The 144,179-nt window shown below is 38.0% G+C and overlaps 6 protein-coding genes and 2 long non-coding RNA genes across 14 annotated transcripts in view; 4 read left to right on the top strand and 4 right to left on the bottom strand.

Moving 5' to 3' along the window:
- Nucleotides 1-16,624, top strand: part of dntt (deoxynucleotidyltransferase, terminal) — a 62,061-nt gene extending 45,437 nt beyond the window's left edge. Inside the window, exon 11 of the mRNA XM_088421616.1 lies at nucleotides 15,062-16,624. Coding sequence (XP_088277742.1) covers nucleotides 15,062-15,148 — 87 coding nt within the window. The 3' untranslated portion in view covers nucleotides 15,149-16,624. The remainder of the gene's footprint in view (nucleotides 1-15,061) is intronic.
- Nucleotides 16,625-46,636: 30,012 nt separating this feature from the next.
- Nucleotides 46,637-72,026, top strand: hs3st1l1 (heparan sulfate (glucosamine) 3-O-sulfotransferase 1-like1). The gene is made up of 2 exons (XM_088421607.1): nucleotides 46,637-46,859; nucleotides 70,647-72,026. Exon 2 carries the CDS (start codon nucleotides 70,832-70,834, stop codon nucleotides 71,726-71,728), a length of 897 nt encoding a protein of 298 aa, XP_088277733.1. The 5' UTR covers nucleotides 46,637-46,859; nucleotides 70,647-70,831; the 3' UTR covers nucleotides 71,729-72,026.
- Nucleotides 72,027-73,980: 1,954 nt separating this feature from the next.
- On the top strand, nucleotides 73,981-79,285 carry LOC148420151 (uncharacterized). Its single transcript, XR_015866429.1, has 3 exons — nucleotides 73,981-74,155; nucleotides 74,921-75,057; nucleotides 77,427-79,285. It is a non-coding gene; the product is annotated as an uncharacterized LOC148420151 (long non-coding RNA).
- An 11,621-nt stretch (nucleotides 79,286-90,906) lies between these two features.
- LOC148420150 (uncharacterized) lies at nucleotides 90,907-91,425 on the top strand. Its single transcript, XR_015866436.1, has 2 exons — nucleotides 90,907-90,937; nucleotides 91,044-91,425. It is a non-coding gene; the product is annotated as an uncharacterized LOC148420150 (long non-coding RNA).
- A 4,431-nt stretch (nucleotides 91,426-95,856) lies between these two features.
- On the bottom strand, nucleotides 95,857-97,440 carry ventx (VENT homeobox; the record flags this gene model as incomplete). Its single annotated transcript, XM_088421992.1, has 4 exons — nucleotides 95,857-96,087; nucleotides 96,174-96,361; nucleotides 96,431-96,556; nucleotides 97,425-97,440. Coding segments are annotated over 4 exons (561 nt in total), but the record flags the coding sequence as incomplete, so codon positions are not given.
- A 1,179-nt stretch (nucleotides 97,441-98,619) lies between these two features.
- On the bottom strand, nucleotides 98,620-101,517 carry vox (ventral homeobox). The gene is made up of 4 exons (XM_088421756.1): nucleotides 101,050-101,517; nucleotides 99,326-99,585; nucleotides 99,023-99,246; nucleotides 98,620-98,910 (listed from the first exon to the last, which is right to left on the bottom strand). Exons 1-4 carry the CDS (start codon nucleotides 101,091-101,093, stop codon nucleotides 98,674-98,676), a joined length of 765 nt encoding a protein of 254 aa, XP_088277882.1. The 5' UTR covers nucleotides 101,094-101,517; the 3' UTR covers nucleotides 98,620-98,673.
- Nucleotides 101,518-102,361: 844 nt separating this feature from the next.
- kndc1 (kinase non-catalytic C-lobe domain containing 1) lies at nucleotides 102,362-130,008 on the bottom strand. 6 transcript variants are annotated; one of them, XM_088422284.1, is made up of 17 exons: nucleotides 118,100-118,531; nucleotides 117,969-118,023; nucleotides 117,386-117,493; nucleotides 113,072-113,424; nucleotides 111,738-111,828; nucleotides 111,546-111,643; nucleotides 111,275-111,459; nucleotides 110,883-110,993; nucleotides 110,643-110,790; nucleotides 108,883-109,026; nucleotides 108,443-108,637; nucleotides 108,027-108,109; nucleotides 107,664-107,823; nucleotides 107,345-107,467; nucleotides 107,117-107,176; nucleotides 105,913-106,070; nucleotides 102,362-104,564 (listed from the first exon to the last, which is right to left on the bottom strand). In XM_088422284.1, the coding sequence occupies exons 3-17, from the start codon at nucleotides 117,420-117,422 to the stop codon at nucleotides 104,336-104,338; spliced, it is 2,175 nt and encodes a 724-aa protein (XP_088278410.1). In that variant the 5' UTR covers nucleotides 117,423-117,493; nucleotides 117,969-118,023; nucleotides 118,100-118,531; the 3' UTR covers nucleotides 102,362-104,335. The 6 variants fall into 6 exon arrangements, with proteins under 6 accessions (XP_088278410.1, XP_088278409.1, XP_088278412.1 ...); XM_088422283.1 differs by having other exon boundaries at nucleotides 117,386-117,487; XM_088422286.1 differs by having other exon boundaries at nucleotides 102,362-104,401; nucleotides 117,386-117,487.
- Nucleotides 130,009-142,465: 12,457 nt separating this feature from the next.
- The window catches only part of adgra1b (adhesion G protein-coupled receptor A1b), a 129,256-nt gene continuing 127,542 nt past the window's right edge, over nucleotides 142,466-144,179 (bottom strand). For both annotated transcript variants that reach the window (XM_088421881.1, XM_088421882.1), the window contains one exon: nucleotides 142,466-144,179. This exon is cut by the window's right edge and continues 251 nt beyond it. In XM_088421881.1, the coding sequence (XP_088278007.1) occupies nucleotides 143,011-144,179 (1,169 nt within the window). In that variant the 3' untranslated portion in view covers nucleotides 142,466-143,010.

The raw sequence follows: 144,179 nt of genomic DNA, 5'->3' as shown, positions 1-144,179 counted from the left end.
CCTTGTATGGCATTTCCACAATTAGTTTTGCTTGAGTACACTTTTTAGAATGTAACAGTTGTTTGCCAGTTCATCACTCAGTTTGATGACACATTTTTATTTATACGTCCAAATGTATTAGAAACGCCTCCTCTTCTCTTGAGGGGAACATGTTTGTTCACCTGAGCAAGCCAACTAGTGACACAGTAGAGCAAAAATACGGACATTTATTTCAGGAGACAGAAACTGCATTGACTGTTGCGCATAGAATGTCACAGAAACAATTAAGGCACTTTAATGGGGACTGCTGGAGAATGTGAAAGAAGGCAGCTCCATAACTTGATTGATGAAAAGTCATTTGGAAGACTGCTGAAAGCCCAGATCTTAACAGTCTGATAATCTGTCAAATTTATTTGATTTTCTTTTTGCAAATCCATGCCCAATGTTTTTTTCATATATTTTTTTTCAACACACATAGTTATATAGTTATATTGTTAACAGACTTTTGGCTTTTATGGAGCAGTTGATTCAGAAACCTTCCTTAAAAAGAGAAAATTAAAAGACTGATGATGAATTAATATTTTTTTCCAAAACATGTACATTAAATTTTGCAAACAATCAATTCATTGATATCCAGTGCCTTGCAAAAAGTATTCAGCCCCCTTGAACTTTTTATAACCCTTTGCCACATTTCAGGCTTCAAACATAAACATATGAAATTTCATTTTTTTTGTCAAGAATCAACATGTGGGAAACAATTGTGCAGTGGAACGAAATGTATTAGATATTCAAAATGTTTTTAACAAATAAATAGTTGAGGCGTTCAATATTATTTAGCCCCTTTACTTTCAGTGCAGCAAATTCACTCAAGAAGTTCAGTAAAGATCTGGGAATGATCCAATATTGTCCTAAATGACTGAAGATGATAAATGGAATCTGCCTGTGTGTAACCAAGTCTCCATACAAATGCATCTGCTTTGTGGTATTGTCAGGGTTCTGTTTAAAATGCAGAAGGCATCATAAAGACCAAGGAATGCACCAGGCAGGTCCGATATCCTGTTGTGGAGAAGTTTAAAGCTAGATTTGGATACAAAAATATTTCAAAAGCTTTAAACATCTCAAGGAGGATTGTGCAAGCAATCATATTGAAATGGAATTACTTTCGCAAGGCACTGTTAATGTGAAACAGCCTGTGCACTCCGAAGCACGGGAAAGGTCGAAATTATTTATTCTTCTTGTTGTCTTTTTTGCTAGCCAAATCGACGTCCGGTAAATGTTGGAACATATTCTGCACCGCAAACACATTTGAGGCACATATGGCTGAACACATTAGGATTGTAATGTGTAAAATGACCTAAACGGTGCAAATTCATAAAATATTGATCCCCTCACACTCAGCTTTTGATGTTGATGGAGTGATGACCCCTGCTGTAGCCTGTTGAGAAACCTTTTCCAAATCACAGCTGTTGATCAAAACAAATGTGATGAATGAAATATACATGAATGGGAAGGACAATTGGATTTCTTAAGAAATTGTGAAAAATATATTTAGCACCATCTCTACATGTTGTGTCCTGATTGTCTTGCTGTGATTGTTGCTACGTGACAAGATTCAAGGTTAGCTGGACTCTCATGTTTTTAATACTCTAGTGTTTGTACCTGACCTTCATAGGCCAACCACATAGGGAGACAGGTCCGTAAATTTTGACACCCTATGTGTTTAACATCTAAAATGTACATTTGGGACTGGCAACTACGTACCATAAAATGCAAAACTATTGCTAATTACACAACGATCCAATTTAAGTGGCATTGGTGTTGATGTCATGGGTCAAGAAAAAAAAAATCCCGCAGACTTCAGTTGTTTACAGAGTTTCTAACGGGGGCTTAAGATCACTCTTCACTGGCGGATAACTACAGCTTTTCGTGTGTCGATATTTTTAACATACTGTATTTGTTTTTCAGAGCTTTTGTCTGACCTAAGCTAGGTAATTATGTGTGTGGTATTGTGAGAAAAAGGGGAAGCTGCACATTCAGGAGAATAACTCTGTGTGACCATTATCTTTTTTATTCCTTTGACATTACCTGTCCAACCAATGACCGTACTCGACCAAACTGTAACCCACCCACAAAAGAAAGGATAGTTTATAGTTTCTATTGAGGCAGGAGAAATAGAATTAAATAGCCCAGGCTATTATATCAGCAAGCTGCGGTCTTCTCGCCTGAACATACGAGGTGCAATGAAAGGTGCATATATAATGAGACAGGTGAAGCAATGTTGCTGCATGAGTCTGAATCAAGTTTATCTCTCATAATAGAGGCAAAATGTGATCTATTATTGATGAAGAGAAAGGCAGAAGGTTTCAAGACTGTCTGATGCTGGACCATGTTTGCCTTGTCATATAGCATTAATTGACACTGAGCCGGCGGTGGCACGGAGACGTTTGCACTCTGGGCTCCTGTTTCAGGTTGGTCCCATGCATGATTTATTTAGAGGAACACTCGAATGAACAATCACCGGGCTGGTTCAGGATGATCTTGCGGTCACTGTGCAGCTTTTATGTGATTTGACTCTACATTACCAGGAAAGTGAGCAGACAGTGTGACAGAGCGCTGACCTCAGACATGCTGTGACCTCAGACTTTATATTTGGACCTTGGAGCTCATGTTGTGAATGAATGTAATTAAGAACATAAAAAACAAAACAAAACAAAAAATAACCACCCAGGATAAATATAAGTATTTATTACTTACCAAGTACTCATACTGCAGCACACTTTATCACTCAAAATTATAAAAGGAAATTAAGTGGTGCTGTCATAAACATGATTGTTAGGTGCTTAAAAGCAAAGTGTTGTGTAAATTTACATACAGCGGGTGCATGTTTGTATTGTGGGATGGTTACCATGGTTGATTAGTTATGAGTAATGAAAACTGGACCATATGCATGCTACATTAAGTATTTCTGGTGGAAAGGAATGATTGGTTACCTGTTTGGCTGTACAAACATACAAACATTCGATCAGGTGCCTATCTTGCATAAAATGCCAAATATAGAATAGAATAGAATAGAATAGAATAGAATAGAATAGAATAGAATGTTTTTATTGTCATGACATTGTCATTGTGTAGTTGGTATACAAAGAAATTGGGAGCGCTGATTCAAGTGGGGAATTTTGAATTACTATGAATAATAAATCAAATAAATATGAATGAACAAAAATTATAAACATCAAAATCACAGAGGGCAATTGTTATTTTCAGCGTGTTCTCGTTTTGTTGTTACTCAGAATGTTATTAGCTCATGATCATTCTTAGATCACAATCAAGCTGATCAGATTGGACTTTATAGCAAATATCATCTGATCATGATTTATACTGTATATTCAATTTTTTTTTCTTTCTAAAGCAGTATTGGACAGGTGAGGTACTCAAGGAAGGATAGTACAAAAGTTATTTTATGCATACGAAGAAATGAAAATAGTTACTGCTCCTTTGTGATGAGATGGAGAAGAGGCTTAAAAATCTCTCCCACAGAAGCTTCCTGCGGGACTCCTAAATAAATGATAGTCTAAATTAAATTGCTGTGAGTGTGACTTTAACATTTTGTTGAAATGATCCCAAACTGAAATAACTACATTCTCCCGTTAAAAAAGATAGACATTCTTAACAGTAAAAAAAATACTTAGCTGACCTTGCTCACACTTATTCAGCTGGCATCATCACAGCAACATCCATATATCACTAAGAGTGAAATGATCATTACTAAAATGCTCACATCGGTTTGCTTGAGATTTTTCTCGCTTGCAACTGAGCCAGAATTCTTAACCTCCATATAGAGAATTGTACCCATAATGGTCTTGAAAGCGCCAGCTCCCTGCTCAACAAACCAGTTAATTATTCATGAGTCTTGGTGCAAGAGAGAAAGTTAATTTTCTGCTATCATTAGAGGGGTGTTCTGTGTGGGTCCAAATGAAGGAGGGAGACAATATACAACTGCAAGCTCAGTTGTCAACCTTGAAGCACTTGTCGCCTGCAGAAAAACAGCTTACCTGTCATAGATGATTAATTAACAGGGGTGGGCATTTTACATTTCTCGCTGGTCCGTCTTTTATAGTCCCGCCCAAATGTGGAACCCATTTCCGTCGTCGAGCCGTTGTTTTCGTAAATTTGAAACAATGGTAAGTGTTGGTCAGTCAGCCATTTTGTAGTAGCACTCCCGGCATCACTGGCGTAACCAAGTCCCCCCCTCCCTCAAATTACCAACCCCCCCCCCCCCCCCCCCCCCCCAAAAAAAAAAAAACCTTACCCAAGGAAACAACAATCAAACCTGCATCATTTTCAACAGGAAGTTAAAGCTAACCCCTACAGTCCTCTTTTCAATCACTCAGTTATCCTAATAAGGAAAACAAGGGTATCGAAAAAAACACTTTAGCACCATAGCAATCTATATATATATATATATATATATATATATATATATATATATATATATATATATATATATATATATATATATATATATATATATATATATATATATTCTTATACATGCAGTAACACACATAACAACATTTTGTTCCAGTGTAACTAAACCATTTGCAAATGTTTGCCTCTTCACAGGCGCAGTGAGCAATATCTTTTGCATAGTTTGAGTTGAGACCCCAATGTTTTTGATGAGGAATTCATTATTTGCTGGACCTCTTCCTACTTCACAGACTGATTAGCAAGCAATGGAAGGAAGCTTGGATAAAGACAACAACGCTCTAAGCCAATACAGCTCTTTAATAAGCAGCCGTGTTTTATGACTCTTCCTAATTGCTAGTGTGATTAGTGAAATGCATGTGCCCTTCTGGTTTCTGTCTAGTGTTTGACCTGAGAAATGACCTCCACTTGAAACGCTAGGCAAGCCTCCACTCTGCCTGTTTTGAAAACTCGCCTGACAACACATTTTAATTATTCGGCTTTCATACTCAGACTCAATATTGTTTTAGCGTTTTATTGTGTACACTGTTTTCTGTCATTAATTTGTTGTTTTAACTGTCTCTGTTTTGACACTTTGGTCACTTTTGGTTTATTTACGTACAGCTCTTTGTAAGCAGGTTTGGTTGTTTTTAAAGTTGAGTTGAATTGAATTGAGGTCCTGCTGAGCAAAAGAAGAGTAGAGGATATGTGTGGCTAGTCGTGGTTTGACATGCAGAAATAATTTTCAGAAATAATTAAGAATAAGAACAACTGTAACTAATATCAGTTGTGAAATGAACAAGGAAATATTAGTCATGATTAACTGAAGTTATCTAAAATTGACCTCACCAAACGTTTATGAATCAGCTCCTTCTTAAAATCATTGAAATTTCTGCTTTTTATTTGAAGGTCACAACTCATGGATTTGCATAATATTTTATACAATGTCAATGGTATAATTTTCAACCTCATGTTCTCATGTAACCAGCAACGTTGTTAACAGGTTACAAGGCTCAAAATATTTTTGATGATGCGAATCGCTGACATAATCAGAAAGGGAACTTCCTGATTTTGTGGAGCAATTTTTTGGGAGGCTAATCCCAGGGACCTAAAGGTGAAAAATATATGACATTATTAACAATTGTTACTCTTTTATAATCTCAACTGTTTTTATGTCTTAAATTCCAGCCACAAAACTGTCTACACGCATAGCTAAATTGATGAATAAATATTAATAATAATAATAGATATCTACCGCAGTGATTCCTATCTAGAGGTATATGGAAATTATGAAAAATGGACTCACATTAGAGCTACAGTATCACATATGCCCCCAACGTTACAACGATGCTTAATGTACCTAGTTTCCCTTCACTGTAATTTCACTACACTGCATGGAACCACTGTGATTCCTAACTCAAAGCAGAGAGATTAATCTAAACCAAAAAAGCCTAACAGAGTTTAAAAGCAGCTCGATGGAGCTGCAAAGGCAAACAATTAACACATTTTCTTCTGCAGACAATGGCAAATCCTTGACGGATTTATGTTTCTAAGGCTCAGTTTGGCCTGAAAATGTCTTTAGGAAGACCTGCATTAGTGTTAAAATAGCTGCACCTTTTTACAGCATGACATTTTAAAAAGCATTATAAAAATCAGGTCACTTTTTTATTTCATCCTTCACTATATGCCCTGCTGGTTAACCCAAATTGTAGAAGCTAATTGTTCTGCCTAACCATAGCCCTCGTTAGTGCCCTTTTTAATTTCTATATCAACACTTGATCCAAATTTTCTGTCAGATAACCAAATACCAAAAATACTAGATAGCTGTAGCCCTCATCGCTACCCAGTCTCTATTTGTGAGAGGACCAATATCTGGATACCAAAGAATCGAAATGCCCGTCACTACTTCAAATATTTTCTGGAATTTGTAATCATCAGCTTTCCACTTTTCCCGTCTGTCTCCTTTTCTGTCGGGCTTTGATGTGTTGTTGGAGTCTGTCCGGGATCGGGCGGGCAGCCATGTCCATCTGCCCCATCCATCAAGCTAGGGGCAGGGTGGCACACAGAGGATGACGGCTAACAGAGAAGAGGCAGATGTTTTGCAGAGACTCATATGTGTTCACACTCACGAGGGACGTCATTATGGAGAGGACAGAGAAACATGTAGCTGATTAGCAGCTTATTAAGTCAAGGACACACGGTAACACACAGTGCTTTCATTTGAGTCTGGAATGTTGCTGATGGTTTTTGCAAAAGCAGCAGCGTAGACCTCATATATACGCCTCTGCAAAAGTATTGGAACTGTGATGCCAATCCCTTTATTTTTACTGGAGACTGAATAATTTGGGACAGCTCAGTGATACGGTGGTTAGCACGTCCACCTCACAGTTATGGGGCCCGAATTGAATTTTAGCTGGCTACGGCCTTCCTGTGTGGAGTTTGCATGTTACCCCCAAGCTTGTGTGGGTTCTATCCTGGCACTCCAACTTCCTCCCACACTCCAAAGCCATGCATGGCAGGTGCATTGGACACACTAAATTGTCCGTAGGTGTGTTTTGGTGCGTGAATGGTTATTTGTCCCTAACCCTAACCCAGTTCAGGATGTTCCCAGCCTACTACCTGAAGTCAGCTGGGATAGGCACCAGCAAGCCCGACCCTTGTGAGCAGAAGCAGCTATAGAAAATGGAGGGATGGATGAAATATTCAGATTTGACATTAAAAGAGTTTTAATAGAGGGGGATATTACAGGACTTTTAAAAGTCATTTTTGCTTGTTTGCTGTTCTGCAGTACCTACTGTGAAACCAGGGCAAATCATTTTTAGATGAAAGAAAAACACTTGGAGTACAGTGCTTTTTTTTTTTTAACAGTAGCAAAATGTTGGTCATCTAATTTTTTTTTTTTTTAAGCACCATTTAACAATTATATCTGGCAACACAAAAGGCAAGACACACATACAACCTTTGAGCTATTATTGCCAATTATAAAAATAAATCTTTTTTTTTTTTGCATCCACACATTTTTCATGTGAGAAAAGGTGTTGGACCACTTAACAGCGAGATGCATTTTGTTTACTAGGTGTTTCTTATTATCGGGTATTCAAACAATAAAATACACTGCATGTATACGCTTGGTTCCGAATTGTCTGAACACACTACAGAACATTTATAGCAGAGACATAATTGATATGAAAATGGAGAGAAATAGATGCCTTACAGTTTCGTCAATAATTTGCTTTCTCTTAAGAAGCATCACTTGAAAATATCATACAAGGTTATGGATATGTCCTCTTTTGTAGAAATGACATTTTCGTTAACTCTCTTTTAAGCAAAGTGCTTCCAAAGGCTCTGAATTTATGCTGAATCCTAAAGTTGGGGTCAATAAATCTATCTGCATTGCATTGTACTCCATTTGCAGCTAGTTATTGTACATTTGTAAAAAATGTATGACAATTTCCCAAACGGAATAAACAATGTCTAAATTTACATGCAATTTATTTATAGTTACATACAATTTAAACAAAAACATGCTGTAAACCATTTGCACAAACACAGTCAGTCGTGCAAATTCATATTCTCAGATGTTTTATTAATTAAACCTAACAATATAATACTTGACATGCCACATGTGTTTACATTGCAGGGATAAGTTAAAAAAAATGCAATTTATTCATATTTGTGTATTTACATTGTTTTCTATGGCAATGGTAAAGGTGCTACTACTTGCTAACAGCTACTGCTAAGGAGTCTATGATGCTTTTTTTTTTTTTTTTGCATTGATTAAAATTAGAACTGACCTTGTGGGACAACTCTGCTCCACTGAGTACCATTTAGCACCTATATTACCTTTCTGCTTGATGTTGACGCAGCATGAATAAACATGAATTCTGCATTATCATGGGCAGGCTTCCTGTATATGCCCAACAAGTTGGAACTTGGAACTCGGAGTTACATAACATATGTACTCACGGTGTTGTGAGTAAATAAATAAGCACCTTCCAAAGGCAGGCTATGTGAGGATTATGAGACTCGAGAAAAGTTAGCAGTGCACCAAAAACAGATGGCTGACCTGGTAATGTTGACATTCACATCTATGTTTTCACCTATAGCTGGATGCCCTGAATTGTCCTGCCCCCCTCTCTGAACAACAGGCCCTGTCATGTGTTGTAGTAGAAGTGGATTTACTGCAAATTTCATCACCCATGTCAAGCCCCTTGTCCCCCTGTTTTCTTCCATCCTCCATAGAGCATCAGCCCATTATCACCAGTGACTTCAGTATTGTATTGCGTGCCGCATCATAAATTACAATGATGTCTGCCAGTCATTTGATTTGAGTTGTTAAAGCAGTAAATGGCCCTGAGTTTAGGAGCAAGGAAAAAAAAAAGGCTCCTTGCACCTCTTAATGTGCCTCAAGATGATTTCACTGTAATATAAATGTTGCACTCCATGTTTTTTTTATTCTGAAAACAAGCAACTAAACATTATTCCTCTAAATATATTCTGCACATAAGGAATTGCGATAAGCATAACAGCAAATATTTATCAAGACAGAGTAAACCGGTTTGAAGAGGGAGCCCTGGTAGGATCATAAATTTATATTACAGCGGTCTTATTTTTCTCGTTATGGCCACCACTTTTACTGCTTCCAAACAAATAAAACAAACAAACAAAAAAAAAAGAATCATCTAAGTCTGCCAGGACTGGAAACTTGGAAAGTCAGATCACTATAGAAGTATCGCCCTCTGAATTCAGTTGATACATTTTTCATCAATGATATCACACCTTCAGACATCACACACAATCTTTCAAAGCACTGAAAGAACCTGTCCGAATGACTGATCTTGATTAAGGACGAAATATTACAAGAAATATAACCAGAAAACATGTATAATGACATCTTATAATAACCTCTTATACTTTGGATCTTATCACGTCTTTAAACTTTTTCAGTTACTGATATTGTTATTATTGTATAGCGGGGCAGTCAGTATGTGATAGGAAGGTGAAGAATTACTGCTTTAATTAGGGATTGCCTTGATTAGGCATTAAATTTATGAATAAATGCTAGAGGAAAGCAAGTCATATCCTTCTTACACTTCTTATTGTATTATACCTTATTGCTTTTGCAGTATTTTGACCATTTTTGTGCCATTTTATTTCAAATCACTTGCACTATTTTAGCCAAGGCATGGCACAAAGGATGGTAGTGTGATAGCTAAGTGGCCATGCCATGTTGAATTGTGACATGTCACCATCAGGGAGAAATTTCAGCTGACTATTGTCTTCTTTCAATGCTTTATCTTTGACGTGAATTGACTTTGATGTAAAGGTCAAAGGACTGGACAACATACTGCACAAGAATTCAACTCTTTGCAAAATATTTAATGTAATATCGAATAGGGTCCAAATAGCTGTACATCCAATAAAATACAAGAAAGCTTTATTCATATAGCATATTTATACGCAAGATAACACAATGTGCTTCATATAATTAAAAGTATAACAAGACAAAGTCAAAAAGTAAAGACAGTACATTCAAAGTACATTAGAAAGTACAAAGAAAGTACATTCATAAAAGATTACTAAAGCTTACTAAATTTACTAAATTTACTAAAAGACATGCAAAAGCAAGATTTTTTAAAAAATATTTTAACAATGATTTCAAATTCCTCAATCCAAAGTATGGGGGAAAATAGACATTTCTCACCCTGAACTTGATAGCGTTCTCACGAGGGGCTGAGTGCACTTCTGTTGTCAGTTTATTCTTTTTGTGTCGAGCAAAACGTCGAAATGCTGCTTCACCATGTTTTCTTTGGCCTAAACCAAATAATTTTTAATTGTAATTGGCAAATAAGACCCTTTGGCTTTACTTCTTTAAATTTTCAATTGAATGTTACCGTAATTTATGTCCAATACTTGCAGACAGGATTGTGGCAATTTTCAAAGAAAAGTATGAGTAAAATAAATTTAATGTAATTAATTTGTTAACTCTTCACTCTGCAGAATCTATAGAGGTAAACCCAGCCACTCTGCTGAGGAAACTCATTTGGAGCTCATACATCCACAATCTTGTTCTTCAGGTCACTACCTTCGCTTCTTGTGACCTTAGCTGAAGCCGCGTCATTATCGACCTGCAAATTATGAGCTTTGTCTTTTAGGTCAGCACTTTCTCCTCTCGCAAAAGATATGTCTGTCGATTTTGAGTTCCATTTTCTGCCATTTGGGAATAAGTCAAGAGAGAAGCTTCAATTTGAGGTAGGATACCAAACCAGATGATAAAAGCTACCATTTACTTGGATTTTTGGAGATGCTGATTCTCATCCTCAAATCTTCACCCTCATCCCACTAAACTATCAGAGAACACATACTTGGCAAATTGCAGAAATCCACCTACATTTGGTCCATGAAGATAGCAGACAGAACCAGCAATGAAAGCTTCAACCTTGGCGGTATCCGACATCCTTAAGGAAGGAATTCACTTTAAATGATGAAAAGGACACAGTGCTATTTTAAAAAGTTCTGTAACCCTTTTGCCCTCCTCAAATGTATTCACCTCAATGACTTTCTAGCACAAAATGCACACATACAAAAAACATTTTCTTCAACATAGATAGCAGTTTGTTTTTTTTCATCAACTACAGAAACAATTCCTGACATTCTCACAACTAAATAGAAAGCATTCAATCTTTAGAGGGCTCTGTTCCATGTGTTGAAAGAGAGAAACACAAGTAAAATAATGGCCTTTACAGTGTTATATGTTAGAGACAACTGCATATAGCAACAGTCAATGTGTGACCTCCACAACAGCATAAAGAAATGATGAACAGAACATTTCAATTTGCCATGTGTATTGTCTACGTCAGTGAAGGACGTTCAAATTGATCATCTTGTACTTTTACAAAGGAAAAAAAAACATACGCCATCAGATGAAAAATCGAATTTGATTGCAGTGCTCTTATAAGGCGATGTAGAGTATCTAGTATATGGGAGCCCATTGAGCTTTCCAAAGCCTGATCTTCACTTTGCTAGCCTAATATTGAACTGTAAAGTACAGCCTCACTTGAATGGCTGCCTGCTGCTATTTTAGGTCTTAAAATTTAAACGAGTGTTACATTTTGGTTTAAAGTTGCTTATTTACCTAGGAACCCATTTCATGTTGTAGCCAAAAGTAAAATCCAAGTTGATAGTTGCACCTGTTTATGTTGGACCTGATACATCTTCCAGTATTGAGGGGTTCACAACATCCTAATGCTAAGCAAGCTAACTAGCACCCTGGGGCAAATGGCTAATATCAGAGTTGTGATGGGCATCATTGGTGGTATTTAGTTTTTCCCTCTTTGGCTCACAATATAACATCCTTGATTTCCAAAAGCAATTGAAATGTGGGCTCATCAGACCGCAGTACGTTTCCACATTTTGTTAGTCCATCTCAGATGAGCTTGAGGCCCAGACAGACCATGAGTATTTCACGATTTGCTGGTATATTGGCTATCGCTTTGCATGGGAGAGTATGCATTTGCAGCTACAGTCTGTAAACTGTAAATCTTTTTCTGAAGTGTTCCTGAGCTTATGTGCCAGTATCCTTTAATGATGACACCTTTTTAATGCAGTGCTGCTAGCATTTAATGTTGGTTTATACCTCATCACTTACATACAGCGATCCCTCCAGAGTCTCTGACTTTTTGATGACATTATGGAGCATAGATTATGAAATCCCCCAAAATATTAATTAAAGATTGAACTAATTCAATGATTGTTTCAAGGGTTGGGTGTGATAGTATAAAAATGTAAACAAATTAATCAACATTTAACAGTTAGGCATTTGATGTAATTACATTTGGCAACATATATTTTGGCACTGTTGGTCCTCCATAGTGTTATATTGAATTTTGAAAAAAAAACTGGAAAAAAATGAAGCCACGTGAATATTTTATGAATGCACTGTACGTGTGAACCTCTTTGTTTCAGTGTAGCATTTTTCAGATGCAGCCTGGCTATTCCCTTTTTTTTTTGCCACAAATAAGTATGGTTTTGAGGGCTTTGGTTCTTTAGAGGGGAAGACGATGCATGTTATACAAATTAGTTAAAAGCTCATTTTTTTCCTCAATGTTTCTGTTTATGCTCGCCTTGTTTTGCATCGCATACTGTGGCTCACACCCTTCTAGATGACAGGCTCTTGCTTGAGGATTAAATGTTTTATTTTTAATTTTTGTTTATCTGGGTTTTGCCTGTTTTCAAGCTGGGGATAGGGCGGAGGAAACAGAAAGCTCCATGCCTCCGTGCAATTTGAGAACTTCACTAGTGAATGTACTCACACCTCTTTGCCTCATGGCCAACCTGTCCTTCGCATTATCTGTAACAAGCCAGTATGGTGGACTTGCATTTATCTCTTGGTTGACAACTTGTTGTTCCCAGTTACTGTATGTCTGCCTTCAGATGACAGCTTGGCTTACCGTTCTTTTGGCTTTTCCTCTCATCCTTTTTGCACATGTCAGGTCCAGTTTAGCACTTGAAGGCAGGATGTGTCAAAATCACAGCTCATTCTCTCTCCAGGCGATCCTGCTCCCAAGGTGAGTCAGAGCTCGTCAGCACTCTTATGGAGACATAACCCCTCGTCGCATGGCATTGGTAGACAGCCAGCTGTTAATAACCTAGTCGTGTTTTGTCAAGGAAAGTGCTCATCTCATCTGCAGTAGCACAAGTGCTTCCAACAAAGTGTTGAGAGAGGGAAGAAGGATGGAAGGTGTGAAGGAGCTAAATAATCTAAGTGGGAAACGTACATGTGACATGCTAGGACTATGTCACTACACAAGACAGAACATTCAGACAGATGCAGGCTGGCTATTCCAGTTGAACCGTGCACATGTCATCTGTTCGCACTGGCAAAGAAATACATCCACTATGTGAATCTGAATAAATTCATTTCAGATTCGGCCTTTTTTTTAATTGAGTTTGTACATAGCATTTTGGTTTTGGTTTCATTCTAATCAGAATACCAGGCTTCAATCTTCACTGCTTGTATTTTATTATTGAAAAAATGACTTTATTTCTAATGCTTCTTATGCAAAATATGTCGGTGACTCTGCATTTTACTTGTGATAATTTTATTGACGACACTACAGGGCGCATCTCTAATGTGATGTCTCTTAAGGACACATGAAGATAAAGTGAGAAAAGTTGAGCAGTGTGTGTGTTGTACATCCAACATTTTAGGGTCTAACTGAAAATGTCTGTATTATGGTATAGAGTATTCATAATGGTCTATGTCGTGCTAGATATGTTTTACATATTGCCCAGCTACTCCCAGGAGTGACTAAGACATTTTATGTGCTAGAGCTGTGTGATATAATATTGTAGTGCTACTGTACTGTACTGTATATAAAAACGTCTTGTGAAAGGGAGAATCCTTTATCATTTGTATCATTTGTTTGAAGTGCTGGGCATTGGGTTAGCTCTGTTGCTGCACCAATGTAGCATCCAAGACTATGATTGTCATATGTTGTGCTCCCAACAACAGGTAACACAACAGTTGTCTTTCTCTCGAATCACACTTGTAGCTCACATTCTATTCAATCCAATTGTTACTCCAATATGACAGTTGGATTAAGCGGCATGCCTGGTAAGACTCAGCGCTGAGGTGCTAAAAAGCCAACTGGAATGTTACAATTCTCACTTGTGATCTGATGCAAATTTACAAAGTATGTGGAGTGTGCATGCTCTCCAAGAGTGTATGGCCAAACCTGACTTTTTTTTTTTTTGACCTCCTCAGTTCTCAACACCTACTCCCCTGGTTTGTGATGTGTTCACAACTCCCTTCAGAGAACCCATTAATGAGATAAGGAGAATAACAGGGACAGAAGAAAGAATGGGAGACAAAATTGGGAGAAAAGAGACGCTTGCTCCTCTATGTCATCATTTGACAGAGATGACAATTAGAGATGGCATCACATGTCACATACAACTCGTCTCTGTGGTTGAATTATTACTGAATTATTATCAGAACACATGCTCACTTTATACTTTGTTTCGAGTAGAAATATAACTCAAATAGAATTATCATTCTGCACTTTTTATGTCTCGTCTTTGCCAAAACAATAACCCTGGTTAATTTTAACATTCTGTGCCGTGTTAGGTATGAATGTGATCTCAACTTGTTGTTTGGGGCATCACTTGCTATCAAGTGATTTTTGTTCTTTTCTTGCTACTTGACACTAAAATGCCTCCGTAGAGGTAATTAAAACAAAATAAAATGGCCAAGACAGCTGATAAGTCTGCTGTGTAACGTCTCCACCCCATTATGGCAAGTATGGCCACGCCCGTGCTGTCTCACAAATATGATTCAGTAGATTGTTTTATACTTGCTTCATTACAAATAGAAAAAGCCCAAACCACTTTCGGATGCAGTTTTTCTTGATAAACTATATTTAGTTGTTTATAAATCATACCTTCCAACAACTGGATGTACAGTTCACTAAATACTTTTATCCATGCAACCATCCATCCATCCATCCATCCATCCATCCATCATTCAACTCGTCTTCTACAGACCTTCAAAAATTGCTTCAACATGATATCAACTGTGCATTTCTCCTGAATTTCTCATTGTTTGTCTCCTTGGTAGGGAGAGTTCCTGACAGCTAGGACTGAAGAGGACATATTTGCTCATCTGGGTCTTGAGTACATTGAGCCTTGGCAGAGAAATGCGTAGGCATCCATTCCTCCTTGGATCTGTGACACACATCATCGTTTGTCCCATCTGCTTTCAAGTTTCCCTGTCGATTTTTTTTCACAGTTGTGTATCAATGATCCTTTTTGGTTTTTTTCTCATTAAATGTTTGTGCATGATTCATAATCTTGCTCATGCTCTGTTATCAGGAAGTGAATAAACACTCCCCTTCATTCCAAGTTTGTTTCTCTCTACGCAGTGTAATGACACATACACAATACAAAGGCGATTGCATGTCTTTGAGGGAGACTGAAAGGAACACAGAGGGAGGGAGGCGGCAGAAAGAGAAAGTGGGGTTGGGGGAGACAAGAAACAATGAAAAAGCGGGGTGAGGGCTTGTCGAGAAAAATGTTGCAATCACTCTCTCGGCAGGAAAGTGCTCAGCGTGAAGCAGAAGAAGGTCTCGTGGGAATTGAGTGGCGGGTAATGAGCTTCAGATAAAGAGCCGTCTGTGTCGCCATTTAGCCTCCATTTCAGTCTGTGTCCACTGCAGATCGTTTAGGTTCCATTCGATTATCCGAAGGCTTGCCCCTATCCACAGCCAGTGAAACATCTCAGTCACACATTTGACAACAAAGTACTGTAGTGGCAAATCAGCTACAACGCTAATCTAGAAAAAAATTCAATGCGAGGTAGTCGAAATAACGACTCGCCTCGATGGACCTTTATAAAACAGCAACGCGTTCTCTCTGATAGTTACCTTTCTTCTGGATTAATGTGTGTGTGCCTCATGCGTCACCAGACAAATTGGCAGGTATGTTTATTTTTTTTCAACACTTGCCAAAATCGATTGTAACCCATTGGTTGGCGGGTGTCAATTTAGAATTCTGGTCTAAATCCGTCAACATTTTGTATTTTTATATTTCATCTTTTAACCCATGTGGAATCTTTTACTGAATGATTGGGATCTAGTGGACCTAGCACTGTCTTGTGTGGTAGCAGCTTCGATAGGTGTGGAATATACGTGTGAATTGGTGAATGTGAGCCTTTGTAACATGCTCTACACACCTTAACACTTCACTTACCTACCGATAAGACACCAAAAATGGTCCACGTTATAAAAGTGTTGAAATAATGAATACATTATGTTTTGCTGTTAGCACATCAGCTCTTTTTAATCTCGTACAATCTAAGTACAGTTTTAAAATAGTTTTTCCTTAAAAGACTAAATCAAAATATGTATGCTGATTGGGTCTTTTGTGTGTGACAACCTGTGCTTGTCAGCCTGTTATTTTTGTCTTCCAATCAACTCCCTCAGCCAGTTATGCCTGATCCTGGTGTTCCTCATTTCATGTTTTGGACTTTATTTAGTTTCCTGGTTTCCTTCCGTTTTTGTCAGATCATAGCTGCTGTCATTATGTCTTCTTGTGTTATGCGGTTACTTTGTATTTGAATCTTCTCAGAGCTTTGTAGAATGTTTTTAATGTTTTCCCCATTACCCTTGCTACTGTTTTAATAAATGGTTTTGTTCAATACTGCTTGCTCTGTCTCGTTTCTCTTGCCTCCCTGCTTCCCACTCCAGACCCAAGCTCCTTGGTGACAAATATGTCATCACAGCCAAGAAAAGGGAACTTTGAAATGAAAAGTATATACATTATAGTAAATGTTTATAATATCAGCAGTACTGTTGGTTTGCCCAATAAAGTGTCACATTTTGATGTTCCTGACCTATGAGAGTCATTAAAAAATATGAGTTGCGAGGTCTGTATTTGTATTGTATTTTGTTTGACTAGACCATAAATTTAAAACTCCAAATTGTATATCGAGATTGTTCATGGTGGTTTGCTCTTCATTTTTATAACTATTTTGACGTAATTTGTGGTAAAAATACGTTTATAAGAAATTCTTTTACAAATAATTTTTCAAATGTCAATTCTTCCATGCCTTTTTTTCAATTTGTAAAACCACATACCATTTGTTTATTCATGACTGTCAGCCAGCCATGTGTCCATTTTCCATGCAAATTATTGCCTTTGGCTTCTCAGTCAGGCACACAACTTTTTTATTTATTTATTTATTTTTTTTTCCATTTTGAGGTCTGAGGTCTAAGATGACTGATGTATGACAACATGATAAATTGCATGCCATCATTTGCTTGTACCGGTAAGGCATTTGCATACAACACAATAAGGTATTTTGCAATTCAGTCAGTTTTACATTCCATATGTGCAATATTCTTCAGTGTTCAATTTTCAGTGCTCAGTCACATTGATGCATATATTATGGTACATAAAGTCTGTATTTGAAAGTCTGATGGTACCGGCCTCCCGCAGACTTCATCCTGCGATATTTCACCCTCCTGCCTGACCTTTTGAAAAGCATGCACACTTTGTTACGTGGCAGTGTAAAATGACATATGGTCGTCCTGCAGCTCTGTCTATTTGTCATGGCAGATATTACATGATTGACCGAGAGAGAGGATGATATGTTGACAGTTTGCATTGATGGAAAGTGCTCAAAGATTAATGGGCTGCTCTTTGAGAAGGACACGAGCACTCAGGGGAACATACATCAAACAGCAGTGCTCTGCAGAATAAACCTGAAGATTCCATAAAAAGTGTTGATGTCCATTACAAAGTTTTGTAACAAAAGGTCAAATGAAATATGGGCTCACATCAAACAGAAAGACGGCAAAAATGATCAACGCTGAGGCTGTCTCGTTGTTTTGTTGCAGGACTGGCTACTCAAATGGTACTCAGTAAATCAGATTCATTTCCAAATTTAGCATTTGCTTCTTACAATGTCATGAATTACTATGCATCAAACTCCAAATAAATAATTCGGTTTACATCCAAAGCCCTCATGTAAAGCATCAAAATGGAACATACAGTTATTATTAAAATCACATTTTAAAATTGATATCCATTCCTTTGGTTTTTGTTTAGCTGATATTTGGAGCTAAAAAGGCCTCTGTCCATGCATAGCAAAAATGTTGTTTTTTTATGTAAAAAAACGATATAATAAAAAAAAATCATTACTACTAACACTGGTAGAGTGCTGTGAATAAATGTACAGGTGTTGTAAAGGTTTCTGTACAAAATTTAAATAATGGTTTATAGTATGTTAGCATGCGTAAATGTCGGGATGTGGTGAGTGGGGCAGGAGAAATATATTGCCATGGATAGTGATGTATCATACAGTATCACTTTCTGTTATGATATACAGTAGCATTGATATGCGGGCATCAAATATTGATGTTGTATGCAAATATGTAATCTCTCCTATGTGGTCAAAACCGCATTGATAATGATTGTAGTAGTTATTGTTTTCCTTGTTGTTGGAAGAAATATATAAATGGGTTGCATATTTGGGTTTCTTTGAATACTGCATCATCGTTATTTCTAAGTGATACTTCTATATATTCTCTAGTATGTTTATTGTCAATGGCTTGATTCCGTTGGCTTAGATCACATTAACAATGTATTATAAAGCAAATGTAAGGCAGTTACCATATTCTGTATTCTTGGTAGTAGGTTGCATATTATTTCTTTTTTAACCATCATATTTGGTAACACTTTTTTCTTTCGTTCTTTGAGTTTATTCACAGAAAGACATCAACATCATCAGTAACAAAACCCTGACAAATTCTGAATGGAACTCCTCAAACAAAGTTTCTTGTTTGTTTTCGACAAGAAGACAGTGATTTATTGGCTGCTTCTGTTGGGGCTTCAGTGCATATGTTGGGGGCATTCAAGGCCAACAGGGAAGGTGACAGAATAAGGACACTGTGCATCCTTGATTCTCAAGTCCCGTACAAAGTCAGTATAGCAAGAGTGAGGCAAAGCGATGTGCTGTGACCAGCTCCAAGACAGCACAACAAAGTGATTGTTAGATGGCCCACAAGCTACTACTTTTGTAGGGGAAATAAACGGTACTATATTTACTTTTTCTAAGGGAAACGTACGCATTACTGGGCATTGCATCACCCTAATAGTGTACTACACAGGCTATTTTCAGGTGCATTTAAGCGTTAAAAAACCCACATCAGCAATTAAAACTTATGATATGTGATATCCATTAATTGAATATGAGTGAAAAAAATGTACAAAAAATAAATAAAATGCTTGCACTCACCAAAGCGGCTGTCCTCCAAACACTTAATTCAACACAAAATCCAGTCTTGTTTCTTTCCTCATGTTGACGTGTTTTCCTCTTCATCAGTCATTGCGGGTTAAAAGAGTGAGTAGATATATTAGATTTATCATTATTTTTTTTTTTTTGCGAAAGGTCCCCAGCTCTGGTGTTTTCTACACAATGCAGATCAACCAAGCCACACTGTGTAGCTTGGTTGCTATGCATTGCACTACTTTCCAGCCAAACCATCCAATTACAGGGCATGTACATGTCAGGTTCAACGTGAGGCCTTCTAGTTGGCCTCACTATCTCTTGATGTAACCCTTACCCTAACATAAGATAACATAAGGCATTTGTGAGGAAACGCGGCTCTAGGCACATTAACATTTGGAATTGTTATATAAGTGAATATATTTTCAATATGTGACATTCCCTAATTTGTATATTTTATTATTAAGTTAGGAGTAAATGAAACAATTGAGACTGCTGGTATTGATTGAGTTAATGTCACACATTGATTGTGATCAATGTATTGGCCACCTATGGTTCAGAGTAAAAACCAAAACTATATAGTGCAGTATTTTCTCCAGATTACTCATCCTATTGGCATGATATTGAGCTTTTGTCAACGAGATTTTTCGAAATGTGAAAACATTCTAGCGTGTTTGACTGGCCATCAGTTAAGAATGTTGTTTACACTCCATCAGCTTGGATCAACTCTATCTCCCACAGCGTGCCTGAACTGGAAAATAAGATCTAATGTTTAAACACCGAGTTAATAGAACATAATTTACCAATACCTTCACATAAAGTCTTCCATTTTTACTTATACGAATAACATATCAGATACTGAATGAAGTCATGGTGTTTGGAAATTGGATTCTGAACAGAATCTCATCACTGTGCAATGACTCCGCTGGAAGGAAACCATCTGGTTTGAAGCACAGCGAGGCTGTGTGAATGAATCTGTCAGGAAAACTGCATGGGCAGAAAATGGCAGCTAGCAGGACAGGGTTTGCCGATTGCAACGAGACTGAATAAGAAAAGGCTGCAAGCAGCTGTGTGGACGTTCAAGCAGGCATGAGAAGACCCTGGAGCATAAGGAGACAGCAATTACAATCATGAGCTAGTAATATGGGCAATAACTTTCAATGTTTCACTACCACACTGACTGAGGAAGTAAGGGGGTATGGACAGTTATAAACAATATCTTAAATATGCTAGTGTTTTTTTGGCGGGGGGCGGGGACTGGAATACCCTTGAAAAAAAAACAAAAACAAGAACAAACAGCATCCGTAAGGATCACAGTGCGCTAGCAAATCTGGCAGATGACTATTTATTTATTTATTTATAATATCATTATAATTCAAGCAGTAAGATTGATTTATTTTTAAAATAGTGCCAGCCATGACCTTGACATTCAAACAGACCAGCGAGTGTGGCTGATTTAAAGTTTGGAGCAGTTTTGCTCTATGTGCTGGCTAACTAAAAATGTATAAAGGTTAAGAGTGTACAGCAGTTTACTTATGATGAAATGTGCTAACCAGTTTATTGCACGTAGACCTTCTTGCACATCAGAAAGTTCATATGTGACCTTTATTCTGTTGCGCTTTGCACTGCCAAGCATTTAATAATCCCACTTACAAACCTTTCCCAACACTAATGTAATTTTCAAACATCATCACGTTTCATGTTGAATTAACAGCTATGTCTGCATATAATTAGCAGAGGAAAGTTTAAAATACCATGATATGGGCCCTTTAAACAAAATTATGCAAACAAACATTGACAGGAGAAAAAACTATGAAATATATTCAAGTCTAATGGAAACTATGAAACAGTTGTGAATGTTCCCACTAATTTTCTATGCTTCTGAGCATTCATACGAACTCTCTGAGCAAGTTTTGAACCACTGTGAGCAACATCAGACATGCCACGGTCCTCACAAAGTGACCTAAATCATATAAGTCATTTTGTCAAAATGAGTATTTTTGCTTTGGGTAACACCTAGCAAGAGGCTAGCTAGCCAGTCAAAGCGTGCTCATTGGCGGTTCGTGCATTGATGAGAAGGCAATCATATGACCAGCACAGCATGATGATGGCCATCAACACTGATGTGGACCAATAATGTGTTCCAACTCAGCATTAGGGCATTCATCCCATCATTTATGAAGGGATTGGTGGGGTGACAATCATCGTCCAGCATGGATGTGGGACAATGGCACATTTCCATTTGACATGATGCCAAACACCCAACGATTTTTGTTCATTTTCTACTTGTTCGAGCTATTATTAGTGATTATTTTACATCCAAAGCAAGTGTTACACAGACAATATATGTGCTGTACATTTGCTCTGCCCTGAGAGATTAACAGCAGTAAGGAACTGCGCATGTGCACAGTATAGCGGGATTGTCGGTTACGATGAGTCCTATCACCTGTGTTTTTTGTTGGGGGTTTTTTTTCCATCCACAGTCATTGTCAATCTGGATGATTGCTTCTGTTTAATAGATGAGGAAGTGTTTTCACTGGGGAAATTTCAATGCATCTTTAATTGTCCGTCCAGTACAAAATGAGTTCCTGTCCTAATTTATTTGGCTTAATTTATCAACAGACTCACTTGAGAGCTTAAACCTGCATCGTTTTCTGTCTACGCAGTGATTACTGCAGTAGATGCCTTAAAGTTGGACAAGATGGCGATTTCTTGTAATGGTCTATGTTTCATAACAAACAGTATTTGTCAATTTAAAAAAGACATGCTGCCCCAAAACAAAGAGAGAGAAATTCATAGCTCGGTCTTCTGCTACGCTCTTGATCCTGGACACTCCCCCCCAACTAATGAGTTTGCTTCGCACTTGCTACTTTGACACAACTGCAGTACCGTAATCACTGGAGGATCTCAAAATATGGATATTTTTCCACATTGTTCATTACCTAGCCATCCCTAAGTGTTGCAAAATAACAAAACAACAGAGAGAAGTTGCTGTTAACTAACACACTATTGAAAATAACTCAATGTAGATTTTATTGCTCAGCAGGCCTAAATGCCACACAACTCTCAAATGACCAGAAGCCAGAAAGAATATTTATCATTGTAAATTGTTAAGAAAAAAATTATAACACACTTACTAAACAAAGGGGAAGGCCTCATCTCGAAAGTGCAAATGCACACCTCTGAAGGGACCCAAAGTCTTTCTCACACCAACATACGATCAAATGTCTCAATTGACTGAAAATACAATCAATGAGCAAGTGTCAAGTGTCTATGGGGGAGCTATAATTGAGTAATCACTTGTGTTTTCTTTGTAGAAAATGTCCTCAGCAGTCATGTAAAAAAAATGACTAAATGACTGTGATTAAGATTAAATGTTCTCAAAATGCGTTCAGCTATTTTAAGACAAATGGAAAATCAAAATAATATCATGACATTTTCTTTATCTATAGGAGTTTTTGCTTTTCATTAATATTTTTTATAGAGAACTCACTTTTTTTTATACACAAAAGAATTTGGCTGTGCAAATATTAACAGTAACATGATCAGTCTCATTTTCATTTCACATATTTTTGAAACTTAAGTCAACTATGAAGTATTGCAGATGTGTTGTCTCATATGATGTCCTCCACTCCTTCATCCTGTCACTAAAAACTTCTGGGAATTTTGACAAAAATTTTAAGATAGATTCGGTGTATTACTGTGGCAGATAACATGCTTGGTATACATTCAGAAACAGTTGGCCTGAGATGTTCATTTTAACAGACTTTAATATACTCATAAGCGTTAGGCTTCTGCTGTGTTTGAGACTTGTACCAAGTGTTGGCTTCAACCTTTAGATTCATCAGGCATCAGGTTTGTTTTGTCAATTGCCAAATATTTACAAAATTACATTAAAAAGAAACATTGTTCATTGTTCCATCGTAGACTGGCTCAAAGTGTTTTCAAGTCTGGTTTAGCAAAGAGCTTTGCTATAGCTCGCTACATTAGCGTCTGTGTAGCAATCGTTAGCTGCGGCAGCAGTTGCAGCTGGGTGCTTTGCATTCATGTGGTAGGTTTAAACTCGAGCTGCTTCTGTGGTAAGCAAACTCGTTCTTGCAAAGAATGCATCCTGATTGTTCCAATTGGACCAACAACTCTCACATTCTGGAGCCTATAAGGTTATGCCAAACATATCATCTAATCAGTGTCCACCTCAGGGGTTGAGTGACCAGTGTTTTCCAATCGCCAACAACCTTTGTTTTCCAACTGCCAACAAAGCCTGATGCATATAGAAGAAGAATATAATTTTATTGTTTTACCATTAATTGAATATAAGCAAAATGAAATAACACAAACATATTAAAAATGGAACAATAAATAAAGAAAAGGCTTGTACTCACCAAAACAAAAAGCGTTCACAATTGATAAGCCTTTTCAATATCTCTCGATTTTTCTTCACCTCTTCATGGTCTCTATCTCTTGACACTGAGATGTACTGTGTATGCTCTGGGTGTTCTCATTTTTTTTTTTTTTTCAAAGCACCGTAGAGCATTGAGGAGCTCTCTTTACCTTCAAACTGAGACGTACAATACTCTGTATCCACTTGGGTGTCCCAAGAAATTTTTAAAAGCACCATAGCGCATGTGACCTGCTGTGCTGTGGTGTCTCATTGCTGCCTTGGTTAATCAATTGAAGTTTGCAAATCCAGTTTAGCTTCAAACACCAAATTGATCCTTTGCAAACAAAAGGAATTCCCATCTGAACTATTTAATGATTAGCGCCCCTGGTAGCCGAGCATTGTTGAGCATTACACCGCCTTCCTGCAGTGAGCATCCACTCACTCATGTTCAACGTGAGACCTCTCGATGGCAATCTTATGACTCGATTGGCTATTGCAGCAGTCTATTAAAAATATGGGACCCTTTACATGTGTCTTTGCACACAGCACAGAACAACTGTTAAAGCAAATGCTCCCAGAGGCTCTAGGGCCTAGAGCCTCTGGGAGCAGGTAGATTACATACAGCCTGATGACACAAGTTAGCTGAATTGTAATTGGTTAAAAACTCCAACGTAAAACTACAACGCAAGAAGAAGCGTAACCAAATGGATATGACACAAAAGAACAGAATATGGAGAATAATTTCACCAACAAAAAATATTTATAATATATACATATTTAGTAAAAGTGAATTTAAAATGCAACTGACCTTCATTATAGGTATTATAATTGTGATAGTTTATTATAGTTATGATAATGATGTCATTATGCTAGGCCAGCAGAGAAGGCCCATCACTGATATATATGTGTATGGAAGTATCACTCATACTCATATGTAATATTTTTCAGTGCAGCTGTTTTATAGTGTTTACTAACATAACAAGATTTCTTCTCCAAAGGCCCGAAGAGCTCTCTTAAGATTTGGTGGATTGCATTGAACTTTATGGCCCTTGTCTTCAGGTCTCCAGGCTATGTTGAGACAGCTGGAGGTAATTCACATCGCTCCGTTTTCCTGGCTATCAACAGCTTTTGGAGTGAGAATAGCTGCGCAAAACCTTTAATCATATTCCATTTTCTTCAAGAACATTCAGGCGTTATTGTGTAGTATGATTATGGTGTATGAGTGCATACTGTATGGAAGACAGACTAAAAAAGGCTTGAATAGCTGTGTGTGCGTTATGTGTGGAGGGGGGGGACTCATGGACAGGAGGTATGTATCATCGATTTGCTCCTTGAGGCTCACTGTACACAAGATGACATTAAAATGATACATGGTTCTTTAACCTGGCTATGGTGATACTCAGATGTTGTATTAGTTTGCCACTTTCGATCTCCGGCTCATTGGGCAAATGTCTTTACCGGCCGGACATGTGCAGGATGAGGGTTCTCCCATGAAAACTGAGGTAATACTCTAATGGGGACATTTGTTTTCTTCTCCTGCTCCGTTTTCACCTTCTCAGCTCCAAAACCTGTCAGTGTGGTGGTGGTGGTGGTGGGGGGGGGGGGGGTTGTTATGCCTCTGCAGCACATAAATAAAAGCTGTGTGACAGGCAAGCAAGTGTAACCCACATCATTTGCCCTCCTGGTGACTCAGTCATTGCAATAGACTATGGCATTTCGGAAGTATTCAACATTTCAACCTCACATCAAATAAAACATAACCTTGTGAATTTAAAACACTTTATAAACACAAGAAATATCTTTTTATTTTGGATCTTTATCATAGAGAAGACTACCATCCTTGAACATGAAAGCAAAGGAGCAAAGTGTGGGAGACATTTTTTTGCAAGATGCGTCTAGTTTGTAGATACTTTTTATTCATAGTAATCAATAGCTAGGTTTACATGGATCCATGCATTTCAATTGGAATGCATCCAAATGACCAATTAGAATTGAAATGAAATATATAAACACCTCAATCAGAATAAAAAGATATAATTTGGATGAAATTTGGTTCATAATCTCAGGGATGGTAAATTCTTTTTGCCTGTCTGAACAAGTGTCATTTATATAGTGAAAACTGCACCCAGTCTGCACATGCTCCATCGTCACATAAATGCATCATTAAGTCATTTTATACGCACTTTAAAATACTGGTGTTTTATCAAGGCTCTTCTGTGACGAGAGAACACTTTTGACTTAAGTGATTCCTTGGATGGGGTAACGTCATCTCCCTTGGATCAAAATCTAAATTTAGATGTGTAGGCCTTGGTAAGCGCAGCAGGTATTTCAGCATTAAGCCATGTTTCATCTGTAAAATGATGCCCATTTCATTATGAACCCAGACCATTTTTCAGTTTGCAGTTTCTCTGTGTGTCCATTTATGCATGTTCAGATAGTCCATTTGTGTCTAGTTTAGCCACATCACCTAGTCTGTAGCTGGCTTTTGAGTGAAGGTTAAGTTTGCAATTCTTTTTTTGAGACATTTTCTAGCTGCTCTGATATCCCACAATTTGCAGAGCTTTTAGGACATTCAACTGTTATGCTGATTCACCACTAATTTTGCAACCCTGGTGGGAATGCTATTGGTAAACTCAATTGGACTTATCTGCAGCACTTTGAGTGTTGTAAATATAATTACTGCTAGCACATTTATGTTTCTATTACCCCAAGGGAGAAAATAGTTGTCTTTTCGGGATAGACATAAACGATTGAGGCACAGCGCCTGTGGTAATGAAGACTATTTACAGCAACATCACAATTTCTACCTTGTGATTATATTCTGATAAATTTTAGAGAGATCGACCAAATTGTATTTCACCACTTCTGTGAACCCTTATCGATTCTATGAGGAAAGAATGTTCCATTACTGAGAATTACTATATTATTGATGCCAAAAGGGGATATTAATCAGAGTAACCTTTGTAACGAACAACCTTGTTATTTTTTAAAGCCCAAGCACAGTGAGAATCTGGCTTCATTTGGGGTGTAGAGCAGACGTAATACATTGTTATTGATCATGTGTGAAGACAGGTCCAAACAGTCAATAGTAAACGAAAATGAATCTTTTTTATGAGAACACCCTGCTGAGAAAAGCTGCATAACCTTGTAATATGTGCTCTCTGCCAGTGGAACAGACAAAGTTATTTTTCTTAAGAGTGCAAAGTTCTGAAAGCATTTAATCAACGGCGGGAAACTTCTGTTTGCTTTGCTCTTTAGTGGCTTTCACTGTTTTTTGGTTTTGTTTTTTCAGGCTAGAAGTTAAAATAAATTTCCCTATAATATTGGATTGTGTGATTTTTGAATTAGTCTTGTCAAATTCAAATCAAATTTTATTTATATAGCCCTAAATCACCGAAGTTTCAAAGGGCTTCACAGATGAAAAGAGGTCATGTGGAGACCTCTTTCAAGAAAAGAAGTCGTACAGAGACGTCTTTTCAGTATAAGGTACACAACAGCATCCCCTGTCAAAGCTCCCAGAAGGGGAAGGAAAAACACAAAAACCCCAGTTTGGGGAAAACCAGAAACCTCCAGAAGGGACCACAGGTGGGAGGAGCCCCCTTCCAGGCCCACAGGTTGAAGTGGATGCTGCATGTACCAAACACAGAAACAATATAAATTACAGAAAACATGTTGTGCTATATAGTGCAGTGATGTCTTGACAGCTGGCAAAGCCATTGGGCAGAAACCATTCCACATTCCAGCCAGGTGGACCGCAGACGGCCAAACTCCTAACCCGTGATGAACGACCAGTGCAGGACCCAATGGAGGCGGTCAAGTCAACCCTCACCATCTAGCTAGCCCCCTCTCTCGGCCGGAAGAGGGGGGCAGGAAAAAAGAAAGAAGAAGAAAGCTGCAAACAGGCTCAATTAACTAAATGCTTTTGAATATAAATGTGTTTTTAGTCGGGTTTTAAAGATTTCTACTGAGGTGGCTGCGCGAACTTCCATAGGTAGGGCATTCCGTAGTACTGGCGCGCGAATGGAAAATGCCCTTGATCCCGCAGACTTTTTTTTAGCCCGTGGGGTCGATAGCAAACCGGCATTTTGCGATCGAAGTTGTCGGGACGGAACATATGGTGATACTAAGTCGACGAGATAGGAAGGAGCTAAACCGTGTAAAATTTTATAAGTAATTAACAGCACCTTAAAATCACATCTCACGTGTATTGGAAGCCAATGCAGGTCAGCTGGATTCGGAGTAATATGATTGAATATTCTCATCCTTGTCAATAGTCTCGCTGCTGCATTCTGTACACACTGCAGGCTTTTAATGTAGGACATGGGAAGTCCAGAAAACAAAATGTTACAATAGTCTAGGCGCGACGTAACAAATGCATGAATTAATTTTTCTGCATCGCTAAGAGAAAGAATAGGGCGAATTTTAGCTATATTGCGGTGGTGAAAAAATGCCGTTCTTGTCATGTTATTAATATGTGTTCGAAAGGAGAGAGTTGAGTCAAATATCACGCCGAGATTTTTTGCAGGACTACTTTGGGAAATAATACAGTTTTCTAGGTTCAGCGTGGTATTCTTGAGCAAGTGCTGATGATGAGCAGGGCCAATAAATAACATCTCAGTTTTATTAGGGTTGAGAAGCAGAGAATTGGAAGACATCCATTGTTTAATCTCGGCAAGGCAAGCCTCCAGTTTACTGCACTTGCACAGATCCGTTATTTCTAAAGGCATATAGAGTTGGGTATCATCAGCATAGCAATGAAAACTAATAGCATGTTTACGTATAATATCGCCGAGAGGAATCACGTAGATGTTGAACAGTAAGGGACCAAGTACTGACCCCTGCGGGACACCACATGAGACGGAGAAAGATTCAGAGATCGCATTGCCATAAGAGACACTATGCGTCCTTCCCAGGATGTAAGATCTGAACCAAGAAAGTGCTGATCCCGAGATACCAACACATGATCTAAGACGTTCTATAAGAATATGATGATCAATAGTGTCAAATGCGGCACTAAGATCAAGCAGTAATAATATTGATGAGATGTTGGAATCCAAGGCTAAGAGAAGATCATTTGTCACTTTTACTAGGGCTATCTCAGTTGAGTGGTTGGCCCTAAAACCTGACTGAAGGAGTTCAAATCTATTGTTGTCTATCATAAAATCGCTAAGCTGTTGTGCTACAACTTTCTCAAGAATTTTGGTGATAAACGGAAGGTGTGACACTGGCCTATAGTTGAAGAGATTTTCAGGATCTAGGTGCGGTTTCTTAAGTAATGGTTGAATGATGGCCGTCTTAAAAGCTTCAGGTACAATGCCAGAGGAGAGTGACAGGTTAATAATATTCAAGACAGATGACCCTAAGACCGGGAATAAATCTTTAACGAGTTTGCCTGGAAGCGGGTCGAGCTTTGCTGCATTAACCAGGTGTGTAAGACACTCCAGGGATACTAAATCAAACTGGGACAGGGTAACCAGACTTTCTTGAACCTGATTATCCGAACTAGCATCAACAATCACAGCCGAGGGGGTAAGTGGCACTGCCTTTTTTATTTCGTCCCTTGTTAGCTGAATCCGCTGAGTAAAGAATTGCATGAAATCGTGTGCTGAATGGAGAGAGCTATGATTAACCTGCTGCTGTTGTGTTAGCTGTGCTACCGTCTCAAATAAATATTTTGGGTTGTTTTTATTAAGACTAATCATTGTGGAAAAGTAATTAGTTTTTGCTAACCTAAGAGCCTCTTTATATTTCAGCAAGCTATTGCACCAGGCCTGACGGAAAACCTCGAGTTTAGTTGTTCGCCATTTACGCTCAAGTTGTCTACTTAACAATTTACACGTACGCGTTTCATCCGTAAACCACGGAGTGTGCCGCTTCGGACGAGTTTTAAGTCTCAGCTGGGCAATAGAGTTTAGGGAATTTAAAAGAACCGTATTAAAATCATTCGCGAGCTTATCGACTGAACCAGTGAAAGACGGAAAGGCAGCTGTTGCGGAAGGCAGTAATTCAGAAAGTGCAGCAGTGGTTGAAGAGTTAATATCACGGCTCTTAAAGCCTTGGTTGTGGACAATAAGACCACACTGAGCTAGGACTTCAAATTTTATAAGATAATGATCAGACATAACGTTAGTATGCGTCAGAATTGTGACATTTGAGGCAGTTAGGCCATGGGTTAACACTAAGTCTAAGATATTACCATTCCGGTGTGTTGCTGCTTTTATTATTTGTGTAAAACCAAATGCATCGATTATCGCTTAAAAAGCTACAGTAAGTGGCTCCAATGGGGAGTTCATATGAATATTGAAGTCACCCATAATTAATATATTATCTGTGTGAGTTATTAAGTCAGCCATAAGTTCAGGGAATTCATCTAAGAATACAGAGTATGGACCGGGAGGATGGTAAATAACTACCACATAGAATGTTGGTGAGGAGCTCGATCGCATAACGAGAGCCTCAAATGTCTTGAAGGTGTGACTAGTGCTCGTGCTAAGCCTAAAATCAGTTTCTGAAATCAGGGCGACACCCCCCTTTTTTTTACAAGGACGGGCAACATGTGAGCCCACAAAATTTGCGGGTGAGGCCTCATTTAATGATAAGAATTCATTTGGTTTTAGCCAGGTTTCGCAGAGACCAAGCACGTTAAGATTTTGATCTGTAATAAGATCATTTACAAGAAGGGCTTTTGAGGGGAGTGACCTAATATTTATGAAGCCGAATTTAAACTGGGAAATTTTTCCTAGACTACTCTGAGTCCTCATGTTGGTAGTACTAATACCAACAAGATTTTTATGGCTGGGGCTTGCTCTGTATTTTGAGTAATTAAAACCTTGTCGCAATGTTAGTAAAGTAGGAATTTGATTGTTGACGGCTACAGCGCGCATATTAGTATTAATATTCCGCCTGGGTACTTTGTCACTAGTCTTACTGATTAAAGAGGCAGGGCTATTTTCCTTAATCAACACCACCTCAGCAGAAATCTTATCATTAGGGCATTCAGCATTAGGTATTGAAACAGTGTGTGGATTCCAGTGACCTGGACTAATATGCTATGTGTGTTGTAGCAGTCCAGCCTAGTGCCGGTTAACTCTAGCCTTAACGACTCCACACCCGTTCTAGCAGGCTCGATACTCGCCTGCGACCCGACATGCTCTAATGTGAGAAGTCATGGAAGGCTCAAACAGTAATCTATGTTTCTAGAAAGAGTGATGGCGCCTTCCCAGTTAGGGTGAAGGCCATCCATCCTCAGCAGGTCGGGCCGGCCCCAGAAAGAGGGCCAATTATCTACAAACTGGAAACCCTGCTCTCGATGCCGACTCATCTTTCTAGCGAGATTACAAGTCCTAGCTATGTTCTTCTTTGTAATCTCAGACTGCCTCATTCTAGCATCATTGGAGCCGACATGTATCACTGTGTCCGAGTAACTAGTGTTGTTTGCACTAAACTGGTGTCTAGGCCTCTTGAGGTTAGCTTCAATGTCGGGTGCTCTGGCCCCAGGGATACACATTACGGTGGCTGGCGTTTTAAGCTTGATGTTACGGGTGATGGAGTCCCCTATAACTAATGTGCAGGAGCCAGTAGACTGTAGTAGTCTTGTTTTATTACTTTTCTTCAACACAGTTTTCATACATGATCATCAATGCTAGCAGTTGACTCAACTCATGAAACGGCATCGTAAGCCAGACAGAGATGTGTGAATATGTGTTATTCAGCGGGCAGCAACTATAGTCTGAATGTCTCTGAGGAGAGGGAAAAATGCACATATGAAAGATGAATTGAGAGGAATTATTCCTGTATGAAAGGAAAATAAAAGTGTTATGTTCAGAACTATTAAAAAAAAAAATTGTGAATATAAAAAAGTCGGGGTCCATTAAATTTGTCATGACTGCCACTGAGTCAGAACATAAAGACATCGATAAAGAATATGCCAAGATGTTGTTTTAAACAATAAGCCTTTGAGGGAAGAGATAGAGCAAGCATTTCCACTGGAAATGAAGCAGTGTCAGTGCACAGTTATCCCTTAATACTGACTGTCTTTCACACAACCTTTTACTATACCTTTAGAAATGTGATTGAAATAAAAGATATGGCAACATTTCCGCAGAGCTCCTGTGGTATCGGTTCATGACTGTATGTGATTTTCCTGAGACCTTCAGACGGGATAGTTGTTGTATTCTGCCTTGTTTACAAACAGTGATTCTACATCTGGCTGAATTACGTTTGTTTTTCCTCTTTTATCAGATTTTTTTTTTCTTTTTAATCAAACTTTCTTACAGAGTACTTTTGTTGCAGGATTTCCGGTCCGTTATCGCAGGCTGATTTGCTTCAGCCAAGGAAGTAATTGAAATGGTTGCATGCATATGTAGGTTTCGCGATAAGAAAAGTCATAATTGTATACAACTACCCCAAATGATAATTTTTCCCCAAATATAATTTTTTCTGTAATGAATATTTGATTTAAACCTGAGAAGGTTATCAGTAGCACCAGCTATCATGTAATGGCGTCACTATCAAACACTACCACACAGTGTAGCTAAGTATGCGCCTCTGCGTCTCAACAGTTTGATCATTTAATCAAGTTTAATTCATCCATTTCATGGTGGACTAACTGTTAAAAATGTGACACCAGATTGAGCCCCTAAATTTCAATTAATTAAATTAATCCCATCATTTCTACAGTTGTGTCTAGAATAACCCTGGCTGAAATAAAATGAAAAAAAAAAAACGTCTTCTCCTTCATCCTGCACTTGGTATTGAGCCACTATTTAGAAGATCTTGAACTAAATTATACAGTAATTATACTCCTTATTTATTTATTTTTTAACACTGATACTGAGGAGGCATTCAACAGTTTTAGATATGGTTTTTGTGTTCCAGTGTCAAAACCAAATGTGCCAATTGCATGTGCACTCGGATGCAATCAACCACTCTGAGCCATTGTTTTGTGGGGATTCTATCCATCCATTTTCTAGAGCATCTTATCCTCCTTAGGGTCACTGGCTTGATGGTGCCTATTCCAGTTGTCTATGGGCAGTAGGTGGCTGACACCCTGAACTGGTTTCCACCCAATCGAAGGGCACAGAGGGAAGACCAACCATTCACATACCCAATCACACCTAAGGACAATATAGTGTCCAATACACCTGCCATGCATGTATTTGGAATGTGGGAGGAAGTCAGAATTCCCAGAGGGACCCCAAGCAAGCTTGGTTAGAACATGCAAACTCCTTACAGGAAGGCCGGAGCCAGCTTGATTTGAACTCAAGACTCTGAACTATGACATGAATGTGCTAATCACTCTTCCACCAGCCTGCCCCTTTGTGGGTCTGGTTGGGTATTTTACATTTACCCTTTCTTTTGAATGCCACCTTCAATCATGATATATTCACCTGTAAGCATATTAAAGTGGTAGTGGTTTAGTTTTGACTGATTGGTTATGAAGACATTAAATTGACAAGCAATCACAATGCACGACAAAATTCTAGTTATTTTTTTTCCAAAATCATTTTTTTTAAACCTAGTTTAAAAAGATTGACTACCACATGGTAACTACTAAGTGAAACAGACAGGTTGTATTAGATAATAAAATATGCTGTAAGAAGGGAAACATTCAAACAAAAAAATATTATAGTGAATCCGTTGTGTTTAATTTTTCCTTAAGGTAGATGGACAATTTTTCAAGGCCAATTGTATAAAATAGCTCATTATTGCAGCACGAGGTGGGTTTGTTATCATTTACCTAATCTTCTCATTTTAGCTAATGTGGCATGCAAAAGGCTCATCCAAAAACTGCATGGCTCCAATTATGGACAATGGTTTCATCCTTTGCAATTCTACATTATGTCTACCTGAACACTCAACAACTTAACAGGCATTTCAGGTATTTTCTGCTTACTTACCTTGAATGAGAAACTACTTATCTGAAAAACTTTGAAATAATTTACTTAGTCTGTTTAAATTGCTGTTGTACCTATGACCATTAGTTTACATTTTTACATATTTTTACATACAGTAACACATCCATCCATCCATACATACGTGCATTCATCCACCCATACATATATACATACATACATAGATACATACATACATGCATATATATATATATATATATATATATATATATATATATATATATATATATATATATATATATATATATATATATATATATATATATATATAAAATCCTCTGAGGTTCTCATGTGTCACATCACAATGGTGAAGTTCGCCTCCATTTATATCCACATATCTATTTATATCAAAATGCAGCCAAATTGCATTTGCATTTAATTGTTTCTTTGATGGGCATGCTAAAAAATTTCCTTCGTGTCCTTATGCTTCATGAGCACTTGGTTTAAGCAAAGCATGTATCTATTAATTGTTTGATATTATCATAGATTGATCCACAAGTCTCCACAACCATAAAGTGTGTTAACCCATATAAGGCAAAGTGTTTTATTACTCACAGGCAGAATTTTCCTCTGGCAGCAAGAAATCACAGATTTTCATCAACTTTATACACAATTAATTTGACATATAGAGAAACTGAAAAAAGTGTAACGTATCATAGCCGCTCACATTCCAGATCATCTTTTTTGGGGCTTCTTGATGATTTGTGGAGTGTTGTGGGACCAGGTGAGATCTTTGCTGATGTAGGTGCCAAGGAATTTGAGGGTTTTCACCCTCTCCACCTCAGTCCCACTGATGAATAGTGGTGTTTTGTGCGGCTCCACCTGCCGCCTTGGCTCGATGATCAGTTGGTTTTGTCGGTGTTGAGGTGCCGGTTCTTGCTGCGACACCAGGCCACAAGGTCTGCCATCTCTTTCCTGTATGCTGTCTCAGCCCCAGTAATCAGCCCGATGTCTATAGTGTCCTTTGCATGGGCAGGCATTTTTGAAGTGTGTATATGAAAGTACAAAAAATACACACATATCTCATTAGTAATAATGCTCGGGATGTCCTTATCATTTCATTGCCTGAAGTCATAAATTTTTCCTTTATGACTATTATATAGCTGAATTAAACATGAGTAAGAACTCTTCTTACTTCTGCCAAATGAATTAATTATCAATGAAATGTTTTTTGCAATTAAACCTGCTTAATTTTACATTTCAAGGACAAGTTGATTACATATTCAATGGTCCAAATGAATTAACAAAGTATTTCACCCTTGAAAGGTGAAATGAAAAATTGAGTCTACAATGAAAGAGATCATTCAAGCCAGAATCCGCACATTCTCCTCACAAAGAAACAATCCTCATGAAATGAAAATCATAATAAATTGGAATTGCTAGACATTGAATCCGACGATTGTTGACTTTCTCAATTATAGCATTGTGGAACCATGATGTTCTTTTTTGTTACGGTTAGTTAAATGGGGCGTGACTCCAACATTTTCCCATTTGAGATTTGGCATACTTAAATATCTATTTGTGGGATTGCTTCAGCGTGCAGATGGTTCTGGCTGATAAACCTTCCAAACAGGTGGGTGAGCATGTCGACTAATTAATATCCTCATTGTACTTACTTGGTCAAGCATGCGTCAGTAATCTGAGCGGAGAAAATCACCCTCACTCTGTAGTCTAATTTACTAAAGCACCACTAGCATTTTGAATTACTCTGATGTTCTCTCTATGCTCTATGGAGATAAAATTGCCTGTGGTTATGGTCTGTTGTGGAGTTACAGCTAATTGGGTATCTTATGAAAACAGTTTATTTCATGCATCAATAATACCCTCCCTTCCCCTCTTTGTTTGTATAATGATGTAGTAACTTCATTGTGATCTTTTCCATTCAAAAGTAATACAAATGATGATCAAAGTCACGACACTGAGTACATGCGAATTAGAATTCTTGTAGCAGAGGTCAAGTATTAGGAAAAAAAAAATTCGCTGGGATTTCGCTTGGTTGAACCAGACCATAGCAGTAGAAGCATGCAATTTAGTTGACTTTACACTGCAGCTGTTTCTGAAATTACAACCCAGATTTTTTTTCTGCTAGGTCCTGGAGTCTGGGTTCCATTTGCCTCACTGTTGCTAAGATATGAATGAAGGTTAAGGCCGCCTAGATTTTGGTCCCTGCTGGACATGGTCGGGTGAATATGAAATGAACTGGTTAAAAATTTACATTTAACTTTCAGAAAGTACTGTATCTTGTTTAATGTGTCAGGCCAGTGTCTTTGCTCTTATGATATTTCTGCCGTGGCACATTACAATGAGGAATGTTGAGCGAGCACAAATATTTCAAGAAAAGATTTACAAGCTCAATTTAATAAGGGATTAAAAAGGGAACAAATTATGATTCTATGCATGGCTCGTCAACATTTCTAAAAGAGGATTCAGATGGGATCATCGGTATTTCATATGTTAAATTGCCATTTTGATCGTGTATGCATTCACAAGTATTACAAGTCATTTTTTATTTTACAATATTTTACACAGAAGCTTTTAAAATCTCTTTAATGATCTGCCCTAAATCAGGTTAAATTTGAATTGCTGCCGAGTTAGACATGAAAGCATAGGTTAAGAAGCTTATTTAGCCAGAGTTTATTTGGGTATAGAAGCCATGTTACATAGCACACGTGTTGGTGTCACAAGTCAGATTCTCCAAACAGGTGCACTACTAAACCTTTCAAAACAGGCACCTGTTCATTTGTTTGTGGCCCTGTCAGTGTTTTGCATACGAGTATCCAGTCACTACATCTTGGAATAGTGTTTATCTTTTTTTTTTAAGTCATGTAGGTTATTTTATAAGCAGTGGCATGTACGTTTTCCCCATTTCAAATTTCCATAGCAAAAGAGAAAAATTAGCTTGAACTTTAACTCCGAGCACAAAATTGTGTATTGCAGGTGTGCTTTAGTTTGGTGAGCGCATGTTATGAGCCAGAAAGTTTCATGTTTAAATTGATGTGCCTACTGAGATGCTTGAATAAGTCTTTTTAGTCCTGCCAGACAGGCAACCACATTGATAACTTTACAAACTCGCAAAGGAAAGAGAAGAGTGAATCATCTTCTTCTACAAAAAAAAAACAACCTTTGCATTTCACAAATGAAGACCTTGCAGTAAGTGATTATAACATATTTTCAAAGCCACAAAAGCAACAGATGCTCATTGAGCATCCAGACGAGGCAGAAAAAAATGGTTTTGAAACCAGGGCTTCTTGTCATGCTGCTGGAAAGACTTCCAGCTGAAATTAGTATTAAGGAACATACAATTCTAGAATAATTACCAAATGTGGGTTCATGCATCATGTCCATAGAAAACATTGCCAATCTTTACTGTCCATTGACTCTTTGATGTTGGATTAGGAGAATAAATTGGAGTATAGATGAATCCTTGTTGTGGACTTCAGTGAAAGGTTGGATGTCTTAATCGGCCATGTTAATTGAAATTTGCAAGCTTGCATCCGCGCCTCAAGTGCTACAACCACGAGCTCTGTCCTGTCAGTGTTTAATGTCATTCAGAAAAGACATACTGCTCGTGTCATTATGTAGAAAATAATCAGATAATTTTCAATACAGAAAAAAAAAAAAAGATATCTCTTTCCCAGGGGAGTCTTGCAATCGAACAACTAAACCCTTTAACTTTCAATTGGGTTTCTCTTAGAGATGTTCACTCAGTGTAGATTTTCAGTACAGGACGGATGCATTAAAGTGGCATTTTTGGACATTATTGTGAATGCATTTTTGTTTCAGTGCTTTTTCGAAATGTTTGAAATGTTTGTAACTGTTTGCAAATTCTGATGTTTAGCAGCATTTCACACAAAAAGGTCTCTGAATCTTTTGGATAATTGCACATCAGCATGGGTCAAATTGACCCATGATGTTAGTACTTTTGGAGATAAATAAACATAACACGGGTATCAATGAAGTATTGCCTTTCATACTTTGTTAGTAGGTTTCCACACACAAAAAAGTCGTTTTTGTACACTTTCACACTATCAAACACACTTGTGGCTAAAATTGACCCACAGAAATGATTGCTGTTCTTGAGAAACTTGTTAAAACGAAATATTTCTTTTGGATTACACACATTTTAGATGTGTGAGTGACTAAATACATCATCCATATCGTCAAAATGGATCTCCCTGATGATGCCCTCAAGAAGGAATATTTTCAGATGTATGCAATATGTAATTTGGGTTTGAAATATGCTGTGTTTTTTGTACCTTTAGTGCCAGAACTTTTTTTGACACACTTTGGTTCTTGTTTAACTGCAATGAGCTCTTTCTAATTTCCTGTGTGGATTACATAGGAAAGTTGTAATCAACGACTCTTGCGAGCCATAGATTATGCTGAGGCTCATTATTTTCTCTACCCTCATTACTGCTGAGCTTTGTTAAATTTGCTATCAATTAATGACTTGATTAAGATGTGGAAGGTTACGCTGAATATATTGTTTTTCCAACTTAAATGTCTTTATTGTTTTTATAATTTAGTAGCTACAAACCCAATTCTTCTATACTGCTTATGTTTGGTCAAAGTCATCTGAGAATTTTAAATTAATTGCGCGATTTAATAACAAAACATAACATGAGGTGAAGGAGCATGACTGAGCGAACATGTACCTGTTTTATCTATTAAGCAGGTTAGAAACTACATACACTTAATACTTTTGTAGATTTGCATAGTTTAAGATATTGTTAACTTTGGTCTCCTCTAAAAAGAGCCTAACGTTTTTTTTTTTTTTTTTTTTATTACAATCAACCTTTTTTCAATCTTCTATGTGCATATTTTAGTAACCATCTACCCCGAATCAGTACATTCTGTACAATAGTGACAGCCCAGTAACCCTGACAGGTCCATTACAGATGTCATATTACTGTGAATGAATAACACATGAGAAGCTAAATGGCTCCATAGGAGTTCAAGTATAAATATTTAATACACACAAGCAGTAGTTTTTCAGTGGGTTTTATCAACTTTTGTACATCGTGTACAGATCTGATGCTTCAGACCTGGACGATGACTTATTTCAACACAAAATTCATTCTTTTTTCTTACCTCAAGAATACTTCAATGACTTGATTTTACAGTTTGTCTGTGCCCTTCAGTTACAATAATAAATCATATATATATATATATATATATATATATATATATATATATATATATATATATATATATATATATATATATATATATATATATATATATATACTGTATATATATATATATACTGTATATATATATATATATATATAAAACTGTTATTATTATTATTATTATTATTATTATTATTATTATTATTATTATTATTATTATTATCATTATACAGGTGAATTACACCTGAATTGAATTGAGTTGTATGTATGACAGACTAAAAAAAGTGTTATCATAGTGAATGTTCGATTGCCAGGACAAAATCACTTTTGTCTGGCTGTCCTGGCCTTTCAGCAGCCGGAATAATAGGACTTTGCAGCCATGTAATAACATAAATCTGTCAAAGACCTCAGCTCTGTATGTAGTATATGCTTTTGCATTATGAGATTTGTGCAGCTGTGCTAAATTACAGGCTCTAGGGTGCATAAATGGGTGATGAATGTTCTAGTCCATTTGCAAAAGTCTGCTTTTCCATAATCACAGCTTGAATTGAATTCACTGTTAAGCCATTAACGCTGGTATTTTTCAAGTCTTAAAAGCTAATAAATATGCAAACACATGCACACATTCATTGCATTAAAAAAAAAAAACCTTCACAAGCCATCAAATATTTGGATGCATGATGGTGGAATTTTTAAACAAACATACAGGTACATGAATCACCACCAGTAAATATTTGTTTCACAAATTTATGAGATGAGGTTTCCTTCCATTGAATTCAGACCAGTGATGGAGCAAGGGATGGACAGGCAGAAAGATCCGTTGGCAGAAACAGTTTTATAAGGTACATCACTAAGGTACATCACTAAAGTGTTGCGTTATTATAAAACCACACTCTCCCTGTCTATCACGTTGTGTCTTGTGTGGAGAGGTTTAATTGACAGGTGAGTAATAGCTAGTTGAACTAAGGTCATGTGACCGTGCAGCCATTAGCCATTTTTACACTTCTGGATAGGGTTGAAAACCTACCTGTTGGTTTGCTCTCTCGGTCAGGAGCAGGCCAAGAGCAGGATAATGAACTCCTGCAGCCAAGGCACTTTTCACATAGAAAAAAGGAAAGGTACTCCTACACAGAAGAAAAACTTCATTTTCACATGCCAGATAGAGTGCCTGCTAAGGACATGCTGCACCTTATGTGCGCATGCTTCACACTGAAAAAGGTGCTACATTGTCACCTGTCAGTTTGAACAAAAGAAAAATTATAGCTTTACCAGTAAACCCGCTTCAAAATAGTTAACCAGACATATGCAGAGAAAGAAGTCTGGAGAGAGAACAAAGGTATTTGCTTGCCACTTTCTCTCTCATTATGATTGGTTATGAAATGCTATGACACATTTGGGTTGAATGGGAAAATTTTAATTTGCCTTTTGTTTCCAGTTGCTACTCAGTCTGAGTCACTGCTGATTTGTTCCATGGAAATTGATACAGTGGTGTCTATACTAGGGGCCTGGGGCCATTTGTGGCCCCCAATCCATTTTTAACCAGCATATCCATCAAATTAAATTGGCTACGAATGTTTTCTTAATAAACTGTGGAGCTTTTCTAAATTTGCACAGTTGCAAATGAACTTTTCACAAATAAACTGGTAAAAACATTTCTCTTCATAATGCAATAATGACTAAAAAAAATCTTTTAAATATCATAAACTACTTGCCTTATAGGAAAATATTTATCTGGCAGTTGTCAAAAAGACATTGCAAAAAAACAAGATCATTTACAGCATTACTAATATGAAAATGATTGATTTTAGTGTGCTTGATAAATTAAAGTTAAATATATATCTAATTGGCCTTTGCATCGTTTGAATTTTCTTAATGTGGTCCTCATAATTCTGATTGGTTTAAGGTGACATTTTGCTATACCGGTTGGTACAAATGCACATGTGCACAATATAGATCATTCTTGGTGTTGGTATAATGCCATTTACTGTATTTTCACACCCCCCAATTCCCATGTGACAACATCCAGGTGAAAGAAGGTCAAATGTAGACTCCATGATTGGGCTTTGTTCATTGGCTAGTCGGGGCGATCTGCAATTTAAGTCATCCATAGAGGGTCAACGAGAGGTAGAGTGGGAGGTCTCAGCACTTCATCTGTGTGCGATCAGCTGCCTTCAACAAAACCCCCATTTACTATTTGTGTTGCTGCTCTTCATTTTCACCATGCTGAGAAAATAGCAGAACACTATAAGTACTTTTTATGTTTGTTTTATTGCCTTCCGATCACTGTTATGAAGTAAAATCAGTGTTGAAAATATTCATAATGTTAAAATAGAGACATCAGTTCACAAATTTTTCAATTAGTTTGTTGGTACGGTCCAGCATTCCATGCACTAAATTTTAACATTAATATTGCCCATTTGCTTACACAATGATTGCATTTTAGGGTCAAAAACACATTTTTTGAAAAGGGTCCCAAAAGAATACAAAGCAGTTGTTTTGGCGTAAACACTGAACATGTCTGTTAAGTGTTGAGTGTAAACAGCAACAAAACATTACATATACAGTACTTTACTTACATACACCACTTTCTAAACCCATACATATACAGATGACTATGGAGAACAAAACTTTAACACTTAGGAACAACACTTACTGGCCAATTTAAACGTTTGTTAACTGAACAATGACGGCAAATACAACATTGTCACACTATTTTTAGTCTACTTCAATCATTTATTCACTTACTCATTTTCTACCTCTCCTTTTCACAGAAAGCTGAAGCCTGAGATGAAACATGCATCAGTATGAATGCTTTCACGTCTTACAAAATAAGAAATTAAACAACCTTTCTTTCACTTCAAGTTTTTCAAAATTCTTGTTTGATGTCATCTTGAAGCAATTTTTGAAGGTCTGTCGAAGATGAGGTGGTTTGATGGATGGATGGCTGGATGGCTGGATGGCTGGATGGATGGATGGATGGATGGATGGATGGATGGCTGGATAGATAGATAGATAGATAGATAGATAGATAGATAGATAGATAGATAGATAGATAGATAGATAGATAGATAGATAGATAGATAGATAGATGATTGATTGATTGATTGATTGATAGCCTTCATTATCATTACACCTGCACAAGTACAAGGTATGAAATTTTGACTTAAACATCTGGAACAGTCCAAGTAACATACAATATAATTGACTGAGAGGGGGAGACGGCTAACACTGAGACCTAGGAGTTCTTAGCAGACATAAGGTTACATCGGGGGGAGTGGGGGGGGGGGGGGGGGTGATGGAGGAGAATAAAATTGTTGAAAGGTCAAATAGGTGCGGCTAGAACTCTATAATAGAAGACATCCAAAGTCCACCTTTGACCGCAACTCACACACTCACTCCACACACAACAATACCCAAAGTCTTAAGTAAGTTAATAAATTATTCTAGAATTGAAACTTGTGGTAGTATTGAAGGAAAATAAGATAACTTTCGCTCCTATAATGTCGAAGAAGGAAAGGGCCAAATATCAAATCCCAGGCAAACCAACATATTCATAAGCTCTATTTCCTGTAGCTCAGCATCAGTTTGTTCCTGCAGCTTACATTAAAATACTAATGAAAATCAAAATCTCATTAATTTCATAATATACTGAAGTAATTTTGGCAAATAGGGTAATTGCTAATCCTAGTGAAACTGTAGATATCTGACTTATGAAAAAATGAGAATATACTATAAGAAGACCACCGCGCGTGGTAACACTGTGACAGAGTACTTCTTTGGTGTTCGTTGAAAATGGCATTGCTAGTCAATGGCCAACTTTGAGGAAATCCATGCGTTTGAAGGAACCCTTGAGAGAGCCATTTGGTTAAATTGAAAGCCCAATGTTAGACATGCTCCTTGAAGGAGATAGTGTGATTGACTTGGCAGTCATTTTTAAAGCGTGTGTGATCTGGCTCCTGTGCAAAAAGAATCGGCTCTAGGCTTCACGTTAAAATCCAACTGAGGCTTACTGCTACTCGTTGTTCTATGGCAAGCAATATCTCCCATGAGGTGCTGAAAGGACCCCTGGGACAGGTGATGGTTATCTCCGGACCATGAGATGGGTGAAACCCTTGCATGACTACAAGGGGAAATAATGTGATCAAACTACCGTGTGATAGTCAGTGTAGAAAATCCCAAAGACTTGGTTCAAGTTTGGGTTGCAGATAATACAGTTCAGGCTTGACAAGAAGCAATTTCAACATCTGCAGAATCTTAGAACAAATCCCCCAGCTTGAGTTAGCGTTAGACAGAGCTGCTGAATTCCCATGTGTGGTCTCTTGTCTCCCAGCCTTTTGTCGCACTCACAGAGGGGCATCATTGTCTTGACAGATAAAGGACGCTGACACGCTGTGATGAAGAGCCACTACTGATTTTTGAAGCAGCATGTGACTTATGGTACATGCATACCTTAGGGAGAATCCACTACAAACATATTAAGTTCCCTAAGTTAACAAGACATCAGTCCTCTGTGTGCTTTCTCATTGAACTATCTGTACAAGATGATGCAAGTTGCCCGGGGATTCGGAAACTATGCTCAGTTTTATCTGCTTAATGAAAATTTCATCATCGGGAGTGTTTTTTTTTTTTTTTTTCTCAATTTCCAGGCTGGGATGGGGCAAAGCAGACAGTATCTATTATACCAACTTGGTTTCACCTTGTAGGCAATTTGAGTTGTGCCGACCATTGGTGCTTTGGATGCACTTGAATTGTGGTATATTATGCTAAAGTATACTGTATTCAGTATCGAAATAACCGCTCCGGTTGAACTTTTTTACTGGGACTATAATGGCCCCTAACCTGTAATTTTAGGGACAGATGCAGAAAATTTAGTGGTGCATATAAATCAACTTGAGAAGAAAATGTCCACATTATACAGTATATTAAAGTATACACTTAATTGAACATGGACAGTGCACAAGATCACAAATGTGAATTCACACCTGCAGTTCCTGGCAAATTGTTGTTAATAAAAGGAACAGTATGTTTATTAATAACTAGGTGAATTAATATTACATTGCAAAATATGTGTCGTATCAGACTAATTGAGTATATAATAATTTTCCTACTTATCTGTCAAATATATGTTCCATAATGTATAAACTAAAATGTAAACCGCCAAGAATGGAGCCCTGTTGCACTCCCATTGTGCAATTTTTAAGAAAATATATTGTGTTTTTGACTCCCACAGATTGCTTTTTTTTCCACTCAGGTACAATGTAAACCAAATAAATGTTTTCATGGACAATCCAAAATGTGTAGTTTTGTAGAGAAGAATCGTGTGATTTAGTCAAATAACGTGTGTAAATCAAGGAATACTTCTCCAATCACTCCCTGGTCCAGACTTGCTTAATTACTTCAGAGAAGCAGCAGAAAGCCATTTCTGTGGAACAATATGTTCATTATAATACTTATGAATAGGTGCAAGTGTAAAATTTTTAGTCTGGACCTCCATTCAACATACAGTATTTTAAAATGCGAGCATATTAAATATATCCTTTCTTGATCCATCTTTGTTTAACAAAAATGGGTCATCATGACAAGAGCAATCAAGAAACTGCAAGTCAAGCAAGTGCCTGATAAATTATTGAGTCCATGTGGACGTAAACTTATTGTTTATAGTTACTAAAAAACTCTTATCATCTAACATCAGGTCATCAAAATGAAATTGTAGTTGTCAAAGCTCAGCACACCCTGTAAATACCGCACATTTGAAGCCATAAACGTGAGCTTTGAATTCTTCACTGTGCCGGACTGGCCTGCTGAAATATAAATGCACCCTTCATTTGCCCTCTGTTTGGCTTCTCTATTTATTTATTTTTTTATTATCTAGCTGCTGCAACATTTTCAGGCAGGAAGTCATCACTATTGTTGATCTTGTTAGACACAGTCACCCTTCATAAGATGCTCTGAGGTATATCCCAGCATTTCTTTTTGGGAAAATCCTCCAGATACTGTGCACTCTCCCACTCCACAAATTCTATTCCCAGTGTCCGCATGAGTAGTTTTCTTTATTGTTTTTCATGTACCAATTGCATTACAACTTGGTGTGTATTGGTCTTACTCTGTTAGCAAGATGGCCTTGAAATTGTTTCTTATTGTTTGCAGTCATTTATGTACTACATTGCTGCATTACAAGTTTTTTTTTTTTCATGGGATTGCCATACCACACAATTTACTGTGCAATATGGTGTATATACTGGACGTTATGAACAAAACTATTGGCAAATGTCTGGCTTGCCTTCTCCTGAATCTGAGATTTGATCTGACTTTGATCCTCCTTTTCTCAACCACTGAAGACACCTTACAGGTGAAGTGTACACAGAACGTGATCTGATGAAATTTGAAACCTGACCCTATTGACTGCTCACCACATGTCCCACTGTTTGGTCTTACTGGTTTCATTCCATGTATTTTTAAATTACATAAGTCTTTCCTTGACTTGGCAAAATAAAATTGAGAACCACTGCCCTAAACAGACAGCATTCATCATTATAAAAAAAAAATCTTTTTCTGTGATGTACCAAAATGCAAAAGTACTTCTACCAAAAATGACATATTAAATAATTGATATTATTGTCAAAAAGTTTTACTCCTGAACAAAAATGTAACTTTTTTTTTGGGTGGGATGGGGAACTGAAAAAGGTGAAATGATTTATGGTCAGAAGGTACAATATTACATCATAAAAATGTTTTTATTAAATTTTGATTGAAAGTAAGCAGGTTGTCCATTCCCAAGGGTTTTTTTGCTGGTCAGCTCTTACCGCATACACACATGCACCTTACAACCTTGCACAGTGCAGGAAAGCTGCTAAATACATAAAATTTTGCACTACATGATATTTTGCATGATTTCTTCCTCATATGTATACAGTTCTTCCACTTAATCTACTATGTAAGATCAGTAATGTAAGTACTGTATATTCATTTATTACAGGCTCATTATTACTGCCCGTATGCTCGCTTACAGTTTTTTTTGGTTTTGTTTTCGTTTTATTGCATACTTTATTATTTGCTCGATTATTGCATGTAGTCTGCTCGGGGAAGTGAACAGAAAAGGAATATCACTGTGTGGTATTACTATACATATGACAATAAAACTCGTGAATCTTTGGAAATAAATTGATTGTTTTTTTTTTAAAGAAATACTCTATTTGCACTCATAAGCTGTGGTATGATTTTTTTGCCTGTAATTTGATATGGAAGACAAGTTTTCTCTGATTGTCAGTATGTGTGTGTCTCTTGTGTTGGATTTGTTGGAAATCTGCTGTTCAGAATTGTGCTCATGAATTGTGAATGGCCACAGAGGCTACAGATAATGATTGAATGGCATCACTAAGATTGTATCAAGAGAAACAGTTTGAACTCTGAAACTAATTATTTATCAAATAATATCTTGAGTGGCACAAAGCCTCGTGATTATTATTAGGGTTAAGGCTAGTCCCTCACAATTTTGGGATCAAATCTTGGCTCGTTAATTCTCTTTGGGAGTTTGCTGATTCTCCTTCTGCCTGTAGACTGTAGGTTTGCACCCCGATAAAAAAAATAAAAATAAATAAATAATACATGAAATGTAAAATGAAATAATAGAATCAGTGTATCAGTTGGTGTGAATGGGTGTTTCCAGTAATCCGTTTCTAACCCTGCCTGGCACCGAGTTTCATCTTTGTAAGGCTTGAAAATATCCCAGGAGAGAAGCCCAATGAAAATAAGCAATTGAAGAAAATGGATGGATAATTGATGTCAAGATTGTGCTTGATTGTCCATGCACCACTTGTGCACAAGCGAGGAGAACACCTTGACCTGATCACCTGACAGTACTCGGCTCCTCCTAGCCGCCCTCCAATCTGCCATCTCTCTCTCTCTCTCTCTCTCTCTCTCTCTCTCTCTCTCTCTCTCTCTCTCTCTCTCTCTCTCTCCATTCGTTCCACGCGTGTCAGTGTACATGCTTGTCAGGAGCAGTGGGAGCGTTCCACTCCTTTTTCCACAACTGCGCTCGTCTGCCAAGCAAAAAAGACCGGAGCAACGGAGGTTTTGATTTGCTTAACGTTTACGTGGAGCGGTCGTGGGCAAAAGTGCGATAAATGTTTTGGCATGATCTTCATCCCCATCACCGTCAGTAGCTCCTGGACGCAAAAGAACGCTGAGACATCCTCACCGAGGTAACCACTTTTTTCCACACCTTTCCGTCTTTGTGAAATAGCTATACACTGGGCGGTGGTGTCGCGCACGTGTGCATTACGACACTAGTGCCTATAATTTGTTGTTTAACATTACTCACTCAGCCGGTGAATTATTTCTCTTGGTGAAGAAATACAAATCTCAATCGCCTTGAAACAAGTAATTTCATCACTTGCAAAAAGGGTCAATCATTTATATTTCCTGATCTTGCAATCCCTTGTTCGCGTACTGGCCTAAGTTACTAATTAAAATGCCATCCCCAATAAATTAATTCAGTAATTCACAGCGAACACGGTGCAAGCTGCCATAGCAAAACAATTTAACACACACGGTTTCAGGTTTTGGCTTGAGTTGTTCAAGAATGACATGCAAAGAAATTGGGTACTTTTTTCCACCTCAATGTAACCATCACTAAACAGTATAGTACTTGATGTTCCAGTTAAAGTGACCTTGATACACTTTTACTACTCCTTCAGCAGCATCCGTTGATGCTCAAGTGATTGACCCAAGCTCTGAAATTGCAACAGACACTTGTTAACATTACGAGAGTCAAATTGCTGCAGGCTGTGCAATTCATATATGCATGTGGGTGTTAACTTTTGAGAGCAGGTGCCTTGGGCATATGAGGAATTTGTCAAAGGTGAGCAGCCAAGGTCTGACTGAAGCAGATACTCTGACGAAATTCCACTGAATATTTTTTATATATTTTTTATTAAAAAAAAAACAACCTATATATCCTATGTTAAATTTGGCATAATTTGATTGTCATTTCCTAGTTGTTCTAGATTCAGTTTTATGCGCTGAACGTGGAGAATATGTTATTAATGTTATGGCAATAACTTGACCGCAGATTGCCTATAATGAGAGTAATTATGACTTTACACACATTGAATGTTAGAAATGAATCTACTGTAATAGCCATATCCAGTCAAAAACCTGTACTGGAATTAGAGCTGTCAAAATGAATCACTTCATCTATAAGTAATCAATCATCAATTAATTGACCATGATATTAATAATCAGTGCTATTCTTCAACTTAAAATTGTCTGATTTCAGCCTTTCAAGCAGTAATATTTCAGCAAGATTTTTTTAGTCTGTCATGAAAGCACACATTATTCTTTGTGTTTATACAAAATAAGACATTTTCAAGCATCTGGTTTTAACTAAAAACTAAATTCATAAAATGATGTCCAAACTAACAGTCAGTTTAAAAATATTTGGTGACAACATCAGTCCTTCTTGTGTTTTTCCACTAAACAATAATAATTAAGAAAGCGATTGGTTGCTTAACTGTAATTGGGCAGAAATATTTTTGTAATACACTTGAATGCAAAGTAAAATTATCTGATTTTTTGATGAATTGATTAAATAATCAGTAGAATGATCAGTTCTAAAAGTATTTGATACTGACAGTCTTAAATTAAGTATTTGTTGTTCTGCTTTCAAGACAAATTTTCCCAAAGAAAATAATCGGCAGCGCTGTGGATGTGTGTCTCCTCATGCTTGCCTTGGTTTTCTCTGGCTACTCGAGCATTCTGTCTTGCACATTCCAATGAAAGCATTCGTGATGGACTTGCATTTTGGCATTCTTCACATTTGAAAAATAAGTGAACTACTATTAACTGTTAAGTTATGCTCAAGCGCATACGTAAGTCAAAAATAAAAGGTAAAAAACAGCAAAATTGGTAAAAGTGCATTCATGATTAAAGGTAAAAATGTAATATATTAATTGTAACTGCAACCTTGATGCAATACTTGTGCTATGATTGCTATTCATAACATGCATTTCATTTATCACGTGTATTTCTGCTCCTCTTATCCTTTGAGTAAAAGTAACACTTGTGGTAAGTCTGTTTGCAAACAAAAAGCTGTTCGGAGCCTTCTTCATTTATCAAATGCCTCTCTGATGTTTACCCTTGTCATATGTTGCAATCAAGAAAGGTGAGGAGTCTGACCTTAGACTGGAAAAAGTGCACTATAATGCCCCTTTGAATTGGAAAGTTCAAATTGCAAAGTTGAAAAAACAGAATTTGGATTTCACACAAAGAAAACAATTTATCACTATCAGTTGTTGTTTAAATTTGCCTCAAACACTTTGAGGTCAGAACTGGGAAAATCAGACTTCCCATTTTCCTCGATTGCAGAATTTGAGTCTGCGGCAGAGTTCAGACTATTGTAAGTACCCAAATAGGCTTGTTTCTGCTGTTGCTATGACTGTGTCAGGGCTCTGTGCACATCAAGGCATTGCTTGAGTACTTATGGAGTGGAAAATATGTACGTTCGTGGAGCATCATACATGATTGTGGTTTGAATTTAAAAGTCTAGTTTTTCATCCATGTCACCATATTGGCCAAATTCCCACGCGGGATTTTTTTTTTTTTCCTTTGGTGCGATCCAGGGAGGTTCCAAAGTTCCACTTCCACCGGACAAGAATGCATGTGAAGTAGGGCAACATAATTAATTGAATTTTAATCACGATCACGATATTGGCTGCCATGATTAATTAAGATCATCCTTAGCAATATTAACATATAAAAAGTCAAGCACTTTTTTTTTTTCCAAGGCAAATCAAGCACTTTGCCATTCTACCACCAGGGGGCAATGTTTCCCACTAATATATGCAGTGCTACCTGTCAATTGGGACCCATTTTGAAAAAAAAAATGTTTGTCAAAAAATTGAAATAAATTTGGTTGGAAATGACCGAAAATGACATTTTAACTGTTAACTGATTAAAAATTCTTAAAAGTAAATAACATGCTAGCTTCTAAATAGGCATATTTTTAAAATTGATTTACACCCAGCAAGTAAGTTAGCTATGTTGCCCTGTGTGCTAAATTTTTGCCATGTTTTGAGGGCTGAATTTGTTGAAATCATTATTTATTTATTTTAGTTTATTATTATTATTTGCATGCATCAAATCTTGAAGCCCTGTTTATATACTGCTTGTTTAAAAAAAAAAGACAATAAATAGACAAGTTTGACCAAACATGATGAATAATCCTGATTTCAATATTGACCAAAATAATCGGTATTATTATTTTCCCCATAATATGAAGGAAATTAACCTATTTTTCCAAAGGGGAAAAGTATGTGGTGTACAGTAAATCCAGCCACTAACTTTAAATGCACTGTTCGTGGGAACATCAAAAATTCAGACACGGGCTGATGAGTAAGGGCAGAAGGTCAAGATGAAAGCGGGGTCACTCTCGTTATTTTCATACCCGAGTGATTCTCTTGAATGGTGCATCTGTTTATTGGAAGCTAAAATGGGACGCTTACTTTGTTTGTTTTTACTGTCCTTTAATCGAAAGTGTGAGTGATGTTTGAGAGAAAGCTGGATTTTGTTCTACTAAGTAGTACAGCCATTTGGTATTCATTCTGAATTTAAAATGTTTACTGAAATAATCAACCCTTATGGTCACCTGTCTCGAGTCCTTACTATAGTAGAACAAGCAGTCCAAATGGTACTTTTCCCTGACAAAATTAACAAACCTTAGACAAAATCTTAGAAAGGACATATCAAGATGCAAGAAGACAAAATTTTTTGTCCATCTTGCTTACACAGCCTGCAATAGAAACTGAAGTAAGATCTAGCTTTACCATTTTAAAGCATACTGTGAGTTCATCTGTACTGCTGTGCGTAACCTGGTTTAAATCTTAACAAGCCTGTTGGTAAAAATGACAGCAGTTTTGATGGATGTCTGCATTAAGATCTTGGGACAGAGGATGTTGCATATAATATGTGGGGAATTTTATGTACCAAATATAGAGAGAGGAGGCAACAAAAAAATCTGTTTCTTGAGAGTTATTTCATTTTTATTTGACGGACTTGATCCAGTTGGCTCCACTTTAGCAAAAAATGGGCTTAGCCGAGGAAATAAATAAAACAAAACAAAAACAAAATTATCCCCGCTCAATGGTTTTCTAATCAAAAGCAATTGAAAATTACAAGGAAGTGGAATTAATATTTGATGAAGCTTTGTTTGTTCAATTAATGAATGAACACTACTAGCTGAGGCATACAGGGATATTTGTTTAAAATGCTAATTAATTCTTGAGCTTGTTTCTCTGCATGTGAGTGTCTGGGGCATGTTGGTTTAATCATCAAGGAGAGGAAAAAAAAAGATTTATCAAGAAAGAACAACAAAGGGGCTTTTTGCTCAACACTTTGAATGATCAGTTTCAAGGCTGATTAAGGGTGAGTAGTAGCAAAATCAGAGAAACCGGTGAGTGGGACCTTTGAATTGATTTTGGTTTTGAGTGTGGGAATTGATCAATGCAGCATTGAGAAGTCAATATGTGTATCCCTTGATAAGAACGTATGGCCACAAGGAGCATATTTATGCCTAGATCATTTTTCTCATAGTTTGAATGAAACATCTTCAGATGGAAATTTTGTGCAGTGCATCATAGCAATAGTAGTTTTTAAATGCTTATGCTGCTCTGCGTCTTCAGTCTGACCATTTGCCGTCACCACATCTGGGCCAAAGAGAGAAACTATTAATATGAGCTAGTTGCTGTGAATAATGTGGGTCAAACACGACTGTGTGAGCATCTGCCACGAGCGTTAAAATAGAATAGTAAATAAAGAGTAGAAGAAGAAAGTGTGGAACTATGGGAGTCAGAACTAGAGGGGTATTCATCCGAAACAGTGTTAAAAGACTACAGTCTGGGGAAAACCTATAAACATAAGAAGATCAAAGTATTTTTCTAAAATCTATGTTGTGTAAACTGCAGCTTCTGTGCTGGGCATTCTTTGAAATATAAGGCAACTAAAAGGTGATAAAACATTTTTTATTCAAAATACTGCACTGGAAATACAGTCGTAAAGTGTACATTTTTTTATGTCCTCCTAACAATAACGGGTTCAAAATTAAACAATAAATTTCATCCTGCTGTTTGTTTGAAATAACATACTTTTTATTAAAACTCGTAAATTTGGAATCTGTTGCACTAGGACATGCCATTTTTTTCAAGTACGATGCTGTGAGGAAATTGTACGTACTGTTGACAGAACTTACATTGACACAATGATAATGATGGTGTTTGCTAGAAAATAGTCTTATGCATGCTAAATTTAGTATTAAAGATGTTTGCATGATTTCCATCATGAGAGAAAAAGAAAAAAAAAAAGAGTCAACGACATTCCAAAACCACCCAAATTACTGAGAACAATGTAACACAAATGTGAAAAAGATTTATGATTCATGATGCAGATAAACATGTTCTGCTAGTTAGTTAAAGCCTCTAATAGCTCACAGAACATACATTTTGAGATAACATGCGTGGCCATAATTGCCAGCAGGTCTTTCAGGTCCTTCAATTAGCCTGGTTTGCATGGAGGCGCTTTTGGTTATTACAATTAAAATAACTGGACAAATCTGGTGACTTGTTTACATGTGACCTGATGTATTTAATTCCACCATTTACATGTTCATTCCACTAATAACCTTAGCCGTGTGATACGTCAAGATCAATCACATCATTTGGTGGGATGGAGTTCATTTGTTTATTTTGCACTGGAGTAACAATTGTTTGAACACTTTTATTCAAGCTAGAGCTTGGGATTTTTTTTCTTTATAAATACTCCTAAAGAAGTTCTCCCATCACAGAAGAGCTATGATAAGACACAGTTATTTTAGTCTTGTTATGATGACCTAATTGACGCATTTACGTCAAGAATGACCAGGCTAAGACCAGATGCAGCTTGACTACTCTGGGATGGAGTCCGAAAGACTGGCTGGCATGATGTCGTATCACAGATGTGCCCCCTGCTGGCAAGTATGGCTGTGCCCAAGTCGTCTTGACAAATAGGTTCCTCGAACTATTATGAGCTTGCTTTAATACCTCCAGTGAAACGGAAAAAAAATATTTCAATACAGTTCTGATTCATCACATATATTCTTCCTTCTCAGCACCACAAAATCGCTTTAAATGAATGTATAATACGTCTGTGTCCAGGCAATGAGGAACTAGGTTGCATACTTTGTTTACTGGCTATCTCACAATGATTGTTTAACTTGTTTTGCGGCTGAGCATGTACGACTGTCGAGTGCAGATAGGATGCTTGAATTAAATGCATAAGAGCAATTCATTTTGATGACCTGCCTCCCAAATGTGAGGTATCCATACGCCCCTGGCTGCTTGTTTAACATGAGTCATCCGCTGTCATGAGCTTAATGATTGACTCTGGCCAGAGCTAATTATAGCTGTGTTTGTTTCAAAGCTGCAGGATTTATTTCATTAAGCTTTGAGCCCGCAGTTTGATGTGTGTACGGGTTCAGCACTGAGCAGCAGCGCATTGACGTTTTGAATTAGCACGTTGACAACCGTGATGATTTTTACAAGAACGCTCAGGTAAAATCAATGATACCGCATTGTGTCATGCAGTAGAACCACTGCGGTGTGTTTTATAAGTTGTCATGTTCTCCATTCTCCATCCCGCCTCCCCCGACTCATCACTGATCGCATTTAACATCAGCCTTGTGGGGGGAAATTAGAGGATTAGCAACAACTGCACACTTATTCCCCACGTATCTTCCAGGCCTCCAAATCCAGTGCAAGCCATTGTTATTTTAAGTAGCTTGGCAATTGAGTGTGGAGACAGGCTCTAATTGTTCCTCGGAGTGGAAAGAAGCTTGCGATTTGGAGCTACCTCTCCTACTATTTATGCTCCATCAAGATGTGAAACTGCGCATCTGAGAGAAGCCGACTGGCAGGACCTCTCACTCCAATACTGGCTTCATCCATAATAAATAAGTCACTGTAAGTTACAGTACAGCAGTATAACTAGGCTAATGCCCAGATTTGCATATTTGTGCTGAATTCCATAATTCATGAGAGTGCAGCAGGCAGGAATCATTGGCGCTAAGACCTTTGTCCATATGCTGCGCATCAGTTACAGACTCACATGTGCACCAACGGAGCCGCATCAAAAGCAGTATTGGTGCTGTCACGGACTCCTGGCTGGTTCGTCTTCATCAACAAAAGCCGCAGAGTCTGAACTCAGCTTTTGTGTGAAAGTCAGACTCTAGCTTTTAACAGCCTGATGTATGGCTATTCTGGAAGCAGAATAACACTAGGAAGAGCGCAGACCTCTACCAAACTAACACCTAATCATCGTAAAAATGTTTGAATGAACAATACAAGGCCATTATTTTACACTCGATAAGTGTAGGTGCAGCTCTATCTGCTGGTCACTGCCCCAATGCAAGGGAACTGTAATGGCAAAAGGTCTTCCTAAGACCCAACCTATTCATTTTGTGTCCACTGTGGTGGACTTTTATTTATCTTATTTATCTTTTTATTTATCTTTTTTATCTTTTTTCAATCTTTATCTGATTCAAAAATATTCTTAATGGACATCAAGTTATTCAAAAGCAGTGCGGTCTGTAAAAGTAAATTGGCAGAGGAAAAAACAGTGTTTCATCTTTTCTGCATTTCAAGCAGATGTTTACGAGTTTCGATGAAGCACAATCAATCCAATTTCTGAATAAATTGAAAAACTGTGAGAATATATATGATTGAATGCTGAAATTTCAATTTGGATGACTTTAAATTAAACAAAGGTCGAAATAACTAATGTATTCTTAAAATACTTCTAAATTAATTTGTAAAGGATTACTTATGGATAATCACTTAATTGTTGCACCTTAGTCGTCGAATGATATCTTGCAAAAATAAATAAAAACATACCTGTAGGGCTGGGCAAAAGATGACCGTCAGGCAATTCAACTTCAAATATAGCTGAACTGAGTTAAAAAGATCTGCCTCAAATTTGCATTGGTACCATGTTTACGCCACCGTGTTCTATATTGAGTCTTCTTGCAAATGCACAAACAAACACACTCACACAAAGCATATCACAAGTTTGAGACCATTTTCAATTAAAGTGAGACACAAATACATTAAGATTCAATAATACCCATTTTCCAATTTTGCGAAATCAAATTGAAAATAGATCCTATTTTTTAAAAGTGATGAAGATTACACTGATTATAATCCAATTCGTCAATTAATTGACATAATAATACTCAGATGAACTGATGATTAAAATAATTGCTGTTTGCACCTCTAAAATGAATACAACAAAAGTAATTTGCTCAATATTATGTGCTTATGATTGAATAAGGTTTGGAAATCTATTAATAAAAAAAGGGAAAGATGGCAACATTGAGCAGTTAGTACGAATTTTTTGAACAACATCTTTCATTTAGAGATTTAGTGAAGCCTCAATATCTTCTGATTATTTGGAAATGTATTCATTTGGTTTTTTCTCCAGTGGGAGTTTGGGAATTAATTTTTGGTGTTATTGGGTGCGTTAATGGTTGTTCATTCTGTGTACTCTGCAATTGGCTGGCAACCAGTTCAGGGTGTCCCTTGCCTACTGCCCATAAACTGCTGGTATAGGCACCAGCAAGCCCGCGACCTTTGTGAGGATAAGCGGCTTTAGAAAATGGATGGGTTTGTTCTCCACCTGTTTGCATTTTTCTTTGTCTCAGCCATGTCCAATTTGGCAGATTACCGGTGGCTCTCTCTTTTCGGGGGAGATCACAACCCCGTCGAGTGGACAGAGATTTGTTTTCATTCAGATGCCCCTGCAAGGCCAAGCTGTAAATACTGGTTCCGACTGTGTGGGCGTGTGCAGTTTCATGAAGCTGCGAAAAGTAGATGATGATGATGATAATGATGATGATTATATTCACTCAGATTAAAGTTTGTGAAACGCGGTCCTTATTTTCCTGGTGACCTTAAAGGTGAGTAATAAAAAAATCAATTTTGGTTTAACACGCAGGCAGAAATTTTAAATAAGCCACAAAGATTAATCCTTGGAAGCTAAAATTAGACTTTGCATTCAGGTGTTTTTAGGATGTAATTGCATCTTAAAAGGGTCTCCTCTCTAAATCTTTGGTTTAACCTTTATAAATATACAGTAGACTCATTTGAAAACACACTGAATACCAATCACACACAAGTTGGCTTCTTAAGCACAGCCCTGATAAAATTGTTATCGTGTGCTTAAGGTCCCAATCCTGATTAATTCTGTAAAGATGCTATCATTGAGGAAGTTACTAATTTCAAAATTGTGATGGACCTTTTACATGTAGACATACTGCTAAGAGCTAGTAAGTATCCAGCAAACTTTCCATCAAACCCATTCTGGTAAAGAAGATCTATGAAATAGCCCCCAGAGCGAGATAGCTGAGCTGTATTAATGATGTCTCACGCTCATGTTTATTGAGGAAGACCTTAAGCACCATCTCTGGAGGTTGTGCTGAGAGCTGTCCGTTGTACTGAAGCAGACTCTTCGTCTTGTTTGATGTTTGGCGTGATGCAGCTCCCCCAGCCTCCCACCTCATTGCTGATTGCCGCTCATCCTAAACTTTAAATTGATTTTTCAAACTTTTCTATTTTCTACTGCTGATAGGCCCTTGTCTTACAGTAAGAACTAGAGTAAAATGCTTGTCATACATTATAAAATGTCTGACATTTCTATTACATAAAACGTACAAAGCTTATGATGGTGAGTTTTCAGTATTACATAATGATGAATATCTTTTTACATCTCACAAACATATTGGCATTCTCGCACTAAACTGTAAATCCCATTTGTTTATTTTATAAGTCCGCAGAATGTGTGAAGCAGCTGTTTAAAATGTTTGTGCTTCCTGTCAGTTTCCAATCATGTGCTCTTTTCATTTGTTATACCTAAATTCCTAAATATATTTCTTTGCTTAATGAAAATATTTATTTGCAACAGAAGATCAAACAACAACCTTCCACTTAAGTATGAATGGCCAACTTTTATAAATGTTTAATCATGATTTTTTTCTTTTTACTCAAATTCAACTGTTTAGCAGCACTCTATTTTCCTCCTTAAATTTTGGTCTATGAGACAAATTTGCCAGTTGAACAAGCACATTTGAGAAAATCTGGTTTATTAAAATGTGATCAGTGGAAATGGCAACATGTGCATTCATTTCAGCCCATCACGCCAGCCTATATAGTGCATTCAAGCACCGCTAGCAAGCTGCTAAATTATGTTAGAGTCTAACATAATTTATAGCTGCGTCTAACAGTTAGACGCAGCTTTAACGAGTTTTGCCTTGGTACTTGGGCTTTCTCACATGCAAAAAAAAAAAAAAAAAAACATGAGGAAGATTCTAAACACTCCATCAAATAAATGTTTGTAATTGCTTTACATCTGGCTGGCAACCAGTGCCAAGTGTACCATCCATGACCCTAATGAAACCAAGTGATTTAGAAAATGAATTACTTGTTTTAATTTTTATATCCCAGTACAACAGTTAACACAGGCCTATGATTCATTGCAAAGGGTCAGAGTCATTTCAAAGTCATTGACTAGTAAATGACAGACCTATCTCCCGTCTTGTAGTTAAAAACGGAGAAATGATTTGTTAAACGTCCCATTACTCCCTAATAAAGTCAACTAAACAAAGACAAGCACTCATTTTCTCTAGTAATTTATGCCTCTTTTTAGAATGTGGACAGCAATTACTGGCATCATGTTGAAGTATGTTGCATGTAAATAAACAGAAACCAATTTACCTGTTTAAATTCATTATAAAATGATGCTGTAGTGTTGGGCTGTGGGGGCTTTATCTAGCCAAGCACCTGATGAAAAATGCTGTCCCATTTGCTTTCTGTGACTTATCTTTTGGAAGACATTAAAATGCATCTTCTCCTCTGTGTGGGATAAGAGACAGCCATTTTCAATATACATGGAGGATAACAAAGGTTAATCATCAATTTGAAGCTCATCTTCGTCTAATACCGCTGTATCGCGATGAGTGTTGGGGAGTGGAGCGAGATCGAATCAGTCAAAGCCAAAAACAAGCCCAGTCTAAGTGAATGTTTGTTGATTGAGGTGCAGGGAGGAAGGTGAGAGGATTATCTTATAAACCTCCTGACTATTGTTCCATTGTCCCTCTATTTTCTACCCAAATCTTCTATTTTCAGTAATTTAATCTTGTGGTCGGTAGAGATGACAATATCTCGTACGACGACATCTCACTCAATTAGAATGCCTCAAGATTGTTTGTCCCTGCACAGTAGAAGATCTATTGTCTTTTGGGTGATTTCAGGCAGCACACAGGAAAATGTGCTGCTTGTTATTGCTCTGCACTGCTTGTTGACGCTCTCTGCATGACAGTAAAACACGTCGCCAAATGTTGTGAGAAGACCAGCCATCTTCAAAATAAAACCTTATTCTACCAAATTATATATGGGCTCAAACGCCTTGGACTGCTTTTATTTTGAAGCTGTGCCCGGCAGCATGTCTCAGCAACGGCTAACTTGACTCCTTAGTTTGGATCGGACTATGTGCTTTCCTGAAGTGAGCCTTGATTCCCATTATAAACAAAGCAGTGTTCTTCTGAAGCCACATCGAATTGACAATTCAGAACGCTGATAAACAACTTAATTACACTGACATTTATTGTACAACACCTACTGCCAGCATTTAGTGAAGTGTATAGAATAAAGTAGCCGTTAACTAGCAGCACTGGAGTGGTCCATAACCAGCTGGGGAGAGAAGTCTGATTCAATAGATGTACATGATTCTGCATACTTTGGAAGCTGACAGCTTGAAAGTTGCCGCTCCTACTGATAATTTTTTTAACAAACCAAGCAGATTCAAATGTGTGTTCTGAGGTTCTGACGTCATATTGTCTCAACATATGAGGAGAGAGTGGTGTAAAATTTCAGTTCATATTCATGTTAAAAAAAGGATTATTAAAAGTATAAAAGTTGGTGATTCGTAATTCAGTAGATATGCGTTTATGTTTGATATTCACAAAGCAAAATGTTTTGTTTTTCTTTTCCTAATACTGATATACTCATGCAACACTACAAGAGAAATACAGGATTCTAAGATCACTTTCAACTCATTTGCATGGCCATGTTTTGGTTTTCCATTTGAAGAAAGGGATGTTAAAATATTGAACGTTTTGCAACAATTAAATACAATATATTTTTTCATTATATTATCTTATTTTATATACATTATTTTTTAGTTATATTGTAATTACTAAAGTTATGATTATCATGCTTTGAGCAACCTGCCAGAAAAGGATTATGTTTTAAACATAGACCCTCCCCCCAATTTGGAAAAAAAGGTACCGTAATTAAATTCCTCATTTTCTCACTTACAGTAATATGCATAAGATCAAGTTCATGTGATTATAATCATTTCCAGATAAGGGTTAGTCAGATTACTACTTTGTTAAATTAAAGACGAGCTACTTCCATCCCACCACTGCATACATTTGCCTTTTTCCCTATAGAACTCACTTCTTCTTCTTCTTCTTCTCATATTTGTAACTTTCCCAACAGAAATAACAGGATTTTCTTCTTCTTTCTCCTCTCCTTTTTTTCCCTCCTCCTTCTTCTTCTTCTTACATTTAGTTTATTTAAAAAAAAAAAAAGCTTTTTAACAAATTCAACCTTTTAACATCACACGAAGAGAAATTGTACAAAACATGTTGGCAGGGTACAGTCTAATACCAGAATACCTTCTTCTTCTATTTGTTTGTTTGACTTTTTATTTAGTTCCTGCCAGTCAGGTTAGTTAAAAACCAGGTTACACATTAATCGAGATTAAATAATGTACATGCAGTTTTGAACTGAACTTTATTGCCATTATTCCACTTTTTAGTGTACTAAATTGAAAATATTTCACCCCAAAATGTATCATGCCATTATCGAAGCCTGGCCAGACATAGGGCCAGCAAGCAATATCCTATTGGCGATCTATTTTATTTCCCTATTAGACCCCTGATGCTTGGTTCACAAACTTCTCTAATTAAGAATTCTTCTTCAGCAAATTCACCCGTGAAATGGCTCTTGCTGCAAAAAGGTGGGGTGATAAAAGGAGTTATTGGACCTGCGACCTCCTTCGCCTCTTATCTCCCATAAACACTTTGGTTGGTTTTACAGGACCAGGGAGGCAGAGGAGGGGTGACTGATGGCATATTCATGAAGAACAGTGAAACAAAATGTCTGAGAAGTTCTCACATTTTTACTTGCGTTGATTAATCTCTGGCATTGGCTTCATACATCATTCTGACACAAAAATAATCAATTGCGCTGTGTGTTTCCTTCTTTGGGGGGGAAAATAATACTGCACACTCATTAGCCTTATGTAGGCTGCAATAACTTGTGGGTTGAGCATCAGGTCTGCACAGATGATTCTCTGTTATGAAAGTCACCCTGCTGAAATGGCAAGATGTTTTATTCCCTCTGTCTCCTCAACCTGATTCTGTCACAAACCGAGTATGGCAGATGTTCAGATATTGTCATTACTTTCCAGACAGTTACCCCACCCTCCCGCCAGATATTACAATTGTATGGTGAGATTACTTTCAAACCTGCCAGAGGTGTGCTTGCCAAAAGCACCAAGATAGCGCATGAAGTGAAAGAGAGTGCTGATGCAGGTGGTTAGTTTGTCCCTATTACAGAACTTCAAGGCTTGGTAAAAGTCCTCCCCATGAGGGAAGGGAAAGCTATGGGTGGGTGGTTATTTTTCAATCCAAACATTTCTGCCTGAAGATGAGGGGCAAGACCATGTGCTGAGTTAGCAAGCGTTCCGTGACAGTGCTGTGATGCCAGTCCCTACTAACAGTATTGCTAACATTGTTCCCAAGGAGCAGATTTGTATTTTATATTAGGTTTGGTTTGATATCTTGTAATATATTCTTCTTTATTTGGTACTTCGTCTTGCTGGCTCTCAATATGAAGAATATGGTTTTATTCAAAATGACATAATATATTGTTTTTTCCAGTTCAACAAGAAGACACACACATAAAATTGAATCCAAACTGGTGTTATAAGTGCACATATATCTTTTTTTAGAATATTACCCTATCATAAATAAACAAATATAAGTAAATATAAAAACATGGTACATCAATATTATATTTGTCTTATAACATTAATCCCCTAGTGCCTCTTCACATTGGTGCCAAATTATTCACCGCACCTTATTTTAATTTTTTTGGGCAAGAAACTAAATTAGCAGTAGAAGCTTTTTGGGGGGAGGGTACTCATTCCAGTTGGTACAAAGTACCACAACCCTCAATATTTTCTTCTGATTCTGCTGCAACACAAGTTAGTGCACAAAGATAATTTTGTTGTTGCAGTCTCTATGTAAACAAAGCTGAATTGAAACAGCAAAATAATTGCTTGGTGCGACATTGGCACTGATGTAAAGTGGAGCATTGTAATTTATTTATAGTTGCTTAGAGTAGATGAGCCTTCTAAAGCATTCCTCAGCAGACGGTAAAGCAAGAAATGGAGCGATTGTTATCCTAGATAAACACGTTTCTAGGATATTTGCCTGGCCAGTAAGAAATTGCACGCTGGCATGGAGATATAACTGATTTCCTTCCCCCGTGAGGTGTTTAAATTGTTTCCCTTCTGCATTTATCCAGGCATCATTTATGCTGCTGGTGATTCCGAGTACAATTTATTAAAAGGATTATCTAGAAAGTATATCGTTATCATGCAGCGTTTGCGCTGACTTTCCTACCTCAGCCCGTCAGATATTTATTGACGACTTGAATTACTTATGCAGATCAGGTGAATCAGCATATTTGGCAAGATCAAGGCTATATTTTAAAAGTAATGTGACTTTTCAGATTCTAATATGATGTCTAAATATTTTAAACCCAGAAAGAATACAATGCACTGAGCGCGTTATCTATTGTTGCAGCTCCCTGTTTACTATCACTACCTGGCATGCTTTGTTTCTGTCAAACTGTGACGCATTGCATCTTCCATCAAGTATGTTTACCAACACATGCGAGCCATACCCTGCTGCTGCTGCTGCTTAGAATGACTTCTAACTGACTGCATGATACTTTGCCTCGGATGCGTGCAAAAACAGGAGATGAGCTAACTTGAACACACCATTATGTGGCTACTTGCCGTGCAATGTTGGATCACATCATTGCTTGGCAGCCCACAGCATATATTTGTGATGGCAGGAAAAAACTGGCGGATCGCTGATATGAACCTTCCAATGGGATGCTTTCATGCCAAAGCGAGAGAGGCGTTCCAAGTTGATGTTGTATGAAATTTACACACCAGCTGTAGTTTTGGAAAAGTAAACAAGATAGGGTAAAGTTCAGTCATATTTGGACAATGGCAGAGGTTTTAATATTTTTGCCTTTGTGTATCAATACAGTGGAAAAATAAAGCAATAATGATGTGATGAAAGTGTAATGTTGTCCGAAAGGAAAAACAAAAGTGTTTGCCATTATACCGTATATGTCAGTTTTCAGTTTTCACATGCTGTAATTGTGAATATAAAATACAATTCAGACTGTTTCCTACCTGTGATACTTAGCTAGTATATCACATAAGGGGCATTCATTCTTTTTTTTCAGCAAGTCAAATGTGCTTTTGAATTTAAATCAGCTCACCAAACCCCATAGTCCGCTGCAAATGTTTAGTTAATTTGCCTCCAAATTACAAGCTTCTATTTACAGTTAGTTGTAGCAGGATGATTACAGTTGAAAATAGTAGAATGCTTTGCTTTTATCTTAAAAAAAAATGAATAAAAAATAAGTATCTATTTCATGAGGGTATGAGGTTGTCAGAGAAATCTCAGAAAAGAAGACTAGGACAAGCCTAGCTGCTTAAAGAGCAAAAAGAGTAACTCAGACCAGCCAAGATTGACTTTTCTATGCCGGCATAGGGAAAAAAGCTTGGGCAAATGTAACTCGTCGGTCTTCCAACGCTAGTTTTCCACTGCCCAGCCGTCCCCCCCTGGCTTTTATTGAGTAGAAGCATAGCAGATTACAAGACACAACAAAAGAGCCAGCCGGGCGCCACCGGCAGCTGGGCCAAGGTCCCGGCTCACACTTTCGTGCGTCAACAGTTCTATCTAAGGACAGGGTCAAGATGAACTAGGATTGCATAAATGGGTAACAATGAACTAAGAACATAATGATAACAACCTAATACAGTCAGCCCCCGGCTTACGAGCACCCTGATTTGCGAACAATTCGCCTTACGAGCGTGGATCAGGGAGATTTTTGTCCTCCTTTTACGAGCAAACCTCTCGTCTTGCGAGCATTCCGACAAACCAGCCATTGAGTATGTAGAAATTTTCTCGCCTAACTGCGTCAACATATTCAGCAGTTGCGTAATCTACAATCATTAACAGATACTTATGGCGGTAACGTGAACGCTATTGGTCTTACAATCTCACACTGACTGTCTCACTCACGGTGTCTAAATATATTACCATTTAAGTGTAGTGTTTGTACAGCTAAAGGGAAAAACAGCTGACATGAAATTAAATGTGCCGATTGCAGGACAAAGAATTGTCATTGGTTTAAATGTGTGTTTTTTTTTAATTAATTGTCAATACATTCCAACCGTTTAAAAAAAAGTGTGAATAATTATCAGTCAGTCAAGGAGACGCCAATATGCTATTGGTCGATTAAGGTCACCCGGTCTCACTCACGGAGATGCTATTGGCCGGCGTCACACGTCAATCACAGAAATGCCGATATGCTATTGGCCGAACGCCTTTATCTAGCTTGATGGGACAGGATGGAAGGAAGTAGACAAAATGAGTGAAAAACGGAATGTTTTGAAGACTTTGCAAACTTTATCTGTTAGACATAGCTTCTAAAATTACTAGCAGCGGTAAAGGAAGAAATAAGAGGATGATGTTTTAGTATCTCCGTGATTTGCACCATGACTGAAAGAGTTACTGTAACACTGTAAGACCAATAGCCTATGTGCGTTGCCGTATTAACTCAAGAGGTTAATCTCTGCACCCTGTTACGGGTGGTACTACAGTGCCATATAATGGTTGCTTGACAAAACTGCATGTCATGTTAGTCGGCGACCTCCCGACATGCTTTGGGACAGCGCCATTCTTGCAATTCTGTGAGTTGTAACCAACGGTGAACTGACGCTCGAACAAGCTTTAAGTGTGGTGCCTAGTAAATACAACACACTCAACCTCCCCTCCGCCTCCACCCAGCTCAATTCACGTCGGGAAAAACAGCTGACATGAAATTAAGTGTGCCGATTGCAGGACAAAAAAATCGTCACAGGTTTAAATGTGTTTTAATCAATAAGATGTCAATACATTCCAACCGTTTAAAAAAAAAGTGCGAATAATTATCAGTCAGTCAAGGAGACGCCAATATGCTATTGGTCGATTAAGGTCACCCGGTCTCACTCACGGAGATGCTATTGGCCGGCGTCACACGTCAATCACAGAAGTGCCGATATGCTATTGGCCGAACGCCTTTATCTAGCTTGATGGCACAGCTGGTTGGGATGGAAGGAAGTAGAGAAAACCCTGACTGAAAAAGTTACTTTGACACTGTAAGACCAATAGCATATCTGATTTACCGTATTGACTTCGAGCATTCATCTCTGCTCATCTCAGCTTATATCAGCACAAGTCACGTCTTTCCAAAGGTAAAAGTCTTTTTTCCTTTGTATTTGTTATTTAATGCATCTATACAGTAGATTATGTCACTTAATATTAATATATGTATACAGCGTGATGATTTTTCCTAAGGCTTCTGCGCGCGTTGCACGCATTCACGAATTAACATGGGTCTGGATTGCCCGCTATACGAGCAATTCGAGATACGAGCGTAGCCGCTGAACGGATTAAGTTCGTAACCCGGGGGCCCACTGTATATGATTCCCTTCACAGAGGTGTATGTTTAATATGTATTGCATGCTTTGCCCTGAGGTATGGTGCCCATGCACACTGCTCAATCCAAGGTTGGCTCAATGTGCTGTGCATTTAATGTTTAGGAACGCTTGAGTTGTTAGATTTGAGGATTTTAAAATTCCCCCAAATTTGACATCTTTATGCATCTTAGGACACTTAACTAATCAATACTTTGATGTCAGAATCATCATCACACAACAACATTTTTGTCAACTTCATGTAACATTGAGTGTTCTTACCGTGTTCTTACGATTTTTTTAATGATTTAAATCATACATAATGTACGTATGTTCGACTGTACAGTGCAGTTTTCAGAATGCATGTAGAGAACAGTAATGGCCTTCACAAGGTTGAGGCATGTGAAGAGAATATTAGTTTGGTAGAGCCCTTTGATTCTGTGCTTTTTCTAACATTAATTATAGCAAGGACACAATTAGTACACACAAAGAAGATGAAAAGCATTTCGAGACCTTGAAAGGCTTTGTAATAACAAGAGTATTTGGAAATTGGCAGTGAAATTAGCTGTATGTTATTTACATACCGAGCAAGAGGAGGCTGTCTCTGAAAGGAGAGCTGGGAAATTATTGATGCTTTATCAGATGTGGCAAGCTCACTGATGATTATCAGCCAATTCACTGATTGAATGCCTTCTTGTAATGTTGTAGTTTTATGACCAATATGACCCTGACGGAGTCTCGCGCCTGGGAATTGCTTGCTCCTTAGTTGATGAGCAATTTAGTTCCTCTTATCTGCTAAAATGCCTGTGGGGTATCCACACAATGTCAGCTGATGCTTGAAGAACATCTCAGAGCATTGGTAAATGAACCCCCCCTGGGACATGTATGTTCTGTGGCCGGTAACACAGACAAAAGAGATGATGTGCTGCTTGACAAATATTGTGTTTGAAGTAAGTAGCTAGGGGGCTCATGCCACATTCCCCCTCGCTGTTTACATCAAAGTGGCAATGATTAGCATATGGAAAAGTATGTTTTAGTGTTTGAAAGGTGATTTTGATGATCACGTAAATTCAGGTTTTACTCAGATAGAAGGATATGTTTAGGAGGCATAAGTCATCATGCCATAGTCTGTTCTCTTGTGCATAGCCCACAGTCGGTCGAGGAACTGATAATTGAAAGTGACAACATTCCAAGTGAAACCACTTTGCAGGAAGAAAGTGCTGAAAAGGCTCTGCTGTACTGTGAAGGTTTAATTCAGCATTTAGCGGATTGCAGATAAAACAGTATAATTAGTTTATGCGGCCACATGTGTCTCTAAATGGCAGATTACTTGTTCTATAAGTTCATAACAAAGACCTTTCATCACATACGAATTCAGATCAGATTATTGTTGTTTCCATTTGCTCCTCCTGAAACATGCAAATAATATGCTGCATTAGAGTGGAGGTGTAATTTCCTCTCCAAACGAGGAAAAAAAGCCCCCCTTACCTTGGCAATTTAATATGAAAAGTCAACATTATGACATGGTTAAAGTTTCCAAAAGTTCAACTCCTATGAAACACAACATTTCTTTAATACCATTAATTACTGCAGGTTTGTGAACACACACATTAATCCTTCAATGTGTGGCAGTCCTTTTAGCAAAGCTGTAATTGTGGTGGGAGGTCAAGGTGTTGCTTTGAAAGTTTGCATTCTAATGGATGTGTGCATTTGGCCTGTCAGTGCTCAACACATTTTAATTTAGAAACTTTTTCCTCATTGAGGTACAAAATCCGAAGTGGCGTTGTTTACCTAAGGATGAGATCACTGAAAGGGAGAAAAGGTAATGTGATATATGTACACCAACTATCCAATCCATTTCTCGTCGTCTCTTCTTCTCACTAGTGTCGTTGGCTTCCTGGTGCCTATCCCAGCTGTCCATGGGCAGGAGGAGGGGTTATCCTGAGCTGTTTGCAAGCCAATTTCAAGGCACACAGAGACAAACAACCCTTCTCACACCCAATCACACCAATAGACCATTTTAGAATGTCAAATACACCTGCCATGCATGTTTTTGGCATGTGGGAGGAAGCCGAGCGCCCGGAGAGAACCCAAACGGGCCGGGGAGAACATGCAAACACCACACAGGTAGGCCAGAGCGAGTTGGATTTGAAATCGTTTGAGGCAAAGGTGCTAACCATACGCCAAGTCGCCTACAGATGTACGCATTCCTATAAATTATTAGGGGCCAAAAATCCTACAGTGCCTGGATAGACTGAATATAACTCAATGAAAACAAATGCAGTACGTGGGAGTACATTTCATATGTTGGCTACGTGTGGGTGGCAAATATGTTGTGCTCCGAATGGGTGAAGCTAAAATGCTCGTTTGTACCTGTAAAATGAAGGTGCTTATTTTCCTGTGCCACAAAAAGTAACTATTGGTTCATATAAAATGATGTGTGCCAGTGAGTCAGATGTGATGGAAAAATGCCAGATATAAAGGCGCTTATTCCCATCCCTAGAAATATATATGTATATATATTCATTCACTAATTGTAACAATAATCACTGATTTTAACTTTCACCCATGTAAATTGAGCTAAAACCCACCTCTTTGTAATCAGGCCTCTTTGTTGTTGTAATTATTTAGTACTAACACTTTTAATGAGCGCCCATTAAAGAAACACGGCTGTGCTGTACAATACCTGCTGTTTGCCACACTTCATGGCAGGAGGCATAGAGGAATATGAAAGTGGGTTTGTTCTGAAGATGTATAGAGCCTGCTGTTTGGGTTAATTAGATCGAACCCACCCCCTGCGGCGCAGTAAACCTGCGGAGCCTTCCTCTTATGTCTGCCGAGATATAATGAATAGTGCACATCTGAAGACTGCCCTTTTTAGTTGGCCCTTTTGCTCTGGTGGCAGACAACTTTTTAAAGCCTTAATAAAAATGAGCCACTACTGCTGTGCAGAGTTTCAATCATCAACTCAAGTGGTAGAGGACAATTAAGTGGGGTTTGTAATTTCGCTAAAATAGGAAAAAAATAAATATGACTCAGGGTTAACAAGAGCGATCACATTGGGGAATTACTCTTTTTTTTGGAGGGGGGGGTGCATTTCCCTGTGATTTGGAGGAAAAAAATCTTATGAACCTTGGCCACAGTCAGGTATTTCTTTCCATATAATATAATGTAGGAGGAAGCGAAAGTGCACAGAGACAACTCACACCGGCACGGGGAGAACATGCAAACTCTACATACTGCTGGGGCAGTTAAAGTCAAAATGTAGACTTGAAGGTGAATCAAAGGCAGTGATAATCATAAAGTAAAAATAAAAACTAAAAGTTGGAATGGCAGCAGATCGCCAATTCGCTGGTGAATTATTGTCTCTATGTTGAGCATAAAAACCGAAAACTGCTTCTTAACAATGAGTCCCTGGGGACATCTGAAGTCTAAAACTATCATTTCTGTAGCCGAGAGCTCTATTTTGGCCCTTTGGCTAAATAAACCAACACCACCATAGTACATCAGTCTTTCTTGTGTACCCATTGTAAAGATGAATGTGATTCTGTAGGTGGTCAATTGATCCATTTATCCATCCATGCTCCATAGCCGCTGTTCCTCACTAGGGTAGCAGGCTTGCTGGTGCCCATCTGATCATCTTCAGGCAGTGGGCAGGGGACTCCCTGGAATGGTTGATATGATATCATTTTTGCTTTTGTTCTTGATTATTTCTGAACTATCCAAAACTCCTAGATGTATTTAGCAACTCAGTAGTGATGCATGCAAGATACAATAAATGATAAAACACACTGATGTGCCACAACACACTGGTTGGGTTTCACTGCTATATACACTATACTGTACACAGTAAGCTGTCTGGCACTCAGGTACAGACATACAGTATGTCTGGAGTCCTCCCATCGGCTCACTTAAATATTCAGTAAAAATAGAATTATTTAAATGGTCTGCCAGTAAAGCTGTCATACATCATGTTAGAAGCTGAAGATATACTGTGCATCAAGCACTGATTAAAGCAATGAGCAGCGGTATAGTGTGAAACAATGTCTCCTTCCAGGTATTGGTGTTCTGTGAGACAAGTGGGATTGGATGAGACAGGAAGCTTGTGAAGATTCCGAGTTGTAAGCATTGGTCTTGGCAGCTCTTGGTCATGCAATGGCTGACAGGCAGAAGCTCCTGTGACAGCACATAAACGCCTCAATGTACTACTACGGGTTCTGTTGTGTGGGTTGGTGGTCTGGGTTCATCTCTTGGGGCCAGACCAAGCCATGCATAAAGTACATGAATGGGCCACATCTTTGTTAGAAAAATTCTATTAGGTAATAGAATTGCCGCTGGTGGAATTATGTGAAAGGACAAAATATGAATTAATCCTGGTTATGTGTCTATTTTGTTTTTAATGATGATAAAATAATTTTGTAATTTTGTATTGGACGTCCTGAATTGTCCTCAGGTGTGATTGGGTGCGTGAATGGTTGTTTGTTTCTATGTGCCCTGCAATTGGCTGGCTACCAGTTCAGACCAACAAACAACAAAATTTGCTTATGCTAACCAGTTAGCAATCACAATAAGTATTAGGTCTTTCTCCCTTGCCACTATTGCAACATTGTGTAAATCTGCAAGAAATGTCCATGTAGGCAATGGTTGAGAAAATATGGAGCTTCAAGGCCGATATTTTTGACGCCTGTTTTTACAAACCCACTTTGGTCAACTTTTTCCCTGGCCCAAAGTAAAAATTACCATATCGTACCCTAATAATGCCTTAGAAAATTAATATACGATAAACAGTTTGCAAATATCTAATCTTTGGAATAAAATCTGATTTTAATAATGAAAGATATTTGATGGAATGTTTAAAAAACACACACACACATTTTCTAAATGATTTTGATACAAATTATTCGTATTTCATTAACATGAGAACATTACCATCTTGAACTGCATTTTAATTTGCTCTTCCTAATTTAATGTAGTGGTTGAATAGGAAAAATATGGCATTCTACCTTCTCACCAATAATCTATTCGACATGGGAGTATCTGGTGTTCAAATGTTTGTGAAAGTCTTCTCCCATGCAGACACTACATTTGGTGTGAAGATGACCTTACCAGGACCTTTGCTGCTTTGTTTGCAAAGCGTCCCTTCTTTGTTTTGACTACCACTATGTCAGCAACAACTTTTCCTGGCGTGTTTTCTTCAAGGTGTCTTTTTTTTATTTATTTTTTTAATTAGTTTCAAACAATATGGCATTTTGACTGAACATATGGTGTGTGTATTTGTAAAGGTGTGTGTGTGTGTATATATATATATATATATATATATATATATATATATATATATATATATATATATATATATATATATATATATATATATATATATATATATATATATATATATATATATATATATTCTCTTTTTTTTTCTCAGTTCTAACCTTAACCCTTTCCCATGGTTTGTATGGGTTCTCAGCAATCTAATTAATCTGATCTAATGCCAGAAATCAAAAGCTTATCGTGTCAGCCAGATTCTGATGCCCGACTATTGAGCTTTCCTTAGCATTTATAGGAAATCAAAGTTGCCTAAAAGTGGGAACTCATCTGATTTCCTGCACTAAATGTGTCTTTATATATCTCACCACCATTGATATAAAGACACTCTAAGGGGGGGCAGTACGTGTATTGATCGCATTATGGATCCGGTCTATGTAAAAGAAGACAAAGCACTCGGCAGGCCCACTGGCCTTCAGCCACTCTTGCATACTTCAGTTATGTTTCCTAACGAGCTGCATTGTTGGACATTTTTCAGCTCGAGAAATTACAGAATCAATAGAAAATAGCTTGATACAGTGAGAAGAGGAAGGAGATTGAATGAAGGTTGATGATGGAGGCTCAGCGAAAGATGAATAGATCTCATGCTTTGGAGATTATACTCTTACAAGAGAGATGGATTGTGTTTAGGGCTGGATTGCATTTTCGGGAGAACGAGGAAGGTGCCGTTCCCATATAAAGGAGGCATTCATCCCACACCGCAGACGTCATATCTAAAAGCTTTTCTCTTTTCTCTCTCTTTTTTTTAGATGTGCTGTGGACTGCCTATAATTTCTTCTCCAGCTGTTAAAATTCCATGGCCGATAAAAGCTGCACTTTCCACTGCTCTTGTCGCCGCTGAGCCTGGAGAGCCAGATCTGGTTTACAGCTAAATCACAACTTCCTGTTCTTGGCTTTCTTGCCCTCATTATTTCCCACACTCCTGCCAATCACCATGGTGTGCGTCTTGGTAGCGACTTTTCTTTTTGCTCTCCAAGCTTTTGCTGCACCACCTCAGGCCGGAGTTTTCCATCTTAACAACGAAGAAGATGTAGCTTTGTCTCCTCCACCAGGGACTAGCAAAAGACCCCCGCACAGCATTATAATTGGGGTGCGCAAAGGTGGTACAAGAGCCCTGCTGGAAATGCTCGACATCCACCCTGAGGTTGCTGCTGCTGCAACCGAGGTGCACTTCTTCGACTGGGATGAGAACTATGCCAAAGGCTTGGATTGGTACCGCGAGCTGATGCCCTACTCATACCCGCACCAGATAACGGTAGAGAAGACCCCAGGATACTTCACATCCAGCCTTGCACCCGAACGCATCTGCACCATGAACTCATCCATGAAGCTGCTCCTGATCTTACGCGACCCGGCCGAGCGAGTCGTCTCAGACTACACGCAGGTGTACTTCAACCGCCTGGAGAACCACAAACCAGTCCAAGCCATCGAGAACCTTCTGATACGGAACGGTGCCCTGAATACCCGCTACAAGGCCATTCAAAGGAGCCTGTACGACATCCACATGCGCAACTGGTTGCGGCATTTCCCTCTGGAACAGATTCATATTGTAGATGGGGATTTGTTGATTCACGACCCCTTGCCAGAACTTCAAAAAGTGGAGCGCTTCCTCAACTTGCCGCCCAGGATAGTGGCCTCTAACTTCTACTTCAATCAGACAAAAGGGTTTTACTGCATCCGAAGTGACGGTCGAGAGCGATGTCTTCACGAGTCAAAGGGGCGCCCGCACCCTGTGGTCAACAGTACCGTGCTCCAGCAACTCCGTTCATACCTGCAGGAGCACAACAGAACCTTTTTTAGGCTGGTGAAGCGCACCTTCAACTGGCAATAATAAAGCACCAATACACAAATAAAATGAGGCAGTCCATGTGACGGTCAAAATGAGGTCCGTATGCACTTTACACTACTGACATATAAAGCCTCTCATTTTCTAGACTTGTCTTCTGTAGTTTCTGCTGACCGGTTATGAACCACTTTTACACAATAAGACAAACTGGAGGATGCTTCAAGTTTGAACATGTTCTTTTTGCTGCACATTACTGAACAAATGAACGTGATGAACCCACCCACCCTTTCTCTGTCTTGTTTGATATCATTTTTCTTGATAATAAATTGCTCTTTTAAATGTTTCTGGCACGCCAGTGCTGTTTCTCGCTCTCTATGTATCTTCATAACGAAGCATTCTGTTTTAGCAGAGGTGTTGTTGCCGTGGAAAGTAGACGTTAATGCAAGGAAATGGCTACCCTGGAGCGGTGCTTCTGTAGTACGGAAATCACTAATGGTTTTGGACACTGAAGGTAGCCTGTGCGCACAGCTGAATCAGTCAATCGGAGATAGCACGCTCAGATCTCATTCTGCTCTGCTCAACATTATGCTCAGGTGTTAGAAATGTAAAATGCCCGTAAAACATTTTCTATTTTCATATGTGTTATGTATCAATTTCTTTTTCTTTGACATCACTCTCCAGAACAGCATTTAGAAGGCTGATTTTCCTGAAAAATCATTTCATGTGATGTGAAAGAATGTGTCATGTTTCCTTTATTGATTCGCTTTGAACAATAGCCAAAGTTGCAACTCTCCCGGAACCTGATAAGTGTGTCGTCTCTTTGCTGTCTGCAGAAATGTGTCATCACTGTATCCCAGGGAAACATGTACGTATTGATGTTTGCTATACAGTAATCCCTCACTTATGGTGGTTGATGGGAACGGAACCCCCCCCCCCCCCCCCCCCCCCCCCCCGATAAGTGACTTCCGCATAGTAGGATTTGCCCCCTTACCGAAATTGTATGTACATAAATAAAGCGTATGAAATCTATGAAATGTTAATCAGCTTGCTGGGTTGATGTTACTGAGTCAAAGAGACAACCGGAAACCAAGCCCAGAGGAAAGGGTACTGGGGAGATGGAAGTTTTTTCGTGTGTGTGTGTGTGTGTGTGTGTGTGTGTGTGTGTGTGTGTGTGTGTGTGTGTGTGTGTGTGTGTGTGTGTTTTTCAATTTAAAACATGTTTCTTTTATGAATACTTTCGAAAAATCTGCCATGTATTGAAGCTGCAAAACTAGAACTGCGATATATTGAGGGATCACTGTATGGGCATAAGTATAGTGGATATAGTGCTGCATCAATTTATCCAACCACCCTCTTAACACGCTTGCAGGCAGCAGACACCCTGAACTGGTTGCCAGTCATTTGCAGCAAAAGAGTTCATTGTAATGATAATTACCAAACAAATGATCTGGTTTCAGTAATGGTGAACACAGCAATATGTAGAAGCTAAAAAGTTTTTTTTGTCTCTCAAAATATTTTTGGGATAAGGGGGCAATTTTATTGGGGTGAAAGAGACAACCTCATTTTGTGTTTTCCACAAAATGGTCTCATTGTGTTCAGTGTACTTGCGCTCACACAAATAACAATATGCCCAGTATATTTAGTCCTAAATTTATCATTATGACTTTTATCTATTATATCTATATCTACTGTTGATAAAAAAGACATAAAATCACCTATAAATTAATGTCAATTATTATAGGTACTTTGCATTCCTGGAACAAAATGTTTTAGCTTTTCTTCAGTAAACTACAGTATTTCAAATTTGTGTGAGAAGTTAAATTCAGTTTGACATTCCTCCTTTAGCTCAAAATGGTAAAACATCAACAGCTAACTGAAACAGGAATGTTAGCATGTCACAATGTGGTCCCATTGTGAGAGATGGTCGAAAAGACGTTTGTTAAACACTGTGCTGTGCATCATCCTGAATATAATTTATTCATATAGCCTGACAAAAGCATCTCAGCTAAGTCCTTGAAGATTGTATTTTACCTTTCAAGTGGAAACAGTCCGATCGTTCTTTTCTTGTAGCTTTCTTAAAATACGACGTTTTGTAACGTGACATAGACTGATGAAACATCCTGTGCTTTGCCCAAATGTGACATGACCACCATTTTCCTTTTTATTTCTAGTTTTCAGATCTTGAGCTCACGTTAATTAAAAATTAAAAAAAAATAAAAAAAAATATCCATCAAATTTGATATTAATAGCTCATTGAGTGTGTTTTGTCCCTCCCATGACAATTTTTACACGTGCTTTCTGTTCTATTTGGTGGCAGAAGACAAACATCACCTTGCACAGAGAATTCACCCTTTTGCTCACCAGGGGGCACTTTCACACCAGAATAACTTGGACCACAAGGATTACTTTTTTGTACCGAAGGAAAACAGTTGTGGCAGTATACTTCATGTAGGGACCCTGGAACCTTCCCTGGTATGTATCTCACACACACATATTATAAAAAAAAAAAATAATTAAAAAAAATCATCTCAAAACAATTTTACTCACCTGCAGGTATAATGATTGAGCATCTCAGCATTTACATTAAGAATTCACAAAGTGCTGTAGTTGCACACAAAAAGAAAGCACATGGTGGGCCAAGAAAAAAATATATATATTTGTATCATCCATTTCCTTGTGCCAAACTAGCTGTGGTGTGCCGTGGAAAGTGACTGGATAGTGCATGTATAACAAATGTCTCATACTGTACTCGGGGTAACTTCTGAGAGCAACTTTTCAACACACATTGCTTCAGGACAGACACTGAACTTCAAGATAAGTCATTTCGAGACAGCAATGCTGACAAGTGGCCACAATTGATTGAGTCGCTTGTCACCGCATGTCTCTGATAAATGCCCGTCTGTAGTGTAATTAAAGTTTCGATGGGTGAACCAGAGCAATCTGCAGTCTATGTTTTTGCTGGTCTTGTCATTCTCAGAAGCTCTAATGATCTGTCTGGATTGTGATTGATGAAGTACTTAATCAAATCAAAGTGCAAGGAGCGCTCTCTGCTTGCTAAACAGAATATAATCTTCACCAAGGCTGGACTACACAGAACTGGGCTACATTTGCATTGCTCACTGTTTTATGTCGTGATAATGATCCAACCCCTCCTAAACATGCATCCCTGCTGTTTTGTCTTCCTTTGTGATTAACAAATAATGTATTTGTTTGTTGCTCTTTGTTACATTGCCTCAGGTAGAGATGGTGTCTGTTTGATGTCATCCCGTGGCACTCCAAGAGAGGAAGGCTGTCACGGCATCCGTCTCCGGGAAGGAGAATACGCGCCTGCTTATTTGCACAACATTATGAAAATCTCAGATTAATCCTTGGAGGTGATGAAAAATATATTAGCAATGTAGTGGAGTGATCAGTTGTTGATGGGGGGAAAAGTGGTAGAGGTTGCTCAGTGTTGCACTTTATGTTTTCATAACACGGTAGTTGCTGTTTTGCAAGTAATGGGGTAGAAGAAGAGTCTGGAGCAATAAGGAAGCATCCCTAGGAATAGCATGATTGTCACCCAGTTTCACAAGCGTACTTAATTTTGATTGTGAAAAATTGAATGTTAATATATATGATCCGCTCTGGGAAAAGGCTCTGAATGTTGGTGATAATATTGTTGCATAAATGAGAAATGTAGATCGCATGGAAAAAAAATATTGATTTTGAGAATTCTCCAAAAGTACCCTATTAAGAAATGAATGGAAGAGAACGCACTAGAATTGCAATCCGTGCATGAAAATAAGGGATTAGAGACAATGTGCATAATTGCTAACATTGTTGCTAACATGTTCATCTGACTAGCTAGCTTTAAAAGTGTTTTTTCTCAAAAGGATTTCAACATAGCAACATTCAAATAGATGTAACCTCGTGAATTTTAAAGGTGGATTAGATTAAGTGTAAAATTAGAATATATGAACAATACGTACATTATTGATACAAAAGGGTTCTCTTTATTTCACAGCTGGTCACAAATTAAAGGCCTATATCTGCAATTACATTATATACATAGTATATCATGTCAGAATTTAATCAACGCTTGATGACAGTGACAATAACAATTCATATTTGTATTGACAAAGGCTGAAATGTGCACTTTCACAGACTTGAACCTGACTGTGTTTACTCTTTCAAACAAGGTGTCAGACAGGTAAATCAAGCACTGCTTTATGAGCTCAATGATCTGTAGTAAATGCAATGAATTATCATCGTAGGACGCTCTATAATATGGAATCATGGTGTACAGCCTCAATATTTTGTCAAGAAAAAAGCTCAAGTTGCGGCGTTTGATTAAAAATTACAGCTGATCTTAATTTTGGTCACTTGCTGTTTGCTTTTAAATCCTCAGTGACAGTAAGCTAACTTTTAAAAACATTAGAAAATGCAAGTACACATGCACACCGTACATATAGACTATGTATCACCATATCAGTGTCGGCATTTCAATTTATAAAATATAGATCTTACTTTGGATGTCAATGATTGTTGCCATATTATATTAAACATACACGGACATTAGAATTTAGGATCATTTGATTATAGGAGCTGACTCCCACTACAGTAACCATTATTCAGCGTGTAAGCTAATGATGGAAAAAGTCACAGCCATTTTATCTCTAGTAAGGTCATTAAATGAATTTTTCTGGGATTTATTTCCGTTTATCACGTATGGTTGAGACGATGTTTGAATTGTGTGGGGATCGTAGTTATGATGGCTAATTTGCTGTTTTGTTTTGTTTTCGCAACTGCTTCCAATTGTTCTTGACGGACACATTTTTAGCCCTCAACTAGCCACCTCTTGAAGAGATTAGAAATATTTAGCATAGCCGGTTATAACTTGTAAGTGTAATGAAATGAAGTACTCGGTCCAGTAGTCTTACTGATTCCATCCTTGCTTAACCTCCCAATCAGGACCTCCAACAGGGCATTTTTTTCTTGCAGAATGTGTGAATAAAAACTAAACAAAAACATCTTTACATTTGCTACATATCTCATTACACTGTTTACTCAAAATAGGGAAATATAAAAGGAAGTCATAGATTTCTCAATGAATTTATGATCACATTTTCTTGTGGCATAAAAACTAGCAAACACAAACAGAATGTACTTTAGTTTCAGCTCAACTCTCGGCTGTCATAGAATCCCACACATGGCTGTAAACTCTCTTATTTATACAGTAAGATCCTCTGCACATGCAGTTTGTGTACATGTTTGTGTGAGTGTTGATAGTGCAGACAGAGACAGGGTGTGTCTGTTCTTAAGGCCTCAGTCACTTCACTTTCTCAGCCCTCCTTTATCCCTCAATCCTCCCCGGCAGCTCATGTCTATTCAAATCAAGTTCTGGCGGAACTGTGACAGGAAGCATTTCGCAGTGGAATATGAAATCTTAGTTCCTTTGGGTGTACAGTTAAAGCCCAGAGTCCCTGTTCTGATTCCTCCACAGCCAAACAACAACAAAAGTCTGAGTGCACAGCCATGGCAGCGAGAATCCCATTTATAGCAACCCTGGCCCACAGGAGGCCAGTGTCACATTTTGCTATTTCCAGGCCTTGCAGAAAGGGGCAAAAGGGAGCTTGAGAAAGTGAGAATGTTGCACTTCAAGTCTGACAGTTTTTTTTTTTCCTCTCTTCTCTGTCAAATGGGATTCTGCCTCATGTTGGATGCTGCTTGGCACATCTTTTGTTCATTCATCTTCATCTTCCAGACTTTTTTCATGGCTGCCTGGCTTCAGTTCAGCAGAGGAGGCTTATATTTCATAACGCCATCCATCACCATCACCTCAGTTTTATTGTTACACCTCCTCCACTGAGTGAATAATGTTCTTAATAACATTTATTTTTCGGGAACAAATGAAGCACGTGACTCACCTCGTTATTGCCTCTTCATAAAAGTCTTGCTGTTTCTTTTTAAGTATACCGATTAAGATGTGTTGAAAAGAAACTTTAACGGAAATGATAACATCAGCTCAGACACCCTGACGTCTTCACAAGAACAAAGCAGCCCTTGGAGGAGTGTTAAGCCACCCGAGGAAAGGACAAAATTAAGAAGAGAGCAGTCAAGAAGAGAAATATAATAATGCACTGTCCCTTTTTACTATCATTATTGTGAATAATGACAGATCGTTTAGGTTCTGTAATTATTTTATTTAAATAATTATTTAAAACTGTATATGAACTGGAAAATCCAAAAACATGGTCTAAAAGATGTACTGTTTATAAAATAACACCAAAACAGTACAGTACTGTACTTGACTTCAGTTTTGTACACTGTGCTTTATTTTTAATGTTGAGTTATGACTGTCTCGGGAAAAAATGAGTCTATTTTGAATTGTTGTTTTGGCTTCATTTCTTGCTTTATGAAAATGTTTGCTTACATATCATACAGTAGGTGTGAATATGTATTTGTCTGATGAAGGCAACATGGGTGCAGTCCCCTCTCAAGGAATACAAAGTCAAGCAAATGCACCACAACATCATCTGTTACTCTTACATAGATATACATTGTTAAATACACCAATATATAAGAAACGTTTAATTTTGCATATTTAAACCATCAGCACTATTGAACAGTTCATACAGTTCCCAAAAGAGACTTTTACATCACTGCATTTCAAATGTAATGGTGACATTTCCAAGTGAAATTGAAGAGTGGGGAAAGTTATCAATTTAGCAGTATTGAATGAAGTGCAAAATTGTTGAGTACGGCCTAAATGGAAAATCCAAGATGATACAGTGATATAAAGGCTCACAATTATTTCTAAGTAGTTTGCTTCAACTGCTTCTTTATGAGGCAGCATGGAAGAAGATTGTTGCCAGTTCCTTTATCACAAAATGCAGCTGCACAGATAAGACGTTCCATTTATCCTCCTTGTTAGTCCCATACTATAAAGTGGTTTTATATTTTGGACAGTTTTTTGGCCAATGCAAAGTTTGGTGGCTTTGTCCATTAAATACTGTATGCAAGCACTTGCATGTCTTCTGTTCATTCATTAAAATCTGCAAATGATTTGTTACATATTTCACAGACCATGTTTGATGAGTTACTTCCAAAATTTAATAGAGTATATGACATGTTACTACCATTTGAAAGTAACATATGATGTGATATTATATCATAGAATGTCACATATATTTTAATATAAGGGTTTCTGAACTTACTGGACATTCACCAGACACGTGTGGAAATGCTATTAGTTGTTATATCTTGAATTGTACTTTTGAGGCGGCTCAGTGGCGCAGTGTGGAGTTTGCATCTTCTCCCCGAGCCCGCATAGGTTCTCTCCGGCACTCCGGCTTCCTCTCACACTCCCAAAACATACATGGCAGGTGTATTGGACATATTAAATTGTTCTTAGGTGTGATTGGATGTGTGATTGGTTGTTCGTCTCTGTGTGCCCCGCAATTGGCTGGCAACCAGTTCAGGGTGTCCACCACCTACTTCCGAAAGCCATCTGAGATAGGCACCAGCAAGCGTGTGCCCCTTGTGAGGATAAGCAGTTCTAAAAATTGGATGGACTTAACCCTTAACCTAACTTGTTTAAAGAAGCTTTTTAGATTCAAATAAAATGTCAGTGGCTCATAATAGTGACTGTGTTTGTTTTACCTTATTTAATTCTATCTCTGTTTTATATTGTTTTTTATTGCTAAATCTGTGATTTAGAATTTATATTTCAGTAACTGTACAGCACTTTGGTCAGTCCTTTGGGGTTGTTTTTAAATGTACTTTTTGAATAAACTTTGACTTCACTTGACCAAAAAAAAAAAGACACGTGACCTTTAGCGTCAAGGTATGTTTTTACATGGCCCCTGTTGTGAATTTATGTATTTATTTATTCATTACTTTTATATTAATTACGCACACATTGACATCTGACATTTACACGGTGTAGTATTTTGTGCATTCTTGAGTTGAAATGTTACCTAGCAACATTTCAACATGACAACATGTCAAAGTTCAACATGGCAGACTACTTAGTTATCACATGACCAGGAATGTACCATCCCTTGGTTAAAATACTGTGAGAATAATGTGGAAGAAAATGGCCCAAAAATGATCAAAATATTGCAATGGTTAACAAACAGTACAGGTGATTATGAAGTTTACTTTGGGAGTGAAGACAACGAGCACTAATGGCTCATTCCGCAGCTGGTCTTTTTTTTTTCCACAAAAAAATCGAATCAAAGAACATTTTTTTCCCTTTTTTTTTCTTGAAGGATTGTTTTCTCCTTGCAGCTGAATTAATTTGCAAATATTGACTGACTGCGATAATGTCTGCAAAGGCTTTCACAAGCTCTTTTGAATTCAATATCTAACAGATTTGGTGCTATTTGGACAATCAAACCTTCTCACATACATATGGGAACTTCGTCAAAGTCTAAAACTGTGACTGTTTATGTGCACTACGATACACTACGATCACTTCAGTGCACACCATGTACTGTTAGACTGGTGTTAACATATAGTAAGATTTTTTATTTTTTTTACAGATCCATAATGGGGACTTGCTGGGCTGTAAAGGTCAAGATTAAAATGACGCTGTTGATATTTTATCATTATAGGTCTAATTCACAAAGGTGGTGGGCTGCACTGCATTGTAATGGGAGCTGTTTCTAATACAGTATGTAGACTCTGGAGAAACTGTTGCAGCTAAATACAGTTTTGCACCATTGCAATGCATCCACAATAATGAACATAACCAATCAAAATGGGTACTTAAGCAAGACAGCAAGACAAAAGTAAACCTTATAGCTCCATGTAGAACCAAGTATTTGGCTTATTCAAAACAACACAAACTTTCTCACCAAACAAAATCAATGCGTCAGCTTTTCAAAAAATCCCTGTCCCCTGTGAGCCTTATCTGGAAAAAAAAAAAGAATTAATTGAATTTGTACTGTGCAGTCCTTTCTTCCTGCCAACATTCAACTTGCCTGTTCTTTGATCGTTGGTTCTCCCAGACTTTGAGACTCTGGCTAGTTGATGTGCTAAGAGAAAAACACCTATAATGACAAATCCGCTGAATATGCAGGAATCTGCATGTGTATGGGAAATGACAGCCCCTAACCCTCCACATGCAAGGCCAGCAAATTCAGCTGATTGGGAAGAAAAAAAAAGAATCTTGAAACCTTTTTCTATTATTAGTCATGGGGGCGGGGGGGGGGGGGGGGGGGGGGGGGGGCTGATCTTCATCTTCATAAATATAATTCTCATCTACTTTCAGTAGATTTCAGTCTAAGTATGAATAGATTTCCAATTTCAGGCATTTAATTAGCACTTTAGTGTATTTGCTAAAAAAGATAATGAACACTGTCAGAACTATCCAAGGACACCTTGGCATTAAATCTTACGCTGATTAATCCGTTTTGGAATAAGAAGCTGTTCATTTATTGCAGTTACATTTCAAATTTGTGCGCCTTCATCTTTAATACGCTGAATAGAACAGGTTTGACTGCTTGGATGTGCAATGCATGAAAAGAATGGGATATAGTTGCAGGAAATATTTATTGTTTCACATTATACAGCTACCTTGCAGTTAGCAGTCGCAGGTTCAAATCCAGACTCCAGCATTTCTATATGGAGCTTGCATGTTCTCACTATGCCTGGGTAGATTTTGTCTCCTGCCTCCCATAGTCCTAAAATATGCATGACACATTAATCGAAGATTAATCTGTAGCGTGGGAATGATTGTTTGTACAGCTAGATTTGTCTGACAACCAGTTCAAGGAGTATGTTTGACCAAAAGTGGTGCGGGGGTGTGGTGGATGGATGGATGTTTCTATTAAAACACTAATAATGGAATAGAAATTTGAGATCCATTAAAGGGAAAAAGTCATGTCCCCCTCTAGTGGAGGTTTTGTATAATGCTAACATCAATGCTAACATTTTCAACATGAGAAAAATTTGTAATAAAAAAACTAGACGAAAGTTTTTATTCGGGCTGTTGTTTTAAAATGCAAAGATCAACCACTTTTGCCCGTGTCTTTCTCTGGAGGGATGACATGCAAATTATGTAGCACTATCCAGTGATTGGTAGGAAATCTTGAAAGGAAATACTTTCTTTTCAATTTAGTCTGCTTTTTTTGTTCAAATCATTACATTCCTATTTAAGATGTTTTTTTAAATATTGATACAACTAAACATTACATTAAATGTGCCATTTTAAATTCTCATATTTACCATGGTTTTTTTAATTATTATTTTTTTGTTATTTACCATAGTCTTGGTTATCCTATAGGGTCACAAGTGAGTTGAAATCTATGCCAGCTTGCTTGAACAGTTAAATCGTGCACAAGTTCCTAGTAAGGCCACATAATGGCACTTATTTTACTTCAGTGCAGTTTAATGTAATTCATGAATGTAACCTGCATTTTTTGGGTAATATAGGAGGAAGCCTTAATACATATTTTAAAAAATCATTGGTACCTGAAAAGTGTTTTGTGTGCATGCATTGTAAGTAGGTGCTCATGTGTATGTGTGTCTGCATGCATGTGTATGTCAGGCCTAGCAACACCTGACCTCAGCAGCAATTCGGTTTATCAAATAATGAGGGACACACAGGGTGCATCCAGACTCCCTCTTTGCACAACTTCCTCACCACAGGCATTCCTGTCTTACTACTTTTACTCGTTGCAAGTCAACTTTCAATGAAGCAATAACTGTCGTACCTTGAAACATCCCGTAAATCAAATACTGGTCATTTCACTGACAATCCATTTCCCCTGGATGGATGGGTGCATAGATGGATGGATGGATGGATGGATGGATGGATGGATGGATGGATGGATGGATGGATGGATGGATGGATGGATGGATGGATAGATAGATAGATAGATAGATAGATAGATAGATAGATAGATAGATAGATAGATAGATAGATAGATAGATAGATAGATAGATAGATAGATAGATAGATAGATAGATAGATAGATAGATAGATAGATAGATAGATAGATAGATAGATAGATAGATAGATAGATAGATAGATAGGACAGACCAGACACAAAGATAAATAGATAGATGGGTGTCCAGAATAGTAAGAAAAATTGAATTAAACATGACTTACTGTAGTGATAGTTTTTCTCACACTGTTAAGATAATGATGGGTTTTTTTTTTAACATTCCCACCTATTGTCAGCGATATTCCAGGCTGAGAATGATTTATGTTTAGTACGCAATGAAGTGTCCGGTGAATGCTGCTCTCACATTCTTCTTCAAATGTCATGGGGAAGCTTATATGAAGGGTGTTGATTGTCCACACTCCATTGAAATGTACAGTATTTAAAATGATCAATTTCTAATGATCTTGCAAAGCCTGTGCCACTGCAGAAGGTCCAGGCCAAGGCAAGATGAAACTTCATTCAGTCATTATGACCTCAGTTACTGTGTTTAACCATGTTGTTACACAGATGTTGTGCTACCATATCATCCTCAAGGTTACCACTTTTATGCTGATAAGTATATTTGGTCAAGAAATGGTTGCTAAAATCTGTGACAATGTTGCATGACAAAAAATCTTTGCTAATCTGTCAAATCAAGCTCAGGCATCCACTCACACATCTACAACCTTCATTCCCTTCCTTGCAACCGTATCAGTGGTTGGAGTACTCCCTGTTCTCTGGAGGACACCCGGAAGCCACCCTGCTACTCACCTTATCATTGAGTTCCCACCACTGGCAAAAAGGGAGGTTTTTAATTTGACCCTTATCATGGTAGAGAGATGAAATAAAGGCAATGTGTGTGTTAGCCTGTAGGAGGTCAGAGCCCCCACCTCACAATCCCACAGAGGCCCACAACACCACTTTCCCATGCCTACATTCGATTATTTGTACACACACATGCACGTTTAGTCAACAGCACTTTCATTAGTTAACGCAATTAAAGCAGGGTTTGAGTTATTGCATATTTAGAGGTAACACATCGATAAATTCGTAAAGGTTTTCTAAAATAGCCCTTCTCAAATGGGGCAAAGGTACCTGTGAGGACACACGAAGGCACTTCAGGGGTCAATGAGATTTTAAGAGTTTCTGCAGGTGTCAGCAAATCCAACGGAATGATTTTTAATGCCATGACAGGAACAGTTCCCATTCATTAAGAACAAATTAATTGGAACATGAAGAAGTGTTGTACTAAATTGTGTTATAGTAATTCCTTTGCAAAATGTTGTATGCCTTTATTTGGTTACTGTATGTCTTTTACAGATGGACCTTTCTAAATACTATCACAATTTTCCAGCAGATGAGCCAGGAATAGTTATAACAGCTTTGCTAAAGTATGTCTAAAGATGCAACTACAAATTTAGTTATAAATTTTAATAAATCAGACACGAAAGCACTGTTTTATTTTTAATATTTTTAATCGAAACAACTGAACAAAAATATTTCTCAGGGGCACGTAAGTTTGAGAAACACTGTTCTAATAGATGTTCAGTTGATGCAGGTTGGAATTTCTGTCCATTCATTTTAAGCAGGGAGATCAGAGGTCACTTATGAGAAGTTCTGGCTCACAGTCCCAATTCTGAATTAAATTCAAAAAGTGGTGTTAAGGTCAACAATCTTATTCTTTCATAACCAAAGCATTCAAGCATGACCTTGCTTGCAATGGAGCAGAATTGGTTTTTAAAATTAAAAATGCTGTCATGTTCTCGAAAGCGCGCACTATTACGAGAAAGGTTTGTCCTTTCTGAGACTTTTACTAATCTAATATCATATTGATTTATTCAATCCCAAGGAATCCGATAATTCAAATTCTGGTATTTTAGATTTTTTTTTTTCTATTTTCAAGTGTTTGGTTAAAGGAGTGTCTAAAAGTAGCTGGTACTAAATAATTGAAAAACTCAAATAATTTATATATATATATATATATATATATATATATATATATATATATATATTATCATGAAGTAACTATATATAGTCATGAAGTAACTGATTATTTTAGTTCTTAATTACTTAAACAATGTCATTTCTTTAGTATTTAATTTATTTTGAACAAGCTATTTTAGACTTTCCTTTAGCCAAACACTTGAAAAAAATTAAAAACATCTGAATAAGAACCCTGGATAGAATGTTTGGAGTGCTAAAAAAATAAAAGAAAGAAAAAAAAAAGGAAAAATATGTCTGTTTTGGTTAGAATTAGTTAATTTGACTTTCTTTGGAATCCAGTTGCAAGTTCAGTTTGATTTGAACGTTTTTTTCTTTTCTGTGTCTTGAAATTAAGATGCAAATTTGGGCCATCAATTGAGCAGTGTTTCTTCATCTCTATTTCCTTTGTTGAATATTTTAATCGAACCACCATTATGTTGTTACCCTGCACCAGCAAATTAAAAATGCATTGTGATTATTCTACTGGAGAGAGTTTTGTTTTTAGTATGGGGGACAGGGGTGCTCAGGGGAGCCTAAACACTCATCTGCATTGCCAAGAAGACACAGTACAGGAAAGCTGGATACAGACAACATCTCAGGCCTACCCTTTTGGGCGGCACCTGGAGACTCACAAACCTTTGAAGTGGTAATCCGCATGCACCAAGAGAACGAATGCTAAATTGAAATGTCTTTTGACAATGACAGTCATTGTAGTTACCCCGAGGAATATAAGGAGAGGGAAAAACATGTCAAAACAGACACAAAAAGAGTCATCAGGCGATAGAAATAGCATCATTGAGGTCACAATAGTCGTCGTGAATTTTCAGTTCAAAATTTGAAAGATGGAAGCAGCAAATATTATTGTAGCAAAAAAAAAAAAAAAGCTTGCTGAAACTGAGTTCAGCACCCTCATGGGTTTTGACATGTCAGCCATGTCAGTCAAATGCTACTTTGCAGCAAAGTAAAATAATCAGACAATGTGTTTTTGCTGACATCACTTTGCAATGCTGATTAGATGTGTTATTGTTTGGGGAGCCCGGGATTTGAAAAAAAAAAAAAAAACATTGCTTCAGGTGGTTATCTTTAAACCGGAGACAAGATTGAACATTTTGTGTCGTTTTATTTTGCATCACCAATGCAAAATGAGCACTATTCTTGTAAATTTGATATGGTCATCAAGGAATTTACAAAAGGACCTTGAAAATGGTATCCCTCATGAATTAATCATGCAAGTCTGCAAAACGTAACATTCCCAAATGGACACAAGTGTTCTAAATAAGATAAATGACCCCTACATTACAAAGCTCTAAATAGTTTTAATACAGAAAATACCACCCCCCCCCAAAAAAAAAAAAATATAGCATGGTTTTAAACAACAAATAATATGTTATATTACTGTAACTTTGACATTCTTCTTGCTTTCAGAACACACGCTCAGTATGATTCCCTGGATTCTTTCTGTGTTTGAAAGGCAGAGCTCAAAGTCGGGGTCAACTAACCATCTGCTTGGTTATTCTCGTCCTCTCACCACTGAAAATACACACACACGCACCATTTGCAACACAAATAATGCAAGCTTTTAGCCTCACACACTTACAGCCTCCTTTTGAAAGGCGATGGTAAAGCCCATGTTTGGCATTATTGGTGCCATTCCTCATGCAGATTGGGCCTCATATGCAGAGCCTCAGGAGAGCTCAACTCACCATCTGCTGAGATATGACACAATAACTCTGCAATCCAATGAAAATTGTGAAAGGAATGCCCACAATCTCGGCTCCGATCTTCTTATATGTACCATGCATGTTTTCTCAATGGTTGTGTGGGCACACCCTATTACCCTGTTTCTTAAAATAAGTGAGGACTTTAATTTGCCCATAAGTGATTTGGCTCGAGAATACTCTTAGGTATGTCCTGCCTATGGGCAAAAGTCAGCTCAAACTGGCTCTAGGTCACCAAATACCTTATGAGGACAATACGAATTGAAAATTATGATGATAGAATTTATGTTAATTTAATGTGTATATATTGGTGTTTTAATCATTGATCATTCTTTTGGTAATCGCCACTGCATAAAACCATTGAAGAGCCTACTAGATCATGTTATTTTATAATAATACTTTATATGCATATAAATTACACTTGGCATGCTGGTGATTTAATTTCTTATTAAAATGACTTTTAGGGTACCGAAATTTCTAACCAATAGGTAAAACGCCTTGCTTGCAGTGGCCGATCATCCTCACGAGGCTCGTGGAGGATGGACACACAGATTTACAGATTCACAAGAGAGTGAATATCGGAGCCAGAAATAAGTGTTTCACTGACATTAAAATGCAAAACAGCCTCAATACAGATATCACTAGCACTCATTCCTCCTATCAAATCAGTCCGGGGTAGTAGTAGTGGAGATACAAGATGCTTCTGTCATCATGAGTTTTCATGAAGTCATATTTATCTGCTCGGGCAGGGCTGAGTGTGCAGAATAAGCTAGGAAGGCTCGGAAGTGCACCAATTAAGGAAAATAACACTATGGGTGTATTTTGGGTGAGAAATCAATACTGTAACATGGTTAAAAGCTTCAATAAGTTGACTTTCATTATAGGGCTCCTTTAAGTTAAGCAGTGGCTCAGCCATTAGAGGACACAAATGCCAAGGGCGTCAGCCACTAGGGAATGCTAAAACAGGTTAAATATTCTCTTAGAATATACTTATATTCAAATGACTTATTTCCACAGCATTAAGCTCAAACTTTTTAGCCAAAAGGAAAGAAGAGTAAAAGATTGTAAATTATTACCAACAATAAAAAATTAAAGAATGATGAATAAAACGTGAAGAGAAGCAAGGTGAATTCATTTGAAAATCAATGTTGGTGCCAGGGAAAAGTGTTGGCTGAGGCACAGTCAACCCTTGAGTGTCTGGGTTATTCGCTGTATGTTTCAAAATGTGTTTTTCTGGTAGTTAAGCTACACTAACAAACTAGACTAAGTTTAAATAATTATACAGTGTGTATATATATATATTCTCCACTAGTTAAGCAGTCATGAAAGGAAAATGTTCCGTGTTACGTTTCAAATTGTGTGACATCCAATTACAGGAAATATTTAACACTACAAAGTCTCTTATAAGCATATGTAAGTAAGCATATATTGGCGATGGCCAGACAATAACGCAAGCAATAAAATGTGTTGCACATGTTTGTTTTGCTGGGGTTCAGACGATAAACTCCCATCCCATCAACTTCTTTAACTGCATTTTACGTCAGCAAAAACCTTTGATGACTAAACTTGCTCTGTGCCTGATGAACAAATCAGCTTGTGGCTCTTTTGTACTGAGGGAGGTTTTTTTTTTTTTTTTTTTTTGTGCTTAGCTGCAAAATCACCCAAGACACTGTGAGAAAAAAAAGATGCATGTAAGTGTACCCAATTAAAAACACTTCTCCCCGGGAGACAGGGTGGAAATGAGTCCCACATTGTGATGCATGCTACTCTCCTGCAGTGGTGACACATTTTCTCTTTGGCCGTTTTAATCATCCAGATAATCCCCAGATTGTGTTTGACGAAATGCATGCATAAGGAAGATATGTTTTGAAGAGACGGTGGAAGAGTCGACGCGCATATGATACCAGATAGTATCGGTACATATCTCATCCACATAACCCAAACACATTCCTGCTCATCAGACCTTGAACAGCACAAAGGGCACAATTCGTAAGCAGTGCACAAGTGTAAATATTTGATCTCATATCACATGAATGTGTTTGCTCTCCTCAGTACCGTCTTGTATATTAATCATAAGGAGAGCAAAATACATCCATTTATCCATTTTATAAAACTGCTTAGAGATGAATACCGTGCATTTATGTTATGAGGTGCTGTATGATTTAAGTTTATTTTTGGTATAAATCAACATTTGAAACTGCTGCCACCAAGTGGTGCTTTGTATCGGATTTTTCTTTCAGAAATAATGCGTACAGTACTGCATCACCCATATTACCTTTACAGTTGTTGTCTGAATGCGTAAATTCTTTCTATAACTATTAACGACTATCACAAAAACAATGGTAGTTTCCCAACCTCAAAGTTCAAACTCTGCTTTGCGCTGAGTTTGTAATTTTTTAGCACACAAAGTGTGAACCCAACTTTAGACATAATTTCTAAATAATCAACACACTCCTGGCAAACCTTTAGGTTTATGGCTATTATTTATTCTGTTCTGCCAATGTCTGAGCAAACTGACACAGAAGAAATCTATACATAATTGCTTCAGTTCGCAGTCAGCCTGAGCACAATATATAAGCCACAGTTAAATTGCCGGTATCGAGTAAAAAGGGAGAGAGCAGGAAGAGTAGGCACAATGGGAATAAAAGGAGGCTGAGGAAGAACACTTCAAGGCGAAGAAGAAAGAAGAGAAAGAAGAGGGGGATAAGGTTAAGGAAGAATGAAAGTAAGCATTAGAATTACTGATGACATCAGATCAGGGGTGCAGTGGCCATCATGAATTTCGGGAAAACATATTTTTTCTATTTTTGGGTTGGTCAAACCTCCTCACCCTTGGTGCGTGAACAAAATGGCTCCCCATCCCCCCAAAGTTTTTGGGGCATAGTCAACATGTTAAATGTGCTTAAGAAATCGGAAAAAAACTGCAACACGACCTTCATATATGTGACATATGTTACATATTTAAAAAAAAAAAAACAACAATAATGGGGAAGGCAACTCGAATATTCTGTTTAACATTGTGTTTGTGGAATTTGGAATAGGGATTAGGCAGCAAAATCCACCCATTTTTATCCATTCCAAGGGGCTGCCATTGTGTTACTTGCTGTCACCTCGGCATCACATTTGCTCAAGGCTCAAGTAATGACCAATCACAGCTAAGCAGGTGAGCAGTGATTGGTTTTTACCTGTGCACTAAGTGATAAGAGTCTTAGTTGACATCTAGGACCAAAATGAATAAAATTTGGTGAATTTTGCTGCATATTTCATATCTTTCAAAAACAATGTACCAAAAAACTAGGATATACCAAAAAATATAAATAAATAAAGTAAAAGAACACGAGCCTTAACAGGATTTTCAGTTTAATATTGAGTTCATGGAATGTGGAATATGGATTATGCAGCAAAATACACCAATTTTTTTATGGGTTGCATATTATAAATCACATAACCAGGTCCTGTTAAATATAAAGGTGTTGCTATATTGTATGTTTTATAATATCTGAAAGAAAAATCCGTGGCTAGAAATGGGTTTATTTTTGCTGCTTCGTTCATATTCCTCGAACATAATATTAGTCAAAATACCATATTCAACAAATAGGGGTGAATTGAACATATTATTAGAAAGTCAAATCTGGGGTTGACTTCCTCTTTAAGAAATAAGGCTTGGTCTGTAATAGTATGCATAACATCTGCATTATAATTCAAATTGTGATATATATATATATATATATATATATATATATATATATATATATATATATATATATATATATATATATATATATATATATATATATATATATATATTTATTTTTTATTATATATTTATTTTTTTTTATATTACATTTATTTATTTATATTTTTTTTAAACAAGGGCCTTTCCAATAATCATTGTGGGAATGACTCTTGTTTTGTTTTGTGGGAGGGTGTCCACCATACCTAACAATCTGAATCAACTGATCACATTAAACAGCCTCATAAAATAAAGTTTAAAATATATTGTGTGCATAGCTTACATCGTTTTTTTTTTCTCTCTCTCTCGTGGGTATCCTCGCTATGTTTAACAAAGCATATTTATGATATATTATGCAACGTTTGACTTTTCCTCAGAAACGGGTCAAGCTTTTTAATGAGTTCAATTCGAAGGTTCAGAGAAGTGAGCAACGTTTGCCTGCTTGCTCTGGCCTTGACATGCCATAGCAGTGTATACTTTGTGTGTGTGAATGTGTTTGTTTGTGTCCCATTCCAGCATATCCTGAGAGTCCTTGTCTCAAGACCTTGAGCGCTAAAAAGCATGGAGGGCCTGTCTTCTGGGAGCGAGGGGAACTAAAAACCCTGAACAGATAAGAAAGTGTTCTACTAGAAGGAACAAGGCGTTCTTCTTTCTTGATTTGCCTCTGACGTGCACGCCATGTGCAAGATAGGATGTGGTTACTGTGACAATAGACAAAGTGTGCTGTATCTTTTTTTTTTCCTCTCTCAACAGAGGCATCTGTGGCTTGAAACCAAGGGAGGGTAAGCGCTGACTAAGCACAGGCATTTGCTACTTTGTCTCTCTGAAGCATCTTCAAGGTCCCAGAGGAGGGATAAATGCCCAACAGGCTGTGATGCCACACAAGACTCAGCTGGAGCTCCTCTAGGTAAGTCCTCTTCATGGACACGATGACTAAAATTCCCTAAATGAGCTTTTTCTGTTTCTGTTAAACTCAAGTTGGCTTTCTCTTGCGTTTTATTTCTACCTTTCAGGGTGCAAGTATGGTGAAGGAGCTCTGGGACATTTTTGTTATTATTTTTGCACTCGCTGTTCCTTTTTCCTATGCATATACCTCTTTGAGAAATCACATTAAAGAGGCATAGGGCATGGGAAAATGGGGCTGCCGAGGTATTCCACAAATCTTCTCGCCATGGCAGCTGACGTCTGCGTTCTTCACCCACTAGGCACTTCTCACACATTAAGTTTGCATGCATTTTGTCATGTCATGGCTATGAATTATTCCTTTATTTTTAAATCTTAACATGTCTGCCTTTTTGCTGATGTCATATTGCATGTTCACTCAATTGTTACCTACACAATTTGTCTGTTTCGTGTTTTGAATGAATAAACATTTGACTTGTTCATAAAAATGCAGCCTCAGTAGTATTTTATTGCAGGAGGTTTAGCTACAAGTGAAATATTATATAAATATGTATGCTTTTGATTTATTAGGCAATATTTTTAGTAACTCTAACAAACAAAAATGCGCAAGATATTACATCTGTACTGCTTTAAACTCTTTACACATTCCTTTAAAATATTCGATCGATTAAAATAGTACAACGTATTACTATAAAAAAAATATCATAAAATGTGCTATTTATTGTGGAGGTTTTGTGGTATTCATTATATACTTCATGTATCAAGCTATTTTAGTAACTTTAATGGAAAAAGAGCACAGTAAACAATACAGTATGTGGGAAAATGGCAATAGAGCAGTATAAAATTACAAAATACAGTTGATATTAAAATAAGACTAAATTTGTTTAGAGTGTGTTCAAGCTGCAAGCACTGATCTCATTTGACACTATTGGCAAATAGGATTGTAATATGTTTGTAGTGCCAAAGGTTACTTCAACACACAAAGGTTCGCCGAGTTGTTGCTTTTTTCCAAATTAAAGGCCCGTTCCATGAAATGGGATCAAATTCATGAAATACAAATATCATGCACAACAAGGTTGCAGTATGTTCACTAGACCACAAGACTATACTGTGCTGCCTGATATAAAATCCTAATTTTCCTAAACTGTTACTTAATGAAAATGTTCTAAATATCCCTTCAAATTAATAAGAGCTACAGTAAATGCAAACATTTCACTAAAATTATATAACAAGATCTGAACACATTCATTAGAAATTCCTGCCCAAATCTGAAGGCGCTTTACTCTGACAGAAACCCTTCCTGCTCATCGCAGTTTAATTCCATCACAGCAAGAATCCGTAAATCCGATGGTGCTGCATTTAGTGACTTTTCTTACTGAACTTGCAGACACACTTTGCTCTTGCAAAGCATGTGACACTCATCTTTGGCTCCAGTCTGTCTGCTGCCATACAGTTGCAACAGTTAGCACCTCTTCACCTACACCTCACCTGATTGAAAGGGATCAGTGAGTAGCACATTGTCATTCCACTTAGGAAGGCTTTTCTCTCTGACAATAGAGAATTTATTGATGCTGGTCAGCTGGTGTGGCCATTATTCCAGTGACTGCTGCCGCTGACTCGGCCCATGTTAAAAAAAAATAATGCCTTAAATTGAAAATGGAGGAAGTAATGACATTGATATCTGTTCAAAAATTGCACATGAACATAATGTTTTAGGATGTTATTTTTTGTTTAAAAAAAAAAAACTATATTCTGAGCATAATAAATTATTTTTATGTGGCGATAACCTTGTGCACAAAATCGTATGACGATGACCTGCAATGGCTTCCTCTCCACCAGTAGGTTACAGTGTCTCCCAGGGATATTTCTAGGCATAAAGCTACACTGGGGCACAGGCCTCCAGCTACAATTGAGACATGGCGCTGTATGGAACTTTCTTGCTGACGTCACTATGTTGAATAAATGAAATGTTGCCATATTTGAGGTCGCACAAAAACAGAACAAAAAGAAAAGCGGTTATGTCTAGTTTTGTCACTGTTAGGACACCTATCCAATACATCGACACTTTTTCAACAAGCCTGTCTCTTTGTTAGCAATTTGCAAGATAAGTGAGTTTGAAATATTTCCACATACAGCAAGAGGAGTCTATTAAACACAAATCATTTTAATAAATGATGGTTTACATCATTAACTCTTTCAAGTATTAAGGGCAACATTTTTCATAGCTATCTAGAACAACACTCCGACCAAATGGCCACACTTAATTACTAAAGTGCTCAATAAGCTTAGATTTAATAGACAAGTATTTTACATTACAAGAATTCTTGTTGCTGGCATGGAAAGAGTTAAAGGGTAACTCAATCCAAACATGCTTATTTTACAATAACATGTTCTATTTGACACCAGTAAACATGGCATTATGATGAATATTGTGTGTGTGGAATATGATTAAGCAATGATTGTTTTGTTTTTTTTCATTGGGCAGCCGTTTTGTTGTCGCCTGTTGATTTTAAATGACATCGTAGTTGCTTAGGGCTTAGGTAAGCAATCATGGATCACCTGTTTTTTTGCATTAGGTCAAGTGAAATCTGCATGCTGAACTGTGATTTGTTGTTAATCTAAGCTCTGATCAACTTTGGTGTAATTTTCAGTTGGCAGCAAGTGGCAAAATGACTGCCACCGGGATGGAAAACAGGTGAATGTTGCTGCTTTATCATATTTCACAAACACTATTAATCACAGTACATTCAGATTACTGGTGTTGAATAAAATATATTTTTGGAAAATGAACATGTTTGGGTTGACTTCCCCTTCAATAGTGTAAAACAGTATTCATTAAATAATTCGTGTCCGCATAGACTTGTTTTGCTGCATATAGAAATCATTGCTGTAAGTCAGAATCAGAATCATCAGGCTGTAAGTGTGTGAGGCAATCATTGCATCACTGCTAACTCAAACATGCTTGTTTGGAACACACGTTCCAAAAACAGTTGGCTCTAAGATCACTCAATTATTGGTCAAAAAAAGACTGACCCCAATATTGGGGTCAATTTGACCCAACTTTCTTGGTTGTTTTATACCAAACCCAATTTTTTGAAGTTGTTGCGTTCTTGTTTCAAACATTTTGGGTGTAGTTTTTTTTTTTTTTTCTACATCCTGGAAATATCGGGTTGTTTCTTTTTTGACCTATAATGGGGTTATTTTTAACCCAGCTGTTGAGAGAGTGTATCACCCAGCAGACGTCATGTTAGAGGATAAAGTGTTGTGATTATTAGGGTTCGGAAAATTTTGTACATGTTATATTCATGTATATATTATCTCAAAATTTACGATTGAGTAATTTTGTATTGCTATATATTTAATACCCAAATGTAGGTAATGTTTAGTAGGTAGTGACTCACCACAACAGCAATCAGATTGAGGAGATATGCTTTCGTTGAGTGTTGATGTACATTCTAGTGAACGTGGAATGAGTAATTCGTTGACGGTCTCTTAAAATGCGAACGTCCGGTCAACTTTTATAAGCGACGCAACTGGAGTTTCCCATTCTTGATCCAACGTGCAACTTGAGTGGCTGCACTCAAAAGATTACCAGACGGGAGACTTTTATGACAGGGTGACTCAATCAGTCACCCATTTAGCTAGTGCCACCTAATGACTTTAAACGTGAGACAATACACACCTTTGGCAGACTTGAGGGCGCCTTCCCTGCGCAGCTTCCATGTACGTGCGAGATCTGTTCGACGGGGAAAACAAAAGAGCTCAATGGATCTCAATGATGTGGCACTTACATCTGCTTTGATGTCTTCGTGAGGAGCAGGGGCAAGGCTGGGCTGTCTAGGCTGTGTCATGCCACCGGACGCCAAATGAAAATATTTGCACGCAGCACAGACACCTTCGGACTGGATTAAAAATAAAATACCCTACCCTACACCAAATCACTATCACTTAATCATTTATACTGCAAAAATCCTCAAATATGAATAAACTCGCGTAATTACCCCCCCCGCCCCCATTGCTCAATTTAACGGAAAAACGTGCAACAAAATAAACACTCTTTATTACTTTTTTAGAGGTGCCCTAGTGATTAAAAAATAAAAATGTCATGTTTTTATGGGTATTAAGAATAGTAAAATAAAAAGACATGAAGTGCCCACAAGAGAAACTAGCCTCACTGTCATATTTGCATAAAATTAATAATACAAGAGCCTTACGCATAAAAGGTGCGTCTTTTTGTAATACTGTCAGAGAGCTATTACTCTAACAATGTTTATTATTGTGGTTGCTGTTTTGACGAAACAAATGAAAAGCACAACAAAAAAACATATCTAAGGAGCAGCCACAACAATTTAGCACAAACTTAAAAATATATATATTTTTGAATATTTTTGATCAACTAATTCTCTTTGCTTGAGAAAAACGAAATGTTTTCGTTATTGTAATTTAAGGATGACGTTCTTTTTTTTCTCAAAAAGGGAAATTTGGAAATTTTGTAGGTGGGCCAAATTTTGAATTGCTGTATGCATTAGTTTCAATAAAAGTATTAACATGCTTATTTTGAAAAAAAATAAAATAAAATAAAACCTATTCTTTTAAAAACGATGCCAGAATAGCTGCTAGAATGAATCACTACAAAGAATCTAATTTCCAATACGCCATATAAATTAAATAATAATTTATAATTAGTTTATATTGACATTTTTAGAAGAGACCATTTCTGACTTTTCAAAAACAGTTTAATATAAACATTTGAGGGAAATAAAATCACAAAGAAATTATTCAAGCATGCCTGCATAGATTACATGGGATAGTCCTGGAAATAACTTGTATTGACAACTTTTACACCGCTCAGAAAAAGAGCACTGCTTTATAATCTAGATTCTAGACGGGATTGAAAGCGACACAGATTTGGGGCCCAGGTCACTAGAAGGGCCGGGGTATGATGATTCGGTGGAGGGCGGGGGGGTAAACGGGCCGCTGGACGCTGTGAGGGTGCCCATAGAAGGCGCTACTGTGATGGAACTGTCTTCCGAGGGCTTGGTGCTGAAACGGGAGATGCGGCAGTAGAAAGGTGAGCACGGAAAGCACGTTAGGGCGCATTTCGTGCGCCTCCCGCTTCAACTTCATTCTCCTGTTCTGGAACCACGTCTTCACCTGCGTTGGAGAATTACAAAAAAGTGTGCATCGGTATTATTCGTTTCAAAGTAAAAATAAGGCCCAGAAAGTACATTTTAGTGTACCTGAATTTCAGAGAGGTTGAGTTTCTCAGCGATTTTTCTCCTCTGGGAGGCTCCTAAATATTTGTGCTTGTTGAAAGTGCTTTCCATCTTACTGATTTGCACGGAGGTGAATTTCGTCCTCATCCTCCGTTGCTGGATAACTTCTCCTTCACTGTCCACTTCGCTTTCTGAGCTGTAACCGCAACTATCTGGGAGGGTTGTGTTCGTGTTAAATTGACAAAAGGCAACAGTCAAAATCGATGCATAAGATTACTTACTGTTTGGTGACGGTGGAGAATTTTTTGGGTTGAAATTCGCGTTCTGCAGAGGCGTCTCACCAGCGTCCGTTTGTTTTGAGTAAAAACTTTGAGAGAGCCACTCTACAGAGAAGTTCGCCATGACAAACATCCACGCAAAAGTGTCCAGGATGTCTGCCTCTCATGGCGACTCCGGTCAATATGGGAGGGGCACACTTTTCTACTTGCATATGCAAACTTCTCAGCGGAATGATAGAAACTTGATGGAGGTCGTAATTGAGCTTAATAGAGGCCAGCTTGTGACTTTTCACACGTTCGTTAATGCTTGGCGCCATGCTGTCTGCAGCATATCGGCAGAATAGGGTTTGAATGGATGCAGACACTGAACTAATATCAAGAATGAACACATTATTTTCTGTTGTCAGTTGTAGTGAACTCTGACAATCACTGCTATTGGAATCCAAAAGGCGTATTATTGAGTGGTATATTTGTAATTAATCCGTGTTGTCTGCATAAATACAGCCTTTGTTTGTCAGTGGGTGGAGATCATGTTGAAAGCGAGAACTTGTTCTGCTTGATCTTTGTTGACTTTATGTGAATGAGGCATTTGCTGCAGGTCTTCTTTCACTCACCTTAACCTCCCGCAGCTCTTAAATGTTTTTCTATATCTAACTTTTAATCTCCATCTTAATTACATTTCTTGCCGAGAGACTTCAAACAACTTTAATTTTACTGTATATAGGCAACTTTCGCAATCTTCAAATCACATCACGCAATCAAAGCGTTGACCTCAGGACTTCAAACCAGAGATTAAAATTCGTTCACATACAAAAGCTCAGACTCTCGGGAGCCAGGCCGGAGGGCCCCTGCGGTACGCGTAAACTCGTCAATGCGCACCTTAATTACAACTAATTGTTGACTATGATCTGCCCCGTTAGCTGGCGTTTGAAATGCAAATGCGCAAGCCAAGCATTTGGTTTCGATGTACGTGTGTTTGTGTGTGTGCGTGAGTGTGTCCACCCTTGTTTTTTTTGTTTTTTTTTGTATGATGGGGACCAAATTCCGAGCCCACAAGTTCAGACCTCATGAGTGTCAAGACTTGCTTTTAGAATCTACGTTTGGACTGAGTTTGGTTGAGGTTACGATCAGGGGAAGGATTAAGCAATCTGTTGCGATGGCTGGCGCCCAGGAGATGAATTGGGTCAATGGGATGTCCCCACTACGATAGAAAGAACCCGTTTTGTGCGCGTGTGTTTATGTGTGTTGGCAGATGAACCTTTATCGGGTTTTAGTAAATCAAAATTTTCTCTCTCTCTTTCTCTCTCTGAGTATGGAAACAAAGTGGTCCTCTACATCAGCAGTGCCCAACCCCCGGCCGCGTGGGCCGCACCCAAAATGTTTTGGAAATGATTTAGTTTAACAGTTCACATGTTTGTGCTTGATCTTTGTTTTTTGGCGCTGCTTCTGGCCGCTGTTGATATTACATACATAGTGAGAAGGATGATGTGAGTTATAGAGCATCCTCTTGGTAAAGTGAGTTCATAACAGCTACTTGTCCGATTAAAATTGGAAGTACATCTTTCAATGGCTGAGCAACAATAAACCTCTTTTTTTAATTGAATTAAGGCCATTCCGAGTGGAGGGCAAGTTTGCCAATTTCTGTTAAATGACCCACTATCTTTGCAAACAACTTGTGGAGTGCACTTGCAGTTAAATAGACAGAACAGCCAAAAATTTCCCTGACATGATGGATATCTTTCACCATCTACCACAATTGAGAGGATTTCAAATTATGAAGATCAATTTTGCATGTGCAGCTCAAAACAAAATGGTAGCATGCAATATTTATGAGGCAACTTGCTGTTTCAAATGGATTCAAGAACACTATTTGATTAACTGTAAATAACTAATGAAAACCAGTAAGGTACCTATCGATGACTTTCAGAATACATATTTTTTAAGAGTATAATACATGGCAAAATTGCTCATTCATTAGCGTTTACAAAACTTTAAATCAATAAAAGAAAAAGTAATAAAGGAATATGGTTAAAATCACACCCGTAGACTGACCAACTTTACACAGAAATATGAGACAAAGCCAACTGCATCACAAATGTAAACTTTAATAAAAAATATTTATTCTAAGTTATTTACAACTTTTGCATCAAACGATGCAAATATAAAAGAAAATAGTTTTAAGAACAGTTTGAAATTGCACTTATTAAGTGTTTGACAGTGGAAGGAAGGTCTCTTCCATAAGCGTCTCAGTAGGAATGTGGGCTGTGGATCACATGCCCTCGGTGTGGGGCCATCGGCTGCTGTAAGATCAGCTGGGGAACTGGGCCTGGGTAAAAGGCTGGTGCGATTGGGGGGTATTGTCCAGAAATTGGGCGGTACTGAATGGGATGCAGTTGTTGAAACATGACCGGCTGGACTTGGGGACCAAGGTCCTGTACCTCTCGTTTGAGCTTCATTCTCCGATTTTGAAACCATGTCCTCACCTTCAAAAACATCAATATGATAAATTAGTGTTTAAAATGCCAAATCTTTGCACTTTTATCACAAAAATCGTTTTGAACCGTTTTTTGTTGTTGTTTTTTTTGTTTTTTTTACCTGTGTTTCGGTTAAACCCAGCTTTCGTGCCGTCTTTCCCCTCTCGCCAGCATCCAGATACTTGTGTTTGTCGAAGAGTTTCATTAATCTGGCGATCTGCTCGGGGGTGAATTTAGTGCGCACCCTCCGCTGACAGCACTCTTTCTCCGTTTCATCCACAGACGGACACTCAGAGGAAGCGGCTTCACTATCGTAGCCAGAAGAGTAGCCGCTTGCATCTGAAACTGAGTTGAATACAATGAGAAAAAAATGCTGCTGTGCCAATTAGATATTAATGCAGCAGCAGCAGCAGATAGTACTTACTTGGTGACGTGCAACCTGTTGATCGCGAAGTTGAGATCTCCAGTTGTTCAGTAGGCTTGGATGATTTCAATTTGGGCTGCAGGTAACTTTTGCCAAATGCCGGTGGGCTCGGCTGCACCATGCAGGGGATATGAGGCTTGCAAGCGGCCACACTGCGCATTGCAGGGCGTTCTTTCTCCTCCGGCGGGTTGTTATGATGGCTTTGGGCGAGCCAGTCCACAGAAAAATACTTGACCATGTTCTCGGTTCTGACTTGTGACCTGTTAAGTCCAGCAAGAGTCAGTGGAAGTGTAGCAACTTCCCCTAGCACGGCCTTTATAGGGGATGCGTCAACGATGTCATTTGCATTTGTAGAGAGGCTTGTTAACACCCGATCGATCCACATGATTAGAGGCTAATGGCTCGTTATTGAAGTCTTTCCATATCCTATGAGTGTGTGAAGACGTGGCGCCACTGAGTCTGCCCCCCCTCCCCCCATACATTTGTCAGGCCCTTACTGAAACTGTGGCCCTCTGCAAAAAAAGCTGTATGGCCCCACCCCAACCCCCAGCTGCATACATTACAAGAGTGCAATTATTTAATGTCGTATTTATTTAGTTTGGAGCGATTTAAAAAAAACAACCTTAAATCAACGCAACATACTATTGAACTTATTACTATTAGAAATTCACAGACTGTTAATTAAATAAGTTGAGTTAAAAACAAACAATCATTGACTAAAAGGGTCGATTTGACCCACCTTTCAGGGTTGTTTAATATAAAGACAAATTTCAGGCTGTTGTTTTGTAGAAAATGACCGATTTAGGGAGTTTGTGTTAAACGACAATCGAACTGATCGAAATATTGAGTAAACGGGTTATTTCCAACCCAACTGTTTTATTATGTATGAGAAAAAGACATTCAAAACGACATTACACGACAAAGGTATAAGGTAGCAATTGTTGACCCCCAAAACAACATCAACAAAATAACACTGTCATTGTAGCGATTTCAGGTGAACTGTTTTTGATTGTAAACAATAACTGAACTATGAGCAACTATCACCAAAACAAGCACGCGTTTAATTCCTTTCAACCTTCAAATAAGTCCGTCGCTGTAGTCATATTTGAGTCACTTTTTTACACAAACCCCAAACCTTGTGATGGTGCTATTTTACACAAATAACCACCGTTATACAAATATAAAAGTCTTTGCATTACTTTATTCCTCCACTGTGATTGTGACTAATTTGCAAAATTCATGTACTTCAAATAAAATTAGATATATAGCTATACTAAAATACCGATGTATTACCGGAGTCCAAACAAATTGCATTGGTTGAATCAAAGTCTACCACATTCGCCCTTTTGTCACTTGTATGTCTTCCTGTCCTTGTATTGACATGTCTGCGATACCCCAGTGCGCCTTGGCGCCAGTGAGCCAACAGCCTGCTTCTGGCGAAGTCCATTCAAACATTACACATCAAAGCTATTACAGTAGCAACACAATTGCTGTTGAATGTCGACCCATTCACATGGAAATACGTCAAAACGAGCTTCGAGGAAACCGGGATTAAAAAACAAAACAGACAGCACAAAGTAGCCTAATCTTGACCAATTAAAGTGACTGCACAAAGGGATGGTCAATCTGACTTTCTGAATTACAATACAGATCATTTGTATTTTTAATTTTGATGTGTTTCACAATTCATGCTTTCCAGTGCCTTAAATTGACGCGACACCCACCGTGGATGGATGGACAGCCCCCTCGCGGTTTCTTCGTGTCGCATACAAGAACAATGGCACTAAAGTCATCTTTATTTTTATGACGATGCTGATAAGAGGCCGACTCTGGTCTCGTCCTTTATCAATCTTCTTTCTCGAGGAGCCAGAGACCCCTCTGGCATTTTCGGCTATTTATCTCAAATCCTTTGATTCTGTTAGATAAGAGTAAAAAAGAGCGCCTGTGACGTCGCTTTCATGCTGTGTCGATTTCCTAACAGCTGACTGACAGGCTTCCAGGTCCACTTCTGTCTGGTGGCCCACAGAGAAAGTTATCCGATTATATTTTAATGTCATTGAAATGTTAACGCACCCACTGTACTGATTGCAAAATTCACTTGACTTACACATCTTGAACATTGTGTCGTACTGAAGTATTTTGTAACAGGCGTTCAAGGTCTTAAAATAAATCAAGACTTAACCTTGTATTACATAACAATATGTCACAAAAGTAATCATACCCTTTACGAATGCACTCTTAACCAGTGTTACTCAAATAGGGGGGGGGGGCAAGGCGAGACGATGCCTGTGGGGGTGAGGATGACCCAAGAGAAATGTTTTATTTTTATTTTTTAAGCACAACATCACTATTCATCATAAAATATACCTACATTACTAATGCCCATAAAACATTTGAAATTTTTCATTTATTATATATAAAAAAAAATCAGCTAAGTTTTATACTTTACAAAATCATCTCTTGGACCTGATTAAAGCAATTTGTGGGTCAGAACCGGCCCGTGGGCCTTTTGTTTGCTCACTTGGCTTAGACAATCCTTTAACCTGTAGAAATGCTGTAAAAATAAAGTAGTTAACAGTTGTTGAAAGTTTTTGTTTATATTGTTTTTTCCTTTGGGAAGTGTGACAAAGGATACAGTTTAAGGTATACTTATACACTTTTTATAGATAATAATCTTATTTATGGTCGGCGTGGCAAGTTGGGGGATGCAAAATGTTTTTTCTTTCCTAGGAGGGGGCTTTGCAAAATATAATTGAGAAGCACTGCTTTAAACACAACCATTAAGGCCTAAGCCACTAGCAACAAAAAAGTATGCCTCTTATGTAAAAATGTTCACATTGGAACGTTATTGACTCCCAGATCAAGTGATTATATATTTGAGGCACAATAATTCGCTTGGATCATAGATAAACCAACTATGCGTCGTTTAAAAGACTGTTGTCAAATACTACATCATCTGTTTTTAGTACAAGTGAAACTGGTTTATGTTTGATGTAATGTACTGCAGGAAAGAAGGAAACATTTGAGTTAATAAAATACCTCCAAACACAATGATCATTTTTGATTAGTACAATTTTTTACAAAATCAAGAAATTACATTATTTGTCAATTTAAAAAAAAAACTGCAATTCTGTAAAACCGCACACATTGCAAAAGCCACAGGACTATTGTCTTACTGAATAGAGCGTAACCTGATGTACAGCATTGCAGTGAAGCGTATGGCTAGACAATAACACAATTTGTCGAGACAGGGAGAAAAGGCCATTTGTCTATTTCAAATCTGTCGTAAACATATTCTCAAGACAAGCCGCATTCAATCCTCATTGTGTGTTTTACCACTGAGGTGTGTGTCCAGAGCAGAGAGCAGGCGGTAAAAACTAGATTTAATATCATAACTCAAACTGTCATCCACTTTAGTCTTGCTCCGTAATAGTAAGGCTTTCAGTAACAGCATTGATTTGCCACAAGCACCCGGCAAGTATGTATTGGGCTGGTATTTCATAATTAACGATCAAGTTTTTCTAACCCAATTCAAGCAGGCAATAGGTTTAGAGATGATTAAATACAATTAAAAAAAAAAAAAAAAGGATTGGAAATTAGTCACTATTAGCATTATAGATTTTTAACATATTCCATATTTGAAAAGTTTTCTCACAACTGAGTATTTGTGAACAGAACCTTTTTTTATGTTTGTACTTCAATTTAATAGAAATCCAATGACAAAAAAATGATGTAATCTTTTATGAAAACATGCACAAATGCGAACCTCAAACTATTTTGGAAACTGCAACATAGAGTAATCATATCTATTCTCTCATGTTAAATGAATTTCCAGTCAAATACTACTATGGCATATCATCTATGTGCATGCAGTGAAAACATTTTACCTAAATATTGGCATCCTGCCATGTCTGTATGTATATAAATAGTGGTCAAGAAATAAAAATAAAAACAGCTGTAATTCATGGATTCATTAATCTAATTTTAATCTCACCTAAAATTTCTAAGAGAAACCCTCAACCAGAGCAAAAAAAAAAAAAAAAAAAAAGATACATTGTGTTATTGTGGCAGATCATGAGATAAATAGAGCAACAAAAAATGTCTTCAGTCATTTATTTTTAACATATGTAGTTGTAACCATTCACCTACTGGCTGGAGCATTGTGCTATTTTCTTTTGTCAATTGCCAAAGAATTCGATATGAACACAAATAAAACTATATCTTGTATGTTGCAGACTTGATCATACACAGGGTGTTCCTGAGTTTAGTTTGGCACAGAGTGAGGGTATGGCTCTCTATATTAGCATCTTTGTTGGTATCATTAGCTGTGGCCACAGTTGTACCTGGGTGCTTTGCATTTATGTGAAAGGCTAAACTCCAGCTGTTTTTATGTGTCATTTATCTAAGGTGCTGTCTTAGCATTTTTTTTAAAGTCAAATTTCCCATCCATCAGAACGACAACTTTCCCATGCTCCAGAACTCGTCCTTCTTTCCACAACAGTAGCCATATCAGGTTATGGTTAATACAATGAACAGCTAATTAGTGTCCACAATCGGGTGTGAGCTATCTGTTTCCATCTCAAGCACAAGAAGGCCGAGGTATAAAAATGGTTCTAATCAGCATACATAAAGAATAGTTAAAGATTAAAAATGTGATTACCTTGCTTAAAAATGTTTAACCAAGGCTGCATTCCATTGATTGAAATTAATCTGTTGTTCTGAGCCGTAGACATAATCCATTATGATCTGAAGGCAAAATTGAATGACACGTAAAAATGCATGGCGCACCGTTTACTTTAGAGTGATGAACACCTGGCTCAACACCATTTGAAGGTAGTGGTTTATCACTAAAGCCTAACTGTCTGTCTTACCTGACATAATCGAATGTTTGTCTTTGAAAAATCAAACAGAAGAGTTCACGTTCTGCTGCTATGTTAACAGAGAGACCTAATTGCAGTGGTTCAGTTCTGGGTCGCAGGCTGGGTCCTTGGGGCGGGGCCAGAGCAGGAGTCACTGGAGGGAGGCCTTCACCTTTCGCAGGGTATCCTGAACCTTCCTTGTTTTACGTTGAGTCGGCTGCGGGGAATCAGCAACATTGGCATCAGGCTGGAGGTGAATGCCACATTTGCCAAGATGGGCGATGCGGTAGCGAAGGTAGGCCTGCGCGTCTCGGTCAGGGCTGTAGGTGAATATGACCTCTTGGAAGGCGTGGACCTGACTCACCACCTTAGCTATGCTCCTTTTAAAAGCCATAAAGCGACAATGAGAGGTTTGGATGAGAAATATTAAAACAGATAGATTAGATTAGTGGATTCAGTAGTAGAAGTAGATTCAGCATTTTTGCATGACCCAATTTGGAGACAACATGAAAGACCCAGTGTTCATCCAAACCAGCTGTAGCTCTGCTTGTCTCTGCTAGATCTTTTGACCGGAGCATCTGGCTATAGCCAGCGGCTGTGAAGCATCTGGACTGCAACCTCTTTTCCAATCAAACCCACCTCCCACAGGCGCCATCTGCTACAGCAGTGGCACCCCTTAATTCAACAGCTGTATCATTCCTATCCAAGTGCTTCTTGCTGTGACTCAGCATCTGGTCAGTCCGACTGGACTGAAGGAAGTTAAAAAAAAAAAAACAACAAAAAAAACAAGTGGGACACAGCCATCAATGGATACTTGGCATGCAGTTTTTAGTTTCCACTAGAGCTGTCACTATCGAATCTTTTCAAAATCAATTTTTGTATCAATAATAAATAATAACTTCTCCTGCCTCACCCAAAAAAACAAAATGAATTTTATTTCATTTATTTACTTTATAATCCACTTAGGTTGCAAATGAAATGAGGAGATGACTACTATCTTTTTGTTTGTTAATGTGAGTGGTTATAACTACTCATTATTGAAAGCGGATATAACGACTCGTTATTTATTATCTTCCATCAAACTTTGCTTAAACTAAGCGGTTAGCAATCTGATTTAGCATTAGTGTGCAAGTGATTACCATTTAACAAACGCAAACCACCATTTAGTTCACACAAACATGTCATAAAGTGTTAGGTTATACATGTAAATTGCAACTCAATTTAAGTACAGGCAATGCTTCAACAATATCCCATGAGTAAACTTGCGACTAGAGCTGCCTGTTAGGTGATATGAGGTCAATAACTACTAGTTTATGTTTGGCTTTTTCATCTTTGCCTTTCTTCTTTCTTTTCTGCTTGACTTCTCGCAACAGGTGAAAATTTGATTTGAACACACAAAATCAAGCCACTATACAGTCGGTTGTTTCTAGGTACAAGTTACAGTATATTCTTGGATAATATAATGTAGCCTTAGTGCTTTTGAGGAATGCCTTCCTTTATTTTGGGAAGCGCTGTGTGCTATTATTGCCTTTACTGAACAAATTAAAAATCACAGTTTTTTTTAAGTCATTTCCATCATTTCCCACCCATTTTCGTGGTTAGGAACACAGATCAGAAATTCTGCTTGTTGCGGCAGACATACTGGAAATGTTTTTTTTTTTTTAATTTTGTCATTAAGTCAGAATCGGTACTCCGTCAGCTGGCTTCAACCTTTAAATTTCACCATACCTAAGCTTGGTCCACTTGAAAGCTCCGCTCGTGACTGTGAAGGCTCCAATTTCCAGCTGCTGAACATGCATGGCCAGGATATGCGCTGACGGCAGGGTGGGTCTTCTTCTCTTGTGTTCTCCCGTAATCAGACACATGTCATCGCTCTTCAAAAACACCTGAGGAGAAATAAGTTAATCCATGCATGAACATGAGGTTCTACAAGAAAATACTACAAGGTTTGAATTACCCTAGGCAGAGGAAGAGAGCTAATAAACCTTCTTTGGCCAATTATTTCATGAGTGATGGGTTTGGCCAGATTTCAGTATTCCACCAATCAAAACTATTTGATATTTAAAGGCTTCCAAATTTTGGTGAAGGCCACTTTTCCTCTCCAGCATGACATATCCCCCAGTAAAACACCTTTGGGATGAACTAGATCAGAGCGTGTGAACAAGTCCTTCTCCTCCAATTTATCATTGACTCCCGACCTTTGAATGAAGGGACAAATGTTGCTGCAGATGCACTGCACAATCATAAGTCTCAGTTTCACCTTTTCCCCTGGGTGACGATATTAAAAGAAGAACGTCATTAGAAGAGATGAACATCCACCTGATGCCACAGTTACATACTGTAAGTGGACTCATCCTAGAAGAGTGATGCATTGCTCAAGAGCACCTTCACTATTGCCAGGGTAGATTCGAGCCAGGTGTGAATCCTTACTGTATCACAAATATTAGTGTTAAAATTATAAGAAAATGTTACCTATACAACATTAATTGGATAATAAAGTTTGTGTTCAAGATAGTATGAAATGGAGAACAAATTATTCCCAAAATAATTAATCACAATGGGGAAGTGAATTTATACAGACTTGGATTAGCTTCAGAAAGTGCTTGAACAATGTAATGGCAAAGGTTTCAATACTTTTGTCCAAATTGTGTGATCTAGGTGCAAAAGAGACAGCCTTATAAACATTCCTGACAAAAGTTAATTAATGTATCAGGTTCTTTTGAAGGTACGTTTCAGTGGAAATGCCTGCTTTGAGCTCTCATCACATGTGAGCAAACCTGTTTGAGGTTGTTTTCTTTTTGATTTCTTTGCCCTGAAGCCAAGTATCCCCTGAAACCCAGTTTCACAATATGTGGCCAGACTAGCCTTCAGCTCTCGCCAATTCCCGAGTGCACACACACACGCACGCTTGCGCATTCACACAAACGTGCACCTGCACAGCCCGTAGCTCCTCCAGGATCTCAAGCATCTTAGAAGACAGATGTTTCCAAGCCTGTCACAGAAAGAGGAAGAACTTTTTAAAATTCTATTCAGCACACACAAGCTTTGATGTAGCCCCTGAGCTGAGAAAAATAAAACATAGTGCATTTTCCTGAAAATAATTTTTACTCCAGTTGTTAAGACTTGAACATTAGAAAAAAAAGGAGTGAGTCAGCCTTACTGGTAATTGCCTGACAATCACGTTCTCAAGACCTTCGAGGACTTGCATGGCTGTAGCGAAATTTCGGGATTCGTAGCAATGCTTTCCAATCCACAGATACTTGCTCAGCAAGGCAACTTGTTCCTGGATGAGCGGAGGGTATGTAAAAACGACTTTCATCATAGAAGTTAGGGAGGTGAAGTCATTTAACAATATAATCAGCATTTTAGGATTTACTGTATACACATCACTTTTGCCTCACAAAATGTCTCTTGGGAATTATAAAAGCAGAGAGACTTTCGAACAGCCACAGTCGGATTGTCCCTTTTGTGCGCCTTACCTTGACTGAGTCACAGAAGACTATTTCACCAGCGACCCATTTCATGACACTGTCAGAATAAGCAAGCAGATGCTGAAGGTAGGATTCTGATGGCGGCCCCTCATGTGGCAGGATGCTGCCCTCTAGTGGTGGCATTTGCTGAGAGCCAGTACTCGAGCTGCTGTGGGACAAGTTAAGGAAAATATTTCAATGAGATGTTTGATGATTTTTAAATTCGATTTGGTTATTCCTAACGAAAAAGTGGTTTGCTTTTTTTATATAATTGACTAACATGTAATCAAAAGATGAGTGAACCAAGCACCTTGTTTATTTTTACAGATCACGGCTGGTAAAATTATACTGAAATAAAGTTGGAAAACCTACGTGTTATTGCTTGAAGCGTTGTCTCTGATGCCTTGTGTTCTGGAATTGAGGAAATGGACCGGATGACATCCATGGAAAATGTCCTGCATATAAAAAAAAAAGTCGCGTTAAGAGATTATTTATACATTCCTGGAGAAATGTTTCCCTCTAGTGTTCAAGAAAATACAACGTGTGCCCAGTAAATTTAGTACAGTTGGGACACACGCTTTATGCTTCCTTTGAATGCTGCTGGAAAAAAGGATAGAACTCTTCTACAAACGGCTGTCATAGTAGAAGGAGGAATAAGAGGATATTAGTAGCTTGGTTGACTGCATGTCAACAAAGCTATGAGGGTTGAACCTGCAATATTGAAGATGAAAAACTGGAGAAGTGGGTTAAGCTGTTTGCGAAGCAGAAAAAATGCTTTTAAAAAATACCTGCTGCAGAAGGGTAAGTTGCTGAGCTACGTGCTGTGCAGTGTAATTTTTCTGGCTGAAGGCGAGCTTCTCATCACTGCCGGAAGGGTCATCCACCAGGGAGGTATAGCAAGGCACAGGCAGGGCTGCAGCTATGGTGAAGTCCTTCTCCTTTGGCATGGATGCTGAAGGTTCCACCGCTGCTGAAAGTCTCCACTTAAGAACAACTTACAGGAATTAGAGACGGCGTGCTTTTCCAAACAATTGTTGAAATATACAAGTCACAATACACACAATATAATAGTGCTGTATATTGTATATAAAGGGGATTTAACTCATTGTTTAGGATATTTTGAAAAGCAGCTGCTCAAGAACGGTAGATAAAATATCAACTTTGGTTATGACAAAAAAAATAGCCCTCTTAACAACACAAATGAAAAGACATTTTTGCTATTATTCACCTTTTTCTCCGGATTCTCCGACTGAACACAAAAATATTCTGCCACACATCCGATTTGACTCCCTCTCCTTGTACTCCAAATTGTCCTTGGTGGACCTTGGAGAGCAGCGAGAAGGACCTGCCCTCGACCATTCACAGGAATTACCTGAAAAGAAGAAAGCATATCACATAAAACAGTTTTGTTTTCTAAGATTTATTCATTTATTCTGATTATGTTTGATTAATTCCAATCTCAGTCACGACTGAAAAGTTATCTGTTTCTCTAAATTCGAGCATGTTTCCAAAAGCATCTCACTCACTCTGCTTAACATCCACTAATGAGAGACTGAGCTGTAAATTAGTGGCAAAAGCATCAGGCAGCTTTCCTGTCATTTATTTAATATACTCCTTAAGGTGCACCACTGTGCTGTACCGGACAAATCCAAACATGTGGGCGGTAAGGTTGGAGAGTGGTTACGACACCGGCCTCACAGTGCGGAGGTTGTGGGCTCCATTCCAACTCTGGCATTCCTGCGTGCAGTTTGCAGATTCTCCCCATGCCTGCATAGGTTTTCTCCAGGTACTCCGGTTTCCTCCCATTCCCAAATGCATGTATGATAGGTACATTAAGCACTCCAAATTGCCTTTAGGTGTGTTTGTTGAGTGCAGATGGTTGTTTTGTCCATGTGTTTCCTGTGATTGGCTGGCAATCAGTTCAGAGTGCACGCCGCCTAACAGCCCAAAGTCAGCTGGGATTGGCTACAGCATGTAAGGATGTTTTTGTGTCTTCAAGATGCAGGGAGGAATATTTAGAGTTGCCATTTACTGGTGTGACGCGACTGCAGCACGCGCATTACGGTGTCACAAAGAGACCATACTGTGGAAGCATGCACCAAGCGAGGGAAAGAGTGAGCTAATACAAATACTGTACAATTTACCATCCGTTTCAGTGCATAATAGCGAGGGACCTACAAAGCTTGGGCAAATACGTCAACACTTGTTAGTTATCCCGAGCGTCCACGGACATCAAGAAAATGAAAACACAACTCTTCAGTCAAGTAGGAGTAAGAAGAGTGATCCAGTCACACATAATTAACAGGCATTAATCAACATAACTCCTGCAGCCAGCCGTTCGTGATAAAAGAACTACAGGCTAAGGTAAATTCTTGTTGTATCGCAATGTCTTTGCAGGTGTATTTTTTTGTGTTTGGTGGGTGAAATGTGTAGAATAACTTGCTGTGAGGCGCAAATGCCCCCCCATTCTTTGCCTTGTTTTATTTAAGTTTGACAAACAAACCATCTATTTCCTTTTTTCCTCCATTTTCATTCACGATTGACACACAAAGCAGAAACTTGCTCGGGTGCACTAAAGACACAAAGTGACATCCAAAATGTAATTTGAATTACGTTGGCTAAAGTCCTCCTTCGCTTTCCGTAGCTAAAAGGAATATGAATGCTCCCATCTGAGTGGTGCTCCCCATGTAAAATAAATAGAGATTACTAGACCTACAGATATATATAAAAATATGTTGGCTGGATAGAACACATTTATTTACAGGTTATTGAAAGTTCTAGCGGGTTTTCAAAAGGATCATTGGTCGAAATCTTAAATATTGTCACTTTAGCACACTAGTATGGTCAATTTAACTCCTAAATTTCAAATAGAAAACTTAATTGTAGAACCCCGCCCCCATCAAATTCAATTAATCAAATTTCGACAGCTGTATACATATGAACTCCTATCATTTGGCAATCAATGATTCAATATGATTTTATGGTTACCACAGTATGAAGGAAGTCCTCTAAAACATCAACAATGTTGGACTTTGGGGGGAAGTCGACAATTTTACAATCCATAATCCACACGTACAACAAATCCAAACTGCGGTGAAAGATGTTCGCACTAGTTTCAGATACGTCTGGACCTTCCCTGTCGTCAAAAACAAAGCAGTATGCTCATGAAAAATGATCAACAATTGCCATTGAAGCTTGGATTATGCTTGTTGTGAATTCATTATATACCTAACTGCACAAATGAACGTCTCCATTATAAACTGCAGAAGCTGCTCAGAAGTGCAAAAAAAGCGGTATGTGTACAGGAATTGCTGGATGTACCCCTCTGAAGCAGCATTTCTGTGTAAAAACAAAACACACATTATACAGTATATTGGCCTCAAAACAAAACAAAACAGAACAAAACAAAACAAAGAGCCCGCAAGATATATGAAACAAATTAAAATAACCTAGTCCATTCCCAAATGGTAAGAGTGAAAACTGTTGAGTTGCGACTACAAAGGAACTGATCCCTTTAATGGAACACATGCACAAAAATGTTTGAGCTACCCCTTAATCCGACATTCATTTATGCACAATTAGTTGCATGCAGAGTAAAAAGTATAAATATTTCAAAATACCTAGAATAAAGGTATGCCATGAGACCGAAAGGAGTCCCCGCTTGCAAATGTCTTTTGCCTTTGCAAGTGGCAAAGCTCAAAATGGAAGTATCCTCAGAGCTTTGGACAGCCAAAGAGTTTAGTCCACACGCAGACAAAGAGGGAATTACTTCTATACCCAAACCCCACTGATCCACGCTTTGTGTCTGCGGGAAAACAGAGAGACATTTGTATGGTATGGTCACAAAGCAATATTCAAGTGAAGTATGGAGTCGAATGTCTTTCAATGCACCTCAAGGTATTTTTTGACATCATCCAAGAAGATCACTTTAGACTTTAGTTCTTCAAGCTCTGCCTTGAGTTTTGACAGTATTCCTTTGTTCTCAAAACCTTTAGGACAGATTTAAAAAAAAAAGTATTTATATATTTTAAAACAGCACAAACAAATAAAAATGGTATAATTGCATCAGGAGTGGGAACAAACCTTTTTTCCTTTCTTGCTGGATTAGTTTCTGGTAGAAATTTTTCATTTTCTTAAGATTTCTCGTTTCAATGATCAGTTGCTGCTGCAGTTCCTGTTCAACAAAAAAGCCACAAAGTTTTATATCACACCTTTTTTATTTCCTGAAAATGCCATTGGGCGTTTTGACAGTCTTTTCTCTGTCATCACTATGGCAATAGAATGCAACATATCCTTTGAAGTAGACTGCGAAAAATTCCAGCTGATTGACTCTTAAAATGAGTTGTTGGCTGCTATTTCAAGCTTTTCTAAGGAGAAGTGGGTCACAAAGTGTGGAAATACAAAGACAATTCATTAGCATTGGTTTGCAAATGATAATAACTTCCTCTGCCAGGGGCCAAGTTCGACTGTTTTAATATTCAGATACAGTTTGCAGAAAATAACATGCAAATTATCTTGGAGTCCCTCATCTGCTCTCATCCTATTTACCCCAAAGCTTGACGGTGATCCACTTCCAGCATATGAAAAAAAGTGGAATTCTATTCTCGTGTGGTGAATGTGAATGCACAGGAAAATTCTATAGTATGCGAACACAGTCCCATTACCGTGTTTGCAGAAATCAAACTCTAGGTGTAAATTAGCAAAAAGATGTCAAAACAAATACACTGATTGAGAACTAATCAATTATCAAAATATTCACAACTATTTTAATAATTAAAAAAATCATTTAAAGCTCCTAACTTAAAATTGTTCAAATACTCTCATTTTATCCTCTCAACAATAATCCTGTTTTACCCCAGAGGTACAGTGAATGATGTTTGATGTTAGCAGTACTTCATGAAAGCAGACCTATTATCCTTTATGCTTAATCAACATGAGAGATTTGCGAACATCTACTTTTACTTTGAAAACAGAGACCGAATTGGTTTCAAAGCAGTTGGTAGGTACATCAACACTACTGTTAGATATTGTTTAGTTGTTTAACTTTTTTCTTAATCAATAAACAATAACTAACAAAAAAAACAACAATTGGTAAATAAACAGGAATTGAAAAAAATCTGTTTGCGATACACTCCTATGAAAAACAAAATTGTATCCATTTATTTGATTCACAGAATAACTGTATGTGTAATAGAATATATATAGTATATCAAATATAATAAATGATTTTAACCCGAAAAGTAATTTTAAAATGGTGATACACTGTTATTAAAGAAAAAAATAGGGAGGAATGGGAAAAAAAAATGGTTAAAAAAAGAAAAAGATCTAATCGAAAAAAAAATTATAGAAAAAAAAGAACATTCATTTGAGTTAAAGGTCTAATATGACTTGGGAAAAGAGTTTAAATCATCACCAACCTGTGTTTTTACATCTAGACATGGAGACCCTCTGTGTTGGCCAAGACTTAAAGCATACTGGATCACCTCTGGGCTAAAACAGTCCTCTCCATACAAAGCCAAGTCCCAGGCCGGCCTGAAGTACAGGCCCGGTGCATCTGCACTGGATTCCGATGAGCTGAGCTGCTCTGAAACCGGAGAATCGGTGGCCTCCATCTCCTCAAGGCAGTCGGGAATCATCTGTTCATCACAAATATCAGGAAAGCTCTTCTTCCCCTCAGAAAGGCAATCAGCGTCTGAAGCGCTTTCATCGCCGACCCCAGCCGAGTGGCCTCCTCCCTCAGTGAGCCCTGCGTCTGAATCGCCGTCCATGTCTGCTCACACCACAGAAGGAGTGTGCAAAGATGGGCCAGTGAGGAGGAACAAAGAGAGCTGACTGTATCACATGGGCAGGGGAAAAAATGGGTTATTGAAGAGCAAAACATAGAGAAATCCATTGGTGCTGGGAGGCAGTTGTATTTCAACCTCACAATGAATCCACTGTGAAACTGATGAGCTTGAAGGCAATTAAAGCCATAGTCCTATTCTTACCGTCCTTTTTTCCCCCCATTTTATATTTGTTCCATTAATTCAATCCGGACATATTGCGATATTAGGCACCCCACTCGTGATGCCAGGAACTCGCTGCTCCTAAATGTGCAACACTAACAGTTGCCCTTAGTCACACCTCTCATGCACAGTGCAATGTAAAACCAGTAATGAATAAACAAATACAGAAAATCACCATATTTCCAACACTATAGTAGTCACTAAAGTCTCTATAAATTTACTGTAAACAGGTATGTGGTACACAGATACGCATGTGTGACAGAAACAACTGATGCGAAACGTCGGGTGTTTTACTTCGCACATTTGCATACCCGGTCTAACTTTCACCCATGACAACAGTTGAGCCTGAGCTGAACTTTATTTTTCCCTGACAAACTGGCTCCAAGATGTGCCGTGGCTTAAATGTGGTGCAAGATTTTATTCTTTAGCAACTTTATTCTTTTATTTGACAAGTATGAAAAGAGCATGTGAATGTAGCGCGACTTATTGCTTTTTGCTCTTTCTTTGTAAATTCGGATTTAGATCATGTTCTTTTTCCAGTGTGGTGCTCTCTGAACTGTGGAATTGACCACGGCGCATAGCAGCAGCAGAGCAGATCTTTCAAGTCCCGCTTATGATATTTGTTTATTTACTGAAGTGGCTTGGACTGGCTGTCGGATGCGTATCAGCCTCGTGACGGTGCGCAGTCAACAGTGTAATCTCCATATTTGAATAAAACTGTCGAAAATGGATTGCAGGAAGCTATGCATTCAGTCACACCAGAATGAGTGACTGCAGGTAGTTGACAAGTTTAATTGATATATTTATAAATAATACCGTTATAAAGGTTGTATTTTGCCATTGCAACATTAATAGTTAAATGCCAAGTAAGACTGCTTTTATTTTAAAAATTAATCAAAACATATTTTGTTAAATCTACAATGGCAGTCTTTCTATTTATTTATTTTTACAACAAATACTAAAATTGTCAAGTGAAATCCTGAGAAGTATAATTATTTTTTAAAATTAAAATTATTATGCCAAAAAGGATGTTGCCTTTTTTTTTTAATCAAAACAAACTGTTCGTTAACTATTCACAATTAAAAACACACGTCTAGTTATGTGGCAATATCGGATGTTTTTTTTTTCATTAAGCAGGGTGGTTGGTATCTGCAAAATGTAAGTAATAAAGTAACTTGTAATCCAACTTAAGTTACTTTTTTAAAGCAAGTAATAAGTTACTTTTTCAAGGTAAATGTGGCAACATTGCACACAAGACAACTGTGTTAATGCCCATCATAATTTTATCTTATATTATGCAATCACGCCTACATTAAAAAAAAGCCTCAATCTATTAAAAACAATCAAACAAACACAGCCCCAATTCATGTGACTTTCATCTGTAATAACCACAAGAACACAAACAGCCTATGGGTCAATAGTAGCTTCCAAATCTACCAGTTTCCTGTTTTGTTTTGTTTATTTTCCCTCAATTTAGGTAGCTTGTCTATTGTCTGCAAATGGTTTACATTGAATCGACCTAAAAATAAAAGGTCTTATTGTATGGAAGACCACAGAAATATTAGGAGGATTTACTGTTGAGAGGCTGAAATTCCCAGGATTTCTGCATTTTTAAGTTACACAAGGTCTCTAATGATTCATGATCCAAATAATTGTTGATTGCATGAAAACCAGGAATCACATTCACTGATATGACTATTTCCAACTTGTGTGCTCAATATGACACTGATTCAACTGCTAGTAAAACAAAAATATGACAAGACTTAATGTCCTTATAACTTCATTAATTATGCCACACAATGAATTCAATGCACAAAAAAGGACTATTTTTTCTAACAATTGTCCTCAATGTATCAAGTGTTGGCCAGTCTGGAAATATATTGGGAGGAAACAAATTCTACTTTATTTAGTGTATTTGTTTAATTAATTGGGCATTTAATGGGTATTCCTTGTTTTTTGTGCAAAATATAAGCATTTGCCTAAAAAAACAAAACAAAAAACAATCCAAATAGGCGGGCCCTACTCTCCTAGTTTCTTCTTTCTATTGCACTTGAGCCGTGAAGGAAACAGCAGTCGAACCATTATCTAAAATATGGACATCGTTAATGTATATCTCAAAGACTAAAGAAAGGATTTGACACTATGGCAGCTAATTAAAAAAATCTTTCAAAAGACTGACGCACATGAAAATAAATAAATTGAAAAATCTGCAAGAGTAGACTCCCGCCTCGGTTCAGTTCTCTTTTGATTCCTTGGTGCATATAAATGAAAAGAGGTGCAAAAACAATTACTTGCTTTCATTCATGTTTCCATTCACAGACACCTATGTCCTTCCCCCTCGAGGGATTTACACATCATTAACAGTGGAAACAAGGTTCAATATACCACTTCAGTGTGGTCAGACACTGCTCAGCGTTCAGTCAAACAAAACTTGTCACCCCGGGCAACATTAGCCACAAATGCTGCTCCCATTATGCATGCATACTTCAGGCCCAATTAAATGATGTACATGCATTACATGTGCACGGATGGGTAGAAGAGTGCAATGAACACTTTCGGCTATGAGGAGGTAGTTTGCTATTGTCATGAACCTCAACATAATGAAGATTTTACAATAGCAATATGTCAATTAATCTCTGCTGTGGGTAATTTCATCATCTATGGGAAACTAAAAATGTATCTGTCCTTCTACAGGGAGATGTCCTTCTACATTGGTCATAAATTTCAAGTTCGTGACTACTATTTGAAGCCAACCTTGAATTGTTTGGAATGAACACTCAACCCTATGAATGTATGAAGAATGATCGCTGTCATAAAGACGCATGTGTGTTTAACCGTTCATATCTGTAATAGGCCCATAAATGGCCCACAAAAGCTTCATTTGATCATCACCAAAAATGAGTATATGTTAATCCATTACAGTGAAAATGTGCTAAGCTATTAAAAGCTCCATATTCTAAGCCATTAGTATCCGCCATTGCTGTTGTCTTCTTGACACATGCTCAGTGGATGACTCTCGGGATCGACTACTTCCCCTGATAGCATTACGTGACGTCATCTCAATTTGCATTTTGTCACACATGCTCAGAGAAAAGTCCTTTTCTGATGTGTACACTAATGTGCAGGTATTGGGAAAAAAAAGTCTCAAGCACTTTTTGGAACCAAGATATTTGTTTTGATTTGTGGTATGTTTTGTTTTGTTTTTTAATTTCCTTTATAATGATAGACAGTGTATATATTACCGGAGCACTTATACAGAGTGGACATTTAATGTAATATTGCACTATTTTATGTTTGAATTGTGTAGTGTCTTTGTTTTTTTGTATTCGGTTTTTACTGAAATACAATGTTGTGGAAGAGCCCAAGTAGGGACCAGAATATAATTAACATTCACTATAGCTTCAATTATATAGTTCCAATTAAATAAAGTTTCATCACTCATTCATTACTCAAGAACTCATTTCAGCCCAAAAAGATTCACTATACTCTGAACTAATGACTTTTTACAATTGTGTTATTTTGGCTAATTGTTTACACAACAAAGGTTTTGTGAGTAATAGATTTGAAACATTCACCTGTGTTTACGCGTCCATGTATCACTTGAAAGTGATGAAAAAACAGTCAGTGCACAGGTGCCAGAAAGCAGCTGCACTTAAACGTGGACTAAATGTAAAAAAAAAAGTCTGCCTTTGAGATAAACAATAAAGACCTTTGAAATCTCCTTACTTGCCATTTCCACTAGTTTGGGTCTCTTCCCCTTCATTGGTCAGTATGATGGGGGTAAAGGGTGTGGTTGTGAAATTGAAGTTTCCTTGGTGCTGGAGTTCACTGTTGCTTGAAAAGATGAAAAAAGGTTGAGTCAGCTTTCAATCGCTATGACTAAACATACTGGACACAATTAATGAATATTTTCTACCACAACACTGGACAAATACAAGTATGAAACAAATACATAAAAGCAATTCCAAGTTACAGGATCAATTAACTTTCTTTTTTTTCTTTTAATCAGGAACCCAGAAGTTCTCAATAGTGGTTACTGTAGGGCAAAATTGCATTTGACAATTGAATTAAAAATAAATAAATAAATAAATAAACCCCTAAAACTCATAGTTAGAAGAAAAAGAAAACGTTTTGTCTTTTATTGCGACTTACATGATCAAATTAACTTTAATGAGCAATTTATCCATATGTCAGGGGTTGAATATTGCCAGCACATTTACCAAGTTGTAGTTTAAGGTAAAAAACACTGAATAAGACAACATTCCTACTTTTCTACCAACACTCGTAGGAGACATATTTTTACTCGAACCTTGGTTTGTGTCCTCTGCACTTAAATCTTCCTCATCAGCGGATCTTGAGACAGGCTGGAAAAGAATAACTTTGGCTGAAAACACGGCATGATCCAATGAACTTGACTTTGACTGATGAGCTGGAGTTTACCGCGTGAACCCTGCTGATGAGCCGATTCCACACATTCTCAGCATTTGTCCCTTGACGTGTTAAGTAGTCCGAACAGCTCTGGAACGAATGCATATTAAAATCAGGGTCATAGAACAGGAAATGAAAATAAAAAGTTACTTACATGACTCATATTCCCCACTTCTTCTATATGGCTGCTAATTCTTTGAAATGTATTTTTAATGTGACTTCTGCCAGAAATAGCCACATGAGTAACTCATGTCACAGAACAAAAGTAAATGTTTTTCACGTTCATGAAAATGAATGAAAAAAAATGCAAAAGTGTCAGGTTCAAAGTGAGGGTATACTGTTTGCAGTAAACCAAAAAAAAAAAAAAAAATCCTCAAATGGTGATGTCAATGGACTCCAGCATTGATGCAGTCAGCCAACTATTCAAACTGATGGCATTTTGAATGTGCTTTCAAAATACTGCTGTGGAATGTAAATGCTAAAAGTCTTTGAGTCAGAAATTTGTTAGAATAGGTTATTAATATGGGAGCTATAATTTTTCACCAATTCAGAAAAATATTGCTACTCTGAAATATAGTTAACTTCTAACTGCAGTTGAAGAAAAACCTGTTTAGCCATGGCAATGGAAGGTCTCTCGATGGGAGTGCTGTTTGCCATCTCAAGCAGGAGTCGCTTCAGTTTCCAGGGCATTACGAGCTTCTGATTGGGCAGCAAACTTAACTTTGCAGATGTCCACAAGATAGCGGCAACCCCATACACACAAGCCTGGAAAGCAACAGAATATTTTCACTAGCCATTGGAGGAGTTTTTTTTTTTTCTTTTAATAAAGTTTAGGCTTATATACCTTCTCAGTTACAATTCCGTGCTCTTGATATTCAGGGGAAAGATACAATTTATCCTGAGATCCTGCAAAAAAACACAGTAACCACAGGACTTACACTAAAAAACAAAAAACAATGATTGATGATTTCCCCTTTGATGCATATGCCTGAGAATACTGCTAAATAGACTTAGGCCTATGGTTAACCCACAGCCAAATAGATACCACAATCGATAAGACAAAAAAAAAAAAAAGACAAAGCCAAGGCTTGTCTGTATGTGACCTCCTCTGTGAGCCTACTGGAAACTAAATTCCCGTAACTGTGCCATGACATTATATTAATTTATTCTCATTGGTGCATTATGCCTGTCTTTTCCTGACACTAAAGCCAGTATATGAAACACCCACTATTCACAGGGGATAGGGATAGGGACAGAGCATTGCCATGAAAAGCATGCAGAATTGACACCCGCACTATTTGTTTTATTTACTGTATCTATTTTTGCTTGGTTGGGGTAAAAAAAGTTGAACGCAGTTTGAACATTTAGATCAGTAATTCTTTTCCATAGCACGGAAACCTGCAACGGAAACCTGCATACCACATTTGGAGAGCCAATGCTTTAACCATAAAAAAAACACCAACTGTGAACCAAATGCGATTACTATTTTTTCCCTTAGAAATAAACAAATTAAAAGAGAACTTGTTATAATAAAATGCACCATAGGTGTGTATGTTCTTGTTGTTACACATAAAAACAGATTGTCAAAGAACAAGTCTTACATCATTTGTTGGCTTGCACTATTTGATAGCCACTGAGAAGAGTAAAAACATATACTGTATATGCCACATTTTTTTTTCCTAAAAACCGCGCAGCTCCTCCCCCATATACAGAACAGTTAGAGCAATCCAGATGTAGACTTCCGACATTTCCTTCTCAATAATTCAGCACAAAACATAAAGAGCTTTTGAGGTGAATGCCGAGGATAAGGTTTTACAGAGAAAAACATGAAAGGGTGAATCAATGAACTGCAAACTGGTTAACCATATATGTCACTATTGTCACTGTTAATCGTGGACATGTGACTTTGTGTAGACACAGCTGAATCTTAGACACACCAGAAAATGACTGACAAGCAATGGCAAGTGTCACAATATTAGAAATAGCAATATTGCGCGTGTAGCAAATATTTGGGCAGTTGGAATATCTGTGTTATGCATTGGCATGGTGTAAAAGAAATCATGCATTGGGTTGTTTGATATCATATTCTGTTTATTTCCTGTTTACACCAGCTTGTGCATAACTGCAATCCACCCATGCAGTTCTTGGACATCTCACTCCATTTCTGAGAAAGAGCTGTCAAGGAGAAAGGTGCGAATAGGAACTGCATCCTACCCACTGTTTAGAGCAGCTGCACCTGCGGACCTACGATTAGGCTTCTGTCATGCTTTGTATTGTGCAATGCTTTGCTGAACTAAATAAAAGGCAAACGTAGACAGCGGCTCACTGACAGTCTGGAAGAGCAAACACGAGAATGTGAGTTCTGCTGTCCCTCGCGAGCAGAAAATACAATCTTGACTGGTATGAGTTCACTATTGTACAGTCTAGCATTGGGCTTGTCTCAGTCGTCTATATATTTCTCTGACACATGGGGTATTATTTTTTTTTTGCTCTTAGTAATGCTACCTGAACCAAGATGCAGAGGTAGCTGCCAGAAAACTCACCATGGACCAAACATAAATAAAAAAAAAGTAACTATTCCCAAGAGAGGTCAGATCTTTCTCTTTTTTTCACAGCAATGAGGAAAATGAAAAATGATCTTACCAATGTTTTTAGGCGTCAAGAAAATCATCTCCCCCTGGCAGTTAATGTACACAGTGTCTAGGGAAAAGAAAGCTTGAAAAGAAATGAAAGACAAAGAAGGACAAATGGTTGATGATGGTGGATACAACATTTTTGCCATATTTCACAATAACCTGTGCTCTATCAACATCCATTTCCATCAGTAAAGACAAAAAATACATCCCCTACTCTTGCACGTTGATAAATACTTAAGATCAGAGGTGGGCATATTAGATTTTTTGCTGGTCCGAACAGTCATCAGTGGTCAGCACCCCCCAGCACACACAAAGAATCTAAACCTGCATGTGTTTGTGTGTATCAGGACTAAACTGTAATTGGAAATCATGTCCACTGGAGGGTATCGTCACGCTAGTATTGAAGAGCTGTTCAAGCCATTCAAGTATAGCAAATTCAACAAACATTATTTGTGATGGTTTCATTTAAATTTTTCAAATTTGTCTAAATTTGATGTTGCATACACTACAAGCAAAAATCATGGTATTGCTGAGCTTGAATTGATTAAATAATGCCCTTTATTAACGAATTGAAATAATTATATCTTGCGTTTCCTGGCTAACAGCCAATCAGAGCGAGCCAGCACTGGAACGTCATCAATGCTTTCTTTTTCTTTCTGCACGTGGGGGCGGCATCGCAGAATGTTTTGCTCAACTATCTCAAACAATTTCTTTATGTAAATCATTTAATAAAGCAAAATCACACAAAAAACTTAACACTTAATTCTTACTTTGTACTTTAGGTCTGTAAACTAATCCTGCTGAGCAAGCTTGTGTGCGCTATGCATTCAGAAAGGCAGCACAAATGATGACATCCCCAGTAATGCTGGCTGTGTTAATGGCTGTGAATGAAAAGTAGTGAATTGAACCAAGGCTGTTGATTCACTTAACCAATGGAGTAAAGCGATAATAACCTCTGAGTATGATCTGATTGCATTTTATAGTCTCTGGAAGCAAACAACATGACATACAGTAGCTAAACAGTTGGCTTGTATTTCCATCAGCAAAAGGGGGGTGCCTGACCAATGGACAACTGACGGAATGCCTAACCAATTACAACGACTGACAAAAAAAAAAAAATATTTCCCACAGAGTTATTCCTTCACTTTTTTTTAAGCCTTCCCATCATTTGTTGGTCCGTTGACAAAACGAGTGTTCGTTTGCAATGGAACGACGGACAGTGTTGGTGTTGAAGGACTTCTCACCTCTGTTTGGGATACTGTCTATCCATATAGTTAGAAGATTACCTGGGAAGTCAATATAGGTCTGCAGCGATGATAAGCAGGTGTAACAGAGAGCCCAGAGCTCATTCACTGTTAGACCCAGTCCACAGCGACTAAGTAACTCTCTTAGTGCGATCCACTAAGACACAACAAACAAACAATTAGAGTGAAAGAATAGCAAATGTTTTTGACAACAACGGCTCATTGTAAGGAGGGGACACCCCTTGCATTTTGCAGTTGCAGGAGATGTAAGTTGTGTAAATTAGTCTGACTTGTTTTGCTTTACATAAGGTATATCGACAGTAAAAACATTGTAATTATTATGATTAAATAGAGTGTTTTCTCTATGTTCCTTTAAAAGCAGTGGTCCAAAGGTCCTTAATCCTAACCACCGCTGTTAGGGCTGAAGGATATATTGCTTTGAGACCAAAATTGTGGACTCAGATGCCGCGATTTTGTCAGTCAAAGATTTATTTATTTATTTATTATCATCAGAGTTCACCAATCAGCAGCATGCTACAGGTCACAAAAAAATAAAACACATCGTCTTCCTCAGCCCGTTGCCCGTATACCTGGAAGTTATTTCTTCAACACTTGGAACTAGACTAGCGTGCTTTGCAGAAGCACAGATTTCAGCAGCTCCGGCGAACAAGCTGTGTCATGCAGATCGATCGATGGATTGTAATTTTGGCCCGCTTCCCCACTTGAATGAGATTAATTTGCGCACAGAAGTTTTGAGCTTGATTTTATTCAATCATCTTTTTTTTCTTTGTCTCCATTTTTACATTCCCGTAGTTTGACAGTTCATCAGGAAGTTTCATTACTTACGTTAATTCATTTTAAAAATAATGTCTCTCCTCTTCATTTAGTTGATTGTTTATATTAACTTTGTCAACTCTCTATTTCACTTGTAATTTAGAGTTAATACTGAAATAATGAGTGTGAATTTAATTATATTGAAGGTGAACTTTCATCTAAATATTGGCGCCCTCTAGTGTCCAGCGCCCTCGGTATTTCTCGCCTAAACCCGTGAGCCCGCCCTGCATATCGGCCAAACCCAATTTTCATCAACCACAATGCTGTATTATTGAAAACTGGAGATGTCAATTCCAACAATGGAATTGGATGGTAACGATCCACCTAACCAGGTATAACGTTTTCTAAGTACCCACAAGAATAACATGTTTTAGGAGCAGGATTCAATGACTTCTATTTGCTCCCTTTTTCAAGTATAAGTTCAGTAGTAAACACATGACGACAACAAAATAGTATGGCAAGGAGTGGGAACACAGAACTAAACATACTGTCCTCTGATTGTAAGAAAGTAAGGTATATTAAATGATCAATTAATTATTAATAATCATCATTATTCCTCTATAACTTAAATGTTACGGACATGAGATACAACTGTGAGATGCAAACATAAGCCACCCACGAGTAATTTGCTCACCTCATTCTGCTCTTCTTCATTTAGGAAAAGCATGCTTTTGGTCATGTAGTTCTTTGGCATGTGGTGCTCATGGTTCTTTGATATTTGAGCCCCATCGATGTCATATTCCATGTCCATTGGATTACAAGAGGAAGACTTGCAGGATAAGGCAACGATCTTTTGATCAATACAACTTTTTTGACAGTCTTGAAGATTTGCCTCTTTATCGCATGTAGGCTTGACAGCAGCTTCATTTTCTCTTTTTGATCCTGGATAGTCAGCAATTGAGCTCACACAATCTTCTGCATTAGAACGTGGATACGACTCACAGGACCTTCCTCGAGTAAGTTTTTTGGCTCTGGTGTTCCATACAGATTTGGAACACAAATGTTCATCTGCTCCAATCTCAGTAAGGTCTGATACAGGTACGCTAATATTTCCATGTGGTGGGGTGGGACAAGGTGGGTTGTTGGAGTCAGGAACAGAGCAGGAGCGATTCAGCGCCCCCTTCATCCTGTTGAATCTTGACTGTGCTCTCATCCTCATTGGGGAGCTATTGTGAGAGCGGCAGTCCAGCTCAGCTGCAAAGCCCCTGCAGCATCTGTAGGTATTATCTGCATCCTCAGCCCAGAGGGTAGAGTCCCAACCCACACATACCTGTAAAAAGATGATTTTTCATTGAGCAAGAAACTGAAATTGGCAAAAGACAAACATCACACAAACATTTGGATTCAAGATGCTGCTTGAACAACACACGAATGCTAAAAAGCATTGGAGACCTGAAATGTAAAAATAATTTAGTGGAAAATATTTATGTTTGTATCACTCCATAATTAAAATATCTCTTGGATTTTGCCTCCACCACCCAGTGCAAGATGTAAACAACTTTTTAAAGCAGTGCTTCTTAAAATAGCGGGGCAAGGGGAGCGCTTTGGAAACCGTGCTACGTCATGTAATTGCTTGTGTACAACACCAAGTGGTGCAGTGAGGCTCACATTTTCAAAGTCAGTGCGGGGTTGTAAACTTTTTCAATCGCTGTCATCTACATTTTTTTTTCTAAATCAAATGAATGATCAACATGATTAAGAAAATAATCGGCGCTATGTTGTCTACTTTTTTCTTCAGGTTAAAACAATTAAGAAATTGGTGTTAATGTTCCAATTCGATTTAAATTTATTATTCTTTAGTATTTTTTTTATTTGTTTTGTTTTAGGTATTGCCATATTTTTTTTCAGGCACTTTACGTGATTTTCTTCACATTGAGAATAAGGTGTAACCTGTATAAACCCTGTGAAAAGTTGATTTACACATTTTTCATTCATTGTTGTTAAAATGATTCAGTAAAAAAGGTTTCAGTTTTAGATACTGTAAATTTATGTAGTTTTCTGAGATGATAATCTCATTCATAGTTACAACAGCGAATGGGGGGGCACAATGTTTTTTCTTTCTTTTGGGTGGCTTTGCAAAAAAAAAAACAACTACTCTGCTTCAAAGGAAAAGTTATGCACTGAGCATATACTTCATTTGATAAGAATCAACAAGAATTGCATCTAAAATGTAGCCATTGTTTACAAAGTTTTGCAAAATCCTCTCTGAATTATAGTGCACGACTAAAACTTTATTTGGACATTCTCAAGTTCAATCTCATTCAGTTAAATTACCAGGGTTTTAAAATACACTGTGTGTCAAATGATATAAAAGAACCAACCTGTTGCCTGGAGAGACCAATTGCTTTCATACTCGTGTTCATAGAGAGATCTTTGTTAATATCATAGGAACTCAGTCTTTTGAATTTTGGATGTTGCCGAATGGGCTCACAGCTCTCTTGTCCATCTGTGGGAAAAATATGGAGAGGAATGGGTCAAATCAGGAAATTAGTACAGAGATCAATCATTGACATAGTGAGCAAAGGTGTTGAATGACCTTGGGAATTTGTTATTGATTCAATGGAGAGTGCACGCCGTCCAATGGAAGACAATTTACGGCACACAGCTGCAGGTGAGGTGTGGGGAAGTCGTGCTTGGGCCTGTAAAAGGATGTCCTGAGGGTTTTCCAGAAAAAACATTTAACATTAAATAAAAATAAACATGAAAAGCCTAACGCACATGCGCAAATGTTTGTCTTCAGCAAACTGAATCAAGTCATATGCACATTTAACAGGATGAGGTAATAAAATAATGAGACTATGAAATTCTATAACTGCATTTAATCTAATGTTCTACATGCGGAAGAACACATGACAAACTTCAGAAAACATTTTTAGTGGGCTTCCTGTGTAATAAGCAAAACAAAAAAAACATTAAAAAATCTTAATGGCTAGTGTTTTTCGATAAAAGTAAAACGCAATTTATTCATACACACATGATATTATATGAACACAACCAAAGCACAAAAAGAATGCATTTTCATCTTTGGTTGCTCTGTGGTGACATCTTGTGTTAAACAAAACACACTGTATACATTTAATGTTCCCAAGAGTGCAACAGTGTCACAGTTCCCTTCCAAGGGCTTTGCAGTTTTGGCCAAATGCAAATACCGGATGAATACTAACTTAAACAGTACGTGCTATATCTCCTCAACTCATGCTCTTTGCTCTCAGTGAAGCTTGTGCACGAAAGCTATCGTTTGTATATTTTTACTTTACTCAGACAGTAAGTATCATTTTGTCCCTCTTCAGTGACCCAGAGTCGATTGATTAATTGGAATAATATTTGATATAATACAATGATGTATACTATAATTTTATTTAGAAAAAAAAAGGCCCTGGTTAAGAACTGTGATCTGTTATTACCTGTATGAGCGGTCTGTCCTCTGGTTTCTTCTCCTGCATTTTCTCCAACAGCTTTTGTGTTTCTTCCCCCAGCTTAGCCTCCAGTTCTGGTTCGATCACAAAATTCAGTGCAGCAGACAGAGTTGAGCCCAGAGAAAAAACATGGCCCTGCATCCCAGCACAAAGAATAATGTATAATACAGGGGCCCTATGAACACTTTCAATTTTGTATGCCTGTGATCCAGTGTTTTGTACTTGTATTGTTCCAAAGACTTCAGAGAGTGAATTGAAAAATACACTTTGTTTGACGTCTGGTTTCATAAATCTAATTAACAATTACATTGTTTTAGATATTAGTGCTCTTTTTCAACCCACCTCTGGTGTTTGGGTAGAGGCAAATATATTTACTGGATATCTGCTAGTGCAACTACACCGTGAACACACCTGCTCCCATTTACTGTGAACTTAACGTCACACCAATTGGTAAAGTATACACACCCACGCCTACCGGAACAACACAAGTAAATCACTAAATCAGAATTGAGTCACTTGGACCACGTTCTTATTTACAATCCATAGATTTTCTAAAACGGCTGATCCTCACTAGGGTCGCTGGTTTGCTGGTGCCTATCCCAGCTGTCCCACCGGGGGACACCCTGGACTGGTTGCCAGCCGATTGTACGAACAACCAATCATACATCCAAGCGCACATCCAATAACAATTTAGAGTGTCCAATACACCTACCAAGTATGTTTTTGGAATGTGGGAGGAAGGGGAGAAGGCTCGGAGAGAATCCATGTTGGCACGGGGAGAACATGCAAGCTTCACAAAGCGAGGCCGGAGCCAGCTGTAATTGAACTCGGGATTCTGAACTGTGAGGCGGACGTGCCAAACACTCTTCCACTGAGCCGCCCCTGTATTTACCAAGCCTCAGTTAGTAAATATCTCTCACCTCAAATGTGCTGCCTGTGTTATCAAACTCAGGAGGCATAAATAAGCCCTCAGGGTCATCTGGAGGACAAAAAAACATCACACCGTGAGTTTTTTGTAATCTCTGACTGCACTGCATATATTCTCTCTCTCTCTCTCTCTCTCTCTCTCTCTCTCTCTATGTATATATATCTTTTATAAATTGATAGAAAGACCATACTGTTTAGATATTTACAGTTGTTAACATTCAATGCATATATGGACTTTTTTTTCCATCTCAGTGCGAAATGTTCGACTATATTTGAATGCACTACATAGTTAGCGGCTAGCGCTAACGCTGGAGACTTGTGCCATATCGCACAACGACAGTGTCTATTTGAGAAGCATTTTTTTTTTTTTAGAGTCCTTAATCAAACATTGAATGACGGGTTTTTTTGTTTTGTTTTTTAATGGTAGTGTGTTTATGTTGGTGGAGACATGATGTTACGGTAATACAAACGAAGTTGTGAGGAATAAACTGCTGTGAAATCCAAATAAAAAATGTGCTGTACTACGGCAATTGCATTGACGTCCTTGTAATATCTGGGGTGTCTTATTTTGAAGATAGCCTTTGCAACCATGGTAGCTACCAGCTAGCTGTACACTGTTGGCATGCGACAAGTCATCACCTCTTCCTTGGCAGTGCGCATGTAGTTACAAAGAAACTGACCGAAAGTGAATTTGTTTTATTTAATGTATAGGATTTTTGGGTGGACATTTTACAATTGTATTAGATGGGAATCCTGAATCTTACATGAATCATTTTTTGTGAGTGCACGTGTGTGTGTTATGGTGTCCTGCTGAGGACTTACCGCTGAGCTGCTCCATAAAGCAAACATTCCCATGTGCGTTGAAGGCCAGCGTGTCTGGGGTGATGCACAAGGTGTGGAAGAGGTGGGAGGGTCGAATGCTCTGCAGGGCCAGAACACACTCTGCACACACTGCCCACACATCCTCCTCAGACAGACAGCTGTCTCGCAAAGTCAGAATGTCCGCCAGAGACACGTTTTCCTAGAGACAAAAGCTCATATTTATGACCATTTAAGCAAACAAAAGTCTAAGAAAGAACAATCACATATGAGTTTTACCACCAATAATTTTTTTAAATTTTGAATATTCTGCATGTTTGATTTCAAATATTTTTGCCCAACTCTTTGGAGATTTTTTCCAAGTATTTTAGCTTTCTTCCCCATATTACAAAATCATGCCAGAGAGGTTAAAAAAAGACTATTTTGCTAGTACTTTATGTTTCATTTTGAGTGTGTATGTTCTGTGATGGACCGATTCCCAGTCCAAGGTGCTCCTCACTTTTTGCCCTAAATCAAATATACAGAATGCTGACTGAAGCTCACAGCTAACCAATGATCCTAATGAGGCTACAAACATAAAATATCAAATTTTATTAAATAGCAAGGCCATTTGGCACACTGTTTACCACATCCTCCACATGCACATACAACAAAATGATTCTACACACCCACACAGTAAAATGAGTCATATGTGAGCAAACGGTTTCAGTTTTCATGGCAAGTGTGTTCAATATAGAATCAACCATACTTATGCGGCTCTCCTTTTCTCCCTCTGTTAAAAAGGATGCTCTTTGCATTGTTTAAAGGATTGTGTGCATGGTGAGAGGGAGGGAAACATTGCCACAATTGTGGAATCCTTGCCCTGGTCTATATACTATTCCTCCCATGTCTTCTAGCATATGTCAATAGTGTGATGTACATCTTATTACATGTTCAGCTGTCATTTAATTGATTTTATTTAAAGGCATCTTGAAAGGCATAGTCACTGCTCTGTTTTCCATTTAGATCATTGCAGTCTTGATTTTACCTCACAATCGCTGAAATCCCATAAATAGACCATGTCCCTTGAGAACAGTACAAAGGAAGCCAAAAGTCTTATATGCTGTCCTACATAAGTTTCGCCAGGACTGCAAGATCACGCAGTAGTAGTGGGCTTAAGTGTGAGCTGGGACTGAGATGAACAGTGAAAGAAAGATACTGCAGAACTCACAGATGGTGTGCGATTTTGCTGTGTAATTGTGTTGGTGTGAGCTTTTGCGGATGGTGGGAGTTTGGCAACTGGGCTTGAAACAATGAGTGGAGTCACACAACCAAACTCAGTTCCTCACCTGCAAATGTGTCTGATCACTGTTCAGATAAACGGTAATCGCTATCTACCTAATTATTTATTTTAAATATGGGCTGCCAAGTGTCCAAAACTATTCAAGTTGTACATTTTGAGTCTTTACGTCTCCGAAGACACGCCCCTCCCCCACTACATAGTCAAATAATTTCAAATTTGAACAAATGGTTGGTACTACTAGCGCAAGACTATAATCACTTCAGTGGAGTGTAAGCAGGGCGTCCGAAATAAAAGATTGCGATAAAAAGCGTCATGTTTTTGATGCAACCCCGGCTTTTAATTCATGTCATGCTAACGTGTTTTTCCTGCAGGAACTAAACCACCTGTACACAGCAAACGTAAATTATGTATGATAAAACGTGCATATCAGTCCTCAATCGTTTTACGACGACCTACCTCATCTTCGAGCAGAGGAGGCAGATGCTCCGTTTCATAGTACGCTTCTCTCCACGAAGTCTCCATTGCAGCAACTTAGTTGGCTATTCCTCCTGCCACAGACAACCGCGACTGCTGTCATTCCTCATAGGCTGAGCCCCTCCACAGAGCAGCACCGGCTTTGTTTCGGTCCAGCAGTGGGCGCTCAGGTCCAAGACCAGTCTCCGAGACGCGGATAAAAGCTCAGTGTTGCGCACCTATCGCGCACATTTTACTGCATTGAAGCTAAACTCCTACAATTCAGTGGTCGCGAGCACATACACCACACGCACACACACACGGATGCGCGCGCACACAAGCACGAACACGCAAACTATACTGTACAATTTTTAATGGATCATCGCAGAATTCCACATTAAAAGTGATTTGAAATTGTTAGAATTCAACTGATTCTGATTCGCTGCTTTTATGGCAAATGTATTCATCCAATTTACATCGTATCTCTTAAAGGGACAATATGTAAGATTTAGGCTGGTTTTCATTACAGACAGCAGGAGGTGCTGCATTTACCATTGTTCGTAGCTATAAAAGACATTGCGACCTACGGAGGAGTGCCACCCCCCATGTAATATCATTTAATGGTAACTAGACCTTTGTATCTAAAACACACTGTTGGTCATTAAGAACACATTTATTTGCAAGTTTTTGAAATTTATAATCATTTCAATTATCTCTTTTAATGAAAAACTGTCTAAATCTTACAATCATTTCATTCATTCCTTTTAATGAAAAACTGTCTAAATCTTACACATTGTTTATGTTGTTAAGTGGGAGTTAACTGATTTTCCTCTGAGCAAGCAAAGATTTCAGGTGGTCAAACAGTCATCTGTTTGAAATGGAATGGGAAGTGTTATGTCCTCTTAAATATCAAAGCCAACATGCTTCTGAAAAGATAGTGACACGCTACAGTAACTAATTGAATGCCCACGACCAAAGAGTGTTATGCTTTATTTTCATAAAAGATGGGAACTCAAATGTGCAAATGTTTAAACTGATCTTGCCTGGCTGGGGATCAGCACCCTTAAACTCGGACTAGAGAATTACCCCTTTGTAGCTACTTGTCATCAGACAATCATTGCTCAAATAGACAAGCAAGCATTCACACCAAAGACAAGTCCTCCGTGATCCACAGTCCGGCATAAACCATTAAATTGCACATTTTTATTGAGGTAGCATAAAAAGGCCATGAAGTCTTTAGGATGTGTGTTCAGCATCTTGTCATGTCACACTTGGGGGATTAATAGATGATTTTGACAAAGGAGAAGTGCTCATTTCCAGAGATTTAGAAAGATTTTGGGAAAAAAATATTTGACAGAAATATGCGTGTGTAGAAAATATCTTGTCTCTTTTTCTGCTCATAAAAAAAAGGGATTAAAAACAAAAATGTTGCGTTAATATTTTGACCAGTACTGTATATGTTTTTTTTTAAAGAAATGCATTTGTGTAAACACTCATCCATATTCATTTCAAATAGCTTTTGACTATATTGTGCAATTGCAATGGTATCATCTGAGCCTGGGTGAGATAGTGTCAGTTGTGTAGCAGAGTGAGATTCTTAATCGATTGAGCCAGGCAGGGGATGCTGGGCGTAGGAGGGTGATGGGGCACATTTAGATTTGTTGACTGTTCATTATGGAATGTCGAGATAATAGGAAAATAATGTTTGTACAGCAGCCTGGGTTTAATGTGACCAATTTCTGGCATATCATCCTCAGTGTCTTATTAAATGAGAAACAAGTAACGCATCTTGATCCGAGTTGCTTTTCTGGAAATCACATCAGACAGCATTTTATATTTAAGTTGATTGATGTGGGATTGCTGAATCAGTTACAGATGCAGAAGTTGGCACAGAGGATGAACCACTATCTAATGTATTCAGCTTCACTTCACAGACATCAGATATTTTCTTGCTAATGTATGTTATTCGGGAGAAATGTGGAGTTGTTTGCTTTAGAAAAAAAAGCATATATATGTATATATATATATATATATATATATATATATATATATATATATATATATATATATATATATATATATATATATATATATATATATATATATATATATATATATATATATATATATATATATATATATATATATATATATATACACACACACAGACTTTATTTTTAATTGATGGTTTCGATCCTATCCGTGGGATTGATGTAGTAATCCCTTTAAAAGTTTACATTCCATTACCCCTTTCACCACAAGACGGCGGTAGTGTATAGAGAAACCACAGCCGGCGAGATTTTGCTGATACTCAAATGTAACAGGATTTTGTCCCCAAATTATTACCTTCGCTTTCTTAGACCTAAGGGTGCATTTGAGCATTGAAAATAAGATACAAAGAAAAAAGTTGTGGAGCATGAGAGTTTTCATATGCTGTTTAAGTTTAATTAAAAACCTCAACACATTTAAAGCAGTATCTGGTCATTGTAATGTATTCTGAATGAGGTCATTCAGTCCTACTGTACCTGTGAAGATACAAAAGAACTTAACTAACCAAAAAAACTAAAAAAAACAACAGCAACGAAAAAACGAGCCCCACCACTATAATGCTACACAACCTTTACAGAGTGCTAGAAACTTTTAAGAACTATAATTCCGCTATCAATCCCACTATTTACAATGACATACTGCATAATTCCAAGCCATCTTGTTTTCTCTACTGATGGATGTGTTTGGGTGCTTGGCTGTTGTGTTAACAGACGGCCTCTTAGGCCTCCATAATCCACTGGCTTGTTTCAATAAAACCATCATGATTCTGTGCTCCTTTGCAGTTGTACAAGGTTGCGTCATCAATGGGGAATGCTATAAATAACAAAGACATGAGGAGGGGGAGGGAAGGATGATATGGTGGATCCTTGTCAAACACTCAAAACATCTCAGATTGGCAGCCATGGTCTGTCTGAATCCGGCGCCATAGTGCTCATTTAAACACCGCAGTAATATTCACTTAACATTTGGTATGCATCACACCACTCTCAAAAGATTTAATGCATGAGGAAATTGCACAGCGCAGCAGGGGCCATTGGCTGTGACAAAAAAAAAAAAGATGTTATAGGAAATGTTTTCATCTTGCGCTAAAAAGAAAGTTTTTCCATAACAGCACCTGCGTGCCTTCTTTACTTGGGATTAAATATTAGGTTATTTGAGCTGGAGTGACTTGGGAAAAACAAAGTGCAATGAAATGGGAGTTTTATCACATTTACTGAGTGAGGGCAAATCATCAAAAGTCTCCCAGAGCAAATGGAGCCAGTTCTCCCTTTTACCCCTGTACACATATTTTATTCTGTATCATGCCTTGGCACAACTTCAGTAGTGAATTGGCGCTTTGTAAAAATAAATAAGGGAATCAGTGGCGTAATATCATGCATTTTTTTTCTGCCCCGAGAGCCTTATCCCAAACACTAGTACATGCGCACACACACGTGCACAGCTACAGTGAAGAGGAGGAAGCAAACACAAATCAGCATGTTGAACGTGAGGCCTTTTTCTTCCTGGTTGTTCGTTCAAATGCCAACAGTGTGACATGTGAAGCCAAGATGTCCAAGATATTTTGAAATGCTTCATAACTGTTTATAAAAGAAAGCTTTTTATGTATATTTTTGCCAAGCAGGTGGCCACGCATGTATCAATCCATAACTCCTATCTGAGCAGCTGGCCTGTTGAGTAAGTCCATTGATGGTTTTGCAGCCCCCATTCTAAAATGACATTCGCTGCTTGTATTGTAGTTGCATGTCTTGAGTTTGTTAAAGAAAAAAAAGGTGAACAATCTGCTTCGAAATTGCTGAGAATAATGTCACTGCACTACAATTGACATTTAAATAGCTCAATTTAAATGTGGAATGGAATGTAGATGTTAAAAGGGATTGCTACATTCCTACAGTCAGTAGCAGTTATACAGTAGCTAACAGCCAACTAGCAGCAGGATAATGCATTTTTAGCCAAACATAAATTAAATAATCCTCATATCTTGTGGGGGTATAGGTAACATACAGCAGAAAGATAGCGATGTCAAATGATCAGTGTTACAACACTTACAATAATCAGGCAAACAGCTTCCCAACACTTTGGCATGAATATCTACCTTTGTCAAACGTGGCTCCTAACGTCAGTTTTCTTCTCGTAGGGCGAAATTACATAACTAATGGAGAGTAAACCATCCTTCAGACACACTTTCAAACATCCAGCAAAGAAGCTTCAGAGCTCAAATCTTCTTCATGTGGAGAAGCTATTTTTTGTGTGTCTCATTTTTGGACCTGCGAACAAAGAGCTCACGTCAACTAAAAAAGCTGCAAGTTTGTTTATCTGTCTAAAGGATAGTTTCATGTTGTATTTTGTCAAATTCCACATCATTTTCAAGTCATTTCAGTGACAATTGTGGAAATGCCCCAACTCTATTTACGCTCTTGCATTATGCTCCAGCTTTTTTTTCACCACACCAATTTAGTAGGCACAGTCCTAACTGAGCTGGGTTCCAAGAAGTAATGAAATCTACTCGGATGAAAGGTAAAATGTCTTGTAAGATGAACTGAGCTGCCCAGATGTGAGTTGTTCAATGGCCTAAGAATGAAATGACAAGGATGAATGAGAATAAGCAGTTCCTCAAGCATGCTCCTGTGTTTTCCTTGTCCATGTTTGATATCTTTCAGGCAACTTAGTTTCCTCGAATCAATAGACCCCATGGGCACTGTTTTTTTTTCCCCCAGATTGTCTTTGTTGTTTATCCTCAGCATAAAAAAAGTCCAATACTAAAACGGTGTTACTGTCCTGTCTTTCACAAAAAATAAACAAAAAAAAAATCTTGCAGCCTGCAGAGCAGAATGACGCTTGTCCCAAACATGATAATGATAAAAGTTGATTTATATCACTTTTTTTTGGTAACATAAAAAACATACCATTTTAGGTGTACTTGTACTTTTTTTTTTTTAAATATATACAGTAATGATCTTATTCATAGTTGCTGCTGTGAGGGTGAGGAGGTGGGATGTGAGATGTTTTCTATTTCCTTTTACAATCATACATGCAGATCTGTTCTTTTACAGTAGTTTCTGGTTGCATGGGTATAGAGTATTTGAATATTTGGAATGAGCATATTTATAATGTTCACATCTGTGTAATAATGACTGTCCATGGAAAAAATGTGCTGTGTGTCTCAATTTGTTTTCCTCAATTCTAGTTACATGCATTTCAAGAGTAAATTCATAGGAACATTAATAATTGGATTATGTTAAAAAGTATACAGTGCACCCCCTTTTTGGCAGTACTTTTGTCTACACTACCAAGGGTGAGCTGAAGACTGTTCCCGCTGAATTTGGGCATGAGCAAAACATCACATCTGCATTACAATCTTACGGTGTGTGGATTTAAATAGCACAAAACACTAAATGCACACAAGCAATATCACTCAAACATACAACAAAGGCGGTTGCTTGAGATGCTCACTCAGCAAAATAAATAAATAAACAAATAAATACATAAATTAAAAAAAAAATCATTGAATTCTGAAATGTACAACTTGAGAATAGAGGCTGCTCTGTGTGGAAAAAAGCAGCAATAAAAGAAATTACAGTTACAGTGAACTGTATATCTCTCAGGAAAAGAAATTGGAAAACTTTACCAATGGTCTTCTATTACGAAATAAATCCAAGGTGGTATACTGGGAAATAAATGTTTGAAGTGATCCATCTGGTCAATCCGTTAGGTTGAGGCTCATACAATAACAATGCACTGTGCCTATGCAAGAGCTAATGCTCATTGCCTGGATGAGTCAATGATGGATCCCAGACCACTATCAAGAAGCACATTTGCCCTCCCCAGGCTCACTTTAAGTGATCTTACGGAGTCAGATAGACAGTCACAATTCTGGATAAATGAAGCCCTGCCTGATGATGGCTATCATCTCATCAATTCAAAGAAGATCAAGCGGCTGAATCTGAAGCTACCTGAAGAATCTGCATTATAGCACTGCCCCCCTGGTGTCTTTTCCACACTCAACAGACACTCATCCCCAACATGCAGCAGAACGAGATCTGAAGAGTAAAATGATGCTTATCTCATGTGTGTCTTGCTGTGATGTCAGTACCAGTAACTTGAAGAATGGAAAAGCAGGAACATTACTTTTACCAGCTATGGACAACGACCGACACACAAACAAAAGCTGAAATTCAGTTTCTAAACTGGAATAAGGAAATTAGGACGAATTTCAAAAAAGGCTTGCCCAACTCTTCCTGTCTTCCTTTCCTCTTTGATCTCAGCACCTCACCGTCATATTTCCACCTCTTAAGCCTCAACCTACCCATCCAAAATCCACAACGCTCTCTCTCCTTTCTCTCAGCCCGCACATGAGTCAAGAGGATATTTTAGTCAAGGACGGCATTAGCATGACGATCACAGCCTTCTACCACAAATCACGGCGGGGAGGAGTGGCATTTGTTATTGGAGAGATGGGAGAAAAATGTGTGGAGAAAGAAGAGGGATGAAGGTAACCAATCACAACAGAGCTAGTATAACACGGCCTACGAGGAGCTGATTTAAGATTAACTGGAAAAATGCATTTGTGTGCAATTCCTATCACTTGAAGTAGTCTTTCTCCTCTCTGACAATTAAAGAGAAAAACAAAACATTGCGCACAAAGGGACTGCTCAATCATCTGTAGTCTTCTGCACTGCCTACATTGTGGTGTGAATGCCTCAGTGAAAGTAGAGAGTGAATGTGTGCAAAGTCCTGCTTGTTATTCCACATCTGATTACTCATGCATGCCCACAGGCGTAATACATTGTCTTCGCCTAACAACACAGGCACTTTCTCACTTGGCCTCACCCAGCTCAGGCTCACATTTACTGGCCTTTTTCATACAAAGAGAAATTAAAGTACAAGCAGCAGTACGACAAAGAAACATCTTTACAACCAAACGTATTTGCGATCAAATATTTTTTCCAGATATATTTTATTTTCTTAACCATATACCATGTCTGAAATATATGTACTACAAACAAATTTCTGGGCCATCCTCAGATTTCTTGCCCCCGGGCAGTTGAGAGCTATACATCCATTCATCCATCAGTTTCTACACTATTTGTTCTCATTAGGATGGAGGCTACATGCTGGACAAGTCACCAGCCAATTGCAAGGCACATATAAACAAGCTGCCAGTCACACTCCAATTCACACCCATGGGCAATTTAGAGACTTCAATTAACCTAACATGCATGTTTTTGAAATGCGGATACTAAAAGAAAGCCTACATAAGCACACAGAAAATATGCATATTTATTACAGGACAGCCCGAGCCGAGAATCAGACCCAGGAAGTTGACTATAAAACCAAATTGCCAACCCATAAGCCACAATGCTAACTCAGAGCTGCAAATAAACAAAAAGAAAAGAAAAAGAAAAGATGTGGAGAATATACAAGACAAATAAGAATTCCTATCATCACCACAGCATAAGATTTTTGTACAATTTAAAGCCCATACCTCAGTGAAGAGCGAATGTTTGCGAGTGTCAGGGGAAAAGTCACAGTTTGTTCAAGGTCGTCAATGTTTGCCAAAAAGTCACCAGAGATTGCCAAAAGGTTGCCAAACAATTGCAAACTGTTGGAATATACTGTATTTCCCCCTGCTCTGTTAAAAGAATCTCCTTTTGAGCAGTAGAGGTGAACATTTGCCGACCTCTGGCAACATTTTGCCGAACATCGGCAACTCTAAACGCGCTCTGACGAGTTTAAAAAAGCCGTTACCTTTGAAGACAACTGCCAAGGTTTATGATTTTGAGGGAAGGGGGCTGTCAAAATTAAACAAAAGGCAACTATTTTGACAATAATCATTTAGAGCTATTATTTAACTTAAAATGATCCAAATCTATTTATTTCAGCCCCTCAACAGTAATTATGATCTGACTCTGTAGTCTTTCATGAAAGCAGACTGATTATCGTTTGTGTTTAATCAAACAAAATAAGACATTTCCTAACGTCTGGATCTCGTAACATTAGGGTCTTTGTTGCTATCGTTAGGTGTGGCTGTAGTCACAGCTGTGTGCTTTGCCTTTTCGCAGTAAGATAAACTTTAGTTGTTTATGTGGTAAGCAAGCTCCTTTTTTTTCATGGCTATATGCATATCACTACCTTGACCTGACATTTCTTTTAAGTTAAATTTACCATTCATCAGACTGACAGCTCTCACATATTTCTCCATTTTCAAGTCTTCCTTCTGCTCCTGAACTTTCCCTCAGTCCTAAAACAATCAGCATCCACTGCAGGGTGGGAATGACATTTGTTTTCCAACTCCCAACAACTCAAGCATAAGAAGCCCGATGAATAAAAACGAGGGATTTAAACATTAGATTCATTAAAAAAATAATTTCACTATGAAAGTAATTCATTGAAACTAAACTGGCATCCATAAATACAATTCTGTTTTAATAAATGTGCAAACAAAACACAGTTAAAAAACAAAACAACAATTCTAAACACTAACTGTAAACCAAGTGCAAATGCTGCACTGAAAGACCTGCTTATTGTTTCATTAGATCATTGGTAAAACCTGTGTGGTTTGATTTGGTGTAACGGGCCCTGCCCGTTATTCCTTGCAGAACTGCTCTAAATCTGTCAGATTGCAAAAGTTCCCTATATAGATTTAGTACATTTATTACTGAAACGCGTTCTTATTTTAAATAGTTCCCAATCTCTATATTGACTTAAGACCAAAGTCCAGAGGAAATAACACCCCTAGAGCATGAACCTTCAAACATTATCATCTTGGTGTATGTTGCTCTTCTTGTGATTTCAATATTTCAAGATATGACAGGTGTTTATTGACAATCACATGGAAAACATGGTGACTACTTACTTACCAAATAAAATCCGTAGCTCCTTTACTGTTGTTTGGGGCTTTCTGGCAGCATCTCTGACCCATTTTCCAAATATTTATTGAGCAATGCACATACTTTACATAAGAAAACTGCTCACCACACACCAACAGACAAAAATGTGTGTGACATTTCAAACATCCGCCAAGTGGATACATAGGTTAATTATATACCTTTTATGCAAGAGCACTTCATAGTTCTGACTGTCAATATACTGTAGTTAATTGCTGGCACGGAAAGATGAATTAAGATGCATTATTTGCACTTACAAAATACATTTTGGATCGATTAATGGAAATGAGATCATTTCAAAGTAAAGCACACTAGTAGGTAATCTATAAATCATCAATTTTGAAGGGGTTTTTCCAAATGGCCATAATTGTGTTGTCGGCATTGCATGTAGTTTGAGATGCCTGGAACGCAGTGGGCCCAGGTTTAGGATTGTATGAAGAATATGTGCATGCATGAGATGAAGGTTTGTATGATTACACGAAAAGAAATGCACGCACACACAAACACACCACTAAATGCAAGCCCGCGGCAGCATGTAGAAATCCTGCCCTGCAGCAGCTCTGTGGGAAACCTCCATCACACAACACAGTGTGGCAAGAACTGAGAGAACAAAACAAAACATACATTCACCACCGCATGCAGACGTGGCTGACTCACAAACACATGGCAAAGATACTCTCGCCAGTTACATGGTGAAAAAATACATTTATTGGAATCTGTGTCAATGTAGAAAAAAGTGAAAACTGGCTTTGGGTTTCGTCACAGTACCACTGGTCAGTTTTCAAGCAGCTGCGAGGTGACCCGAAACTAAGCCATCATGCTTATTTGGGACAGCAAATCTGCTACTGCTGACAATAGAGGGAGAGTTCTACAGTGGCACTATGACACCATTGAAACACATTGAAACAAAACACCGAGCAAATACTCTTGTACAGCGATTAACAGAAACCACCATTCTCCTCACGAACGTGTTTTGCTGAAGAAGTTGCTTTTCAATGTCTTTATTTAAAATGTGTTTAACTGTATTTGTATGTGTGTACTTATATACACACCCGTCACTATGTGCGGGCCTAGGGGGTTGAAGCCTCCCCCCAATTTGAGGCACAGAGCTCTAAAAATTAATGGAACTTTTTTTTTAAACAAAACTTTGATTTCATTCCTTTAGAGGACCTATTTTTTTATTTAGAAATATTACTGCTGAGTTTTTTTTTATTACTAAGACATTAGATAATAAGAATACAAAGGTGTATTTGCTTGATTTATTCACCCTTGACTTATGCTTAGACAGTCTATGTATTGTGAATCACTGTGCATGTTTTCTATGGACTCACTTATTATATATATATATATATATATATATATATATATATATATATATATATATATATATATATATATATATATATGTGTGTGTGTGTGCGTGTGTGTGTGTGTGTGTGTGTGTGTATTTTACTGCCAAAATATTGTTTGTCAGTTAGTTTGTTATCATTTTACTATTTGTCAAGTTTATTTTCTAAAAAGTAATAATTTATGTCAAGTTCTTCAGGTTTTTGTCATATTGTTTGAGCATTATTACAGTGTATTTTATTTGTTGCCCTGTGGACGTTTTGGTTGTTGCCCTTCCTGTTTAATTGCACGTGCAAAACCTCAGCTGTACATGCAAATTGTGTAGCGTGGTTGATCAACTGGGGGAGGTGACTCTACATATATATATATATATATATATATATATATATATATATATATATATATATATATATATATATATATATATATATATATACATCAGCTTTCCTGACGAGTGCTTACCCTAGACGGCGGTGTATGCGTAAATGACATGTGTGTGTTGTGTGTGTATGACGTGTGCGCGCAAGAGTGTGTGCATGAAATGGTTACAAATTAATCTCTCGAATTACTGGAAAGGCAGAGTGAGTGGCTGCCAGCATCTAAGTGACTATAAGGATTGGGGCCAATGTTTCAGCACTCAAATTCAGCCTATAATAAATAAATTCATCCAAGACATTGGAATAAAGTCCATTGACTCTATAGGGAGATCCATGCACCATCTATGATTAAAACTTAAAAAAAACAAAACAAAAAAACATCAGTTATTTCTGTCTGAACAAACATTTTCAGAAAAATCACACTAAATGGTAAGCAATGTCATTCGGACAGGCCAACATTAGCATGTGTAGTGCATCTCTGTTTCTGATATAGAAGGAGAAGTCTCACAACACATGGAGAATCTGCATACTTATTGTTAATGGCAACAAAAAAATAACAACACATTCGGTATTAGAAAACCAGACTTTTCTAAACTCAGATACTCAGTATCAAAATGTTGTGGTCAGTATCTCCCGATTATATATCGAATAGAGTATTTATAACTATTTGAAATCTTATGGGAAAAAATAACCATCAGTGTTATTCTCACAAAAAAAAGAGTGAACATAATAAAGAAAGACATTTAACGCACATGCCGAGGTGGTTTTGCGAGAACAGGATTTGCAGTTTACTATATATGCAGATTATGCACTTGACATTTTTTTTTTCTCTTGTTTAATTTTCGAATTAAATGTGTGTAGTGTTTAATAGCAACCCCGAAAAACATTAGCACAAACATGCAGTTTCAGATGGTACAACAGTCTCCTTTGCCTTCTTTGTTTGCGTACTAATCGTGAAAATACAAACTGGATTCTTGGAGCAAATTCGCCTGTAATATGTGAATGGAACTAACGCTTTGATTGAATTTATACATTTTATAATGAACTGCAGCAGTCTATTTAGGTCAAAGGCAATTCTCATGGATTGACAATGATTGAGAATCAAATGCTTTTTCAAACAGATTCAGGTTTGATTTGGGAATGAAGGTGAATGACAAGTAAAAATAAAATAACGACTGATGATATAACTCAATTATGCTAGTGAAGGTTTATTAACGACTTTGACGTGAGTTCTGTCTTTTGCAACCCAATGACAAGTCCATCAGCACGACCACTTCCCTTCTCCAACGACAGACAGGAAATACTTGTTCCCATACGTCTTGCAGCTTTTTAATTTCACGCTAGCAGAGAAACACGTTGTTTAACACTTCATTTTTTTTCTTCTTAGAAATGATTTGTAGTCCTTGGGTTGTTTGTTGTTTTCGTTTTGAAGACTACTGGAACAGCATACAGTGGTGCCTTGAAACATAAGCAAACCAACTTATGACATTTTTGAGATACAGGCCTGCGTTAGGTCTCGACTCTCTCCACGACAAGCAGCAGTTGGGAAGATTCTAAACTGTGGATGTAATTCTGTCTTAAAGGTGTATAACTACAGATATTTGAAAACAAATGGTGGCACATCCGATGTAGATGGGTAACATGGCAATTAATCAGTCATATTCTTTATTCTCAGCAACGAAGAACTAACATCAATTATGCACGGAGTTCGTCTCGTCGTAGCAGAAGTTGAAGCAAAAATTGTGGCAAAAACTATTAAATTTTATTGTACTTTTTGTATTTATAAAGATCGATAATAGAGTTTTTTTGTTTAATTAAAAAATGTTTACATTCATTTCCTTGAGGAAATACGATTTGAGATGTGTTTTGAGTTTCAAGCAGTAACAGAACAAAATGTCGTATCTCAAGGCATCGCTGTATTTCCTTTGTGGCTGATTAAAGTATTGATCAATCAATCTGGTCACATGCAGGTGGCTACTCTGGATTTTGGGACTCCTGAAGACAAATTCTAAGCTTTTGTCACATTGTTACTGTTGCTGAACACTTCTCTCCAGAGGGAAAGAAAAGATCCGTGAGAACACCATACAAAACACATAAATACCACCCTGAAAAAGCATGTTCCATTTTACTTTTTTCTCAAGTCTTGGATGAGTATCATTTAAATGCCAAGCAACATTATCTCTGTATGTAATTTAGAAAATGTCTTGTACATATTCACAGCTGAATGACAAAGAAACCCAGGGAATCTAAAACTGCTGGTTTAGTTGTCTAAAACATGGATGCTAAAAGTTCTTTAAAGTTTTGCAGCTTGTTGCCTTTGAGCACTGACACACATATCCATACATCCAGCCATTCAGTTTCTTTTAAACATACATATCTCTGTAGTGATAAGAAAGAGTGGAAATATCTTCTGTTCACATTTATCTTCTGACATGTTCATATATTTATCTTGACGGAATAGATTGTTTAGTGAATGGGTGTTCTTCGGGTAGAACTTAGGGTAGATTTGTGTCCGGTAAAAGATCACACATACAAACATGAGGACAGTATCCCACACTGATTCAGATGTTATTTACTGTATATTCACGGAGACAAGTTATTTTGTTGTTGTTTTTGGTGGCATGAAATGGTGGTGCGGCGTCAATGCATCCCAGACTACACAGTAGTTTCATTCTTCCAGGGTCCAGTGCGTATATTCCCTGTACTGTCTGAGCTGTAAAGGAGCCCCTCGTGCAAGCCACCCTTTAGAATCCCATTCTGATTGGGTGGATTCTGGGGGTAAGATTGTCTGCGCGGGACATGCATTTCCAAATGGTGATGCGTGATTGGCTCCTCCTCCGCCGCTTTGCTGCAGCCGCACAGGAACACCCCTGCGTCGGATGCCTCCGCCGGGCACAGGGAGGGGAAAATGTCCGCCTTGGCGCAGCACATATGCCGATGGCAGGGATTATGACACGCGAGGGCCTCATGTGCAGTCGCTGCTGCCGTGTGGCACGTATGATGCCCCTCATGGAGGCCCTCGTGGACCTGGTGCGGACACGTGTGGATGTGCCGCTCATGGGTGCTGTGGGGGCTGTCCGTGTGTGAGCTGTGCACGCTGCCTCCGTCGACATTGGAGGGGATATGATAGGCGTATTCCCTCTCGCTCCCCGCCCCACAAACACCGGTGCCGGAGCGGCGGCTCAAATGGCGGCCTTTAGTCCTGCTGCTGCTCTTCAAACACGGGTGCAACTGGATGCCCGGCCGGTAACCCTCGGGATCAGCGTGAAGCAGCACGTGTGTAGCGGAAGGTTCCTCCTCCATCAGCTGCTGGCTATGCAAGGCGGCGCAACATGGAGTCACAGGTGTAAGACATGTCACGTGATTTTGTGATGATGGAAGGGCAGCGTGTTTGCAGTGACTTACACTGCCATGACTACAGCTTATCACCGCTTTACATGGAGAATCATGGTGGCAGTGGCTGTGACCGTGGCCGTGCGAAGGGGTATCTCCATTAACGTTGACTTTTGGTGGCACCTGGCCCGGCCCGTGGGCACCGGAGCAGCTGTTGCTTCGCCCCCCCGGACAGCAAGAACACCAGCAATGCCAGACATCGTCCCGTTTGGCACAGTGATGGATGAGGATGAAGAGGCCGAGCGTGACCGAGAAGGCACCATACAGGCAACTGAAGATCATGTCCAGGAAATGACCCTGTGACACGGCCAGTGCCCCAAAAGTCCACGTGGCCAGGAAGAGGAAAAGCGTGAAGGCCGCTGTGCGCAGTTGGGCCTTGAAGGAGTGCTCATTGGCCAACAGCGCAGGATTCACTGGGACACCCGGGCATC

This window comes from Hippichthys cyanospilos, chromosome 8, assembly GCF_059441005.1.
Source record: "Hippichthys cyanospilos isolate Australia breed blue-spotted pipefish chromosome 8, RoL_Hcya_1.0, whole genome shotgun sequence".
In the NCBI taxonomy this organism is placed as follows: domain Eukaryota; kingdom Metazoa; phylum Chordata; class Actinopteri; order Syngnathiformes; family Syngnathidae; genus Hippichthys; species Hippichthys cyanospilos.
This window is presented reverse-complemented; position numbering and strand designations above follow the sequence as displayed.

Coding starts and splice junctions, on each gene's coding strand:
- hs3st1l1 (XM_088421607.1), top strand. CDS start 70,832: ATGGTGTGCGTCTTGGTAGCGACTTTTCTTTTTGCTCTCCAAGCTTTT.
- vox (XM_088421756.1), bottom strand. CDS start 101,093: ATGCGACACGAAGAAACCGCGAGGGGGCTGTCCATCCATCCACG. Junction 99,247..99,325: donor AACAGGTTGCACGTCACCAA/GTAAGTACTATC, acceptor TATTCAACTCAG/TTTCAGATGCAAGCGGCTAC. Junction 98,911..99,022: donor TGGGTTTAACCGAAACACAG/GTAAAAAAAACA, acceptor ATGTTTTTGAAG/GTGAGGACATGGTTTCAAAA.
- kndc1 (XM_088422284.1), bottom strand. CDS start 117,422: ATGAAGGGGAAGAGACCCAAACTAGTGGAAATGGCAA. Junction 110,791..110,882: donor ACGTTCATTTGTGCAGTTAG/GTATATAATGAA, acceptor TTTTGACGACAG/GGAAGGTCCAGACGTATCTG. Junction 109,027..110,642: donor AGGACTTCCTTCATACTGTG/GTAACCATAAAA, acceptor TCTTCTTTTCAG/GTAATTCCTGTGAATGGTCG.